This window comes from Atractosteus spatula, chromosome 18, assembly GCF_055471065.1.
Source record: "Atractosteus spatula isolate fAtrSpa1 chromosome 18, fAtrSpa1.hap1, whole genome shotgun sequence".
NCBI lineage: Eukaryota > Metazoa > Chordata > Actinopteri > Semionotiformes > Lepisosteidae > Atractosteus > Atractosteus spatula.
In genome coordinates this window covers 2,555,333-2,681,883 of record NC_142723.1, presented here as the reverse complement: position 1 = coordinate 2,681,883, position 126,551 = coordinate 2,555,333, and the positions used below count along the sequence as shown (strand labels likewise).

At 48.5% G+C, this 126,551-nt stretch overlaps 7 protein-coding genes across 11 annotated transcripts; 2 read left to right on the top strand and 5 right to left on the bottom strand.

Moving 5' to 3' along the window:
• Positions 1 to 21,471: 21,471 nt before the first annotated feature.
• rps15a (ribosomal protein S15a) lies at positions 21,472 to 25,985 on the bottom strand. Of its 3 annotated transcripts, none has more exons than XM_088936543.1 (5): positions 25,947 to 25,985; positions 24,675 to 24,812; positions 24,205 to 24,284; positions 22,861 to 22,946; positions 21,472 to 21,604 (listed from the first exon to the last, which is right to left on the bottom strand). In XM_088936543.1, the coding sequence occupies exons 2-5, from the start codon at positions 24,805 to 24,807 to the stop codon at positions 21,511 to 21,513; spliced, it is 393 nt and encodes a 130-aa protein (XP_088792669.1). In that variant the 5' UTR covers positions 24,808 to 24,812; positions 25,947 to 25,985; the 3' UTR covers positions 21,472 to 21,510. The 3 variants fall into 3 exon arrangements, with proteins under 3 accessions (XP_088792669.1, XP_088792671.1, XP_088792670.1); XM_088936545.1 differs by having other exon boundaries at positions 25,393 to 25,973; XM_088936544.1 differs by having other exon boundaries at positions 25,938 to 25,969.
• A 131-nt stretch (positions 25,986 to 26,116) lies between these two features.
• LOC148818384 (uncharacterized) lies at positions 26,117 to 30,745 on the top strand. Of its 3 annotated transcripts, XM_088936542.1 has the most exons (6): positions 26,132 to 26,160; positions 27,111 to 27,232; positions 27,540 to 27,784; positions 28,261 to 28,419; positions 29,420 to 29,624; positions 30,491 to 30,745. In XM_088936542.1, exons 3-6 carry the CDS (start codon positions 27,635 to 27,637, stop codon positions 30,601 to 30,603), a joined length of 627 nt encoding a protein of 208 aa, XP_088792668.1. In that variant the 5' UTR covers positions 26,132 to 26,160; positions 27,111 to 27,232; positions 27,540 to 27,634; the 3' UTR covers positions 30,604 to 30,745. The 3 variants fall into 3 exon arrangements, with proteins under 3 accessions (XP_088792666.1, XP_088792665.1, XP_088792668.1); XM_088936540.1 differs by lacking the exon at positions 27,111 to 27,232 and having other exon boundaries at positions 26,117 to 26,160; XM_088936539.1 differs by having other exon boundaries at positions 26,117 to 27,232.
• A 678-nt stretch (positions 30,746 to 31,423) lies between these two features.
• Positions 31,424 to 39,459, bottom strand: arl6ip1 (ARL6 interacting reticulophagy regulator 1). Its single transcript, XM_088936538.1, has 6 exons — positions 39,232 to 39,459; positions 36,614 to 36,747; positions 35,267 to 35,386; positions 33,974 to 34,091; positions 33,516 to 33,600; positions 31,424 to 32,440 (listed from the first exon to the last, which is right to left on the bottom strand). Exons 1-6 carry the CDS (start codon positions 39,265 to 39,267, stop codon positions 32,322 to 32,324), a joined length of 612 nt encoding a protein of 203 aa, XP_088792664.1. The 5' UTR covers positions 39,268 to 39,459; the 3' UTR covers positions 31,424 to 32,321.
• Positions 39,460 to 41,581: 2,122 nt separating this feature from the next.
• On the bottom strand, positions 41,582 to 79,335 carry smg1 (SMG1 nonsense mediated mRNA decay associated PI3K related kinase). Its single transcript, XM_088936537.1, has 62 exons — positions 79,045 to 79,335; positions 76,987 to 77,144; positions 74,243 to 74,395; positions 73,412 to 73,548; positions 72,510 to 72,568; positions 71,947 to 72,160; positions 71,384 to 71,509; positions 70,672 to 70,744; positions 70,476 to 70,573; positions 69,621 to 69,794; positions 69,210 to 69,434; positions 68,846 to 68,947; positions 67,985 to 68,254; positions 67,134 to 67,264; positions 66,676 to 66,837; positions 66,134 to 66,252; positions 65,629 to 65,716; positions 65,313 to 65,414; positions 64,273 to 64,413; positions 63,708 to 63,907; positions 62,947 to 63,143; positions 62,553 to 62,714; positions 61,857 to 62,011; positions 61,340 to 61,485; positions 60,947 to 61,148; positions 60,698 to 60,813; positions 60,140 to 60,287; positions 59,889 to 60,048; positions 59,590 to 59,710; positions 59,226 to 59,474; positions 58,718 to 58,978; positions 58,296 to 58,440; positions 57,961 to 58,099; positions 57,515 to 57,736; positions 57,075 to 57,255; positions 56,798 to 56,959; positions 55,765 to 55,985; positions 55,297 to 55,451; positions 54,425 to 54,647; positions 53,877 to 54,123; positions 53,521 to 53,750; positions 53,050 to 53,298; positions 52,717 to 52,855; positions 52,519 to 52,628; positions 52,183 to 52,401; positions 51,584 to 51,777; positions 51,039 to 51,211; positions 50,387 to 50,666; positions 49,665 to 49,937; positions 49,038 to 49,272; positions 48,405 to 48,631; positions 47,883 to 48,039; positions 47,045 to 47,234; positions 46,088 to 46,566; positions 45,765 to 45,902; positions 45,234 to 45,566; positions 44,686 to 44,913; positions 44,253 to 44,464; positions 43,993 to 44,096; positions 43,619 to 43,795; positions 43,227 to 43,333; positions 41,582 to 42,996 (listed from the first exon to the last, which is right to left on the bottom strand). Exons 1-62 carry the CDS (start codon positions 79,119 to 79,121, stop codon positions 42,919 to 42,921), a joined length of 10,953 nt encoding a protein of 3,650 aa, XP_088792663.1. The 5' UTR covers positions 79,122 to 79,335; the 3' UTR covers positions 41,582 to 42,918.
• Positions 79,336 to 86,026: 6,691 nt separating this feature from the next.
• On the top strand, positions 86,027 to 92,203 carry clec19a (C-type lectin domain containing 19A). Its single transcript, XM_088936630.1, has 5 exons — positions 86,027 to 86,280; positions 87,061 to 87,238; positions 88,112 to 88,205; positions 89,165 to 89,297; positions 89,907 to 92,203. Exons 1-5 carry the CDS (start codon positions 86,193 to 86,195, stop codon positions 89,981 to 89,983), a joined length of 570 nt encoding a protein of 189 aa, XP_088792756.1. The 5' UTR covers positions 86,027 to 86,192; the 3' UTR covers positions 89,984 to 92,203.
• Positions 92,204 to 94,436: 2,233 nt separating this feature from the next.
• On the bottom strand, positions 94,437 to 113,106 carry syt17 (synaptotagmin XVII). Its single transcript, XM_088936639.1, has 8 exons — positions 112,950 to 113,106; positions 111,017 to 111,034; positions 108,488 to 108,636; positions 105,232 to 105,380; positions 104,319 to 104,941; positions 103,178 to 103,298; positions 102,626 to 102,781; positions 94,437 to 96,945 (listed from the first exon to the last, which is right to left on the bottom strand). Exons 1-8 carry the CDS (start codon positions 112,962 to 112,964, stop codon positions 96,749 to 96,751), a joined length of 1,428 nt encoding a protein of 475 aa, XP_088792765.1. The 5' UTR covers positions 112,965 to 113,106; the 3' UTR covers positions 94,437 to 96,748.
• Positions 113,107 to 116,109: 3,003 nt separating this feature from the next.
• Positions 116,110 to 123,671, bottom strand: itpripl2 (ITPRIP like 2). Its single transcript, XM_088936208.1, has one exon. It carries the CDS (start codon positions 123,284 to 123,286, stop codon positions 121,814 to 121,816), a length of 1,473 nt encoding a protein of 490 aa, XP_088792334.1. The 5' UTR covers positions 123,287 to 123,671; the 3' UTR covers positions 116,110 to 121,813.
• Between the last annotated feature and the right edge of the window lie 2,880 nt (positions 123,672 to 126,551).

Genomic DNA, 126,551 nt, shown 5'->3' with positions numbered 1-126,551 from the left:
AAGTTCCTAAATTCCCCAATCGAGGAATAAAAGCAGAAAAGCTCAAAAACATTTAAGACTGGGGCTAAGGAGCACTGATCTTTCTCCCTCTCTTAAATATGCAGAATATTCTAGTCATGTGATTCTTGTACCAGAAGGAATATCTGCAGTCCAGATCATCTAAAGCGCTGTAGAAATAACCCAAAGTCTTCAAGACTGGTGGGCACCTCAAGGCCAAACAGGTCAGCACTGCAATTTCGATCAGCATCTAGCCACTCATCCATAACCTCAGACAATCAAACTGGGCGTCATTCATGCGGAGATAACAGCTTGACCCTCAGACATTTGTCTGTTTCAGTATCAATACTAATGGAGATCAGTCACGATCAATATTGATCTTCCGTCCTTGACAAATGTCATTCACTCTGAGCTGGGGGGGGGGGGGGACTTGGACGGAGAAGGGGAATTAGGACAACAGCACAAGCTTTGAAAAATGACAAGCAAGGGGTGGGGGGGGGGGGGGAGTGTAAATAAACAGGCACAGAAAACACACCCTCCTCTACAAACTCTGAGCTTCCATGTGACTTACCGAGTCTGTACATGTAAACTGTAAATTTCAATTCACGTTTATTGTAGAGCAGGGAAGTGATGCTGTATGATCCTCGCAGATACGATTACACACAAGAAGCAAACAGCCACGTAACCATAGGGTTAACTCAAATATGTTCCACGTAGAAACTGAATATGCATGCAGGTCTCAGGGGACCTTATTAACAAGATACTGTTTTGTTCTGTTCCGTTGTTCAGTCTCAGCCAGTAAAATGCCAACATCAGACACATCAGTGAAATGAGAAAATGAAACCGCACAGATTTAAAGAGCTTCACCTTCATCTCCAGGCTACAAGACTGAACGCGTGCAAGACGTGGCACCCTGCCTGACTGCAAATCCGAACGGCGAATTAAACGCAGCGGTAAGAAACAACATGTGCCACTTCCTGTGAATGCGGGGTGGCGGCCCAGAACAGCTCCGTTCGCTTCTCGTTACTCTGCAGAAGGGAGAGGCAGCCCTCAGCTCTTGATGAAGGGGCAGCACATCAATGAAATCTCAGACAGTGACAAGAAACCCACTGAAACAACAAATCAATAGTTTAAACATCTGTATCAACGCCGTGTACTAATGCCTCCCCATTTTCATGAGTGGCGAGATAGAGAATTTCTTAGACGAACTCGCTGCACTGCTGAGCAACACGGCCCAGGACTCACTGATCTGCTCAAGCCATCCCTTCTGGATATTGAGTGCGATCCCAAGCCCCCTTGGCAGTTTTCCCAAGTGTATCCCCTCAAAAATGTCCGATGTGCCCAGACTATCTCCTTAATCTCTACTCTGAACTGAGCCGCTTCTGGTTCTACCGATCTGTGATCTGAAGCCTCACTGAAAAGCATCCCTACAAATCATGCAAGGAAAGACCCTTCACGAGGCAGGCAAGGGTAGATTCGGCAGAGCTCCTGCACTGCGTGAAGGATAAGAGAGAGAGAAAGCTCCTGACACAACTCTAAAACAACAGCGCGTCTTCCTGACGAATGATACAATAAGGCTGGTCAGTGATGCGCACAGCCAAACCCCAGCTGAATACCTCCGCCTGCATGAGCATCGGAGAGAGAGAGAGAGACAGCGAGGGAGAGAGGCAGAGAACAAGAGCAAGCGAGACAGACCTCAGACTCTTGCCTTTGCGTGGAGATTGTGGACATGAGGGACCCTGGCTCAAGTCTTCGAAATCCTCACAGGCACTGTGGCGTACTCAACCCACAGGACTTCAGAACCAAGAGCAGAAACACGAATCAGAGGACCAACTACATGGAAGCGCATTGTAAAAAACTGAGAACAGGAGGTGCTTTCTTACACTAAGAGCTGTTGAGAGTCGAAAACGCCCCAGTCGGGTTGTTAAATCGGATACCCCACTTTCTTTAAAGAAATGGCTGGATAAGATCCTTGTGACTGTTAACCAGACTAGCTAGGCAGCTTCCTCTCATTTGTGATCTGTTTTAAATGAACAGATCAACAAGAGACAAGACAGGGCGAGGGTGAGAGAGAGACTGGAGAAAGAGAAATAGATTGAGCAAAGAAGGAACTGACTGTAGTTTGTATACTTTATGTTATTGTAACATTTAACTCAGTGAAAGCAGACTATACTTTTTGTCACAAAACATCCTCTTTCTCCATCTACAAATTTAACACCCCTTCCAGGTGTTCAATTACACACAATAATACTACAAAACCCACAATTACAGAACATCTAACTGACCAACGATACACACGTCAAATCTTTTTCAGCGCCTTTCTTCTTTCCGATGAACAGCTTCAGGGTCTCTCATATCCTCTTTCTGGCATCGCTACCAGATGAGCCCGGGACGTGCAACAGCACAGCTGCGCAGATGTATAGAAAGAGTCAACAGCTGTTGCCACACACACATGGCTACTCCTGCCTCCAGCCGTATCCGAGCAGAGCGCAGCCTGCGCGCTGGAAAACACGGATGTGCCCGAATCCTCTTTAGGAGAAGATCCCAGGTTTCAAATGGACCTGAAAACCACCCTGGGACCGGGCTCAGGTCCAGAACCACGTCATAACACACTCCTCCCACGCGGTCCACACCGACATCCGGGACCAGGAGGCACCGTGACCTCGGTCCGTGCCGCCGCCGGTACCCGAGCAGATGGAGACGAGCCACGGCGGATCGGATCGGATCGGATCGGATCGCCTCAAGGAATCCCCACAAGCTGAAAGCCAGGTCATGGGCTGCGGAGAGCCGAAGGGTGGCTGCTCCGTCAGAACCGCCCGAGACCGGACAACTCGCTGAGCATTTCCCTCCCACGCGAAACCCATTCTGAAGAAACCGTGGCCACACCCCACACTGCCACTTCGGTGAAATGTTTCTCTTTTTCTTACGGCCCCCAGCATTTTTCTTATATTAGTGTCTAAAAAAAGTACTCAATTGTCTTATTAGACACAAACTCCAAGGGTAAAATACAACTGGGTATCGGCTATTCCTCTGACATCGGACGCATCAATGATGCGAGTTGCCTAAGACGAACCATAAAAGATGTGAAGTTTACCCATCTGGTTTCCCGAGTAGTCCTCTGTCCTGAGTCCTGGGGCGCTTGCAGTGGCCTACACACACAGCGTGAGGCGTCGGGCTGGCAGAGGTCAGGCGACCCCAGCCTCTGCAGCCCCTCACTCCCAGGCTGGCATCGGGCGGGTGATGAGTACGCGCGAGAGCCCCCTCCCTCACCCCATGGGGACACGTCAGGGAGGACTGACGGCCAGGCGAGACGCAGCGGAGATGAGGTAGGCTTGGGAGCCGAGGCTGAGCCGACGGGCCCAGGGCCAGCTCAGCACTCCATCTCCGACTGGCATACAAATGACATTGGCAGCTTTTGTGGTGACTAATCTGTGTACGCTCGCTTTGGCACACAGAAGAGCTGGCTGGACCAGGCTGTCCACATGGAACCAGTGCAGCTCCCCCCCCCCCCCATTCACCCTTCGCAGCAAAACCCATTTTGTTCAGGATTTGCAAAGCGGAGTCACAGAGGGCAACAGCACTGACAGCACTTCACACCGCCTTGCTTTTCCACTAGCCTAAAGGGTGCCATTCCGGCCCCTTTCCACTTATTAAGCTACGCTAATAACAGCCTTGTAAAAGCTAAGCACGCCACTTTATGAGACACGAAACATAAAAGTGCATTTTAGAGTGAAAGGAAAATGTGAAACCCATGATTACAGAAAAATTGCACTGCACTGATGACTGCAGGAGAGCGAGAGGGATGTGGGGGAGGACAATATGTAACCTGGAATGGGATGCACTTCCACTGTTCGATCGCAGATAGCCCACGGCTTCATTTAAAGCCTCTTGCTTCTCTAAAAGATCCGCTTTCTTGCCCGTTCTGCAGGCGGATTTGCAGACAGTCAGCGGCGCTGTCTGCTGATCACCTTTCATGTGTCCTTACCCCATCATATCAACCCTGCCGAATCCTTCGCATGCTCTCCTAACGTTTCAGCTTGCTCAGCTTTCTTAATCTGCCTCACAAACAGCCGGCCACTTCGAACCCGTTTCCCCCTCCAAGACAAACACTTCTCCCATCGCTTCGCCCCGGCCGAGCACAGGGTTACCAAGGAGCCGCACCTACTACACTCCAGTCGGCTAAGCCACCCAGCCTGCATTTTTATATCACCAACAATGGCAGTCTTGAGTCGTCCTCTATAAGCCCAAAGCACTGAGCTTCCTAGAATCTTTTCCTACTCTCGGCACGCACCACCAATGAGATGGCGTCATCCCTACCATCAGCAAGAGCCCCAGGCGGAGAGGGACATCACCCGCCTCATGCAGCAGCTCCAATTAAATTCTCCAGCCCTCTTCCCCCTGCTTCACGAAAACACGCTAAGATGAATGAGGGACAAAACGCCGTCTCCAGCTCTAGCAATGGTAATGGCAATTTATTATGCTTTATCTATTTGGGTGTGATTAACCCTAGCCATAAAAACGGATAGTTATTACTAGCACCTGCAAATGTTCCAATTTCTCTTTGTCACACCAGTGTGCTCTGATTCACAATTCAGCAGGGATTACTGAATCAATCTTCTGTCCCGGCAGCTTAGAGTCCATAAAAGCAGTCCATCAGACAGCATCTCTATAAAAAGACGCAGCCAAGACAAATCTTTACAGGACTGTCTTCATCTACGAGAAGCTCGTGTGGAGAGTAATGACTTTCCGCAGCTATGTGGTCAGAGTGCTGGACTACAGCATGCAGCATGTTCAGTCGCTCAATGCATTCAGTAGCTCAGTTTTGGGGTGCCAGGCTTCAACGTATTCAGTAGCTCAATGTGCTGAAGTGCAGTGTGTTCAAGTAGCTCTGTGGTGGAGTGCTAACCCGCACAATGTTCAGTGCTGAAGTGTTGGGCTGTAGTGTGTGATATATCTAGAAGTATCTAATCAGCAAATCAGATCAGGGTCTCTTTCATGTCTAGACTCTTTTCAAGTGCAGTGTGGGAGACTAGCAAAAGGATTAATTTTTCTTTTTATAAAAGTATTTTTAAGTTGTTTTCTTTTGTGCTCACTTTTGGTGCTTCCTCCAGGTCTGAATCTGAAACAACATGAACTACAAAAAGGCCTTAGTTGTGACTGCTTGACAGCTTAGTACTTGCTGTGGTGACAGTCTGTCACTAAATCGTTACGAAACCCTTTGTGCTCTAATGTCTCAGCAGGAGCTTAAAACTTCGGCATCTGTGCAGCTGTGACGGTTCAAACACTTTTGGAAGTGAAATCATCCTGGTACACAGGCCACCGCAGAACACCGTTGCTCATTCTGATTGGCTGACATGTTTATCCAAAGTGACTAAGACCCTGGGCATGCTGGGTGTTTTACTGGGGCACTTCAGGTGAAGTACCATGCTCAAGGGCACAACAGCAGTGTCTCAAGAGGGATTTGAACCCGCAACCACTGCGCCACACTTCTGCCCTCATGGTGCAGAGGTCTCATGACATCAAGTCTACTGCAATGACCAGCATTCAGCATACTGCCCTGTCTTTACCAGGCCCCGAAGAAACCTGTGCCATAGCAGGATCTTGAAAAGACCACCTTGAACAGGACCCGCCACCTTCTTATTTTAAACTCATCAGTACACTGACCGGACCTCTGAAATCAACAATGAAACACCCCAAAATACTGCAAAGGATAAGTCAGCAGTTCGGGTAGATCCTAATGCACGCGAGTATGGAGTGTCTGGCGAGGTGAGCTTAGCTGAGGGAATGGCAGGCTGGACGGGCTGCCCAGATCTCCCTCACTACTGCGAGGAACGAACAATACGGCAGCCAGCTGTGCTCGGGTCTGTTCTACACAACCTCCTGGAGACCATGTGAATGGCTCCAGCTCAGGTACCTGCCTGCCACTACACCCAAGATGCTCACTGCCATTTTGAATTCTTTAAACTACATTACATATTGAAATCGCACAGAACCCACACCAGCCTGACAGACATCAGTTTCAGTGTCTGTCATCCTAACACAAAGCACTATTTATATGCGAGGAGAAACAATGCGTGGGATTGTTTCTGCCTCTCGTCTTTGCGCTTCGGTTTGAAACGCACAGCTAATTAGAGCCAGGCAGAGCTTCTTCCTGTTTCCAGCTGGGAATCCTGTGGCGTGGCCCCAACACCTACTGTACCAAAGGGGATTCGTCTAAATGGGCTTTCTTCAGTGAACGATTTGAAACAGGCCAAGAAGATGAAAAGGAAGATTGTGCTGTGTATTCCACCGGGACTAAGGTGCTGCAGATCCACACATATAATAATAATTCCTTACACTTATATAGTGCGTCTCTGGACACTCCACTCAAGGCGCTGTACAGGTAACCTGGATGATGTGACGGCATAGCCATAGTGCACCAGAACGCTCCCCACAACACCAGTTATTAGTGGGGAGGGGAACAGAGTGATGAAGCCAGTTCAGAGATGGGGATTATTAGGAGGCCATGATCAGTAAAGTCCAGTGGGAAATTTGGCCAGGATGCCGGGATAACACCACTACTCTTTCGAGAAACACCCTGGGATTTTTAATGGCCACAGAGTCGGGACCTCAGTAATACGTCTCATCCGAAAGACGGCGCCTTTTTACAGTATGATGTCCCCGTCACTATACTGGGGCATTAGGACCCACACAGACCGCAGGGTGAGCGCTCCCTACCTGCCTCACTAACACCTCTTCCAGCAGCAGCCTCAGCTTTCCCAGGAGGTCTCCCATCCAGGTACTGACCAGGCTCACACCTGCTGAGCTCCAGTAGGTTACCAGCTGTGAGCTGCAGGCTGATATGGCTGCTGGCTACTCAGTCTCACTCTTTGAAGGATCAGCGACAGGCTGACACCTCTGCCTTCTGGACACAGCGGGCAGACAGCAGCAGCCCAAGAGCAGGAGGAAGTCACTGAAGGGTCTGCCCACGAACCAGGAGGCTGGGACAGTCAGGGCTTGTGACCACCAATGAGGGAACCATGAGAGAGGTAAGCCAGTAAACCAGAAACCAACAGCGACAGAATAAAACTGATCCTCACCGGAGCATCCTAGGGCATGCTACACGATTTCCCAAGTCATCCAAATCTGACTCGGTTAAACCGTTAGTTTCTATTCAATTTATATAATAATACAAAAAAACAACAGCAGTTTAATTCGGGGCCCTACAGTCAGCTAATGAAAATCAAAGTGCCGTCTATATAAATTCTAATATTAAGGGAAAAAAATATTCTTAACACGTTTTAGTACGGTTTTTAAACAGATATCAAATAATTTAGACAACATGAAGTCAACCAGCTTTGCAGCCGTTTGCTAAAAGGCTGCGTAGCAAGTAATTTATTTATTCAAGGAGAAATATATATATATAAGTTTATGCAACGACTTTAAATTCGTAAAATATTTTAGGTGAAGTTCAAAACGTAGCAAACGGCTTATCTATTTGCACAACTGCTCTTCTTTAAGTTACGTTTCATGTCAGAAACGCACCTGCAGCAATCCAGGGGTATTTTCAAACTATAATAATCGAAAACCGTAGAGACAAACGAACAAAGGCGGGATTATTGACAGTATCATACTGGATGTGGCCCACGACGTCGGAAATAAAACTCCATATTTACAATCAGACAAACAACGGGTTTCACGAATTCTAGATGAAACAACAATAATAATTTGCATTACAGACGAGTAAGGCGTGCGAGGAATAGTTGCACTCCTTTATTTTCACGTGCTGAATTGACGCCATACTAATTCACGTTAAAAATGCATTGAAAAATCTTACTATATTACACGAAATCGTTCTCGCATGTATTGCAAAAGATGACTTACAGCGATTCTTCCTCGCAGTCGTCACTCACACCCCTGGGCACGGTCTGGCGCCTTCTTTTTAAACGCTGGAGCACGGCGGCGGTGTTCTGGTAGGCTCCCGTTTTGTTTTCTCGACCAATGCATTTTGCAGTGCCTTTCCTAGTGGCCTGAAAAAAAAACCACCCCTACGCGAGGCTTAGCCTTCCTATCGGCCTTCGTCTGGGCGCACCAGCCTTAACAATCCTGCCTCTGCAATGCCTCCTCCTTCCCTCCCGCACGCCGCCATTTTGTTACTTTCTGCAGCACGGCGCAGGTGTTTACTGCGCCAAGCAGCAACAAGGGAAGGCAGAGTTTTCGGTAGCCAGCGAATGCATAACACATCTAAAGCTGTTTGTATTGTAACGCAACGGGGGCTCAGGCGGGCGCCCTTGCCGCATCTGGTCGGCCCAAAGTATAGGTGGCTCGAACCCGGGACTTCCGCGTCTCTCTGCAGCGACCTAGCCCCGTGAGCTAAAGAGAGATCTCTCTCCAGCCCAGTAGCTGTAGTCCTGCTATCATAGGGAAGGGCGGTGACGTCACCTGCTCTGGTACGCCGGCTCTTACACAGTACCTGACGGCCGTAAGCGTTACACTCTCCCCCGCTTAAATCGCCGTCCCCGGCGAAGGGCTATCCCACCCCGCTTCTGACACCAATGTAACGCAACGGGGGCTCAGGCGGGCGCCCTTGCCGCATCTGGTCGGCCCCATCCCGACTGAGGCTCGAACCCGGGACTTCCGCGTCTCTCTGCAGCGACCCAGCACCGTGAGCTAAAGAGAGATCTCTCTCCAGCCCAGTAGCTGTAGTCCTGCTATCATAGGGAAGGGCGGTGACGTCACCTGCTCTGGTACGCCGGCTCTTACACAGTACCTGACGGCCGTAAGCGTTACACTCTCCCCCGCTTAAATCGCCGTCCCCGGCGAAGGGCTATCCCATCCCACTTCTGACACCAATGTAACGCAACGGGGGCTCAGGCGGGCGCCCTTGCCGCATCAGGTCGGCCCCACACCGTCCGGGGCTCGAACCCGGGACTTCCGCGTCTCTCTGCAGCGACCCAGCACCGTGAGCTAAAGAGAGATCTCTCTCCAGCCCAGTAGCTGTAGTCCTGCTATCATAGGGAAGGGCGGTGACGTCACCTGCTCTGGTACGCCGGCTCTTACACAGTACCTGACGGCCGTAAGCGTTACAGTATCAATGAAAGCAACAACTCAGATCCGAAAAAAGAGCTGAATTTGAAAATCACCTGTGTGGATTCCCTGATTAGTTGAATTATCCTGCTGCTAATCGCATCATGTCATAGTGGCTTGACTTCAAAGAGCCCTTCTCGGCCGGTGCCCCATTGTCTGCTTCAGCGAGCATCCGGGGACGGGGCTCGTACTCCTGCCTGGGTGAAAGGCGCTGGAGGCCATCAGCTGCCGACTGGCACGGGTCAGAGCACCCAGGAGAGCACTCGTCACGCAGATGGCCAATGGGCTCTGAAACCAGGCCGCTGGTGCCCAGTGAATCAGTTGACTGGGCAGGGAGGCCAGAACAGCTGGGAGTGGAGCTCCTATAGACACCGTGCAGTGACACAGAGCCGCAGAGCTGGAGCAGAGCGCTCCGTCCCACTGCTGTGTCTCTAGGGCGCTGAAACCACGGCAGCAAGACTCACTGCAGACGCCAAACAGCCCCTAAATATTAAGGCCCCTGTTGAACAGCATACCCCTTGTTTCGCAGCTAGTGTTTGTATGGCACCTGATGAGTCATGAAGAAACAAGTCCTCCTTGATCTACGCTCGCGGCGGACAGACTGGATACTGGCCGCGTGGTTCCGAGATGTCGGGGGGCTGTAGTGGAGGGCAGGGGCACGACCCACCACACCCAGCCGAGCCTGGACCCAGGCCCAGGGCTCGGCAGATGCCAGGTGTCAGACCATCGCAGCGTCTGCCCCCCCTGAGCCCGGCCGCACCCCAGCTCCCACTGAAGGCTGCCTGGGAGAGGTTCTGTTTTCCAGGCGCCTCTGACAGTACTGAATGACTCAGGCTGCTGCAGAACAGAACCGGTTTGTACCCGTGGCAGTAAATGAACCAAACTCAAAAGTGGCGCTGTACAAAGCAAAAGGGGAAAGTCGACTCACCTGCAAGCCCAGGTGTGTTTTTTCAATGGGTTAACTTCTCAATGAGTTTTCCTGTGAATCTGAAAGGAAGCAAGGCAGAGAGTCTTAATGGCCCTGCATGCTCATCTGCTAATCCAGGTCCTGTCGGAGGAAACCTAGAGCACTGCAGGCAGTGTGTGGCTCTCGGAGTGCAGTCATTTCCTGCAGCAGCAGCAGCTGCATCCCTGCAGGGCAGCAAAGCAGAGAAAGTGCTCATTGCAGAGTCCTGTTGGAGATCATAAAAAAGGAACATATTGTTCAACACATACACATTATGTGACATGTTCTGACAAAACCAGGCTCTTTAAGAGCTCACTGTTTACTTAACATTTACCTGAAAGAGTCTGGTGTTGCTAGAGCAGTGCATGCTGTTTGAAGCCTGGATCCAAACCGTAGCCGCAGGCCATGTCTATGGATTTCATCTAGTTCGATTTCTGTGTTTCTTACAGATGTGAAGAGGTCGGCAGCCTGTCTCACGCACAGCAACGAGGCACAGGAACAACTCAGAAGGAATATCTTAGCGAGCTGTGCTCCAGTGGGATCCCACATGTCAGGTGAATGCATTAGAAAATGTAAAATGTGAAAGAAAGCATAAATCACAATCCAAGTGCTATGAAATATACATTAATGTCTTCATACTTTGAAGGTCCTTTTTAATTCCAGCCCTCCCTGTAAACAGGAAGGGATCCAGGACACAATAAGGAGAAGACCATCATTGGGCTGTCCTGCCACAGTGTCAAACCCACATTGATATTGCCTTATCCGTCCAGCAGTTCTTGCAGTGCACATGAGATAGCATCTTCACACTGATGACTGTCTCCATATACCTTTAACACACTGCTCAGGCCAGCCCTGTCCAATCCCGGAGCCACAGGCTGCAGGAGTGCTGTCAGAGTGCACCTCTCCTGTGTCTCGAATTCACCCGAAGGTGTACTACAGCTGCACCACGATGTTCATCTCTGTGACTCCCAGTGTCCCCTGCACGTTTCCAAAGCGACTGGCTTCATTAACCTTCCAATGAAATATTTATGGGGTTTCAGAGGCAGAGAAGGCAGCAGCCGTTGGGACCGCTACAGGACAGGAGCACAGCACGTCCAGCTTCGTAGCCTGCAAGTACGCACAAGGTAAAAGAAGGGACATTAGGTTCTGCTTCATACAAGGTCATTATGCAGCTTTGAAACGATGATTAACATGCAGAAAAGTGAAATATCAGCACAAATGCACCGATTACACCATAGTCTTTTAACTAACTAACATTACACCATGACACCATGGTTTGAACAAAACTAATTAAATATTTGTGAAATTGTTCACTAACTTATTCTGCCATGATCTAACCATCTCATTGCATTTATAGAAAACCTTCTTTTGAAAACCCATTTCAACATGAGCGGCCCTCAGTCAAAACCATGCAAGTCCCTTTTCTCAGCTAATCGTCAGCGCTTCAGTCTGCGTGTGTGAAAGCAGCTGATCCACAGTCATTTGCTCAGCTGTGAAGTCAGGAACGTGTACATTTCTGGACAACAGCATGGTGCAGTGTGTGTTGGAGCTCCGGTGTGTGTTGGAGCTCTGGTGTGTGCTCTAGCGCGTGAGTCTCTCTCTCCCGCCCAGCAGCAGGGTGCAGCTGCAGACCCCTATAGTCAGTAGACATGGTTCAGAGGGGGTCAACCCAGTGAGTCCATATGAGTGTGGGCTCATATGCAGTGGCAGATGTGGGTCTGTCTCCTGTATCTCAAGAGGGAGATATTTTGGGATTCTTGGGAAAAGCAAATCATTTTTAAATGTATACTGTACATATATACCATACTCATACAAGATGCTTCTGGTTCTCCAGCACATGCAGAAAAGTTTCATGTCAATTCTCTTAGAAGGTGGTCTACACCCGCAAACTTCATTTCCCTTTTCTCTGCCCAATCAGACCATTCGCTTTCATTCACCTGTCACAACTGACGCAGGTTGACACCAGGAGACAGACTGAAATCCATCCACCCATTTCCAGGAACTGCTTAGTCCAATGCAGGGTTGCAGTGAGCCACAGGCCAAGCCAGCACACTATGGGCCCATGGCAGGATCAGTTCTGGTTGAATGCCAGTCCAGTGCTAGGCACACACACACACAGGGAACAATTTGATCAGTCACTGATCAATCATGCCAGCATGTCTTTGTGCTGTAGGAAGAAGCTGGAGCGCACAGACAAAACCCACAGGGACACACGTAGAACATGCAAACTGCACACAGAGTGTCCCAGGCCGGATTCGAACCTGGGACCCAAGAGCTGTAGGCAGCTGCGCCCACTGCCACGCTCCTGTGCCACCCATCTGAAATACAGTATGGAGTATGGTGTTTTGGTAAACTGATGCCAGACTTTATTATCTAAATATTATTGTTTTGCATATCTGAAATTCATATACCAGACAATGTATTTTCACTACGCTAGTAAGCAACTTGGAAATTTAAAGACATCAAATCAAGTTAAAGCTTTATATAAAGAACAATCTAACTTTCTGGGCTTGTAAATGATGGTAAAATTAGCCCTTCTTTTCCTCCTGAAGCCTGGATAGTTCCCAAAGCACGCTACGTTGATTCTGTAATGTAAGACCTGCTGTTGTACTAATACTCTGGTATTAACAATAAGCAGATAAGATCCAGGTTTTACCTGCTCCTGGCACCCCGTCCTTCAGATTTAAGATGAGGAAGTAATTGCGGAGCACTCAGGAGCGCTGCGCTCCCTGCCTTGGGATCGCTCTGCTCCTCTGCCTGGAGCAGGCTGCGGGGCTGAACTGGCAGCCAGGGCAGGCAGAGCTGCAGCAATCGGCACCCACAGCTCGTTAGGTAAATAAAGAGGTTTTGTTAAGTGGAGATTAAGGCTTTGATTGTTCTAAGCTTCTTGTTTTGGTTCCTTGAGCTGTCAGATCCCCCTGGAAGAATCCCTTTTCCTCTCAGTTATTCATTAGAGGGGAGATCTGCGATAGAGCTGGGTAAATTAGATTCACTGACATCCTGTTAATTGAGTCATCTCCCTTGCGCCCGGCCTGGCTGCCTTCTTTTTAATTAGCAGCTAATCAAATCAATACGCTGCCTGCTGACTGCGGGAGGGGTGGGGAGGCGCATCTGCACTGCACCCTGGAACTACCTGACCTCTGACCCCGGCCTCAGGGGATGAGTGAAACTTCCACGGCAGAACTTTCAAGGCCTGTGTGGTATAACGCCACTTCTTTACTTTTTAATCTCCAGACCTTTTCTCTTCTGAATGCAAGAGTAATAGTGGGGCCTTCTTTCCTGTCATTCCTCATGTCTTGCTGAACAGCGCTGCACCTAACGGATCTGGTTCGGCAGATCCCAGTGGAGAACTGGGATCCCTCCAGACTGACCTTTCCCAACTTCAAGTCCAAGGCATTTGCACGTTTCACACGTGCGCAGGACGAGCAGCGAAGTGGAGGAGGCTTTTATTCCCCCAGCATGCTATTTGTTTCTCAGCCTGTGACGGTCTTGTGTTGTCTCTGGGACGCTGCCCCACTTGACACACTGCGCTTCTGGGATAGTTTCCACTTTCCCATGAATCAGAGGCTTCCTTCTACTTCACCCCAGTGAGGAGGGCGCACGGGACCCCTCTCTCAAATAGGGTGCAGGCCCATGTCCCAGGTGGTGTATTAAACTCTTAATAGCCACGTTAATATGTCTGCAGCAGGCAGGTTTCCTGCTGGCAGTGCTGTCTCCTGTCATCTATCAAAAGGCATTCCCCTTCAGGCACCACAGCTGAAGAGCAGAAACAGCGACTCTGCTGCGGCTTCTACAGGGACCCCCAGAGTAAATGCCTCAATAAACAAGCATCCATATTTTAATCAAAGCAGAGAACGGAGTCAGAAACTGCAGAATTATTTTAATGTCGCCGAAGGTCTGAGCCAAAAGACGGGACCCACTTGGCTGTGCGTATCCTTCGGCGATGTCTAATTAAATCAGGGACTTGTTCTGATTTCACAACCAAGCAGGGACCACGGGACTGGAGAAGGCTGAGCCTGCAGAGAAACAATCAAGCAGGTCTTACCGGTCACCTGGGACACGTGCGTTTTGATATATTTAGTAAATGAACTTAGTGCTGTCAGTTTGAACTAGTTCACCATAGTCTGGTGAGTAAAGGCCATTCTCTGCTGTACCTGCAGATATCTCCAGAAAGCTTTGGGGATCACAGCTATAGTTTTCAGACAAGTCCAGAATATTTCCATTCTGAAAACAAGGAAGAAAAACACATTCTGGTTGCTAAGCCTTCTTCAGGGGGGAGCAGGGACAGTTTTCAAGATGCCACTCAATGCATCTAAGCATATTGATGACATTTGTGTGGCTGGTCTGGCACTGGCAAGGCAGAGTTGAACCAATCCCTGTAAATAGATCTTAATCATAAAAGGGTTTATATTTTTGCTATGATTATATACTGAATAAGTTTCTGATACCATGTAGCTAAAGGCTTTTAAGGAAAGGCTCTGCTGCCCCCTAGCACTGACAATATGTATTTCAGTACCATCAATGTTAGATAAAGTGATGCACTAAAGAAACCCAACAGTCAGGTGTAGTGTATTTAATGACATATTTTGAATATATATCAAATACAACCACAGGAAATGTGCACACAAAAGCATATCAAAGATCTATAGTAAGAGTTCAGTATTAAACGTGATGCAGTGTTAGTATGAAAACATAAAGGCCGTACCCATTACAATCTCCGTGGGCATTGTCAGAAGAATACTGGGAGCACTGAAGTACAACGTCCTGGACAACCACTGTGAGATGTTCTTCACCAGTCAGCCGGCGAAGGTTGTCCAGTCGTCTCCTGTTGATGGACTTAGAGAGCAGGTCCTACAGATGTTCTACTTGACTCATGTCAGGAGAAAAAGCTGTGCACAGCAAGACATTGATGTCGTTTTCGTGAAGCTGTGCCGCTGTAATCCCAGCACTGTGTGGTCTTGCATTGTCCTGCCGGAAAATCAGCATTTCTGGAGGCATTTCTGCAGACATGGAAAAACCCTTGGCTCACCGGCTACATCTACAAAGTTGAGAAGAAAATATTTGCCCTCAGTCAGCATCAAAGACCGGTTAATGGAGATTTGTCCATTAAGCCTCCATCACCTCCTTGGTTGACTTAAATAACGCAGCTACCAGCACGATCCCCTGTGAGAAGTCATCACACATTGCTTGTCAGGTCCGACACTCCACCACATGTCAGCTCTTCAGGTGTTCTCTGGAAGATGAATGCTATATGTGTCCGATGTCAACAATACCTTCGAACAGTCTGCAAGCATCCAAATCATTTTCATGTGGATAGTGAGCTGCAATCATTCCTGCTGAGGCACTGGTTCTTGCTTCCTGGAATGTCTCAAGACATAAACAGGGCTTGTTCTTGCACTCATTAAAATCATGTCTTTTTGACTGGCTATTTTTATTGATTCTTAATTGGCTCATTTTGTGAATCTGAACTCTGAGCGCCTGGCATTTCTAACACACCACATGACCTTGAGATCAGCATGATGTTTTTTCCAAGAACAACAAGACTCAATTGTGATAACTCTTTCTGATGTCATTGGGCATATGCATAGTGCAACATCACCGTGCAGTTGTGCCTTCATTGTGCATCTGTGAAAAACAAACACAGGTGACAGAAAAGCCATTGCTTTCACAGTATATCTCCAAGCACGGCAGCCTCAGGGTTGCACTGCTCCCCAGCTGCTCTGTTAAACAACAGATCGCAATGTGTTCCAGAGTCTTTATCACTTAACCTCCCATTGCCTAGTTTTCAAGGGATAAATAATCTGCAGTGCATTCTGGACTTCAGATTTTGCGGCATTGCTTTAAGTTATTTAATCACTAGGAATCTGCTCAGCCTGCCACCTTCCGCCCCCTCACTGCTACACTCTGGGCACGCTGCCCAAGCAAACAGTACCATCCGCTCCACTGTGCCCTCTCCCCATCACTGCTCAGGCTGACACCCCCTCCTTGGGGGCGGCGCTGGCAGGCAGCAGGCTGGGGGCATCACTTAATGGCTCAGTCTCCTGCTCCCAGGTGTTGACTGAGAGGAGACAGTTACCTGCCCTTTAAATACCATCATGCTAATTGACTCATCTTCTCTGCGCATGGCTTGGCGGAGCTTTTAAGCTTTTAATTACAGCTAATCCCATCAATATGGTGCCCTGATGGAGCGAGGCTTTTTTTTTGCACCGTTTATGGGCTGTTACCTCCTTCAAGCTGCAGGAACCTGGAGGGAGCAGCACTGCTCTCTCGGTCTATCATTTTAAAACAAACCTGCGATTGACAACCAAGCTCCCCCCCCCCAATTCTTAGCGAGGCAGGCTTCTGTCCTGGCTTTGGATATTCATATACATGTAATAGACCGTGTACGGTCATAACAAGACATCTACGCAAGGCCATAATGCATGGAAATGTTGAATACGCTCCTATACACTTTTTTACAGGACTGGAGACAAAAATATCACAGAGGGGGGAAAAAAAAAGGCTAGCATGTTTTAAACTTTTTTAGCAGCATTGTAAATTAGCGGAGAATAATCCTTTCCTCCACCTAAATTTGTGGTGTCAGCTGTCAGGGAGAAATCCCTTGGCTGAGTCGCAGCTCCCCCAAGCCAATCAGTCTCTCCTCCCCAGTGGCAAGCACCATACTGCAGGCCGTCCTGGGGGGAAGAGGTGAGGTTATAATTGGTTTGCTGCTCCCACTAGATCTTCCTTAATGGTGCCTTTACTTGCAGTAAACTTATTTAAAGAAGTATGACAGTCAGAGCCTCCTGGTATACAGTTTATGACCCTTACACTCTCGAAACGCCCATGCTTCCTAGATGGAGTGTGTCGGCGATCATTTCCCCATGCCCTGCAGATGTCAGAGTCAGCACTGGCGCCAGAGATGCCACCCAGCCTGACTGCCCCCAGTCCTGCGTGGCACGGAAGTGTGATCAAACTACTGCTGTGCCAGCAGCAGCGCAGCCAGGATCTGATTACTGTCTTTACTGGCAAAAATCAAGCTGACATGAGAGCTTTTTGTGCCTTTTAAAAAAAAATGTATTATAAAAAGTTATTATACGATGCCCCGAGGTAAAAAGCGACCGGCTGGATATAATACAAACTGCTGTTGTGTTGTACTGCAAGTAAACTGCGATTGAAAATGTTCCATTATTGGTCACAGCTTTCCCAATCCTGCAGTAATGAGCTACGCTCAACACCGGTTTAACATGCCCAAGGTAAAACCTTCCTGTGGCTTCTGTTCCATTGACAACGCTGACTGGATAATATTGGCAATTAATGTTGCAACATCTCCTATTACAAAATGTCAATGCATGTGTAACCATACTATATTATGTGCAGGACACCTTAAATGCTATTCTCTATTTTATTTTTACTCACTGTAAATCATAAACGAGTCCCTGCCAATAACATTTTCAGCTGTGCCATTTTAAAAGTCAGGATGTTTGCAAGAAAAGAAAGGGAAAACTTCAGGTCACAATGTTCTCTGTGTTTCAGAAGAGGAGGTCACAGTACCTGCAGAGAGAGGCTCCTGTTGCTGACAGAAAGTTCAGGACTGTGGCCGACTTCCTTTGGAGATACACCTGTCATCTGGCTCAAGCCTCCCAGGGAGATCCTTCTGCGTACTGAAGATTTTTTTATGTGTGAGCATGCAATAAATGAAATACCTAGCCAAAAAAAACGCCTTTGCACCCACAAATCTTGGAACCGACCTAGGGTGGCAAAAAAAATGAGCATTCTAGTTTTAACTCAACCGATGTGGAGCAGACAACCTATGAAATGAACTGTGATAAGAACAGGACTAAGCACCACTGAAAAGAAGATTGAGGTCTGGAATTGACTGTTAGTTGACTCATTAGGGATTTATGTAAAAAATAAAAAAAACGTTTAAAAAAAAGTATCAAAGTAATTGTCCTGCGATCGGCTCCTTTACTCAGTAACTGGCGATTGGTCAGGTCCTCAAAAATGAAGAGTATCCAAAGTGCTCACACGGGCCAGGACACATCCCAGGGTCCTGCTGTAATTGCGCCGGACCCTTGTAACTGTCTTTACACTGTTGACAAAATAACTGTGCATCAGAGATTTCTGCCCTTTTGTCTCAGCTGCAAAAGAAACAGCCCTGCCCGCTAGCTAGCCCTTGGCAGAGCTCACTGCCTTGTTTCCCTCCCAACGAAAGCGAGTGGGGGGCTCCAGCAGGACGGAGAGCCAAAAGAGGCACATGTGTGCTGGAGCAGCAGGAGACAAAGTCAGCACCCGAAGGAGTGCTGGAGAGCTCCCCCTGCTGTCACCAAGAGGACCATCTCTGCTGTCCTGACGTCTCCGCACGACCTTGTGAGCCACAGGAGAAGGGAAGAGGGAGAGGAGGGAGTTTTTACCAAGCCTTCTAGAGGTGGCAGGCTGTGTGATTCATCATGAACCGACGCAGTTTATTTGCGAACAGAAGGTCACACCAGCAGAGGAAAGGAGGCAGCTCCGTGCAGGGGGAACTCACTCTCTCCCAGGGGATGCCTGCTGCTAACCTGCTTGTGCAACCTTCCCTCCCATTGACCCGTCCTGACCGTCCTGGGCCAGGACGACAGGGAGACTCTGGAACAGACTTCATCTACACAGCTGGGAGAAGTGCAGCGCAATAAATACACACTGCCGCAAGATCACCCAAGGACAGAGAAAACCATGGTGAAGGATAGACCTACTGTACCGGCATGTTTCACGGTTTATAACCTGTGTATCAGAAATGAGACAACAGGTCCTCAGACTTGTCCTTTGCAGGATCTTGCAGTGCTAGAGGGCATGTGTTGGTCAATCACCTTCCTCCACACCACAGGAAAGGCAGATCTTCTCCCGCTTGACAAGATTTTGGCATTACTCTGCTGCTGGCAGCAATGCATTGTCTTCAGCACAGAACTGATGTTAAAGTTCTTTTGCTTCTACAGTATCTAAAGCACTGCATGGTCTGGCACATTACACTGAAATGCTCACTTGTCAGCCAAATGATACATTAATATCTGCTAATGCTGGCTTGCTTTCTGTGCCAAGGTTGAAGTTCTCAAGGGAGAGACTGCCGTTTGTGGAAGCGCTCCCTGACTGAGGATCACACTAATCGCCTTCAACACTCAGACTCAGTTGTAACTTTTAAATCTCATTTGAAAACATTTGTATAATATGTTTTTTTTTTTCTGTGCCGCTTTCTGTATTACGATGCTTTTTGTCAACCTTTCCAATATTAATTTATGTAAAGCTGAGGATTGCCTCAGCTAGGTGCATTTAAAAAAAAAATCACAATGGTACCTTTCCCATTGAATAAAAATCGACACAGCCCTCCAGTTTTGCTTTTCTGAGCTCTACAATGCTCTTCTGTTAACCTGATTTAGCCCCAGATCACCGGTCCTCCAGCAGCACACACCTGCAAACACGTCCTGCTGCTTCCACAATGCCTGTCTGTAGAGGAAGCACATTTCAGCTCTACAGCAGCTGGTGTCTGGGGGGGAGGCTGAGGTAGTACTGTCCGCTGCAAGGTCACTCGCTCATCGCTGACCGTCCCCTGCACCTGGCTGCTCTCGAAAAGAAACCACCAGGCGCCTGCCTGCTCTTACGACATAAAACACCTGTGTGCACGACAAGTACAGCTTTGTTCAGGAAGAGGGACTCTCGAAGCTTTGCTCCGAGAGTCTGCCAATAGCTCAGGGGAAAAACTCGGGTGGAGCAAGGGCACTGAGGGATCCAGAGTTAACAGGAAAGGTCTAGGATGGAGATAGGCACGACCCAATCCCAAGCAGCCTCGGCAAACATGACCATAAACATTTCCTGTGGCTAAATTTCTCCTTTGCTCACTTCCCAAAGACATGCCGATCCATCTCACACCCTCCCTCAGCAGTTGTGCTTGGGTAGAGGGATGTGGGGGTGGAAGGTAGGCCGGATTTATTTCTCTCATAAACATTAATACAGCCACCAGTTTGTAATATGGCTAGCCTCTCCACTGCCATCTTTTCACGGACCTTTCACCAAAAGTCGAAGATTTAATCCCAGGTATAGTGAGCAAAGGACCAGCCTCAATTGAATACAGCCTACAAGAGGGAGTATAAACAGGTCAGAGAGGTACAATGGAGCCAGAGTTAGAGCCTTTTAAAAATCACTAACAAGATCTTTATATTCAATATGCGACTTGAGAGGCAACCAATGTACAGATTTAAGTGTAGGAGTGATACACAGGGGCTACTGCGAGGTTGTAAATGCATGAATCATGCACTCGGCCTCAGAGGCAAATGGTCTGATGCCCGGCACTCTCCCTAGGGAAGATGCCCCACAATCCTGGAGGCCCACTGTGTCTACAGGTTGCCCAAATCTCTCTCGATTGGGAAGCTGAGAGCAGCTTCTCAACTCTGAATTGAATCAACAACAAGCCGACACAGGCCGTTAAAAGCCCAGCTGGACTGAAAACCAGACTAACCAGCCGTCCAGAACCACATCTTGGAACCCTGGCTCTTGAGACAGATTCGCTTCTGAAGATACAGGCTGGCAAATCAGCTAAAATTCTAAGTTTCCCTCTGCCCTTGAGAATGACCACACCCACCTGAATCAGGATCTCCACAGGGCTGACCCATTAAGGACCTGAATTACAGAAGTGTTGTTTCGTCATTTTGGTAGCATTCGTTATTTTCCAGCAGTGTGGTTTTTAATTACAAAGCAGCCCTGCAACAAGCCATCCCCTCCAGCGCCCAGCACACAATTACCATCAGTGCTGGCGCCCAATTCCAAAACCCTTTCGTATTTAGAATTTTTCCACACTCTCCTCCTTTGTTAATTTTAAATGCTGTGATATTCATGTTTTAATATCTTAAATTAACATTCATTTATTATGAGGAAGCTTCTATCTAGAATCTGGCAGCAGGCAACTTTACCCCCCCATTTAACTTTCCTCCCTCCGCGCTACGCTGGTAAAGGCGCCGTTTGTATTAGGCCCACAATGAGCAGACAGATTCCTTATAAAAAACTGTCCTGACAGAGTTGAAACTGGCGTGGGCGGATGTCAAACCTCTTACCATATGAATTATTGATCTAACTCGGAGATCAAAGAAAACAGTTTCCATACACAATGCAAGAGTGCCCATGACATTTACAACTCAAAAATAGCTACAAGGCAAGCCATAACGCTCTCTTACTAGACTGATTGCTAAAAGCATCCTTGTATTAAAAAGGGCATTGAGTTTCATCGTATACTCTAAAGTCTTAAGACATCCTTACTGAACTGCAGTTTCCAAGAATAAAATACATCAAGATGCAAATTTAAGGACTTCGAACTGTTTCATGGAAACTGCAGCTATTGACTAGCGGGTGACAATTTCTAAACAAGAGGCATCCTACTTTCCAAGACATCTTGAGAGGAACTGTCTAGCTCCCCCTAATGTAACCTCAGAGTTGACTGCCAGCAAACAGCACACACTAAGTCCATTTTAAAATTTTATTTGCAGGTGCCTTTACATGTTTTAGAAAAAGAATCCCAGGATTTTCCCTCCTGTGTGTTTTCGTCTGGCTTCTTCATGGTCCATGATGCCAGCAGAGGTGGTCAGCACAATGTATCTGCAGAGAGAGAGCAGATTATACACCGATGAGAGTAGAATGAAGGCTCTAGAGCTGCACACACAAGCCATACTACGCATTTGATCATTTAGAAGGGATGGAACTTAAAATCATGCTTCAACTTTTGACATGTGTCATTTTTACACCTTTGAAAAAAACCAGTGTCGTGGTGTGGGGCTGGTACTGGCTTGGAGGAAACCCTTACTGCTCATCACTTTTCAAATACCAGAGATTCACACAGAAGGACCCTGCCAAAAAAGTCAACAATTGCAAAGAATTCTCTGGCGTTTAATTCCTTTATTTTAAATTCACAAGGGATTTCGTTTAACTCACAGATAAAGGGAAAAGTGACTTCTGGCAAGCTGCAATACAGAATTTAAGCACTCTTGCATTTCATAAGTAAACAACTTCAAACATTCACTACTAGAACCTCCACAATATAATATTAAATGCAGAATGTGCATTGTGTACATTCTGATTAAAGAAATCAATTTTGTAAAAAGTTATAAATATTTTTGAAATCCTCCCAGGTATCGAAAGGTGTCAATAGGAGTTTTTCTACAATCACTGACTGCAGAAAAAAAATCAACTGAAAGAGACGCAGCTTAATAATTGTTTGCTTAAGGAAATGGACATTCAAGATACTGAAACTGTCCTCACTCCTCAAGAGTTACAGGTTGTGCATTTCTATAGTGCAAAAAAGGGAAAAGCACAGGTGACCAGTAGCAGACAACACCTCCCATCATGAAATCTGTTTTAAGACAACACAGTCTCAATCAGGTAAAGGTACAGAATGTTATAACCTGGGGTCTGAAATAAAATTCCAGTGATGGTCAACATGCTTTCACCAGACCAGCAGAGCCAATTTAAAATGAACCACAGCACTGGATAAAAAGACACAGAGTCATGACGTGAGATAAGACTAATGACTAAGATGCAGAGCTACAAACAACATCCCCACCATCAGCCCCAAAGTCAACACAAGCTTCTACTGACACCAGGAACCTGCAGTACAGGTATGCAACGTACTGTTTTCGGTACCGCTCCACACACCTTACTGGACCAGTCAGAGGTGACAGACACAAAAACACTTTACCTCCATTTCACTCATATTGATACGTAGGTAAATTCTAAAGACATACCACAGAAAAATGAGCTCCACTGCACTAAAAAGGTCAACATTTCATTCTGCATGCACTGAGAGGCGGATAGCCTGTATAATCATGGAATGTCACACGAGCAGAGCTGACACTTACCCAAACTGTCGAGAGGGCAGCAGGTTATTCTGCCACTTTTCCAAATCCTTCAGCTGAACATCAAACCGGGGGCTAATGACACCACACTATCAAAGACAAGGAGGGACCACAATCAGCACGGGATTACCTCCAAGGGAGGTGACCTTCATTAGGTATGCATCACACAGGCAAAGAATTAGTGCATTTTTACAACATCTAGGAATGAAGGAATAATACCGGATACCATGCAGTTAGAAAAACAAATGTTAACTCCACTGGGAGAATGATTATCTACAATATTGAAAGACTATTATCCCCCCCCACACCAACTCCTGCAGAAAGCACTGACTCTGTCTCTGCCTTTTTCATCCGCTGCTGCCAAAGGCTTCCCAGGGGAAACTAGCAAATCTTATTCAACCTCATTGTAGGAAAGGTCCCCAAAGTCCTAAATAATATCATGCCCTTGACTGCCAGGCTCACCTGCCTGAGATCCAGGAGTCAGATAATCTGACTTCTTAGCCACTTAATTGACTCAATTAAGTCATTAAGGTCAAACAAGAATGAAAATCAGACACATAGGCAGCACTCCAGGGCAAAAGGAGCTTATACCTGGTTCAAACAGCTCACTTAATCGGAAATCCTGTTTCCTAGGAAATCCTATTCATCCTCTTTGTAAGAAAGGTTCCCATCTGAACTTGTGAAAACAATCAGGGCCTTGACCACCTGGTTCTGGAGAGTCACAGCCAAGCATATTTTATGGATCACCCTCCATTTCCACACACCTGGGAAATCATTTTTGCTTTGTCTGTTGAAGTACATTTCAAGAGTTTAGAAGTCACTTGAAATGACAACACCAACACCCCGTTGTGCTCAAGGATCATAGCTGGCCACTCCTGACTCAAGGAAATCAACTGATGTACCAACTGGATCTAATCTCCCCACGTTCCAAGTCTGTGAGAACTGCTGATTTTAGGGTCATCAGAAGATCTTTTAGATGGCTGCTCCTCATGCTCAGGCTTGGCCAACCTTGACATGAATATTCCATCACCCTGCATTTCATACTTCGTCTGAACATTTAGTCTCTCACAATCAGAATCAACCACAAAATTGCATACAGTGTATTAAAATAAGCTCATCTTTGTTGGATTTGTATTGTTTGGCATATTCGTCCGTTTAAGTTTTACAAGCGGTTCAGAAGAAAGTTTGGCACCGGAGCCTGAAGTTAAAATGTGAATGTACAAGTGGTGGGCACAACCTGCACAGCTACAAATTCGTATTCCTATTAGTAAATAGTACACATGCATAAAGCAAAAGGACTCACCATATAGTTTTTTCCACTAAAACCAGTTTTGCAACCAGACTTACCTTGTTCAGCCTGCCTGTGAGATTAACAACAATCTTCCCAGCTCTGTGATCGTCGATAATCTCGAACTCACCAATGTAGCCTGGAGAGAGGGAAGACAGCACCGAAACCTTAGTGCACCGCCATCGATAAAGGAAAAAGGTGGGAGCAGAAACTTCATGAGCTACACCACACGCCAAACGCCATTCCTCCACTGGGAACGAGAATGTCTTCCACAAGGAGGGGGCTGTGGGGAAACCACAGCACTGACAACACAGGCGACTCCATTTACATCGAGGACAAGAGGCTACAAGACCCCACGCATCTTTGCGCGGAGCTGCAAGTCAACAATGGGGACTTGTGCTCGCTTCTGTCCCAGAGTGCCATGCAGGACTCCACTCATGACCAGATTACCATCCACCCCCAGCCAGTGTGAAGCGAGCACACCGCCCGCAACTCCGAGGACCCGCTGGACAGGGGAGCACCCACTCACCGTGCTTCATCATGACGGTCAGGAAGCGCACGATGACCTTGGAGCAGGGCCGGATCAGAACCTGGCGTTTCCCGCGTTTCTCCGCATTGTTGATGCTTTTCAGCGCGTCGGCAAGGACGTTCATGCGCACCATGATGCCTGTGGACAGTCACAGACCAGCTCGTTAGTGCCCGGGCACCATCGCCCCCCCCCCCGCCACAGCCTCCTCCGTGCCCTGAGCCCAGACCACCAACCTCCCAGCTCCTCCGCTGGAAACCAGACAGCTGGCAGCTCCAGGGATCAGCGAGGGTGCACTGAGATCACCCACACAAATCTACCCTCAGTCAGCGAACAGGCCCATTACACTTGTCAGGCTGCTAAAAAATGTCCCATGGAAGGTATCCCCAAGCCAATTAATCCATTAGCTCGTACCTAATCAATAACAGAGCTACCCGAGGTGCTATAAGATCGCTTTCCAAACATCCTATGTGCAATGACCATCACACTCTTCCTGTGCAACAGCCAAGCAAGGAGAAAACTTCCAAGAAACCTCCTCGCAGCCCCCTGCCAGGCTCGGATCTCGGCCTACCCCACAACAACCCGAGCATCTCCCGCTGCCACGGGCAAACAGCGTGGGCAGCTTTCACCAGGAACGGTCACCACGGAAGACTTAAGCCTCTGCACAGTTACAACATTGCAGCCCCCGCTTTGGTGGCGTTTTAGCACAATAAGAACGTACCGTGTTTAAATCAGCTACAGCCAAGACTAGACATGTCGCAGTCCATACTCGCCGGAGAGTGAGAAACCTGCCCAGCTCGCCTGAGGAAACGGGATGGGTGTCTGACGCCGCACTGACTGGATTTTAGTTACAGGAGAGTCTCTGTATCACCGCTACAAGACCCTCTCCTCCCGGCAATCCCGACCACTAGCTCCCTAACCGTCTGTCTTTTAACACCACAACCGCAATCGCTAACTTTTAACCCAGTAACCAAACCCGATGCCGTGGTTGTTTGGCAGTGCTAAAATATGTGCTCAGCGCCCCAGTGTGACAAGAAATCCCCATGCACATGAGCACTACACACCGGACCCTAGGTAAAAGAGTTGGGGACAGAGACACCTCCAGCTTCGGGGCACAATTATATTGAAAAGACACATCCTGCCGAGACCAGAATAGACTCCACGAAACCCCCCACGTCCTAACTTTAATTTGCGATGCACAGCAGTCTGGTAAAGTCTGGGATGGCTGCGATATGAAAAAGATTGAGAAGGGATAGCAAAACTCGCCAGCCTTACCAGTTCTGCAATATGGCGGAAAGAGGAAGGAGAAAGGGCTCGCGGTGCACTTTGGGGAAAAAAGCGATCTCGCGTGAGCGCGCGGCGGCGGCACGCGAGTTGTGTTGCAGGAAGAGGCGTGGTCTTGGGAGCAGCCGCAAGACGGGATTGGCCGCCGGGGCGATCTGTTTAGTAAGGGGGTGGGCTCTAGGAGAGCATGCACTTGCGGTTTGAGGTATGAAAAACTTATAATAGCAGTTAGGTATTGCTGCAGTGTCCGGCTGAAATGTAAAAAGTAAAGTCGTATCTTGTTATATGGAATGTATGAATCATTTTTTCGTATGAGCAGCATTGCATTATGTGTCACAGTGATGAAGTGGATATCATGCAATTTTTAAACGCCATATATATTTAACGTATACGTAAACCGCCATCAAATTCGTAGGTTTCCTATACAATGGGGTGTTTGCTTTTCATCGCCGAGTAGTTTTGTAAAATACTAGAATGTGTTTTTCTTCAAGAAGGCCTGACTAAAGAACAGGACATTGAAAAAGAAGACAATAATATCGGCATTATATTGTGTGGCAATTTGCTTTAGCAGTGTGGCTTCGTCTTCCTCTTCCGGTGAAATGTCACCGAGGCGTCTTGCGCGTTCGGCTGAACTTTGTGCGAGTTCTTGCGCCTGTTTCCATAGCAGTTAAGAAACATTCAATGTTTAGCTGCAGTCTCTTAGGTTAACACTCTGCATACTGTATGGCGCATGGGTAAGTCTCGACTTTGACATGAACATGCCAATTAATGGGAGATTTTAATTAACTTGAGAGAAGAAATACTGTTATGACTAACATTAGCTGCTTTGCTAGCCCATTATCTAATCAGCCGAATAAAACAGCTAATGTCTATTCCATGGGGTGGTAAGCCTGAATTATAGGTTTTGCAAGTGTGGGTCCTAATGCTCCAGTATAGTGACAGCGACACTATACTGTAAAAAGGCGCCGTCCTTCGGGTGAGACGTAAAACTGAGGTCCTGACTCTCTGCGGTCATTAAAAATCCCAGGATGTTTCTTGAAAATAGTAGGGGTGAGACCCCGGCCAAATTCCCCCCTGGCCTTTTCCAGTCATGGCCTCCTAATAATCCCCATCTCTGAACTGTCTTCATCATTCTGCTCTCCTCCCCACTGAGAGCTGGTGTGTGGTGAATGAACTGGCGCACTATGGCTGCCGTCGCATCATCCAGGTGGTGGAGGGGAGTCCCCATTACCTGTGAAGCGCTTTGAGAGGAGTGTCCAGAAAAGCGCTATATAAGTGTAAGTAATTAATTAATTGCAAGTCTTTGCTCAAGCTATTTTTTAATGAGCAAATTGATCTGAATCACTAACCTGGGTTAATTAAGCAATTTGGGATCAACGCAGTGCTTTTGGAACAGCCCAGGGAAAGAGAGTGCAGGAGCTGAGCCTGTGGAGGTGCTGGGTGTGTGTTTGCACTGAGGCAGCAGGGGAGGACGGGCTGAGCTCTGACAGGAAGCAGGGAGCGCTCGCTCGCATACTGCCAGCCCTCCTCAGCCAGCTCCAGCGCTCCGCTGCGGAGACTCAGGGTGTGCTTGCTGTGCCCTAGCTGCCGCGCCGTGTGATGACCGGAGGGCAGTGGCGACACCGGGGCTGGGGCAGGGGGCCTGGGCGGACAGCGTGCGGACTGCCCGGGGCCAGGAGATGACCCACATCCGAGACCACCCCTTCGCCCAGCGCCTGGCCAGCAAACCTCAGCCCGTCAGCTACCGTGGCGGCCGGCCCATGCACCGCAGCACCCTGCAGCTAGGGGGCAGGCTTTGGGACACCAGCTACGTCACCACGCACGCGCACGTGAGGGGCCCCACTACTCTTCACCTCAGGCGCGGCTTCACTGCCACAGACTTTGGCATTCGGATTCCCAGATCGCGAGGGTCACATTCAGCAGCGTGGGCTTTTGGGGCTAAAAGTGATTTTCTTGTGCTGGGGTTAGAAACCATTAATGGATCCATTCATCAGATGTCCACACGGGCCAGACGCAGGTTCTACAGGTGAAATAGGACCATTATATTTGCCCGACTACAGTCTCCTGTCTGCATCCGAGTGAAAAGTGCACATGATCCATTCATTCTGGGTGTCTGAAGAGTAGCATTTTAATAGTACATTATCTTGCAGTAGTATTCTATTAATACGTTTTAGAAACATACTTGCACATATTTTTACTTGAAGAACAGAAACGTAGCTAATTACCTCATGTCCGATGGTGAAAGTGTAGTGTAGCAGAGAATAAACTGACTGCACTAACTCTCTCAGTCTCCTGTTGGCTACAGTACTACTCTGGGAGAGACGGCGACGGCCACTTGTCTGCTCTGCCACGGGCTGCCCGGTACCCCTCGCAACACCACGGCACACTGGACCTAAGCCACTCAGCCCTGGAGCGCTGCCAGTCCCATAGTCGGGATGCCTTTGGACCCAAAGAAACCACACCGGTACGCACTGCCGCACCAGAACCCAACCACCTGGACTGGCTCGCATGGCCTGTTTATTTATTGACTCAGGCTGCACAGTCCTTGCTGTCTATCCTTGAGCTGCAGCGTGCTGATGTTGCCACAGTACGCAACACGGGTGCAACCTCCAGACAATCGGCAGCGTGCTTTCTGTTTAACGGACTCACTTTTAACACCTGCAAGGTTGAAATTCTCCATCGGGGAGCTCCATAAGCTGAGGGCCGAGTGTCATTGACTTGGATTGACGATCAGCGTCTGGGGAGAGGTCTTTCACCGAAGGCAGGGGTGTGTAATACTGACACTACCCAGACCAGGTAGTGTAGGGCTCTTTGAAACATCCACAGCTGAGAACCACTGAACAGGTGAAAGATGCTCCTGTTATTTAAGACAATAAAAAACAATTGCATTTAATAGCAGAACGTGAAGTGCAGATCAGGTGGAGGAGTGAGAAACCACTTTATCCATTGAAGGGATAGCTTTAGCCAGGCAAGATTTGAGCCAGAGAGTCATTGAGCCTGCGCACCAGTGTAACTCCCTCAGGTGAACTGGGAAATGAAGAGCTCTGTTGGTTTTGTTTAACTGAATGACACTGTGGGGCTTGAGGACTCTAGATGATCACCAATTCTGTCTTACTGTTACAAGATCTATCTTTTCCATCTTCTGACCAGCCCTGGGTATTGAGAAAGGTTTCCCTACCAAAATTATTTCCAAATGTAGTAATAAATGTTTTGTGAAGAATTCAAACACCAGGGGGCGCTATGCACCAGCCTTTGACTTGCAGTCCTGATCTGTTTTAAGTTGGAAAATGCTTTTGAAATGGATTCAACAGGGGGCACAAAACATTTTCTGAAAAAATCATCTTTTGTTTCAGTTTCATGTCCAGTTAACATTTTCTTCCCCAGAGAAGAGCATGAAAAAGGACTGCGCTGGGGGTTCGATGTCTCACTGCCCTTATGTCACTGCGCTGCTCTCCGTGTTACAGCACTACGTTCTGCATGAGAACGGAGTGAGAAATCGAAGCCACAGCCAAAACGGTTTGGGCATGAGTGAGGTGACCAACCCCCCAGCCACACGGAGGGACTACAGCACCACCTACAGGACAGCACACTGCAGGGCAGCTCCACAGCCCATCTCTGCCCGTTCCACAGGGCTGCCCACTCACTGGCACAATTACAACATCATCACAGGTGAGCTTCAGCTTCAGCATGCTCGCACAGCTCACGGCAGAGGTCAGTGCAGCCTTCGCGTTTCCATTCACACATCTGTGCATCATAACTGGATGATCTGCCAAGCAGGCCTCGCTCTTTTCCGAAACCTCTGCCCCTACTCCTCCAGTTACGCAAGGGTTCAGTTCGGCCAGTCTTTACCTAACCTGGATCTTAAGGAAGTCAGGAGCAACTTTCTCAACGGTTGCATGAACACATTTAGAGAACATGCATCCATGATATGGCAGAGATCCTCCTTTCCCTGGGGGGTGTTTCTGCAAGTGAGGAAGGAGGGGCAGGACAGCAGAACTGCAGGATGACCTGGGTTTAATGGTTAACAAGTATGTTTGCTGATCAGGACTGGGGTGGGGGAGATCAGAGATCAAGAGAGAGAGCAGCAGCAAGCAGTCCACGAGATAAGAGACAGAACTCATAATTAAAGACTGCACAGATCCAAGAAATATACATAAAATATCATTAGAAGAAGCTGAAAAAACCCTCCAGTATAATACCTTTGAAGAGGAGTTATACTTTCTTACCTTGGAAATGCCAGCTTTTTCCACAAGATCGCGGTGGGCTGGGTTCACTTTTTCAAAACCCTCATCATCTGGGTAGGAGCACCTCTGACCATCTCTCAGAACCTGGCCAGCACATGTTCACAGACCGCCCTGCTTCCCGGCTGTAGCTTTCAACCTCTCACACCAGCTGAACCAGGGTCACATTCCACATGGTCAAAGCACAGGTCTGGCCGCTTATTTTACATCACCGAATTCTATCGTTTGAAAACTCTTCCCTGCTGGTGGCACGAGTGCTGTGTGAGACCGTTCCCCCTGTGTGTCCTTGTTTAGGGGAAGAGCAGTTGCCAGCGGTCCCAGGACACTGCAGGAGAGGAGCAGGAGACCGTGTGCTGTGGGCGTCCCGGCGCTGGGAGAGTGACTGCTGCAGCCTGCGCCTCTACTGACCCCCCCCCCCAGCTCCATTACACCCTCCTACATAAAGCTTGCTTGGCGTTAGAGAAGTATTTTTGTTATAATATAGATCTAGCTCCATTTGTACGTGCTGAACATTGTTTGCAGGTCACTATTAAAACCAGTGTGGCACACTGCATAAGTAGCATTTGTTTGCTTTATTCCTCTAGCTGCAATCGCAGGACACAACATTTGGTTCACCAACTCATACCCCAGCTTCATTTGTTTTCAGTCTGCTTGTGCTGGGTAGGGCTGTGGCAACAGCACGTTGAGTCGGGAGGTTCAGATAGAATTGAAATCTGTAGTTGAGGCAACTCCCAGGCCGGCCCAAAGGATGTGCCTCTGGTGCATCCTGGGTAGGCCTAAAGGCCCCTGCTTAGTGGGCATGCCCAGTAGAGCTTCAACTGGACACACACTGGGCATGCCCTTACCAGGGGCTTCAACTACCTCAGATGGACCCTCCAGACGTCCAGGCACAGGAAGGCGTTCTTTCACAATAACCTCCCTCTCTCCATTCCCCACACGAACACTCAGTCTCGCCAAGGCTGGACTCTCTGAACAGATGCTAGGTGCATAAGCAGAAAGCCGATTTTACTCCCGAGATAGAATGGTATTTTACCAGCATAATCTCATGGATTAGCAAAACTCAACATGGAAGCCAGCACTTCAAGATCAAATTGTCATGAAAGCCATCCAGGAATACGAGCATGAAAGATCTTATTTTGCTTCATAATCAGACAGCCCAATACCCAGGCTCATTCATTTACTATAAATTTTGAAGTGCCTGTTCCACACAAACAGACAAGACACTTCTTTCAATTCTTCATCAGGCTTTATTACTTTAACAGAGAAGTTAAGGAAAGAACTGGTCAAAGGAAGGAGAGAAGTACAAAGGCCCAACTCGAAGGTTCAGCCCACCTAGAACATAAATATACAACTCACACCAAAGGAGCGAAAAGGACAGACTTTTTTACAGATCAGCCCAGCCCCAGCTGTCGGGCACACAGGAGCCAGAGGACAGAGGTCAAAGGGCAGCTAGTGGAGGAGGTGGCAAACGGAACCGAAACCGTTCCGCAAATACAGCAGTTTAACACCCTGCACACCGGCAGAGGGGAAGAGTCATTCTGTAACAGCGGCGTCCAGTTTCCTTCTCAAGTCAGTGCAACGTTAGAAACAAAACAAGGAGAACGCAGCAGGAATAAGACCGCTGCTGCTGCTGCTGCTCCAAGGAAGGCTGGCTTTTGCAACCCCAGATAAGCACGTACAAAAAAAACAAAAAACTAAAACCCAAAACAGCCCACGTGGGCACCGTGTTTTTTGCTCAAGAAAATTAGCTATACGTAAAATCTTATATCCAATCTTAGTCCCTTCTTCTGCATTAAAAGGAGTTCGTGCTTTACCACAGACTGCATCGCCGTCCCAGTCAGTCTCCAGCGGGCTGTGCCTGCGGAGCCACAGCTCGATGGAAGGGGAGAGGGGCAAAGGCATTTCAATACTGGCTGAGGAATACGGAGCAGTCATGACGTGGGACTCATTTACATAAGCTCGTTAAGTGCAACGCAAACGGCAGCAGGCGAAAACAGCTTGGTAGGAGCCGCGCGTTTCCTCGGCCCCTCTCCCCGGGGGAGTGGGGACGAGGAAAGCCCGGGGCCGTGGCGACTGGCCTGCGTCTGGGGCAGCGGCTCCCTCCTCGTCCCTCGTCCCCCCGCCTTCACTCGTTCTTCTTCTCCTTCTGCTTGAGCAGCTTGTTGATCTCCCGCCTGGCCATGCCGGCGTACTTGCTGATGACGCCGTGCTGGTTGAGCCCCGGCAGCAGCAGGAGGAAGCTCACTGCGAACACAGGGGCGGACAGGAAGAGGAAGTCGTGAGATCCGCCTGCTCAGGGAAAGACCTCGCAAGCCACAACTGCATCCAGACTCCTGTATTCTCTGCCTACACTAGATGCTGACCGCATGGTCTATTTCTGCATTCACAGTTCTTCCACCTCTACGTTACAATTGTCCTCCTCTGAGCAAACCACAGCACGTTACCAGCAAGTCAGAAGGCTAAAATCCCTACAATTATGATATACATGCTCATAACGTTTGACCCATCTAGCATGTTCCTTTTATAGTAGCTAACCGATCCAAGGGTCCCAACCAGTGGTTTCTCTAAAGAAGCCAAAATATTGGCCTCATCCTCATGGGAAGGGTGCTTGTTACATGCACCCACAACCCCTTTTGTAAAGAACTTCCTGTTCTTAATTTAAATGCACTTTTGAAGTTTGCATTTGTCTTCTTCTCCTTCTTTCACGACTGATTCTCAGGATGTCCACTGTGTTTTTCAGTGCCAAGTACATACAGATGACATGTTTAACTGCTTATTAACTTCAAGTATTACGGTTTACAAATTTGGAAATAACCATTCCAGTGTAAACTCAGCAGCTTTTTTTCCTCTTGCCAGAAATGATACACTTGCGGGTCAGGGTAGGACGCGCTGCGGATATTTTTGGCATGCACTGGCCTCCTTTCTTTATCCTCGGTGTTGAAACGACTCTGCAGCGCTGCCTCTTGTGAAAGCTAGTGTGAAATTCGTGGTTACTCACTGCAGTTAAAGGGACAGTTTCCTGTCAAACTCATACTATCTACTGCATTCAAGAAAAGTGGCCAGAAAAACACTTTTTGAATCCACATCACACTGGATTAGAAGGGATTCAAATCAGAAGAGATGAAAGGTTTTTACTCCACCTGCATCCAATCTAGAACTTCAGTGTTAAAAACAGTATTTGACTTGTATCTGAAAAGTATATTCCGTAACACAAACCAATTTTCAAATAGGCACTCAACACAACAGAGGGTTACAGTGACTTGGAGCCCTAACCGAGCCAACAGTAACATCAGTTCAGTTTCAGGAGGCGGCATCGTACCGATCAGGTAGGTCAGGAGCAGGTTGTGAACCTGCTGTCCAATCCAGGCCACCACCACCAGGGCGCTGATCACCGACATGAAGTACTGAGGGGGAGACAGAGGTGCGAGTCAGCTCATCTGTGCACACCATCTCTGAGCACCAGCCGACGGGCTGAATGAAGGGCAGAACTTCACAAGCTAGACTGTAACTCCGCTCATCTGCAATCGTCAGGAGCGCTACCCTTTCCTCTCAAGTTTGCCAGGTCAGTCCCATTACAATTCCGTTCCTGAACCTGCAAACGTGTAACTTTTTAAATGGCGGACTTCCAAGCGCTAGAACAGCCCATAGTGAGCACTGCTGTTGGTAGTGCAGGACTCGATTACTCTAATCTGAGCTGCTCCACTGATGCTAATGGGGGTTTGTGAAACTACTGCAACGCCCCTGCCCCCCCCCCCTCCCCTGCGATTCTCCAGGTACCATCTTGGGCTTCTCCTCCTTCAGGGCAAAGACGCGTTTCCACCAGCCCACCACCCTGCGCTGGGTCTTCACCAGGTTCCCACAGATCTCGTGGAAGCGCTGCTGCTGCTCGGTGGTCCTTCAGGAGCGGGGGGGGGGTGGGAGAGAGAGAGAACCTGTATGAGCTGGAGGATCACCTGTCAGATCACCTGACGGGCCCACAGGACAGCGCAGAGGTGAAGAAACAAGGGCGTGTGCTTCGGGGGGGGGTTGGGGAAACTTATTTGCATAACCATTTCCATAGCCTCCGGTGGAAGACATCCATTTCAAAAGACCACCTTTCCAAATATTTTGTGTCCTGTGTAGCTCTGCACCAAGTCTGTGGTCTAGGATAAAGAATCTACCCTAAATCGGACACTATGCACTGGACACCGTTTCTCTTGAGTCTTACAAGCACGGGCACCAGCTACCTCAGCACTTTCTTCAAGGAGACATCCAACAGGGAATCCTGGCATTCCGCCATCACGAATCCCGGAGCGGGAGCAGAGTTCACAGAGTTCTGTAGAGTCCTGTTTGCGATGGTCAGGACAGCGAGCGCAAGAACGTGGACAAAAATCCACCCTCTGCAGCGAGAGATTTTCTCTTGCCCCCCTGCCGAAAGCCGCTGTCATCACTCCAGCCCAGCGAGCCCATCTGCGGGCCGGGGGGGCCGATAGCTGCCGAGTCAGACACTGGATACTCCACACTGCAGCTGCCCACTGTCACTCAACCCCCTGGGGAGCTGAAGCAGAGAGTGGCCCGAGGAACGACTAGGCACCGCACTGCTATCAGATGTCCTCGTTCAAAGGCCACCTTGAAATATCACCCTGCACTTGTGCAATATGAAACAACTCTGCAGTCTGACAGAAGGCACACTAAATATGGTCCCCCACTACGTCAAGGCCAAGAAACAAAGGTCATGTTTTATTGAATTACACTCAACCAACACAAACCTAGCAACAGTGAGACAGGAAGAGAGCGAGAAGGAAAGGTTGGGAATAAATCCCCGGCTATGCATTCAGACATCTGGTGAAGGAGCTCCCCAAGGCAGGTCCTGCCAGGAATCCTGGATGAAGTGCCTGGGAATGCCTTAATGTATTACAAGCCCTTTCAGACAGCAGCTTAGTGGGTAACCACAGAAAACTGGGCAGTCAGGGACACCAGATACAGCTGTCCAATTGATTCTGATCACTGTATTGTTGTTTAACCCGAGGAAAGACAATTAACCATGAATGTGGCCATCAAATAAGACCCACTGCAAGGAGCACAGCTCACCACTTGTTGGCACCAAAGATCCTGGGAGCAAGGGTGGGGACAAGGTAGTCGGCCAGGCACAGGACCATCACCAGACAGGACACCCCGGTCAGCACAGATGGGTCCAGGTAATAGATCATCCTGCAAAGGGAAACAGGAGTCAGACAGACTGCGGCAGCACAGCACACACAGGCTTCGTACTGAGAGAACCGCCATCTGCACAGACGGAGGAAAGCATCATGGTTACACTTGTCAAAATGACAGAACAGGATGAGAAATGGAAAATCCAAATGACCCAATTGTCTCGGTTGGCAGATTGCAAGTTAAGATCCACCTACACTGTAGGTAGGGTGTGAATCTATCAGAGGGAGTGACTAGAGCACTTGACCACCACACCCATCAGGATCTGTGTCACCTCGTAACTACACTGGGATTACTGTTCCACACTGTTCCTGTGCGGCTGCAATGGTCTGCTTCAATGGCACACAGTTATTTTTGGGCCTTAGAGGCGAATCTGCATTTTAGTATGTGGGCAGGGCATTAGTTTTAAGCCAGAGAAACATATGGGGTCTGTACACAGCTTTTCCTAACACAGCACCCAGCAAAAAAAAAAAGCTCATCTTGATCGATGCAGAGATTAAGTCTAGAAATCAATAGAAAGAATCGATGATGGATACTGGGACAAAGATATTGCTTGTACTTTGCTGAGTAACACTCACATGATTTTACAGATGTTGCTAAGCTCTGCAAAAGCAACCCTTGTGGTTTCCCTCGTGATAAAACCATAGCAGATAAAGAAGCTTAATTGGACTGCACAGACGCAGAAGATGCCTTGGCTTAATCTCAAGAACCATCTTCACCATCTGCCCCCCCGCTATAGGGCAACGGGCACTGCACACGTACAGTGCAGATCCAGCTGAAGGGGGCGCTGTAGAGTATATCTGTGCAAAAGGAGCACTGCATGGAAGGGAAGGGAATGTACATCAGGCTCTGGGAAGGACAAGTGAAATACTCGAGCATCTATGTCAATGTCCTTCAACTGCTTGGGGCTGCTATTAAACCGAGATCTATTCTCGATCTGTATTAAGAACCCGGGGTCCTAAGAGTCTATGACGTTGTCTCCGTTCTCCAAGCATGCTCTGCCAAGATCTCAGGAAATCCGTGAGAACGAGAGAAAGCCACTCAGCCCGTCTTGTTTGCTTGATTGGTCGTGTTTTTGCTCTGTGCATCGCAACCAGCTGTTTCCCCAAAGGTTCTTGAGAAACCTGTGTCAGCCAAGCTGCTGGGTGGCTCTGCTGCAGACTCCCAGGACTACCCGGGGACTCCGGAGGGGGGGCTAGGCGAACACGGGTGCCGGCGGGTACTCACAGGAAGAGCAGGGTGGTCACACCCATCAGGGCAGCAGGGAACCACGGTTTCACCCAGCGCAGCACCTGGTCTCCGGCCAGGATCACCTCTCCCCAGGCCTGCAGCTGCTCCTCCAGCTGAGCCGTCTCCTGGGCCTGCGGGGGGACACGCGACAGAACCGGCTCAGCACCGCGGGGACCGCTCCACAGTGGGCAAGACGCCACGCCAGAACCAAGCCTGGTTCTGGACGGGAACCTTCAGCTTTGAACCTTCCAGTAAATGGGCGACATACTGGATCAATTGGATGGGCGAGGGGCTGCAGGACAGAACAGAAGCGTCTCTGCTGGGACTACCCTTGACCTAAATCACCCAGTTTCCCCACAAAGTCAGCCTCTCACATCCCTGAAATAGCAACACAGGAGGATGAGAAGGTATGCCAAGCTCACATGTTTAAACACATCTTTATATCCAGTCTGGGACAGTGCGGTGGCTCTGTGGTTAAGGATCTGCGCCTGTGGCTGGAAGGTTGCTGGTTCGTATCCCGCGGCCGGCAGAGGAATCCTACTCCGTCGGGCCCCTGAGCAAGGCCCTTAACCCCAGCTCCTCCAGGAGTGCTGTATAAATGGCTGACCCTGCGCTCTGACCCCCAGCTTCTCTCTCTGTCTGTGTGTCTCATGGAGAGCAAGCTGGGGTCTGCGAAAACATAAATTCCTAATACAAGAAATTGTATATGACCTGATCTGATCTTATTTCATGTGAAAGTTAATCGCCCTCTAGTTCCACAAACAGCAGTGTTATCTGTGCCCTGTTGCACAGTCCCTGGCCATACACTAGTGCCAAACTGAGCCACATCCCTGTACCTGTACAGATAAACTTCTGAGAAACACTACTGTTACACATACAACTGTCTACACTGCACTCTTCCTCGGGGCTAGTGTTCGACAAATATCAAGTCTTTTACAAAACGTACTGGGTTTCTTAAGAAGCAGTAAGTGCTGAACACCAGCACAGGCTCTTCTTGAAAGCTTTCAGTTTAGAAAAACCAAAGTAAATGACGGAAACCTCACGCGCCCAACGAACACTGCTGGCTCACGAGTGCTGCTGGAAGGCAGCGGCGTGCCGAGTGATTTTTGGACAGGGTGACTGCAGATTAAACCCAGTCATAAAGATGAATGGGTTTTCGAGCTTCTTTCGGGAGGAAGTGGGCGGACCTGAGCTCTGCCACCCTCCTAGTGACAGGAGGTCAGGACCGCACCTCAGACAGTCCAAGACAGGTGAGTCACAGCCTACAAAGAGTTTCTGGGCTGGAAAGAATGTGCAAAAGACAAGAAAGTGAGCTGTCAGTCACTCACATGTCAGCCACCCCTGTCACTTGGGTTGCCGGATTCCTGTGCTGGGAAACGCCCAGAATCAGAATGCGAGGTGTTGCAAACCGAAGCTGACCCGTCCTGCATTTAAAAAGACACCCCGGACTCAAAGCTCCCAACTCCTCAACGGGACAAAATTCCAGCGGCGGCGGCGGCGGCGGCGGCGACTCCAATCATCGGGCTGCCAGCGCAAGCTGTGCTCCTCTCGCCACCTTCACTGCGCACACGCCTCTCTGATACTAGCGAGCCCAGGGCAACAATCTCTCTCTCTCTCTCGGCGTGTGGTGGAGTGTCACCCAGCCAAGATAAGCGAACAGCACATTCTGCTTGTGCAACTCCACTCTCCCCGGCACGGCTCTGCATCTCAACTTCGGGGCGAGGGGCGAGGGGCGAGCGGTGTAGGGGGGGCACCGGTGTACGGCATCACGAGGCTTGAACTGAGGCACTGCAAAATGACGAAAGCTTGAGGAAACAGAACATATCCCCTTTTGTTTTGGGTTTTCCCCCCCTCTTATTCGTGAATAATTCAGAGCTCCAGGCCAAGGACTGGGTGGTTTCCGCCATAGCGAGAACCGTAGCTAAATGCACACACCTGACGTGCAAACCCACACGGCACATTTTCACTACGTGACGGCGGTGCACGATCACCAGCACCACCGCCATCGATTTCTCCGGTGTATACGAGACAAAGGCATCTTTTAACGTCAGGATCCGTTGGAGAGGGAAGTGAAATCTGAAAAGCGCAGCCCTCTGTGTCCTGCACGGTGACAGCTCAGGATCATTTCACACGATGTCAGAGGAAGACAAGAGGTCCTGTCATAGGACACACTACCCACCCCCAGCCTTCTGCGTTTTACAGCAACTGCGAGCCTTTTAAAGATGGCAGAAGCCCGAGGTGAGCCGAGAGATTAATAAAGAAGAGACGAAAAAAAACGCAAAACACAAGGTCATCCAGGCACAACAGCTCCCGAATCTCCACAAGACGCACGAAAACGCTCCGGTACTCGATCCTGCAACGACTGCAAGCTCTTTTAACCGATATTAAAATTGCTCACAAAAATGACCAGATCTGCATTTGGCTCTAAACGCCTGGGCTTGACAGGACACGGGTCGTCAAAATTACAGACAGGAAAACGATTAGCTGCAAAAAAAAAAATCAGAAAGGAGGAACGACCGATTTAACGGCTGGGAATTGAAAATAAGCAGCAGAACCCAAGATCGGTCGGATCAACCTCGTCGAAGCGCTTAAAATTTAAAAATAATTTAACGTACCAGCAGGTTGGAGCTTTTATTGTCACCTTCCGCCATAATGCGACGCCTGCAGGGGCTTAAATACAAGATGTAAGAGTTTAACCTGGCGTTTCGAAATTGAATTTAAAAGCGTTGCACAACCCGCCGGACCTCCGCGCCCACAGCTCGCAACACGAAGAAGACAGGAGCAGCTCCGGTCTGCAGAGTATAGCTAGCGAGCACGTCCCCGCCCCCGGCGCGACCCCCTCTGGGACTTGTAGTTCTCTTACGCAATCCACGCCGCGTCTCGTCGCTCGAGAACGATCCGTAAAAAAACTACATCTCCCACCGCCCCGTTTCCGCAGAGAGGAACGCGCTTGGCTTTGTCCGACAAAAAAAAAATCAAGATTGATCAATTGTATTGTCGACAGATGTTGACGGCCGTCGATGTCCAATCAGTTTCTAATCGGTCAATCAAATGACCCCACGCACTAAGCAAAGGATTCAAAATGATATACACGGGCACTTGTTCTCTGCTTGCATGGCGCCCATTGGCCAACTCGTTTCAAAACAACATATTCTGGCCAGTAAGAGTGGAACGAGGGCGGGCTCAGTGGTTTGAATATTAACATCCCTTCTCAAAACATTTTTTTTTGGCAGGGTGTGCCTGTTCTTGGACCCCAGGTTGCCAGATAAGAGTAATTAATCACAGGGCAGCCGCCGTCGCCATACAAACCAGGTTATCTTGTCCTGGAGAAAAGCTCCTTGTGCTTGGGAGCGGGTCTCGAAAATAAGACTGCACCAACCTTCCCACCCAACAGCTTCTGTTTCAATGCCCAGTGCGCAAAAAAAAAAAAATGCCCAGAGAGTAGCCGTAGTTCATAAAGCAGAACAAAAAAAAGTTTTTTTTTACATAACGATCAACCCTTTAACTTCCTTTATCAATTCCTTGAGTAACAGAATGAACGCCTACCCATGTCCTAGTTTTCACTCCCCCGCTGGTTTAAATGCAGCAAGATCGATCTCTGATGAATTTCTGTAAATCAATCCCAGGCGCTGGTTCAGCACTACAGCCGAGGCTGAAGTTGCATTAAAGATTCACGTCACCGGAACCTCACAGTTTCGAGACCTACGGTACCTGGCTCCTCTTCGGCGAGTTCAGTGCTCGAGGCGTGAGAACTCGTCTCATGCTTGCTCGTCTCGCCACTAATATGCTGGTGCATGTGCGGGGTTCCCCGATTTCTCCAACGCGCTGACAACCCCAAATGCCTGTCCCTCAGCTCGCAAGGAAACCTTGTACAGCAGGACTCCTTCAGGAGTGTACCAGGTCAGAGATTTCACAGGAGTCTCACACTTGACCACTTTTCTTAATTGACAAGTACAGTCTGTATTCATATTTCATGTACACTTACAATCCATTACAACAATTAACTATTTTGCAACACCGTGGCATGAAAAAAACAAAACAGGAGTTTTAGTATTTTTTAACAAAATAATTCCTTACAATTCTATGGCGCTTTTCTGGGCACTCCACTCAAAGCGCTGTACAGGTAATGGGGGCTCCCCTCCACCACCACCAGTGTGCAGCCCCACCTGGATGATGCAACAGCAGCCATAGTGCACCAGTACCCTCCCCACACACCAGCTGTCAGTGGGGAGGAGAGCAGAGTGATGAAGCCACTTCAGAGATGGGGATTATTAGGCCATGATTGGTCAAGGTCAGTGGGAAATTTGCCCAGGATAACACTCATGTTTTTTTTTGTCACTTTACAGGAGGCACTATGTACCCTCTTCTGGAAGAACAAGTTTTTTTTAATACATAAAGCCCAATAACACTTAAATCAATCATTAATAGTTTATAGTTACATTTTTTTACATCAGTAATTGCACTTGTTCATGGACAACTACTAAGATGTACAGGGCAGACAGCTGAAACGGATTAGCCGTTTTCGCACATTTTTGCAAAGACTAAAAATGCAGTGGATTTTAATTGACCGTAATTGATTTGATACGTATGTGCAAAAGTGAATATAATTAACCGTCAAGTTTACACAAACAGAATATTTCTTGTTCTCACTAGGTGTTCTTGCCAGATGGCAAATCTAACCCAGGTTTTGTTTGACTTGGCTGGTCTGACTGCAGCTAAATAGACGCACTGAAAACCTTAGTTCTCTGCCATTGGGATTTGATTCAAAAATAAAGCCGCAGCTGGTCAAGATGCATCTTAGAAGCTATCGTGACTTCCTACTTGCAATTTGTTACTCCATGCATACAAATCTGAATGTTCACTACAACTGCCCTGAAAGATTTAAAAAGCTTCGCTGATGAGTTTTATAAAACAAAATAAAGCCCCCCCCCACCCAACAGAAGAAAAAGCGAAAGTATAGACAAATTTTAAAACCTGCTGGTTTATTTGTGCATCAAACAAAACGGAATAAAATCTTTAAGAAACAACAATTTGCACCGTCACCAAAACAATCACTTTATTTATCGTCTCCCACAAAGAATGTAAAACTGGAAGAGATCTAGATTAGTAAAACTCAAGCTAAAGGGGATTAATATAGATAAACAGGAATGGCACATCTTTTCACTGGCAAGTCAAAAAAAAATCAGCCCCTTTTTTGCAATGGGCTTTTCAAAAGCAGGAACAGTGGGAGAAAAAAAGTGTCTACAATACACAACAGAGATGCAAATCAAGAAAAAATAAGTATAAATCAACAAACTGCTCTACATGTGGCTTTTGAATTTGAAAGTCTCTAAGAAACGAACGCATCTTTGCTCAGATACTTAAAAGACATGTCTTTCTCTTCTGCTTTTCATCCATAAATCAATCAGAAACGTCGTCACTAAACAGGTAACTGGATTTCTAGAACTGAAGCATTATACAGAATGCCTGAAACTTTAAAAAAAGAAAACATGCCAGCCAATTGCTCTTCATCGCATTGCAAACCTTCATCGAATAAAGACTGCAACAAACCCATCTCGCCTGTTTAGAGCAGTGTTCAAGAAGCCTCTTCGTGTCCAATAAAAAGTGCGATTCTGATGACACCATTTCTGAAAGAAGTCCTCTGTTTTCTGACTTCAGCTCTCGGGCTGACAACCGAGTTCACTCGAGCCTCCCTTTCTTTGGCCACCCTGTCCTCTCTACCTGCCAGTGAACCAGCTTTGTTGCGGGGGCAACAAGCAGCGTTGGACCACCACAAAAAAACAAGAAAAAAAGTCAAGAGGCTCCTAACAGGATGGTTTTTCCCCTTTCTCCCCTCTCCGTTGAAGTACTTTCCAGAACCATGCACTAGGTCTGATGGATGTCGGAGTATCCATCTCTCTGCCTTACAGGTGTGAGGAAAACTACCTGGGGTGTTTCTGCGGAATCCTGTTTCCTGTAAAGTCCCCACCGCAAAACCTTTTCTGCATGTTCTTGGAGTTCAGGAGAGGTGTTTTTATTTATATTTATTACGGGCAGGGGGGTGGCTCAGGCTGGGCGCCTGTCGCTTCCCCCCCTCCCCATTCCTGTCACCCCCCCACCTCCTAATGAGAAGGGTGCAGACCCATTCGTGGTGTTATCTGGATCGCCGGGTGCAGCTGTGCTACGGGGATCCGGAGTGGGCCCCAGGGAGGATTGCTAGCCCCCCCTCCCCCCCACGGTGCTCTGTGGCTCGCTTGCCCCAGACCCAGTGGATTCTGGTGGATTTCTGCCCTTCCTGGACCAGAGATCTGCTGGCTTCCAGTTCACACCCAGGCCGTCCAACCTTCATACAGCTGGGCCAGGTTATCCAGGTTCGTAGCTTCCTTGATCACACAGTCCACCTGGAAGGGCAATGAGGAAGAAAACCGGTGAGCTGGGCAGGCCTGGGTGTCTCCATTCACACGACAGCTTGGGGCTGAAGACGTCAGGACAGGTTACCAATGAGACGAGGCCACCCAGCCCATCTGGTGCTTGTCAACACATGTCAACGTTTCCTTGCCTCACATGGGATCTTGCCAGATCCAGGAGGGTGTTGCCACTGCCCTGATGTGTTTCGAAGGTTCAGCCTCACCTGCTCTGTTACACTCATCCTCCTGTTGGGGTCCACATCTCTCCCCTCCAGTTTGGCCTTCACTCGCTTCCACACACTGACAGCATACGAATTCCGCTCCTGGACAGCTGTGCAAACGCAAGGAAGAACAAAGCGTCAAAAGCCTTCTCGAAAATCGAAAAACACGCATGCGACCTGTTTATTAAACAAGAAATAAATGCTCTTCTGAAACAAACAGCGAGAACAAAGCTAAATTCTATCCCAGTCTATTTACAAAAATCCTTTTAACCTAGGAAACTCATTAATTGAAAGAACTGACTATGCATTAAAAGCTCGAGCAATTACTTCTAAATGCAAAGAGTGGCAAACTTTTCTAAGGTGTCTTGTGCCGAAATACGAAGTGAGCCACACACCTCTCCCTGTTTTTGGGTCCCTCACAGCCCTCTTGGGGCTGGGGGCCAGTCCTTTGCTGGTAAGCAGTAGGGTGCTGGGCGGAGTGTCCGCTGAAGTACCCAGGTTCCGTGGGAAGGGCTTGCGCGCATTCTGGGACATGTTGTCCGGCTGCGTCTTCGGCCCACTGCAACGCACTGCTAGAGACACAGGATTGAAAACACCGCTTTCACTCGCCGCTTCATCGGTTTCACAGCTGCAGAAGACGCTCTTAAAGCAAAAAGGTCTCAAAAGGGTCAACACCTAAACTAGAAATGAATCTGAGCCACATCAGTTGTAATTAAGAACCCATGTACTCCGGGCGCTAAGTCTACAAAGGCTTGAGAATTGACCCTACCTGCAGCAAAGCTTGTTTGCATGCTGGAGGAAGTGGGACTTGCACAGTCACTCGCTCTCTCGGTCACCAGAGGTGAGGCAAAGCCTACTAGCCCATTGTAGACACTGCAGATTGAGAAGAGAGACGAGTCAGGGAACGATGGTGGATTCAGACTGAAATTCAGAACTAACAGAAGATCAAATGGAATCAGAAACGTCAGCCAAAGCAGTGATCTGTCATCAGCCTTGTCCTTAGAAGCATGCCTGCGTGCCGATACAGACCTCTGGCTCTGTACTTTGAGCTCCTTCAGTGTGGCTGGGATTTCCTGCAGCAGCTCCACCTGCTCCTGACTGCGCGGTTGCCCTGTGGACTGGACCACGGTGAAAAGCACAATCTGGACGTTGTCCTGCCACGCCTTGTACTCCGATAGGAACTGACGCACACTGCCCTCGTATGGCACATCCTCGCCCTCCACCAGGGCATTCTCTTCATCCTGTGAGAAATTGTCAACACAAGAACAGTTTCAGAACACTCCCATGAACGCACAATACCGACAATATGCTGTTACAACCCTTCCAGTCTACCTTGTGATGTAAATATTCTACAGAAACTTTCTGATTAAGCAGAATGCACAAGACACATATTCAATCAAGACTGCTAAGTTCCATCGGGCAGAGCTTTGTAAATGTTCCCAGCCCTGGCAGAGGTACAGACCTTGGCCATGGCCCGCAGCAGGTGCTTGACATCAGCCAGCTGGCGGTTGTGGGTGGACAGGATGCCCTTGATGGTGTCCACCAGCCCCTGCAGGGTCTCGGTGACGCTGTCCAGCTGCTGCTCGCGCTCCGCCTGCACTGCCCTCTGAGTCGACATCTCCTGGGTCAGGAGCTTATGCGCGCACACCAGCCAGTCAGGGCTGCCAATGGGCGTGTCCAGCCCGGCACTCTGCAAGAGAACACCACTACCTCTTGAGCCCTGGACACTCATGGAAAAGGACAGACTCCACCTTCATTCAATGAGCCTGTGGTATGGAGAAATGCAACAATCCCATTGGCCTCTAATGCTTCCTATTTATTCACCATTTCCAGAAACTGCCTTACAGAGTAAAGGAGAGCAATCAGAACTCAATCCTCACAAGCGCCTAGGAGAGAAACCTCCCTCCAGTGAATGATACGAGGTGCTCTGGTACCAGATTCCTGCAGCTTCTAAGCAACCAACATGACTTTCGTCTGTAGTTCTTGCAGTGCAGCCTCCCTCAGACTCACCAGCCTGTGCAGCAGGCGCAGCTCCAGCGGCGAGACGGAGCTGTTGAACTGCGCCGCATACGAACAGGTGGCTTGGCAGCGCTTGACCAGGTCGAACAGCGCGGCGTCCATGCTGAGCGCCTCAGGAGTGCGCGTGCGCAGGCTCTCGAGGTTCAGGATGGTGCTGCAGAGGAAGGTGACCTGGCTGGTGCGCTGCCCTTCCTTCATCACCAGCGCACGCCGCTCCCCGATCGTCGCCTCAAAGTCCTGCAGCACCGGCGCCAGAGCAGGGTTAGCCCCCCCGGCCCATTTCAGACGCTGCTCAATACTGCCCTCTAGTGCAGCCAGCTTCTCCTGCAAGAAGAGCACATTTGTTTCCTGCTGCTAAAGCTTCTCGCATTACTATCATCCTGTCACAATCATCTTCAGCTCCTAAAAAATTTTTAAGTTAAAACTGTTTGCGGCCAAACTGCTTCAGGATTTAAATCTAACAAAGGCCAAATAAATGCCACTTCCATCCCTCCACGTTGCGGAGGCGGAGCCACATCTCACCTGCACGCTGGCAATGGACGCCTCGTCCTGGCTCAGCTTGTACAGCTTCTTCTTCATGTTGCTGAGGATGACGGAGCGCGGCGGGGGGCTGACGGACATCGGCTGGTTCCGTGTTCCCAGCACATCTTCGTGTTGCCACTGCGGAGGTGGGTGAAAACGGTCAGCACAAACCCCAAGGAGGCTGGATCAGAACTGAACTTTAAGGCACGAGGAGGAGAACTCTGGTCTTCTATCACACAAAAACACTAACTCTAGTGCATGCTGCAAATGTGTCAGTGTGTTGGAACTAGCAGCATCCTCAAGCGTGCTGGTAATGCTCCTACCTGGAACATGGCGATGTGGAGCTGCGTCCTCTGGAGGCTGACTTTGCAGGCTTCAATGCTGGTCTCCACGCGCCTGACCAGGTCCAGCTTCTTCCAGGCCGTGTCAAAGGAGCTGGCCAGCACCGTGGCTCGGTTGAGGAGGAGCTGCGACAGCCGGCCGGCCTGCACGCCCTGCTCCACTGCCTTCTTGCACATGTCGTCCAGGGACACCTTGCCCTCGGCGCCAAAGTCCTTGGCCTCCACCTGTGCGATAAGGTCCATTCCCAGAGCGCTCAGGGCGCTGCACAGGGCCAGTCCCAGCACCTGCGTGGGCAAGCCCATCAGCATCTGCCTCACAAAGTCTGCCGTGAAGGCCTTGATGGGCCGGGCCATCTGGTCCTCGTTCACAACCACAGTGCCGCGGTACATCGATTTCACCCCAGCCAGAGGCACAGGGCCGTTGGAGGGGCCCGGCTCTTCAGAGGGGGGAGGACAGGTTCCTGTGCAAGGAATGGCAAGAGTGAACCAACGGACAACCTTCCAATGCAAGTCTGAAAATCACACAGGTTCATCATTTGTGTATACAGAAACATACAGTAGAAACTTTTTATTGAGGGTAAAGAATGCATACCACGGATCAGGGTTTAGTCTGTTACCGCTATTAAAAGTATTCCCTGAAACAAGATACCAAAACCAGAATCTGACTTCGTCGGACAGATGCTTATTGCGTGTCTCGGCAAGTCCAGGCCTGTCCTGGAAACGGGCTGGGGTGTACAACCCTGTGCAGGAAGCCAGTAAATCGCAGGACATGTGTGCGAACACACTCTGACACCATCAACCGCACCAGCAAGTCTTTCGAAGGTGGGATTTCAGTGGGACGTCTGCCACTGCAGCGGCTGTGAAGCACTGTTGGGGACCGCCCTTGAGCTCTCCCACTTAAGAGGCTCTCAGCAAGGCGATCGACAGCGGCGCTCTCACCAGAGAGGGTCTGAGCGAAGGAGCCGCACAGCCTGAAGAAGTCGCGGATGGTCTGCAGCCTCCTGAGGAAGAAGATCTCCTCCAGGACCTGGCGGTGCTGGGCGCTGTCGAAGAAGTTCGCCTGCGCCGCCCGCGCCTCCCGGACCACGTCGATCTTCCGCCACGCCGCGGGCACCTCCATCTTGTTGAGCTGCGCCGAGAGGGGGGGACTGGTTAGGGCTGCAAGCTTAGGAGCTGCAGACGGGGCACAGCACGTGCGGCATTTACAATCCACCACAGTTCTCATCAAGGCGGGTCCTTCACAAAACAGGGAAGTCCTCTGCACTCTGAGTATTTGAGAAAGAGGAGCTCCTTTCTTGATGGAATTAGAAACCTCGCATTCACCAAAATTTTCCGTGCACGAATGGTAGAGTGAGTCACCTGAGAAAAATGTTGCCCTAAAGTTTCAAGGTGGGTCCTTTAAGACGGCTATTTCACACAATAAAATTCCTTTTAGCGACCTGCAACAGCCCTCAGCAGTCCAGCCTGTCAGGAAATACAACTAAATTACTCAGCTCCGTCAGGAGGACACATGGTGTGAACCAGTGCAGTACACTGATTTGTGAACTAGCTCAGAAATTTAGTCTGCATAGCGCAGAACTGCTTACAATTACTACACTATAAACTGAAGACAAGACGGACTATGATTTCTTTCACGTGTGCTCATCTGTCCGCTGTGGAGAAGATTCAGGTTGCTTACATGAACGCTGCAGTTCTCTACCTGAAAGAATCAGCCCTGGGTCTCCAGAAATGACATCAAGCCACATCACTTTACAGGAGGCTGCTGAGCTGACTTTACCTTTTCTACCAGAAGCCCAAAAGCAGTTTCCAGCTGTGCAAACATCCCATCGAAGGCCACCAGCAACATCTGTCCCGCGCTCATCTTGGGGGTTTCCTGCACAGACCCCTCAAGAGAGCGGGGCTGAATGAGCTCCGAGTATTGGGCTCGCAGCATCCTGCAACACAAAAAAACACTGTCTACTGCCAACTGACGACTCTCAGAGCGCTCAGGATACGCCTGTGTCAGTGAATGTCACTCTGTGGGGTCACCACAGGGGAACACCGTACCCAGGCACTGACAATTTCAATTTCATTTAGAAAACTGAGTTATCAGTCATTTTTGAAGCAACAAGATACCTACTATTCTTAATTCATTCAGTGCACAAATATGGTCCATTCCCCCTATATGCTTTTATACTCCAAAGTTTGTTAACCATTGGAAAAAGGTTTGAGAACGTATATAAGAGATTAACTTGAGTGTGGTGCCAACAAGCCATCAAGCTACAGAGAGGGCATTACGGTCACCGCTGAGCCCTGCTACCTGGTGACATCAAGGTAGTGGGAGTCGGCCTCCTCATCCAATCCCATGGCAGCATTGCGGAGGTGGGCCTGTAGAGCCTCGCCCAGCCCCTGCAGGGAGACCCCGTCGGCACACTGCTCGATCAGGGCGTCCAGCTCGAGCAGCATGGCCTCCAGCGTGCTCTCCCCCTTCAGCATGCAGCGCAGCGCTTCCGGGAAGATGATCTGCCGGAAGTTTGTGTTCAGCTCCTAACACACGGAGGGGGACACCGGAGATACATGAGTACACACACGCACCATAAAGAACACCACATGAGGAAGTCTACTGTCCAAAGACTCTTTTAAGGTCTTCAGGAACTGCTAGGGAATGATTTTCAATATTGCAGTTTAGAATAAAATCCCAAGGTTTAACTTGCAGTGAGAAAAAGTGCTACTTTTAAATGTTTAAAGAGACAATGGCTCCACGTTTTGAAAGAAAATCAGTCCAAAATATCCAAGCATAATGCTTATCAAACAACAGAGCAAAACAGAAGCTGCAAGACTATCAAAATGACCCTGTAAAGACCTCGTAAGTCATCAGCACAAAACACAACAGTACTCAGACAGTAATAGCATGCAGGTGATTTAATGTAAGCGGCTTATGTCCTGGCCTTACTTGCAGGCAGGTGTACACCCCGTTGGCCAGGTAAACGGCCTGCGCGGTCTCGGCGGGGCTCGGGATGTCCAGGTCATGAGGCAGCAGCTGGCACTGCTGCAGCAGCTGCACCAGGCAGGCCACGTTCCCGCTCATGCTGCACAGCTCCTCCAGGAACCAGGCGCCGTCCCGGGACATCAGCTCCACCAGCTGCTCCCCGGCGCTGGCCGCCGCGCCCTCCATCACCAGGTTACGCCTGCCGCGGCCACACGGGGGGGGAAACCTTTCATCAGCAGCTCAAGTCCCCCAACAGTCTGCAGCCATTCTCTTACATTACTGTCAAGGTCTAGAGAGGTACGCTTTGAAAGCCTTCTTCATTTCTTTCAAACAAGGCTTTTATTTATAACACTGGCACATGCAAATGACGTTAGTAGTGGCGGCAAATAAAAATGTTGTACTAAACTCCCTTCATCGTTAAGCATGGATCGTCTCCTCCTCCCCTTGCCTACTGACTTCAATGCGTTCAAGCCCTGCCTTCAGGGTTAAGGAGACTGAAGGCGACATTTCGCATCCGTGGAGCTGCAAGCGAATGGCCAGTGGCCTAGCGGCCTGAGGGGGGCCGCGGGGGGTCCCCGTGTCGGGACTGACCTGGTGAGAGCGCAGAGGGCGGAGACGATGATGCCGGCCAGGCTGAGCGAGCCCAGCTCGCCGTTCTCGCGCAGGAAGACGGCGATACAGCGCTCGATCTCCTGCAGCTGCTCCTCGCACGCCGGCACGCTGGCGCCCTCCGCCTTCAGCCGCTCCGCCTGCCGCAGCAGGCGCGCGTTGACCTCGGTGGCGTGGTGCTGCAGCGCCATGTCCGTGCTCGACAGGAACTGGCAGACGGCTGGAGGCGGCTGCGGCGCAAACTGCATCTCGTACCTGTCGGTTTCACAACACAGCAGCGACCGTTTTCAAACCCGGCTCTCCGATTCTTCCGTGAACAGCAGGGAACTCGATTCGCTTTCAAAGATAAACCGCTAACAATCGCCAGTCTTTTGCAAGCAAGTCATGTCCCTTCAGGGTGATTTACAAGATCCAAATTCTATCTTCTGTCAGTATTCTCCTAACACGTTCTGCAGGAAGGGTTAATGAAGTGGTATTCAAGTCCAATTCGAATAAAACCTATATTATCACTTAATTAGGAGTCTCATAGGATGGTGGGGAGAAAATTGAAAGTTTGAACCAAACAATAAAAATCTATTTCCTGGCAAGTTCATTCGCTGGTCTCAGACACCTGTGCAATAGCATCTTGTATATCTAAAAACCCCTGTCCTGCCTTTAAAGCTTTTATCGGATGTGACAGCATCTTCACCACCAGAGGCACTCACTTGTGGTAGATGGCCTGGCAGTGCTCCACACTCATGTCGCAGATGAGCTCCTCCATCCACTGCTTCCACATGTGGGCCCGGTGCCGGCGGAACACGGCGCGGGGGTACAGCAGGGCCACAGTGGCGTAGCTGTGCAGGTGCTCCAGGCAGCCCCTCAGGAGCGACCGCCTCTGCTGGAACAAGGCGCTAACCTCCCCCTCCAGCTGCTCGCACTGGCTGATCAGGTGCGCCTGACCCGCGTTTTGCAGGAAAGCGGTGGCTGGCACGTAGCTGGGTGGGCCTGGCCGGGCAGGAAACGGGCAGGGAGCGTCAAAGAGCGCAGAGCAGTTGTGTGCCCGGAGGTATTTTTTTAATTACTTATGTTTTAGTGTTCTTTTATGAATATACAAAAGCAATCAAAAATAAATGTAAAAAAAATTGCCACTCGTCTCAAAACAAAGTTTTGCAAATATTTCTCCCGAGGTATTTATGCAGTTCAATAACAAGAGTTATATTACATAAAGAAAAAATACCATGCAGCTTACAGAATTCACGTTAATATATGTATTCTAAAAAGATAAACGCAAAACAAGTGAAAAGGCTGAGAGAGACAGCCCCTACCAGGTGTCACCAGTTGAAGACCAAGTAATTAAATACAGCAAGGATCTCTTACCCAGATCAATGGGGCTGCTGATTTCCTGCAGGAGGCTGGCAAGTTGAGTGGCTTCTAGACTGGCAAAGGCAGCCTGGTACTGGGATATCCACTGCTCGAAGTCCGACAGCTTAACCTGGATGGCCTCCTGCACGGCCCGCTGCCGAGACTGCAGCTGGGTGTGCTCCGAGTACCTGAAGCAGGTAAACCAGGTTACAATGACAGTGCTCTCCCGTTGTACAGGGCAAAGATGGGGTCCATCACTCCATTATCATCTACACAATAGTCAGTAAAAACTCAATGGGCTGGTCTACAATCAGATTTCTACTTGCAGATTTCCCCCTTCTTGCTGCATGCACATTTGACTTTTTGCAGGCAAAGTGTCCCAGGTGGTACCAATACTAATTGGGGGGAAAAATAACAAAGCCATCTGAAGTCACTTTCACATCTGGCCTGTTAGTGCCTAACCTATACCTAACAGCATCTCAATCTCTGTAAAGATTTGTTCCAATAGGGAAATAAAGACAGGCCCTCCTCGCCCTCCCTGAATCTGTACTGTAGCGCACCTGTGCTCCAGTGTGTGGATGGGATGGTCGGTCCTGCTGTCTGCTCCCTCCAGGAAGTCGATCTCCTCCAGCAGTTTGCCCTGCAGCTTCTCAACCTCAGTGAGCTGCTCCTGCAGGCTCAGGTACTTCTCCACCCCGCTCTCCACCTGCGGCAGCACTGTCAGCATCTCCTCTCGGTTCTTAAACCAGTTCACCTGCAAAACACAGGCGTGTCACTGGCGGTTCTTCAGGACTACATAGCAGGACAGTGCTAAACCTATGTAGTGGAGCTGGAACAAACCAGAAGGCTAACAGCTTGAAGGGCTCATATTCAGGATTGTGCAAGTTCTTAGAACCAGTGCCTGCATTTCCTACTGTTCGAGGCGACCACTGCTTTCACTAAATTTGACCTTGGCTGGTCAAGCAGACATAGTGAGCCCATAGTAGGACGATTGCTGTCTATGCAGTGCTTTGCATGTTGCATACAACCAAAAAATGCATTGATTTTAAACAGCTCATATCCCTCAGGGCAATCCCAACACAAACTAATACCCCCCCCGGCCTTCCAAAAAGAGAACACGAATGGGGTTTTGCAAATGATGATAGCTGCGAGAACTGACCTTGATCTCTGCTACGCGAGAGGAGAAAAGGCTGCGGGTGATGTCCCTCTCCATCTCTCTCTTGGTCTGCTTGCTCTCTGCCTGCTGCCCTCCGCCTCCGTAGACAGCACCAGCGAAGCCCACCTCCCCACTGGCTGTCCAGTCTACCAGGGGGTCGTACACAAAGGCCTCCAGCAGGGTCAGCAAGGTCTCTCGCCCTCGACGCATCATGTGGATCACCTGTGCAACCAGACCAATGGCAATTTGCAAGCACATTTAAAACTGCGAAGGGGCAAACATTTTACCTTTCACTCTCTAACCTATATTCAAGAAAATAAACCATACAACAGGGCTCACCTGCTCACAGGACAGCCTAAATATGCCCTCAACCCCGGTGACCCCCAGTGCAGTCTCAATGTTGTGGGTCATGCGGAAGGGGACCTTCTCCGGCACCCTCAGGCTCTTCCCTGTGATACAACGCAACATAAGCCTTCCACCAGTGGACGCAGAAGGTAAGAAACGCGGGCCGTGTCGGGAACAGGAGTTCATTCTCACCTTTTTCAAAGCAGACGTTGTAGTCAATGTGCACCACTTCACCTGTGGTCATGTCGATCAACACATTGTCCAGGTGCCGATCTCCCAGCCCAATGATGTATCCCACCATGGACATAACAGCCGTGGACCTGGCATAGGACTGCAAGGCAGCATTGGAAACACAAGACGCACGTTAATCTCAAGAGCAACATTAAGGCATGTTGCTTTTCACACGGGTCTCCCATTTTAAGCAATCCTTTTGAAATTTGGTTGAGCTGCAGAATTAAAAAGTATTTTTTTTAATCTGTCACCCCCCCCCCCCACTGCCTGTCCTGGCGCGGCTGGCGGTCTCACCTGAGTGACTCTCCACCACTCGCTGGGCGTGGTGCAGGAACACCACAGCTCCTTGGCAAGCAGGTTAGGCGGAGTGGCCTCCATCAGCTCCCTCAGGACGTCCCTCGTGACACTCAGCGGCCAGTCCCGCCGGGACACGTCCAGGCTGAGCCCCACTGCCTTCAGCGCAGGGCCGATCTTGCTGTAGTAGAGCTCACTGGGCCTGGGCACCATGGGTGGGTTCTGGGGCTGCTGGAAGGAATCCTGGACCTGGACATAAACACAGACAAGATGGTCAACTTTCAAGCTCAGAGCTGGATTAGAGACACTAAGCTCCGATGATATTAATCAAACATTGATGCTCCTCCGTAACCTTCTTGCTTACAGCTATGAGGCTCACGTGTCACAAACAGGGAAGTGGCTTGTGAAACCATCATCGCTTCCGAAAAAAGGCTTTCACGGTCTGCCGTCGGGGTTCTTCAGGTGTCCTACCTTCTGAGCTTGCAGGACGGCCTCCCGTTGCTGCCAGCGCTTGTACAGCCCAAAGAGGGGCGTGGCCCCATCCACCCACTGGATGAGTCCGGAGCGTGTGCCCAGGGGAGTGACAGAGTAGTGACGGGCATGGAAATGGGGACTTTCCTGCTGGTTCACTTTTGTAAACATGGTGTTGACAATGGAGAGGAACTGCATGATCCTTTCATCCAGGTGCAAGTCCTCCAGCCCTTAAGGGAGAGAGAGGGGAATGTTGTCACTTGATGGAAACACTTTCATCTGGCAGTCCTGAACTTTATGTACAGCAAAGATCTGTCTATATTGTGTAATGCAGCAGTAAAATATTGCTGGTTTACCTTTAAACAGGTAGGGGTAGTTTCTGCCATCAGAGCCCAGGAAGTAGAGTTTCTTGGGCTTGGTCTTGGTGGGCAGGATAGTGATGGTGTTGCCCACACTCTGGATGGTGATAGCGTCTGTCGCAGAAACCTCCCCAGGCAGAGCGATCTCAGTGCTCATCATGGCTGCCAGGCGAGGGCTGATCTCATCCAAATGCAACAAGTAACTCGCACGTTTCTGCGCACGCTGCTGCAGACTCAGCATGATCTTTGGCAGACAAAAGGCCAGTTGCACGATGAGTCAGTCAATACTATTCTGTCTCAGACTGCAGACATTACATACTAATATAGTGCACATAAATGTGTATACTCCCATATGCTCCAAATATTAAAGATCAATACATGAAAATATTGAGATAATTAAAAAAAAAGTATACAACGATAAAGATTCACCACACCATTCGCTGTGCTATTCAGGACAAAACAGAGCTGGAAATTGTATAACAAGCGTGCTGGTATATTTGGTGATTGTGTCATTTCATTGCCTAGTTGTAGTTTAGGGTACAGACCTGCTTGAAAGGTATCCAGCTGCTGGCAGGGTTGGCCGGGTTCGAGGGGTTCCTCAGTCTCTCCAGAGCGTTGTCAATGGCACTTCCGAAGTTCTCCTGAAACCACGTCTCATGGGGGGTCTCAGCGGGAGCTGCTGTAATGCTGCGCACATGTTCTAATGCAAAGACCACTGGCCTCATCAGAGCAGAGTGCTTCTCTCTCATGATTGCAATCTTCTCCTCTCTGAAACACACCGACGGCTCAGAAATTAAAGTGCCTGGGGGTTTACAATACATGTTCAAAGCTGCTTTTACCACAGGTGAGGAAAACCTATTTCATATGGGATCCGTAATGTTAAAACATCACTAGCCACGTCATATTACATACAGTGTTTTTCAAACAACATTTAAAGTTTCAATAGACTTGCAGGATCTAATGACTAGGAAGAGCGTGACAGTTTAGGAGCAACAAGGATAATAATCTCCAAGCAGCTCTCTACCTCTGTAATCAGACCTAAGTCTAGAGAATGCAGACAACATGTGTTCATAGGAACACATAAAGAGACAATAAGTTTCTAATAGAATTGTGACCTAATTTATTTCAGACCTTAAAAGAAAACAGTATTTGAGTCTATTCTATTATTTCAGAGAGCACGAATGCCAGGAAGCAAAGATGGGAGAGTAATATAGTCCCAAGTTCAAGCTGTAGTTAAAACAGGCAGCTGAGTTTTGAAAACATTACAAACGATCAAGTACAGATCCAGATTATATATATACTGTAGCGTGTTGTGCACATTCTGATTGGTCCATCAGTGTATGAAGATCGGAGTATCTATTCTGAAGGGCAGCTTAGAGTGTCAAAACCCGAGGGAAAAAGCAGAGAAGCTGCTCACTTGCGCAGTGTGTTGTTGTTCTGCACCCTCTTGACCTCGTCCTCCAGCTGCTGGATCCTGCGCAGGACGTGCATGTGCTGCTGCTGCAGGACCCCCAGCCACAGCTCATCCCAGAGCAGGGTGATGCGCCGCAGCTCGCCCACCAGCATCTGGACCTGCAGGAGAGCCGGCCACCGTTGGCCAGGAACATCAGCGGGAGCCTTCTGGGACATTCACACAGCACCCCCCCCCCCCGAAGAACAAACACTCATCCTTTCTCATTATTTATCAAACAAAAAAAACCCCACAGTTTATGCAAATTAAACCAAAGTGTAGACCATAATACATGTTAGAATTGATCATGTGAAACACCTAACCCTTACACAGAACTCTCCAAAACTGCAGAGCACAAATATACGAGTTCAACACTTTCCGAAACGGGTCTCTTCCCCCAAACTCCCCCACCCCCTTCTGCAGAACTGACAGTACCTGCAGCACCATAGTTGGGTTAGCAGAGGAAAGTTTGTCCACAATCTTGCTGTAGCAGTCCTGCATCATAGCTTGGTCCTCGCTGGAACACAGCACCATCTCCTCTCCCTTGCTGCTCTCCTGGGAGGCTGGGGCACTGCCCGCCTCGCTCTCGCCACCGCACAGCACCTCACCCTGGATATTGCTCAGCAGGGTGGGCAGAGCCGATGGCAGCTTGCCTCCTGCGAACCAGCGAGTGCTACAGTTAACACGCACGCCCCGGCATAAAGACCTTCCGATCCACCCCTCTGTCTCGATGCCAAAACCGAAACAGTCTTCGCAGTTCGCAATTACTAAGAAAAGGATACTGATGTAAAGCAATTGAGATTCATATAAAATACACAATACATGCTCAAAAATAAGTCTCATATACTTAAAGCATAGATGTATAGGGTATTTATATCTACAGTGAAATAACACTAAAATCGAAAGAACGATGTGCAGCTTAAAGGGGAACTGCAGTCCTAATTTCTCTCAGACTGGTTATTAAGTCTCCATAACAGAATAAATAAGACGGTATCGCAAAATTTAACAGATTTCAAATTAAGCACAAAACGGTGAACTTTGTGAAGGTACTGGAGAGTCGCCAACATTGTTGCCAACCGCTGGTCTTGCCACGGGTGAGAGCGAGCGAGCGTTTGTGCGAATTGTGATGTGAAGCAGCCCTTCCCGCTCACTAATCACGGTAATGGCTAATGTAACGTGATGTACCAGCGAATAAGGGCAGGTTGTGCAGCCGACATTTCACCGCAGAAATGTCCCACCCTGATCGGCATGCAGAGTCCACAAGTAGTATCTGTACTGCCTCAAAATCGAGAGCAATATTTCTAGTGGATTAAAAGAGATGTATTCACAAGCCTGCTTGTTTACAAGGTAATGGGGCTGCTTCATGTCACCGGACGTTTTCTGCCTCATTCGTGATCGCAGAACATGGTAATGTGCAGACCTGGCCACGTCTGGACACGTCTGACCGCTCTGCAGCCTGGGCCCTCACCTGCAGCCTGGGCCTCCCCTCCCAGGGAGATGGAGCCCACGATGGCCGGGTACAGGACGAGATGGGGGGAGTCCTGCGCCACCCGGCACAGCAGGCTGCAGATGCTCTGCCGGATGTAAACCTCAGGGTGGTTCAGCCTCGAGAACAGTTGCGGGATGATGCCTGACAAGATATGGGAAGAGGAGGAGGGGAAAAAAAAAAGGCGTTTGTGAACAACGCCTTGTAAGAACCAAACTGTTAGAGCTGCACAGGGGCTGCAGCCGGGGGGGCGCCCCACCTCTCCAGGGCGCCGTGGGCGTCGACGCCAGGCCCAGCTCCAGGCTCTCCCTCAGCTCCCCCGCGTGCTTCACCAGCAGCCGCAGCAGCCGCAGGGTCGCCATGACGATCATGTCGTCGTTGCTCTGGTTGCCGGGGTCGTCGCTCAGCAGCAGTTTCGGGTCGTCCTCGCTGATGGGCACCTGCCAAAACACAGGTACCGCACTTACAGCCCACTGAACCCGGGCACAAAAAACGCGGACACCCTAATAATGGCATACTGGTCCGAGCCAATAAAGAAAATGCTTCCTTCCAAAGCAACTGTTTTGCACCGGAAGAAAAACTGCCAAGATACACAACCTATGACAGTGCATCATACTTTCAGACAGGCTGTAACGCAAACACACAGAGGAACCGCACCCCAGCTGTAAAAGCCAGACACCCAACACCCGCTGTACTGACCTGCCCGGCGTTGAGCTTCAGGAAGGTGAAATAGGCCCGGCACGACACCCTGTACAGGCTGAAAATGCGGTCCACCACCCGGCGCCACACTCTGATGAGCCCCTCGGTCACTCTCTCCTCTGCTTCGGACAGCCAGGGGCACGAGCTCAGCAGCTGCCTCCAGATCACATCCACCATGTCATCCTCCTCGCTCTCCTCGTTCTGCAGAGCCATGTCTTCGTCCTGAGAACGACACGCGTGCTCTTTCTTAATTTAAGCTTAAATATACTCCATTCATGAAGCGCGTGGAAACAATAAGTGATCCCCAACATTTTCAGCTGATTGCTACAGCATTATATATCCCACTGTGCATCATCATCTTGTTCTATTTCTAAGAACCCCCCCACCAAGGAAAACATATAAGACTCAGGAAAAACACACCGTTGGCGTTATTTTCCCCCACCAACCTGGATTCCCGCTGGTCGACACATAGCCTGGCCAAGAATGCTGTAGATGGTCTCTTTGTCATCCTCCGAAGTGCAAGCTGGAAGCAGCTCCTCTACTTCCTGCTTCTCCCCCGGCAGCAAAGGCACACCCTCTCCTTGGCTGAGGAAAGACCACAGACGAAATGCCATGAGTGATGCATCACTTCACAATAACTGTAAATGAGGAGTAAACGTGTATTCTTGCGATAAATCCACCACTCGCTCTAAAAGGAGCTCTCTTTATCTCAAGGGAGGCTAACGCTTGTCTGCTATGATATACCTCACTGATGAGGCTACGTGAACAGTGGGCTACCAACCTGGCATTGTCCACAACCTTTCTGCCCCATCTGTATGCCCAGCTGGCAAGGGCAGCCCAGGACTTCGCCACTTCCGGAGCTTGAACAGCTGACAACTGGTACAACTGCCCCAGCACGAAGTCGGCCTCCCCAACTCCCACACTCACTGCCAGGGAGAAGAGCAACGAGGAGAGATCAGGAAGGAATACAGGTGGGATCAACTGGAGTCCAGTCTGGGGAAAGAGGGAACACTGACCACACCCACAGCACGCCTCAACAGCTGGACCAATAAGAATATTTATGAGAAGTGAATAATGCAACTCTAGGGTAAAATTATATTAGCAATACATTATAAGCAAAACGTGGAAAAAATCTAATTTAGAATAACTAGTGACCACAGTAAGGGGGGGGTAAATTCAAGTGGGTCGGCAGTGTCCGACTACCTGTGGCCTCTGCAGTGATGCCCGGCACGCCCTGGTCCTCCAGCGGCAGCTCCAGCAGGGCGGTGATGTTTTTACCGAAAGGGGGTAAGCCGGGGGGCTTCTTCACCACCTGCTTCAGCTGCGCCGTCAGGTCCTTCCACTCCGCCACCAGCCACTTGCACAGGGTGAGGACGGAGCGGCACGCTGCCCGCTCGCACTTCCCCGAGCGGCAGTACGACAGCGCGCACGAGCTCATCATCTCCATGGCCGAGCCGGACTGGCCTGGGCAGGGGACAGGGAGAGACGCACAATAACAGCGAGTGCATAACCACTCCGATCAGCTGACATCAACTTCCGATTAACCATGCCTGTCACTGCCAAGAATCCCTTACAAGAAGGGGCTGCCTTGCTCTCCAGTTGATTTCTCTTGCAAGGTGACGTCAGCGATCGTCTTCACTCTAATCCAACACGAAATTAACTGAGGCAGCCATGGTACAGTGATGTAGTAAGTCCGTGTGGCAAAACTCACCAGCCGTGTAGAGCACCTTCGCCTTCTCGATCTCCAGCTCAGGACCCCACTTCTCTCCCACAGAGCCCTGCAGGGACAACCCCTTAAAGAGCTGCACCAGGTCCTGCCCGCTGGCACTGCCCCCGAAGGGCGCCTCGCTGCACTGCGCCAGCAGCCTGGTGGCCAGGGCGATGTTCCCTTGTTTCCGGGCAAACTTCACGGCAGTCAGACACAGCTCCATGAGGTGGGAGTCAACGGGAATGGAGGAGCCTGCAAAAACAAGAAAATCGAGCGCAGGGTTAAAGGACGGAAATGACCACATTTCAATAATTCAAATTTGAAGAGGAAGAAAAATTAAAAATGAAGGACACACACACGACCCCACCTTTCAGCTTCGCGGACAGCTGCCTCTGGAAAGCTGTGTACCTCAGGGCATGGAGCCAGGGCTGGACATCCTGCTGTTTACAGGAGTACAGGGCCTGGCTGTACAGAGGGATCAGACAGTCCTGCATGGTGTAAACAAAATCCAACAAGTGGGGATAAATCAGTTTCTTGATATCAAGGATAAAAGAAAATGGTAAATGCACGCGAGATCCCTCCTGACAATTCAGTTTCTTTGCAAAGAAAACGGCAGCGAACCTGGACAGAGGGGAAACAACAGCAGCAGGAGGGAGCGGGCTGTACCTCGGAAGCAAGCTGGGTGGTGAGGGTGCTCTCCAGAGAGGTGGCGCAGTGCAGCTGCAGGGTGCTCAGTGTGGGCAGGGCACCCGACAGTGTCAGAGTGGACAGCCTCAGGGGCCCCAGCGAGATCCGACCCATCTGCTTCAGGTACCTCACCAAGTTTCTGAAATCAAACCACCGCCGCGGTCAGCCCGAGAGACGCCTCCTCAAGCAGAAGCACTCCTCTTTCCTTTGAAATCAAAAGCGTCACTCACTCGGACACGGGCGCGGCTTTCTGGTCCTGCTCATTGTGATTGACGGTAGTGACCACACCCAGAGCGCTCCTCAGCAGCTGGACCTCAATGGCCTTCTGCAGCTCGGTAGGATCTGGACTGAGCATGCCCGGTAGGAGCCTCTTTAGGTCTGGAGAGCACAAGCAGAACATTGTGGAATATATAGACAATCCTGAATCAGCCATTTACAAGTTCAGATTGCAGAAGACAAGTGGTGTGTGCAACTAATAAACCGATATCATTGCAAAAAGTGCTCCATCTTGTATGGCAAGACCACACCTATAAGGGATCTCTATTTTATTACAAATCAATACAAGCCAGTCATTAATATGTTTGCTTAACCCACTTAGGTTACCTATGCAGAAAGGGTAGACAAAGTTGCTCAACTTACATCAGATTATTACTGGCTTAACAGGGACAATTTAACAGTTTCTCTCATGCTGCTGCTTTGCGGAGATTTAAAAAACCTGCAGGCACACAAGCCCCCCCAGAACCAGGCAACAGAGCATGGTGTAACAGTGCGGGCCTATCATGGCGTACCTAGCTTGTCACGGGAGGAGGAGGAGGAATTGAGCATTCCTATGTCCTCTCCAGGCAGGAGCTCCAGCTGCTCACAACACTCGGCAAAATCTCCAGACTCAAAGCTGCTCAGAGCCCTGGAACAGAGACAAGCAAAAATGAATAAACTGGAAGATAAGACGCACTCAAAGTTTCTTACTTTTTACCCCAGGTCAATTAAAACAGTACAGATGGGACCTTGAACTGACTGACGTTTCTGTTACAACAGACCTGATGTAGTTGAAGTCTGTCTTGAGGTGGATGGCGGAGCCGTTTGCGGTCTTCTTCAGCGCCAGGGTGCTGTTCTGCCACTCCTGAACAGACGTCCAGTCACAGAGCGCTACATAGCACTCACAGGCCTTGTTGGCCAGGAAGTTGAGCACCTCAGGCGAGCAGTCGCTGGGTTTGAGCAGCACGGTCTTCCGGCCGTCTCCTGGAAGACAAGGACAGGTGATCAGCGTCTCTCACTGCACACCGTTCTCCTGTCGGGGCTGCTCCTGCGGTAAGTTTCAAGTATCACGATCTTGTTTGTGCAGAAGACCACAGAGCGGAAAAAACCTTTAAAGCTCTGTAACTGACAAGTACAGTGAACCTCAGATTTAGGCAAAGAGGTTTGGCACTCACCATTGCCTGTGTGCTTTGGGCTGGCACTACTGCCACTGTTGGTGCTGGCTACTTTCAGCAGGGACTTGTCAAAGCCTTTGATAGAGCAGTCCACTCCAGTGATGGCGCACAGTTGTTCTTGATACTCCACAGCAGCCTTCTCGAACCTGAAGCAGGAGGAGAAAAGACCCGCTTTACCCCTGGTGCACCAAAAACAGACTAAAGAATAAAACAAGTAATAGGTTTATTCCATGCTGAAAAAAAAGAAGAAAGAGAACACAACGTTTCGGCCGTGGAGCCTTCTTCAGGTGTCATTAAAGAATAAAACGTTCAGACCAAGACAACTTTCAAGTTACATGAACACAATTCTGTAAAAAAACAATCACTGGAAAAGACTTCTTATATTTTATAAACAAAGCCACCAAATTCTGCAGAATTAAAAACTCAAGGACAGAGGGAGTGGCTCTGAATTCTCTTTGTATTTCAGGACTACGCGTTGAGTGCCGAGTGCTCTGTTTCTGGATTAAGATGCACTTACTTCCCCTCAGCCTGTAAGGCCACAGAGCCCACCCAGCTCAAGCTCTTGCCCGTGCTGGCAGAGCTCCAGGCTGCCAGTCCTTGGATGGCCTCTGGACAGCGCAGGTCACAGAGAGCCTCCACCAGCATCATGATGGGTACCTCCATTTCAGAGCCCTGAAAGACACCAAGCAGAACAGCCCCATGAGCCCAGCATGACAAAGAATCAATACTCAGGTCATCGCTAAACACTCACTAAGGACTGTGGATGTACCTTTGATTCCAATCTTTCGAGAAACCGCAACACGAGATCATTTTTAACTTGTATTCTCACTACCTGTAGAGATGGATGTTTCCCTTCATAAATTACGTAGTAGAAAGACAAGATAAAGATGAGAAGTGGCCACTCTTTAGTCTTGCTTGTTTGGTTGCTAGTGGCTTACAGATCTGATCTTCAGTAGTTTAACCTTAACCGGTCAACGTTATCTTAAAGTTTGTGAACTACAAAAAATGAGATTATAAATACAACAACATTCATTTCATAAAGGTCATTCTTGTACCCGATTTGAAAACTCACTTATAGTGCAGGGAATGAAACTGACCATGTTGCCAAGGTTTACACACTATAATTTATCATACAATTTCAGAATATATATGCAACATGTAAAAACCAGAGCTATGCAAAGAATGATAAGGCAGTAATAAGGTAGATGCCTACCGGAGCACCACTGTTCCTCATTTCTGTGAGCAGGTCAAACCCGTGTCTCACAGTGACCGCTGGCTGGCCCGACAGCAGCCCCACTCGCATCAGCGCCATTCGGATTCGAGTCAGCCAGTCCTGGCACGTCTGCCGGTTTGTGTAGAAAAAAGTCCGGATGCCCTGATCAAAAAAGCCACAAGAAAAACTGTAAGATGACCCAGAGAAAGAAGAAATCTCTGACCCGCCAAACTTAGCACGGTCTTGTGCTCTACTTGCCTTGTAGATATTAACGAAGAACAATTATTGAGCCAGTAAATCTAGCAATCATTGCAGCACTCATACCAAATTAAACAAGAACACATGCGAGAAGTCTTACATGAGAAACCACACCCCCTACCACAGGAGGACCAACCTTAGGTGGCGCTGTGAGTGCGTTGGCACAGCCCTCGTAGGCATTGTACATGAGCTTCTCCAAGTTCTCCAGGAACTGGAGCAGCAAGGCGAGGCGCAGCTGGTTGCTGTGGTGCCCCTCATCACTCTCGCCACCACTCCAGTGACTCATCTCCTGCTCCGGGTTCAGGCTGTGAGCCGCCAGGCTGCGGATCATCCCTAGGGGTAAACACAGCTCTGTGGGGCTGGACCAAGATAGGCAGCTACGTCACATCAGGTGCAGAAAACGTTTTGGGCATGCTTGTGGCAAAAGAGGGTTAAAACATCTTGACTTCTGCCTTCTTTCAAGGCACAAGTCTCAAACTCAATCCTTGCAGGAAGCATCTTCCTTTATTTGCGTTCTACCTGAGCTCAGTTACAGGAACTTTAACTTAAATTTTTAAAACCTAAAAACTTATTGAAACTGTAATATTTCTGAAAAGGCTTCAAGCTGTTTTATAGGCACGTGCACCTTTACTGAAGCAAATGTTTTGACTTATAAATGTGAGAAAAATCCTATTGGTATAACTACGAAAATAAATCGCATTAACTGTAAACGGAAGGCAAAGACCTATCAGGAATGGATTCTGAGCTCTGTTTAAAGTTTTTACACAATCTGTTTGGAAGCCTACATCAAGTGATAAGAGGGAGTCTATACTACATTTAAGGGCAGTGAAACTGGAGCAGAGAATCACTGATGCCACTGAGGCAGGAGGAGACTGGGTCGTCAGAAGCTGCCCTTACCCTCAATGGTCTGAAAGGTGTCCTGCGCTCGGCCCAGCGGGGTGCGCAGCTTGGACAGGACCGTGAACTGCGCCGCCTCCCAGACGGCCCACTGCCACAGCACGGCCTCCGTCTTCAGCAGGGCTCGGGGCACGGGAGCCGCGTCGTGCTTCTCCAGCCGCTGGCAGCTGTGGAACAGCCTCTCCAGCCAGGGCTCCTTCCTGTGGGCACACGCACACAGACCGGCTCAGGCGCAGGAAAACCGCAATTGTTACGATGCTGCCAACGGGAAGCGATTTCACTTGTACAGCAGGCTTCATGTAAAAGTTTCCCAAACCAAGAGAATGTAAACCGCAGTAAGGAAACATTTTATTCTACAGCACCACCAACACTGCAATTTAACACACGGAAAAAAATAAATATTCGCCCTTCTGCCAGGGTCTTGACTTGACTAATTGATCAAATAAAAAAAAAACTTATCCTCATCTACTCAGTAATTAATACTTTCACTGTGATCTCCCCAATGGTTTAACCTGCATTTAACCTGCACACAGCCTCCCGTCTTTGACACCAGACTCCTACTCACCCCCCACGGTGCACAGTCCCGTACAAGATGAAGCTGATGAGGTCGGAGAAGTCCTGTGGGTGGAAGGTGTTGCTGGGAGCCTTGCTCATGTGTCCACGGATGGCCAGAGAAATCTCCTGAATCTCAGTGTGTCCACGGTTACTGCAAATTGAAGGATCAGCGTGTTAAGCTCAGAGCAGAGATGATGATGATGATGCTGCTATGGTATATACCAGAAACACAGATACATACTTTTCCAAAAAGGAAAGATCAGTGTCACTCAGTGGGCAAGGAGAGCCACAAGAGCTTCTTGTTTCTGTGCCATCAGAACTCTTTCCTGAATGAATTACTGAATTTTATCTATATTACCAATTTTGAGCAGAGGTTTGGGCTCTTGACACCTGACCAGAGACTTAGGGGTTCAGATCCTGAGTGGAATGCTCTTCTTTTATCCTAGACCAAGGTACTTCAATCCAGCGGATTTCGCTATCAAGTAGCCTACAGTATTAATGGGCACTCTCCCGGTCGTCATTGCAAATGAGAATTTGTTCTCAATTAACTCACCTTGATAAACAAAAGATATTTTTAAAATGTAAAAAACCATAGAAGATATAGTTTGGAGAACAGTCAACAATTTGCTACTGTAAACTCCTAGGAGCACAAATTAAAGTTTCAGCATAGTGGAAAACAAGTCTTCTATATCTTTTATAAGCAAAGAACATTGGTATACCACTTTGTGTGACGTTTTAAATTTATTTACTGTACGTAGTGGATACAGCATCACACACCTGCAGAGAAATATCAGCACATATTTAGACATCCAAGCAGAACAAGTCCAAAACTAAATGCAGGTGTAAACGCACCTAATCTGAAACACCTGCAAAGGTCTAACTTCTCCAAAACCAGGGAAGAGGATCATCGTTTCAAGCACAAAGTATAAAAACTTTATGTTTAGGTAATGCTTCATATTTTTATAGGTTACGAGTTCAACACATTTCTTTAAGGTTTTAACTGGAAGGAAAAGCTAAGTGCACACAAAAAGAATCCAGAGTGAAACTCACCTAAGGGCGATGTCCAAGGGGATGGTCTTCAGCAGCTTCCCGAAAGCCTGCCTGACACGCACAGTAGAGTGTACCAGCTGAACTCGGCACACATCCACACACCTGTAAAATCAAGCAACAGCTCGTCACTCAGGGAGGGAACGAACCTAAAGAGGAAAGCTAAGATACAGACAGCACAGGTCTCATGAGAAACCACAGACAAAAACTAGTAGCAATAAACTCTGTTACATTCTCCTCATTTGAACAAAATGATGCATCAAGTGCATGCATGAAAGTATTCTGAAACGGGGCAAACTGAAAGTAGCGTCTGCCCTACCTTTGCAGGAGATCTGTGGGGAGGGATGAGGAGAGCACCTGCAGACCGATGCAGGTCTGGAGGCAGACAGAGGGATCTTCATTCAGGGCTAAGAAACAGATGGAAAAGTCCACACGTCATCACAATCAAGCAGGAAACACAAAGCACCAAAGCCAAAGTTACCAAACTGCTTCTAAAATTACGTTAAGAAAATTTCCTATTAATCAAAATGCTAAAAAAAAACACTAGACTCTTATAACCTTTAATATTTTATTAGGTAATATGGAAATTATGTATACCTATTTTTTTTTTATAATTCTGCCCCATGGAACCATGCAGAGTTATATGTACACAATCCTGTATATTCCCTCCAGAGAATCTAAATTTGAAGAAGAAGCACTTGTGTATTATGATATTACTTGATACTGTTCAATCATAATCAGAATCATACACATACAATACTACACAAAGTACGAGGCTAAAAAACAAGCACATGGAAAGGGAGGATGCCAGTTGCCCTCCTCACCGTTGGCTAGCAGGCCTTTGCAGAACTTGTGGAACGATGGAAGGGAAAAGAGGGGAGAGTAGGTGTCCGATTTCTTCATCACAAGAGCGATCTCAACAGCCCAGGTAAGCAGAATCTTCCTACAAGGCATTAAAGACACTGCCTTTAGTCCCTCCGGTATAGTCCCGTCACCAAATTTCATCCTCAAAGCCCAGGATTAAACTCAAAATCACATACTTTCGGTAAAAAGCACCTCATGTTCCTTGCATATGTCTCTAGGAGAACAGTGTGAACTAATTTTGTACCTTTGATGTCAAAAGGAAGCTTATCGATTGAATGTGACAACAACAAATGTCTGCATGTGAGCCCTTGGTCACTTAATCATTCATTACTTTAACCTTTCCGTTTTACAAATAATCTTGGAACGAATTTCCATGACTCATCAGTGGATTCATTTGATCCAATCAAGTGGCTGATTGTACTGAAATGCTCAACAACGAACAGTGCAATACAGCTCAAGTAATTAACTACAACTACTGTAACTCGGATAAGACATGCTGTACCGGGCTTCGGGGTAGAGGTGCTCCTTGTTCAGCAGCATCCCCAGCAAGTTGAGGAGGGTGCTAAAGTGTTTCTTGGTTGCCGTAGTGACAGTGCTGATAACAGCCCCATCAAACAGGGATGGGGAGGATGAGCTCAGGCTGCTGGAGATGAAGTGATCATGCCTGCAGGAGCAACAGGAGGAAACTGTGAATCCAACACCAAAATCACAGGCATGTCATTCAGTGAACCCATAGACACCAACCCTCACTATTATTTCTGTATCCACAAAGAACATGTGGTTTGAGGGGAATGCATTTACTCACTGGAAAGAAAAACATTTCAGGTGCTTTTATACAAAACCTGTATAACTTCAAATGAAGGGATGCCACACCTTTCAGTGGATTTGCATGAAAGCAGCTCCAATGCATATCCTCCTCCCTACCTCACACCAGTATGTGGGGCTCCCCCAGGGCCTTACCTGGTACAGTGAGAGTACAGGGTGTAGAGCACAGCGTACTGAATGGCAGGGTGATGCACCGCCAGCTCGGAGTGGACCACCACCAGGTTCTGACTGAGCAGGGCGAACACGGTTGGAGACAGGGCCCACATCTGCACAAGCACAATCAATGCATGATGAAGCAACCGCACAACAGCCAGCGAAACCACACACAGAACAAACCGGTGGGAGAAGAGAAATTGTAAACTGCATCAGGTTTTGAATGTTTTTTTTTTTGCCGTCCCAAAAAACAATGCATTTTCACCTCGGCAATGGAAACTTATTCCGCAAAATACTCTGACCCAATTATTGACTGGTCACCAGCATTTATTATCTAAAGCTGTAATGGAAAGAAAAGGTTGATGTCAATCAATTCTACTTTGGAAGGTTTGAGAATTGTACTGTAAACAAAGTTTCCTTGTGCAGATGCTTAAATCTTTTAACATTATTACCTTGTACAGTGATAAGAAATGTGAAGTGTCTACACTTTTTTTCCTTGCAAAAAAAAAGGAAAAAGGAGGTATACTATTCAGTGGCAAGAGGTCTCAGACTGGTCTGTCTGGTAATGGATCTGTGACTCTTAGAATTACTCAGGCAAACCCATCAAACTTGTATAATTTAAAATAAAGGGACACATAACCTTTTCCAAATAATGTCTTAGTCAAGTCCAGAACACCATCAAAGGGAGTACTTCTAAAGCCGTCACCCAAAGCATGGGATTATGTACTATAGTATACAATTTTCATGCCTTACTCCTTTAATCATTTACCACATTATAAATACTGAATGCCTTTCAAAATGAATAATGCCTGCTGTAAAAGCAACTCCCTCACCCCAATAAGAGAGTTCTTCGTGTTGCCAATGGTAGTGAGGGCACTGAGGTTGAAGATGACAATGAACTCTGCCCTCTCTGGCAGCAGCTGTATGTGGGCAAAGGCGTTGTGCTGTATGTGGGGGCAGGCAGGGGGCAGGCCCAACAGTCCGAGCAGGCTGTTCAGGGCACAGCCCATCTCCCCCAGCACCAGCTTGTAGGCCGCCTCCAGGATGGGTATGTTCTTTAGACTCAGGACAGCTTGGTACACAGCATGTGCGGCAGCGATCACCTGTCGGAAAACGGACAGAATTAGGAGAGATGGAGACCCATCGGGTCTACAGAGGTCCAGCATCAGCTTCTCATGCGAGTGCTAGGAGAACACAACCGAGTGGTTAACCATCTGACTACAGCAAAAGCAACATTTCAGAGGTGCTGAGCAACACAACAGGCTTTCATGGAGAGGTACAACAAGCCACGTAAATCCCATGCTGAGTAGTGTCTTGATCAGAAAGCAGAGGAACTGTTCTGTCTTCCAAAGTCTTTCACACCACCTTCGTGCCTCCTCCGTGCGCACACCACACTTCTGTCATCACCGGTGTTGAATCCATACCAATTCAACATGACAGTCTTCTGCTCAGTAGAACAGCAGCCAGTATTTCACCAGATTTTCACTCTGTTCTGTAAACGCCCTCTGAAGAACTCGCCGTTTGAAGTTAAGCTACATCTGTTCTCGGCAAGTGGACTTTCCTTTCCAGCGTGGGTCCTTATCACAACCAGCTCATTGTTTACCATTTACCTAGCACACCTGTAGCAAACTGTCTGCTATACTATGCACACCTAAAGCCAGCCATAGTCTCCTTGCTATGAGAGCAACACATACCTCTCGATCTCTGTGGAAGCGCAACTCCAGCAACTGTGAATCTGGCGCCAGCAGCTTCTCTACGAAGGACGCAGGCAGTTTGGTATTAATCTGATCGATGATCTGAAAGAGTACAGCAGAGGGACTGGTTACAACCTGATAGCACCAGAAGGTACTGTAACTGAGAAGAGAGGTTTATCTAAAAAACAATTTGCTTTGCAAAATTCAGTGGGGAAAAAAAACCCGATGCTAATTCCAAGGTAAAATTCTTTGGACCATGAAAATAATCCCCCCTGGGGGGGGCGGGGACAGCACCTCAGTCAGCTCTGCAGACAGAAGCCCACCTGTTTTCAGCAGCCCCAGTCTAGGTCCCTGGGCCCCTTACCAGCGTCAGGAGGTTGAGCACGGCGATGCAGTACTCCGGCCCGCAGGCCCGGCAGCTGTCCAGCTGGTCGAGGCCGTACGAGATGACCGCGTCCGCCAGCTGGCTCGTGCCCGGGTCCATGCTCACCAGCAGCACGCACACGCACTCGTTGGCCGCTGTCAGGACCGCCTCCGAGAAGAACACCTGCTTGGCCGTGGTGACGCAGGCCAGGACCCGGTTGAGCACCTGGAACAACACAGCGCAAAGCCGTTCGCACAAAGGACTTCGCTGCCATTTCCCCCCCGCCAGGCTCTGGTGAATTCGTTTTTACTAGTTTACCAACTGAACCTCGAGATGTTCGGCCTCCAACATCTCTTACAAACCCTCAGAACGCACGAAGGAAGAACTCCTACAAAGCGAGCGCGTCCTTACGTCGGTCACGTATGCCTCTGTAATGGGCGGGCCGCGGATGGGGCTGAACCTCTCTCCGATGCTGCGCACCACCGTGCTGAACACGCGCAGCAGGGCGGCCAGCTTGGGCAGCGACACCGAGGGCGGGGGCACGTCCTCATCCACCGTCTCGCCTGAAGCCACGTGGCTCAGGTCCTGCCAACGGGAAAAGCTGAAGAGTCACTCCTGCTTCGGCAGAGGCTTCCGTTTGTGTTCATGTGCAGTCAAGTCGTTCAAGACAGAGGAAACTAGGGAATGACTGCCCCAGATTCTTGTACAACAGTCAACTTCTGATAAAAACTCAGCACTGGTTAGCAGGGTATTCAAGGATTGGCTGAGACTTGCTGGGTAATGACTAGCCAAGCTGGTGTTCCTCTACCGGATGAGTACCGAATTCTACAGGAAATAGAATTTAAAAAGTGAACAAAATCTGGGATTGCCTGTAAATGGGAAAGCAAAGAAGATGGGGCAAAAAGTTCAGCTTCTAGCTGTCCAGAAACTTAAGACATCCCTTTTAACACTAAAACTAGGACGTCTATAGAATGCGTTGTTTACTTGCAAATTTAATCTCTCATTCAGCCTCGCTAAAAACAGAAATTTACACATCTCCTATTGCTAGTCAAAGCTACAACTAAACACCTTTTGAACACAGATAAATTTTATTAAAATATCTTCTCATAATACAAATGCAATCTGTTACAGCTTCACATATCTGAAAGGAGTCTGTAACTATAACCCTGATGGGTAAGATGAACATTGAAAGTGAACCCACCAAAGCAGAGATGGATATTCAAAACTCTGTTCTGACAGAGGGGATGATAATGCTGGTAATGTTACCTCTGCATAGGCCTCCATGTCTTCAAGAAACTGCCCCAGCAAGGTAGTGGAGAACCCAAGATCTGCCACCCAGAACTGCTCCAAGCTCTGTAGCCAGCCTTTAGATCCACACAACACAGAAACACACAAGTTCTAGGATGGCCATCACTCACACTTAGCTTTGAGATTAAAAGTTTTGTTCAGAGTCTCTCCTTACCGGACACCTGCTGAGTAAGTGACGGTTTCTGTGTGTGATCAATGTGCCACCCTACAAGGATATCCACAGTATCCTACAAGAGAATCAGTTCCAAGATCCATGACTTTTTATCACCTGAAAGCCATACAGTTGTTGACTACACAATATCAATGCTAGCTCTTTTATGAATCAAGAAGTAATCAACATGAGACAGAGATGGGTCAGGCAACGCAGTAACTACTCGCACTGTAGGGCAAAAGCTTAAATGCTTAAAGCATTTTCATTAAAAAGAAACTGAAAAATATACACAGTAGTATGAACTAAAGCATTCTGTAAAACAAGCTAACATCAAGAAACACTTAATTTCAACACATCGTCTTATAGATATAGATTGCTATATAACAGCAGGTCTATCTTCCTTTGAACTCAATTCACATGGAAAACCCAGGGAACACTTGAACGAATCCAAGCTAACACCTACACGGTCGAGTCTCACGGGATTACACAGACAGGACATCGCATCAGGGTGGTGCTGGGGTGGAAACGTGCAGGACAAGATGCAGAGGTCAGAAAAAAAAGTAATCGGGGGTAAAAATGAACGAATAATGTGCATGGATCCGACATCTACTAATGCTGGTACAGATTTCAACATCACTTCTTAATACACTGCTCTGCAGTCCACCGCAGAGATCAAGCTCGAGGTAAAAGGAAACTGATGATAAACAACGCTTACCCGGAAGTTGGTGCTGAAAATGTGTGGGTAGCAGCGAGCCACCAAGAGTATGCATTTTACACTCTGACACAGCAGTTCAGGGGTGTCCAGATTCTCCAGAATAGACTGTAAGCTGCTCATTACCAGCTGTAGAAAAGGAGCAGAGACTTATTGCAATCATCTATAAGGAGGTAAAAAAAATGTTTGCATGAAAAGCTAATTTACTCAGACATGCGACAAGTTTGCTTACAACCGAAACATTTACAGGATGTTGATGGCTTCACAGTGTACACCATGAACGCTCATCTCTTCTTTTAATGGCAGTCTTGTGTTATATACGAATAATCCACCACTTTTGTTAACCTGCACCCAGAATATAATTTTATACTATGGAAAAGGGTTAGAAGTGGGGATTACAGCAATCTGAGTTACAGCAACCAGACACTTTCACACCTTTCCCCTGAAAATACTCCCAACGCCCACGGACAACAGGCAACTATGCAATAAAGAAAACGTTTGTCCCGAGAAAGTAATTAGCAGAGTATATGGCAGAGAATGTTTCGACAGAGCTGTCCAGTTCATACCTGCATGACTGGGGAAAACGCCTTCTTCTCCCCAACCGTCTCCAGGGCCTTGTATGCAGACACCAGGTACAGCAGCTTGACTTCATCTTTGGTGGAGGAGTTGAATTTCTGAAAAATCCACTTGAATATCTTCTCTGCCTCATAGCTCAAGGAGGCGCACAGCAAGCCCAGACAGCAGGCCGCCTCCTGTCTCAGTTCCTGGAGTAGTTTACTGCTGTAGGAAGCACATGGTAAGGCACTTTTTAGCAGGCTCAATCAGGACAGGTGCAACACCTTGCAACGCAAACTGAAGGTGCTGGACACGATATCCTGTGAACTGGGTGTTGGCGGAAGCACTGAAACCCAGTGACTGTATATCATATTCTATTCAGCAAATTCTTAGACAAGCCTGAAATAAAATAAAAATGAGGTCACCTGTTCATCAGGTGAAAGAAGAGGTGCCAAATGAGATCCACTTTCCCCTTTTCCATCTGTTAAAATCTACTTGATTTAAGGTAGGAGCAACTTAGAGTTATGATGTTGCAGAACAGTATCACCACCTGACCTTTCTGCTTTTATCCTACCTTTCATTTAAAACATCATGTAGAGCAGACAGGATACTTTCCAGCTGCTTCACTAGGACCTAGGGGGACAGAAAAGAAACACTTAATACATCTTCTCCCATCATACACATAAAGGATTCCCCTGAGCTACTGCAGTGTACTTACAGGTCACCTTTTCTCAGTACATTCATGCCAATGTCCTTTTCAAAAACCTTTAAATATAATCAACTACTCAGATCATTATTCACAATCTGACCGTGTAACCTGAACAGGATACACAGTAGAGACCTGTCTCTAGACAGGTTTTCCTCATTTGAAATTACCTGCATTTTCACAGTATCCTGCAAGTGAATTAATTCCATTATCAATGAGAACAAAAAACAACTAAACAATATTGGAGCGTGTTCTTTTATAAATCAAGATGTCATCAAATGACAAACAAAAGGACTGGACTGAACAGAAACCGTTTGGCAAAGAAAAGCCCAGAAGTCAAAGACTCCACATTCAGGACACAGATTAATTCATCACACGGGGATTAACCAGAGGGTTCCCTAAAGTTGGTCAGAGGAGGTTCTGTAACCACCCAGATATGGACTACATTTTAACAAGAAAAGCCAATTAATTTTAAATCGAAATAAAAGCCTGTAGATATAAAACCAGATTGCCTTTTTTCACATTGTTCTTTTACAAAACAGCCAGCGAGGGCTCAGAATCGTTCAGATACGATATAAAAATAAAGGCATTGTCTTCCCTGCTGCTCTGAAAAAAGACTTCTGCTGAAATATTTCACCACAAAAACTGAGAACAGATTGCACTGTAAAACAAAGAGCAGTTCGGAAACACCCAGACAATTCAGGCAGAAAAAGGTTCTTCTACAAAGCTTCCAAATACAGATGTATCTCAAGAAAGTCCCTCAGACTCACCACTTTGTTTTCCGAGTGCTGAATAAATTCCTTCAGCTGCCTCATGGTGGCCAGTCTGCGGTCCCTATCGTCTTCTCGGGACACCCGCCGCAGGAGGTTGGCCAGCCGAGATTCATCAGAGTAGGGCAACAATCGATCTGCGGACAGCCGGGGGGAAGGCCATGTGGTGACCGGGACCAGCAGTGGTGCAGAACAAGAGCCCTCTCGAACGCACGAGGGAGACGAGTGAGACGAGCGACCAACCGGCTACTCAACCAGTGCCCTTCAGAAGGACCCTGCTGGGGAAACACTATTTCTTCCCAAATAAAAAAAAACTAGCCTTGCTGCAAATGCAAAGAGATTGATCTAAAATACAAATGATTAAAGGGAACTAAAAGTTCAAGGGAACGTTTCCGCAGGGCTTTCCTCCCGGCGGCTGTCAGGGTGTATAACGCTGCCCTAGGCTAGGACTGTTAGCCCTTCACTTGCTCGTCTATGGACAGCATGTTTACTCCATTGTACTTTTCGGACAATCAGTCTGTATAAACCTATGCGCAGTTTGCACATATTTTATTGTTTTTTTACAGTGACTATGATCATCACATTTTGCACACACCTATGTATTTATTTTTATTTATTTTGTCGTCTTTTGTTTTATAACTTTTCTGATGTCTGTTTTTGCTTGTCTTGGGCTGGACTGCTGTAACACATCAATTTCCCTTCGGGATCAATAAAGTCTTATCTATCTATCTAAAGATAAATAATCATAAACAAAAAAAGAGCTGCACACACTGAGATATTAGTCGTACCAGGAGCTGTATATCTTACTAAAACAGTGGCAGTTCCACATACCCTGTGATTTCCTCATGTCCTTTGTAGCTAAAGCACGGTTTCCATGCGGAAAACTGGTTAAATCCGTCGTCACATCGTTTCTTCTCAGCTCTTGCCCCAGCGACTTCCGACCAAAAGCATTTTCACCAAGACCTCCGTTAACTTCATATCCACCTGCCCAGAGTAAGAGACAACACTTATCAAGCTGGCACAGTGGGGGCAGAGCTGCAGCTCACAAGAACAGAACACAGTTTTCCATTAGGGAAATTCACAACTTGCAAATATCTGCATAAAAACAGAGATTAAAAAAAGAGAAATATATGAATCAAGAGATATCTCAGCTGAAGTTACACTCTGTGTAGGATATTTCCTGCTTTTTTTTAATTAAAACTTATTTTTAAATATGCCTGAGATGGTAAAGTTAGGGTGCATTTCTTCAATCCATCCAATGGTACATGAATATTTAATGTATATAAAATGCACAGATAGCTGAACTATACAGAAAAAAAGTTTACTTTGTGCATTAAAAAAAGAACCCAAGGTCCAGCTGAATTGAAACGCATAAATGTCTTTACTAGAATAGACTCGCACAGCAAAAACTAAGTGCTCAAAGCTGCAGTGCAGGTCTCGTCTTAAATATCTAAATGGACATTTACCCATTCGTACACAAAGGAATAAAACCTGTTAACGTGTATTGGTTACTAAGAAGTTACAGTGGTGAACTGAAAACAGGAACTTTGAAAAACAATCACAACTACAAATAAAGTAGAAACATTTTACTTGAAAGATCTCATACCAACAGTATCATCCATCAGTTGTAACCAGTACATCTACATTAGTGATAGCTCATTATAAAGATGTTCCTGCATTTGAAAAACACTGACCGTGGGTCCTTTCCGAAAGCAGAGTGTGCCTGTATCACGTTCGTAAGTTTTAGCACACTTCGCAAGAAAAACACCGTATGGGTGTTTTTTTTTTTCCCCCACTTGGCAGGGAAAAGATTAAAAGGCAATATGGTACCAGTCTTTCTGCAACGCAACTGCTAGATCCTCTGCTCCAGCCCGGGAGAAATAAAGACGAGACAGACAGCTCCTCTACAAAGCAAGCGTGCTTTTAATGCATTCTGCCGTCCTGGGGCTGAAACAGCACAGCTTTCCCCTGTCAGGCTGATGAGAGTGCTGACAGGGACATACCTAAGCAATGACAGAGGTCCCAGTCCCCACCGGAGAGCCTCCTTTCTGCAGTCTGCATTAACAAACCCTGTCGCTTGTTTAAATGTGTGCACATGGCAGCATGTTTCATACCACTGAATTTCTTACTCATTATTTGCCTTTCACCTTGAAACGCTAGATTCACACAGCGCCAAAGATTTACGACGGGGCAGCACACAGCGATGCAGCGAGCACTCAGGCATGCAAGTACATAACTTTCTACAATTCGATAATTTTTTTAAAATGTTTTCATATGTTCCAGATGTTTTCAGCATTATCCAGCGTTGAGTGGAACCCTTCTCGGTACCAGAGTTGAAAAATAAATTCAATTAATTGAAAGGACACCTTTCTGTAGAACTAACTAATGCAAAACAAAACATGGCAAAAAAAACATTTACAGTAATAGGACTGAATAGAGCTACTGCAACATAATGCTGTCTGACAGTGGTATTGAAGCTCACGCTGTACAGACAGGTTGGTGACCTGCACTCTTGACCATGGAACTCAAGCAACAAAGAATATGTCGCCCAACAGAAATAAAAGCATGCAGGAAATATCGAAGAAAATGAGCGGCCGAACACGCCTTCAACTAGAGGTTACATACCACTCATTCTTCATTTAGTATTTTATGGACATAAGGGCAATCTTTTTTTCTAGCTGTGGGTATTGAAAGAAAAGATCAGCCCCCTCCCACTGATGGCCTGCTAGTCTGGCTGTATTTCTGACAACGCTGGAGACGGCACAAGACCGCTATGTAATACCGAGAAACAAAATCAAATCTTTCTCGTCCAGCATTTGGAGGAAGTACAGGTGATCTTCATCCAGACGTGGCTGGCCTGGCCTGCCAGTTAAACCACACCCAGAAATCACAGGCTGCACCAAAGTCATTACTGATGCAAGTGCAGCCACCTTCTCTTCAGGCTCTTTCTTTCTGTTCCTAACGAGTCACAAAGACACAGGAACGGAAACCTTCTGTTTCCTCGTTCTGAGCCTCGTTACATGACACAGTACATGTGTAAACACACAGGTATGTTTTAAATTATTTGTTTGAACTAGGATTTGGCACCTCCATTACCCTACTCTTCCTTGACTGTGGAGAAGCATTTGGAGGCAGCACATGGTTTCCACGGTAAACTTCTTTCATTTTAAGAGTGCAAGTTGTAAAAACATAATCAGCTCTCCTCTTTTTTTTAAATGGCCGAACCTCGTGAACAGAACCAGGCCTAGTGGTGTGGAGCGGCAGTCAGCTCTCTCCTTCCAGTCCCAGGTGGGACACTCTTGGTTGAACCCTTGAGCAAGGAGCCTCACTGCACCCGCTCCAGCAACATACCCATCTGCATAAAAGAGTGCGAATAAACACCGTCTTCAATAAGAGAAAAGCTGGAGAAGCCCTTTTGCTTAGGTCTGTTGCTCAGCTATAACTTTTGAAGAGTCCAATTTAAGACACCACTTGAGCACTTCAGCCCAGCAAAGGCTGGAGAGACGCAGGACTAGAGTAACTGTGGAAGTGGGGAGTGAGCGGCGCGCTGTATATTTATAAGCGCTTGGTTTTACCCTCTTCTTCGAGTCCATCAGAGGCTGCGGAGGCTTCATCGCACCGCGGGGGGCTGCCGGGCGCGCCGAAAGGCTGCGAGTCGGGGGGCGCCGCAGGGCCGTGCTCTCTCGGGGCGCTGCGCTTCACACCGTCTGGGCTGGCTGATGCACTGTCGCCGCTGGAGACAGACAGACACACTGGTGAGCACGCGCCTCCGCTGCGGGAGACCTGCTTCCACACCGCACACCGCCGGGCTCGGGGACGGGTCACCGCAACTGGACCCCCATCCCTAACTTCATCACCCCCATCCCCCCCCCCCCGATCAACGCCCGCTGAGGCCCGGGACACTCTCCTCGTCGCTCCGCGGGACCACCCAAACTGGAATGACGTTATTCATCACAGCCCCTTCCGGAGGCAGGGGGAACACCGACGCAGCTCTTGGCGTAACGAGAGGCAGAGGCGGAAAGTACCACGACTTCCGACCCGGTGGCCACACACAAGGTGCAGAAGACCACAGACTGCGGGCGGGAGGGGGAGAGGAGACCGCAGGGGAGGAAAACGGACTTGGTCCTCCTCTCCTCCCCCCACCACTCAGCCGAAACCCATCCTGAACTCTCACAGCTACAGTCGATTATCTGCGTCAACAACACCCAGTGGGACAGATCTGTGTGTGCCTCCGTGTCACAAACCCAGTGTTACAGATCCTCACTCTCGTCCAAAACAACTTCCTGAATCCCATTCATTAACTTCTACAGCTCTGTTGCACTGGGCAGCCAGCCGGTACCTCCAAACATCTAGGCTGGGCCTCGGAAACGGATGAAGTGGAGCCAGGGGGTTTCAGGTGCGGTTAGCAAGCCCACTTCACAGCTCCGGTAAACTAAAGGCAACGGCGGGGGGGGTCATGTCTGATCGACCAGAGATCAGCGGCCGAGCGGATTAACGCAGGTGTGCACGATGCCAGCCCATCTTCAGCGCAGGAACCATTCCTGCACAGACCGCATAGCAACTGCGTTTATTAAAAGACAACCCGGCGAATTCTCCCTCCTTTCCGACAGAAACTCGGTGCCAATTAAAAAGCATCTTGAGTCATAACTGTCCGTGGCATTTAAAGCCGTAGTGCTGGGGGGAGTGCTGTGTTGTGAATTAAAAACGAGTATAGAGACAGGGAATAACGGTGGATACCAAGAGAAACACCTGTGATTATCAAGGAGGCGACTTGAGCAAACCCATAACCAAAGACCAGACCGATCTCCCGTGCCCGTGTAAGCATCGCCTCGGACACAACTTCAGACCACACTTAGTCCACACGTCCACCCCCCCCGATCCGCACCAGCATCAGAGCCTCTGGCTTTCGGGAAGTTAAGAGGGACGGGTCCGGGATATCTCCGAGCCCACGGGAGACGCCAGGGGACACGGTGCGGTGCCGACCCAGTCCCAGGCGAACTCGGGCAGCACCGGGTCGCGCCACAGGCGCCCGGACAGCGGTGACTCGCGTTACAGCACGCAACGCCCCTCCGACCCCGTCCCACGATGAAGACCCGCACATGATCTCCCCGCCGGGGTGGAAAAAAAAAGGATGAAATGAAGAGGCGTCGGGGGGGGGAAAAAACACACGCCTCGGCGCACAAGCCCGACCCAACCCGTCCCCGCAGCGGAACCGGAGCCCGTCTCCCACACGCGGGGCATCTGCCACGACGGACAGAAACCGCTGGACACCCACTTAGCTAAATAAAAAAAAAACACCTTTTTAAAACACGCTCCCTCGCGGTTCGCGAATATTTAAGATGCGTGTGTGTCGGGGGTGGGGATCTCTTAGTTTCCTTCGAAGCGTCCCTTTATAAACATTTTCTAAGAGGGCAATCGCATGGGGGTTGTTGTTTTTTTTTTTTCCTTCAAAAAAAGGAGTGATGCATTTTAAGTATCCGTGTGTAGTAACGGTCTAAGTGTTACTACCGGTCCACACCCCCCCCCAAAAAAAAAAATCGTTTGTAACTGCAAAAATAAACGTGAGACACGGTGAAGGCCGGGCGGATCCCCGCTCTCTCCCAGCGCCGCTGCCCCGGCGGCGCGATACCAACCTGGGCTGCCAGTCATTCCAGTTCCGCTGCAGTTTGTGGGCGCTGCTTAGCCGAGACCCGAGGGCTCTGCGGCTCATTCCCCTCGCGGCGGCTGCATGACCGGCTCGGGACCGGGGCGGCAGGAACGACCACGGCGACGATGGCGACGAAACGCGGCGTTCAAAATTTCAGGCTCGGCGTTCCGTTTATTTGAAGTCCATGAATGAACCATACAGGGGTCCCCCCTCCCCGAACACGACAGACGCTGGCTGTGAAGTAGTGTGGCTCCCAGTTTCGGCCTTTCTCTCCGCCTCCTTCTCCGCGGCTGCCTGAAAGCGCAGGCCTCACTCGCGGGAACAGCGCCCCCCACCGGCTCCCTCGCACCTCCCCGCCGCGGCATCGCCTACGACTACAACTCCCAGCAGCACTCGCGCCGAGGAACGGAAGTGCCGCCCGTCGCGCATGCTTATTTCCTGACTGACGGTGTGATTCGATATCGGCTTTTAAAATGATATAGCAAAAAATAACATTGAAATAAAGATCATTTTTACTCATAATTCAGCGCAGAGTGAGAATACGTGTTTCTGCAGCTCTGTTAAAGTCTACGGAGGACTAGAAATAACAGTTCACACCTGATGCATTAGAAATCCTAAAATCCAGCGGGTAGAAAAAAAAAAACAACCAAGTGTTTGAACAAACATGTTTAGACCGTAAAATAATGAACAGCTCTGTTGGTAAGGGAGGTGCCCTGTCAATCTTTTTGGATTACATGCCTTAATATAATACAGCGAGCGACAAATATACATCACCTACAATTGCAACCATTTCACAGAGTTATGATGAGAACAATGTCTGTCAAATGCCTGTTATTGCAGGTGCGGTGACATTTTATCGAATGGACACGACACAGGTAATGTGATTATGCTGATGAACATCTGTCATCAGCAGGGTTGATGAACGGGGGGGTCTACTCTACCCGATACTGTGGTTGGCCATTGTTAGCAGCAATATAAGCCCTCAGTCTGTGTTGCTGGCTCTGCGCTTGTTTGCAGAAGCGCTCTTGTCTAGAGCCTGGAGGAGCATGTGCCCGCTGACTGATATTAAATTAAGGGAAAACAGCCCTCCTTGCGTTTAACCCCTGGGGCGTTTGTTCCTCAGCTCTCCTCGATCACGTACTGGCGTGAAAACCTCCCTATGAAGAAAAAAAATCCTATGAATAAACAAATAAACCTTATGGAGGAACCCTCTGACCCACTGCATTTCGTCTTGCCCTCTCTCTCCCGGCGCCTTTAGAGATGCTGTTGCTTAGCAACCGGCGGGGGCGTGCGGCAGGTGCGTGAGCGTGTGCGGAGGAGCCGGGAGCGCGGAGGCGCGGGAGCGCGGCTTCAGTCCTCCAGCTTAGCAGCAGTACGAGACCAGACACTACGGGTCTCGGCGACATTGCGAGGTGGCCGCCCTCATTCCGTTTTCTACAGCCAATTTTATATTTGCCGCCCTATAAGCACACGCCTGCCACGTTTACAGCTTGTAAGAGTCACAGTCCACTTAAAGAGGAGATCCGCCTTACGTTTTTTGAAGGATCAGAAAAGCAATACACTTTCACATTCTTGATATCGTGTTGCTGGCTATAAGCTACCGCTCTAGGCATGGAAAACAATCAGTCAGACTAATAAGACCCCCTTTCTCGTATTGCTCTTGAATGTCTTCTTCCCTGGTGACTGTCCTGCGTGCCCTGTATTTCTCAAGACGTCCACCGGGGGGCAGCAGTGAGCTGAGCAGGGCGCTCCGTTGGTGCAGCCAGTCCGAGTGCTGTCTGCGGACCTCCTCTGATTCTCTGCCATTGAATTCCCTGGTCCGACTTGCAATTTTTAGTCATATCGGTCTCTCGGGGAGAAGGGCATTCTCTTTCAAGCCCCAGGCCTGTCATTTACGAACGCAGGTTGTATTTTTAATATATATTTCTTTAGGATACATATATGGAGTGTGATAGCATATGAACATTGGATTACGAAAAAATGTGAAGTTGAACATTTGGTTTCACTACCATTATTATTATTGTTATTATTATTAGATCAGTGTCCTGTCCAGTGCCAAGTGTCCAGTGTCAGTGCTGGGGATGAGTGTGTCCAGTATGAGCAGGAGGACAGAGCAGTGTCCTGCCCAGTGTCCAGTGTCAGTGCTGGGGATGAGTGTGTCCAGTATGAGCAGGAGGACAGAGCAGTGTCCTGCCCAGTGTCCAGTGTCAGTGCTGGGGATGAGTGTGTCCAGTATGAGCAGGAGGACAGAGCAGTGTCCTGCCCAGTGTCCAGTGTCAGTGCTGGGGATGAGTGTGTCCAGTATGAGCAGGAGGACAGAGCAGTGTCCTGCCCAGTGTCCAGTGTCAGTGCTGGGGATGAGTGTGTCCAGTATGAGCAGGAGGACAGAGCAGTGTCCTGCCCAGTGTCCAGTGTCAGTGCTGGGGATGAGTGTGTCCAGTATGAGCAGGAGGACAGAGCAGTGTCCTGCCCAGTGCCCAGTGTCAGTGCTGGGGATGAATGTGTCCAGTATGAGCAGGAGGACAGAGCAGTGTCCTGCCCAGTGTCCAGTGTCAGTGCTGGGGATGAGTGTGTCCAGTATGAGCAGGAGGACAGAGCAGTGTCCTGCCCAGTGTCCAGTGTCAGTGCTGGGGATGAGTGTGTCCAGTATGAGCAGGAGGACAGAGCAGTGTCCTGCCCAGTGCCCAGTGTCAGTGCTGGGGATGAATGTGTCCAGTATGAGCAGGAGGACAGAGCAGTGTCCTGCCCAGTGCCCAGTGTCAGTGCTGGGGATGAATGTGTCCAGTATGAGCAAGGGTGGAAGTCTGCTGGGTTCTGCTGCTCCTGCTCGTCCACACAACGCCCACCTCCACCCCCCTCCCTCACTGCTCAGCAGCAGCCTAGCGCCATGACATCACCCCATCGCTAGGCAACACTGGACCATAATAAACAGCACAGCAGGAAGGAGGCTGTGTGACAGGGGTGTCTGTGGAGAGGGTCTGCACCACGTCATGGCTGCAGGCTCACGCAGGACACCGCGCAGGCGACACACAGACAGGCCTCCTGTTGCCACTCCCCTGCCCTGCCTTTTGCCCATGATTGTAATAATACAGCCAATAAAAACACGGAAGAAAGTTTTGATTTCTGTGAAGGCTGAAGTAGTTGTGATGCATGGCCTTACAACCAGCCAGATGTGTGGTTTGCTGGTTTGAAGACATCGGAGGTACCTTAACCTGGACTGCATGAAACAGTGACGAGTAATGCTTACCATCTGAATTCTCCTTCAGACTGATCTGCCACTTTTTGCTTGAGCGGGCAGCGGATCTCAGGAGGTGGGACAGCAGAAGAAAGCCGAGCGCTGTTGTTGTAGTTATGAGAGGCTAGCCCAGGTCCCGAAAGGAACACAATTAACAGATAATCACTGAGATCTGTTTCGGAAAGTCTGGAATATCGAAAAGGACACACTAATTAGCTGTGTTCGACTAATAGCAAACAATTTACTTGGCTATTTGTGTGCTTCAGTTCCGCCTTTTCAATGAAATCCTCATTAAATGTTAATTTGTAGCTATCGCTTGGCGAAGCCCTCCTCTATAATAATCACACATGCAGCTGTTTAATTAGAAAACAGCAGCAAGCTGGTGATGCTCATCAACACAGATGTTCGTTAAATCCTCATGCAAAGTGACATTCTGGTGATCCTCTTGGTTTAGTGAAAAGTTCAGTTGTGCAGTCGGGGAGACCTTCTCTTTTCTGTGCCGGACCAGTATAGAAATGGTCCAGACTAGTGCAGACTAGTGCAAACCAGTACTGCTGTTTATGAGGAGAACAGTTGCATAGCTAAAAAATGGTGACAAATCTGCATCTCTCTATGTCTGTCCATCTGATGGCTGCTTTTCTGTCTATATACAGTACATGTGCAGATATATATGTACAGATTTTCATTGGGTAGATATGTAAATTCCCCAATTAGTTTTTCTAAGCCCTTGTGGACTAAAATTCTCAGCTGGCTGATTGCAGTGTTTTCATACTGTGGTCTCTGTGTTACTCCACAAAGAAAATGCATGTTGCTTAGACCTCTGGGCTGAGAGCCGAAGTACACAAAGACAAACCCCTGCAGAACACAAAGAGATTGTTCCTGCTGCTGGCCAGGGTTGAAAAAGAGGAGGCTGGACTGATGAGCAGAGATCAGGTCACACAGTCGCAGATGACATACGCTGATCGGGCTGTCTACAAGTGAGGGCGTCATTATTATATTTAGACTCCACAAGATATGAATTATCTCGTCTATTTGACAGATGTTTGCTAATCTATCTCAGTGTGGGAGAGAAAGCAGGCACTTATCCTACGCTGAGCAATTCAGTCTCGCAACCTGTCTTGGGCTCAGGGAGGAAGCTTTATTACAGAGCAGGCAGACGGAGGAGGGAGCCAGATGGACTTGGATTTCGTCGTCTTTCGGAACCCCTTGACACCAAAGTCAAGAGCTAATCTTCAGCAGAGGCTCTTGCTCAGAGTAGATCAACATGGCAAAGGCATTTAAAGACCTCACACAGCACATGGCCAAACGCTGTGTGCAGAGTTTGAACGGGACAGGTCTGTGAGTGTCATCAGGTACAGGTAGTTGAGCACCCAAGCTATCTTTTCATTTATTTATTTATTTTCCTGAAACAACAGCTGTAAATGCTCTGATTTCCCATCTTTTCCTCTGCACAGGAACAGGCACTTCTCCAGTCCTGAGCACAACTCATCTGAGTTCTTAAATCTTTTGCACATGTGAAGTTTGACCCTTATGCACTGGAAAAGGATAAGCAACTGCCAGAAAATGAGATCCTCAGATCAATAAGCTGCTGGCAGCCAGATTGTCCATTTAGATGGGCCAAAAGGCTTCCTCTCACTTGTAATCTTTGTGATCTTCTAGTATCCATGCTAGTCCCAAGCCCTTCGACATCCTTCTTCTCCTCTATATCTTTCTTGTAATGGTCACCACATTACAAGAAAGATATTGCTGCTCTGGAATCAGGTCCAGAGAAGAGCAATCAGGGGGAAAAATCCCAACTCCCCAACTCTCTCCCCTTTTCTCCTACCCCATCCAAAGAGGCTCCACCGCCAAAATGTTGGTTGTTTTCTTCTTTCTTTATAAGCTCCGGTGTGGAAATAACCTCTGCGTGATCCTTAGCCTCAGCCTGCACACTAAAAAAAAGCTGCCTGCCACAATAAATGTTTGATGTATTTTTTTATTAAAGATCTGTTCTATAGATGTAACAGTTAAAAGCACAGGAGAACAGCACCCTAGCGGACTTGAGAAGAAAAGGGGGTTGCCCGAGGGGTGTGAGACGTGAGAGGGAGTGAGGAGTAAACCTGAGACTGCTGGGACAGTCTCTCTCAGTGCTGCCAGCGTCACAAACCCCCCCTCCTGGAGCCAGCCCAGGAGAGAGGCGGACACGCTAGCAGCTGGGATGCTCTGAGAAGCTGGTAGGTGTGTGACTGTTGGAGTGTGTCCGCGTGCGACGGGGCACTCAGCAGGCCTGCATTCCTCAGGACCTGAGGCCATGGAAGGTCAGGGATCAGAGCAGCTTCAGGAAGCTGAGAGATTGAGGAAAACAGTGGGAGGTCGGTGTTGAGATAGAGGGAACCGCGAAGATGGCAGTCGGTTTGGGGACAGCTCAGGGGCTGCAGAAAGATAGTCCAGTTCCTTTGATTCAAGGGCTGGGAGGTAGTCTGGGTTACCGGTGAGAGCTGAGAGGTCACATTGTGATACAGCGGAGGTATACGTGTCAAACTGCCAGCGTTACAGTTAAGCAAAGGGGTGAAGAGGCAGGTCGGAGCTGAGATCAAAGTCTTATTACTACTCCTGAACACAGAGGGCGGTGTAGAGCCGGCCCTGGCTGTGTTCTCCTCTCCAATTACTTGCTGGCAGCTGCGCAGGGCTGGCTTGAATTAGTTATGATGACATCGCTGGCTCCAGCTTGCTCTGCTCGCTCCAGTGTGTCCCCAGGGGTCCCAGTGCTCTGTCAGAGAAAGACGAGTTTCCGGCATATTGAAGTCTGCCGACTGTGTCATTACCAGCTGGGGAGGGTGGGGAGCTCTTGGGGAACCTGGGGCTTTGAATTGAGTGGACTTTCCACTCTGTAAGTCCTGTAGCTGCAATACCAGAGCTGCCAGACCCCATTACTGACGTTATGGGGGCCTATTGTATACGGATACATTGAGCACGAAAAAGTAACTGACTAGCCCATGTTTCTGGGCACAACCACCCTGGAGCAATTGAAAGAGGCACAGCTGTGCGCCGGTGGGCCACTGCGTTTAAGAACGTGCTGTACATTACAGACTGTAGATCTGACCAGCACTCTGGATCACTCAGGCCATCCCTGAAGGGATTTGTCACAAACAGCTCTTTTATCATTTCTGTGGTCATTGCTCGCTCACTCTGGCACTTAAGGAGCTGTTTCTAATAAAATCCTGCAAGAGCAGCGGACAGGAAGGCACAGTCTTTAAGTGGCTCTGCTCTTCACACAGTGAGGATGCCCTTATATGGAAAACAGCGCGTCTTTCCTGGAGGCTCGGAACTCATTGATAGCTTTCAGAGAAAAATAAAACAAAAATATTTAAAGAGCCTTTAAATATTTAAAGGCGTTATTCTCTGTCTCACAAAGTTGAACAACAAAAAACAGCATGTGCAAGAAATCAAATCTGTGTTTTCCAAAAACAATACAACTGTGTTCGGTATTCATTAATTCCTTGACAGTAGTCATGGTGAGTCATAGTTGAACTGGTAAAAAGACGCCTGGCTCACCTCTCTTTCCTCTGCTGCTCTCTCTCTCTTCTGCTCTCCGAACGTTTCCCCCCTTCCCCCCTCTAATGTTCACTGCCTCGTCTCCAGTGCTTCTCTTTCCACAGAGGCTGGAGTGGGGGTGAGAAAAAGGGGCCGTCCCTCTCACTCCCCAGCAGGTCTCTCCCAGCTCCAGGGATCGAATCCCACACTTGGCCTGAGTGGGACGAACTCCGACCCTGCTCGCAGGCAGGACTGGGAAGGGAGTAGCTGAGACTGACACACATACACACACTCACACTCGCTGACTCGCTCACTCGACTGGGACGCTGTCTCTGCAGCCCAGCCCAGCCCAGCAGCGCTCAGTCAGCCACTGCCCGCGCAGCACGATGCTCTGCTGGGACCTGTGCACTGCCCTGCTCTTCACGGCACTGCAGGTGAGGGCGTTCCCTTCCACCGACATCAAGATCACGCAAGGTGAGTGGGCGCGCGACCCGACGGGCGCACAGGCAGGGGGACAGAGAGGAAGCATGCTGGAGAGGCGCTGGAGCTGACATCTAACTGTTGCCCAGCCAGCGGGAGGTTTACTTCAAATCCGAAGCCGGCTTGTTTCAGAATTAGACTTCTGAGTCGTTGTTATGACTCCGTCCTTGTTCTCCTGGACATTGTGCGCCAGTGGGCCTGAAAGGCAGGAGTTAAACACTACCTTTTTACACAGGCGTGACATCTCAGGCAATAGCCAGAGGCACATCTGTCTGCAAGCGATTCCGAAAGAAGCTGAGAGAATGCAAGCTGTCCGTTTGCCAGTGATTTAGTTTGCCAGTGATTTTACTAATGAAGAAGATGAGGTTAGCTTTATTTAAAAAAAAAAATCAATTCCCTGTCTGTTGCAAAGGATTTTTGACGTGCTAGCCTGCTTTATCTAAAAAAAACTCTAAGGGTAATGCAGGAAAAGAATCTGCAGAGGTCAATATGAAATGTAATTTCACAGAGGGATCTGGAAGCACAGCACTATAAAACCTCCTAACTAGGCAGAAGAATGTTACTTCTGTGGGAGCCTGCTCTTCCAGGGACAGAGAGGAACTGCGTGTTTTAGGGTCAGAATGAAAGGGACAGTACTGGAGAGAGGCTGCAATGGAGGGTTTCAGGATGGCTATTAAGATGCCAGTGCATGGGAGGTGATAATGCAGACTGGTATGTCCTGTGGCCAGACGCAGGCCGGCAGTAACTCCCCTCTGCCCTTGCCCCTCCCCCCAGCCCTGCCCTTGCAGCTGCCCGACCCCAGCCAGCCTATCGCCTGCCCACTCTTCTGGACAGAGTTCGGAGGTCACTGTTACCGCTTCTTCCCGCTCAACCGCTCGTGGGCAGAGGCTGACCTGTACTGCGCGGAGTTCTCCAACGGGCACAAGTCCGCCAAACTCACCTCCATACACAGGTAAGGCACTGCGGCCGAGCCCCCGCACGAGAGCCGGGCTTCACCACGGACTGGAGCTTCACTATGCGTTTGCGATGTTCAGTGCGGTGCTGTCCACTACCAGGATTGCTTTAAAATTGGGTTGGGGGTGTATCTGCAGTGGCTCCACAGCGACGCTCATCTGCCTGACTCCCTGGCTCCTTCGCTGTGTGTCCTGTTCTTGTCCACCCTTGTACACTAGAGTGGGCTGACAAAGGCCTCTCCAGCTCCAGGCTCCTCTTCTGGTTTTCATTCAGACCTTTACTCGCTTTACTGAGCACGTGAACAAGTCATTTGCTCAATGGTGTGAAAACTGTCTCCTCCATGGTCTGTACAGAAACTCCTGTGGAGGGTTAGAGTGGCTGTGTTTCCTGTGATCTAGCATTGTTTTGTCCACTGAAAAGACCCTTAGATGAGGTTAGAGAGACTCACAGAGCAGCAGAGGGAGCCAGACCCTGCTGGCTCTGTCCACCCTGTCCAGTAGGACACCCCTCGACTGCGCTCAGATGTGGACTGAAACGGGCAGGACAATCAGCTGATTTGGAGCAGTTCGGGGATGCAGCTGAATTCCCAGGTCTTTCCCAGTCCTTCAGGTTAAATAATTGCCTTCAGTCAGTGGGTAAAAAACACGCTAATCTGGACAATTTAACTAGACAGTGAGTTCAAAGAAATGAGCTCAGAAGACCTCCTATAACTCCAGAATCAGGCTTAATGACCCCTGTTTTAGGTGAAAATGTGAACTTCACTTGACAAGATGCAGGTTAAAAAAACCCACTTCCCCTAGAGAGCAGCACGGCAAAGGGTATTTTAACATAACAGATGGCCAGTGCCCCTCACTGTCTCCCTATCTCTCAGCTGGGAGGAGAACGTCTTTGTCTACGACCTGGTCAACAGTCGGATCCCTGGGATTCCAACGGATATCTGGATTGGTCTCCACGACCGCAGGCAGGTGAGCATTTAAACGTCCAATTTTCCATATTAGCCATAAAAACAGGAAGTGTACCCCTCAGAGTCCAGGAGTGCTACTCAGTTTCAGTATTTCAGCAACATCCCTCATTCATTAAATACTGTACACTGGTAAACGTCGTCTCTCCCTGTCCCTCATGCACAGCAATCTTCATTTTAAAAACACAAAACGCCAGACTGAAGGTAAATTGATTACCAAAGCAGCTACTGAAGCCTTTAGTCTACACACCTCAGTAGCAAGACCTTGGGCTGTTAAATTTAATCAATTCAAGGTTTAGGAGGAAAATAGACCCTGGTTCGCTGCTTATAACATATTTTGTGGTTCCTGTCCCGAGCGAGACAACCTGCTCTGAAAATGTCTTTAACAACCCTGGTCCTGAGGCAACAGCGAAAGCAGGGGAGTCATTCGCAGCCCATCACTGGCGTTCAAGCTCCAGAGGGCCGTACTGTGTGTTTAAACATTTTTCACAGCGCTCATTTTTGCATCTTTTTGTTTTTTCTTTAAAAAGAACATACAGTACTGTACATCGGATACATTCAGGGAGATTCAAGACATTCACTGGGGGTTAAATGCAGAGATGTCATTGACTTTGGTTGTCTCCTTCCATTGTGTAAAAAACAAAATAGCTAAAGCCTGAGCAAAACTAACCAAGAACGCAATTAGGATTCCTTGGGAGGAACATGGTTTCTCCTCATGGTTTCCTAATTATAGGCTGGAAGTTCAGAAAGGAATGTAAGGGGAGAAGATTCCTGTGACCAACCATTTGCTTATACCCACCTATCAAAGATCAATCATTGGCATTTTAAAAGCTAAACCTCATGTCATCGTGCACAGCTTGCTCCAACATGAGGTGTACAGAAGTCTGTAGCGGTACTGGCACAGGTCTGACCGCAAGTGCAGCTGGAGGTGGCGCCCCAGTGTCATGCCCCATGTTTCTGCAGGAGGGCACCCTGGAGTGGACCGACGGCACGCCCTACGAGTACAGCTACTGGGACGGGAACCAGCCCGATGACGGGATTCACAGAATTCCTCTGGACGAGGACTGCGTGGAGATCTGGTACCGGCAGAACAGCGGTGAGCCGCTCTGGGGACATAGAGGGAGGGGACAGGGTTCCACTCAACTTATTCGATCCCTCGCTCGCTCTGGCTGACACTGGAACCCCGAATGACTGATACAGCACCTGCAATTGAGCAGGGAAGAGAATGATCTTGAATAATAATCATCATCATCCTCATCATCCTTTCCATTATGGACATTCACATAGGCAGAGCAGCCTATCTACCTGGTAGTTAGCTGGTAGTTAGTAATAAAAGAGATACTGAGCTGTCAGAAGTTGACATGTGAGACTCAAACCTACACCCCCTGAACAGACTATAACCAACACACAGCACCTTAGTCCACTACAGCACTGGGACACACTATAGGCTTCATTTATTCCAAAGGATCCTGATGCACTTTCACATCTAGGAGGATAGGGATCCTTTATTCACAACTGGACTACAGCACGCACCTGGGTGCTAATACTGGGTGCTAACACTAATACGAATACAAACATTAGTTTGTATTTTGAACCCCAGTCTGAAATTTTTGTCCTGACTGAAAACAGAATTGAGGTGGTGGCGGCATCTTTCTTTTTCAATAAAATGCTCTTGCCGTTGTCGTTTGTGGCTTTTGTCTGGCAGCCCTGAGATCCTGGAATGACAACAGCTGCGATAAGGCTTTTCCCTTCGTCTGCAAACTCCCCACGCTGGACAACTAGTCCCGGGGACCCACCCACCTGCCAGCGCAGCGCCTCTCCACCTCCACCTGTGCCGGACCCCCGCCGTGACCCCTCCATCGCCGACTCTGCATCTGGGGGATGACTCTCCCAGCTCCGGCGTCCTTGTGCTCCGCTGTGCGTGACAGACTGTGCCGACCAGGACATTACTATCCAGAGCTCCCCTCCACCTGGACATTGTTAGCAGCCCCATGACCCATCTCTCGGACCTCGTCAAGAAGCTACATCATTGCCATTCCTACTACTGTCTTTATCATTGCTTCACATTAGTCTTAGTCCTGCTACTGTGTCTTCAGAGATTTACAATGCGTTGTAGGTTTGGTACAGGCATAAGCACGGCTCTCTCTTCCTCATTCGTGCACTCCCTGGTGCAGACCGGCCTCCGCGGCGCTGGAGAGTTAGGTCAAGAAGATGTGTTTTGTGCAGAAAAAAACAATAAAGGTTCACTCGCTGGGAAAAAAGAAACCGAGGCTGGCACTGGACTTCGGGACGCACCTGTGAGTTCCCTGCCCTGTGCTATAGGAACAGAGACGACAGGTCATCCGAGGAGCAGACAGCTCAGTGCTCCCTCACTGCTGTGGCTCAATTGCTTTACCAACACAGGGGAGCTGCATAGTAAAATATAGTTGAGCTCTCTCACCTAATTTCAGTTTATTTTATTGTGAATCTTCTCTATTAGCCAAGAGCCTTCCCTTTTTTATTTTACTATGCCAGTTACTACGAAATTATTTTTTAACGGCCTTCATCACTCCTTCTGTGTGCAACACAGCTGGCTGCCAGTCAGGTTTAAGCAGCTGGATTAGAAAATCTGCTGTCGCCACCATGGCCGCCTAACCCCCCTGGAACAGCATGGCATCTGAGTGTCTCTTTGCCCTGATCGATCAGCTCGGCACCTGGCAGGACAGAGTGTGTGGGGGCAGGGGAGAGAAGCAGGATCTGGGCTGCACGTGGCTAGATGTCCAAACTGAACTGAGCAGAGAGATTAACCTCAGTCAGAGCTCTGATCTGAAGGGTCAGTCTCTGGAACGCGGCACATACACAGGGGGGCTCCAGTGAAAACACAGTCTCTTCAGACCGATGTGCTACAGTTCTCCTGGGTCTGAGAGTCTGAGCTTATACTATTTATCAGTCAATGGTGAAAACATGGACAAAGTAATAAATACACAGCATTTTTAACACACTACGTCAGATTTTCTGAAACAGGAGCAAAAGTTCAAGATCTAATCTATTTAAATAATGAGCAAGTCCAAACATACAAACAGACACTGTGAGGGGCACATATGCTGATATTCATGGTGCAAGATTTGTGTGGGCTTACATGCTGCTGATTTGATCATTCTGATTGAGCAATTGGAGTTGGGATTTGTGCAAACTATAATATCTGGCCGTGATTCATCTCTCCAAAGCTGCTGGAGGCTTTCTTAATTGCTCCTTTAGGGAGGGAATTTCTAAGAAAGTGGCTACATGCCCGATGTGGCCCTTCGACAGGGAAGCCTTTTGATTTTTCCTGCCACTTTTAATGTAAATGCCAAGCACAAATGTCAATACAGATAAAGTAAATTGCAGACATGGTCACTGCAAGGACCCGTGGCAGAGAACTCCTGCAGAGGGGTTAATCTGTCCACCTGCAGCTCGCAACTGGAAGGAAATTACTTAATTAAGCAAAGAGTTGATGATGCCGTGTCAGAACTCGACTGAGCACTCACAGAAATTTCCATCCAAATGGAACCTGATGACCCACTAAAGGAGCTCGGAGATTAATTGAGACAGCAGACCAAAAGGTCAGGTTTGAATCCCATTTCTCTTTTTTAAAAAAAAAAACCCTGCAACTCAAAGCAATTAACGGTGTGACGGGAAGCTGTGCCCTAGCCACGCACAGAGCGGCAGACCCACCCTCAACCGAAAGGCAAGTGGCTCTAGACTGGATTCCGAAGGCACAGGCAGTATGAAATTTCCCCACATTGTGTTAAGACTGGCGGTGCCTGACCCAGAATCACAACACCTTAGAACTCCTTCCCTCCACTCCTGCTACAGGGACAGCAGAGGGAGACTGACGTGGGAAAGTACAGGAATGCGAGAAAAGGATTAAAGAACACAGCCCCTGAAAGTCCTGCGCCCCCACACCACCGAGCCTGGGGTAATAAATGAGAGTGATTACAGCTTACATTCGTGTTATCTAATAAAACATCTATTAAAAACACACAGCTTGGAAACCAAGTTTTTTTAAAAAAACTTCCGTGTTTATCTTCTGTCGACAAGGATACAGACACACAAACATACTTGCAGTACTCGTCTAACTCCATTTATGCGTACGTGGCACCAATATATATGTATTTTTTATTGTCAATAAATACACACTTTAGATAACAGACAATATGCTGTGGAGATGCACAGAAGCCTCTGACCTAGGAACAGACAAGACAAATGATCTAGTCCACTTGCCAGAACTGTAATGGCTGTGACAATCATTCTGAGTGCAATTATAACACAACACTACACAACGAGTCATGTCGCACCTGGGAATTGTTCAGAATGAACAAGTAGGAGAGATCCACAGGTCGGCACAAGCACCCCTAAGCACCACACCTGGAAGAAGACTGCTGCTTTCAGAGTACAAGCTTGTAAGAGAAATGTCTGGATTTTTGCCTTTGTTTCAATTTCCCAGTCATACAATTGGCATAGAGCTGAGAAGGTCTGGATGTTGTCATTTCTTCCACAGCTTAGTGGCACAAAAAGACTGGAGTTTAAGTGCTTGTTACTAGCTTCTCCATGGTGTGCTTGCCTTACATATTTTATCAAGACAGAGAATCAGCACAACACCTGAAAATGGACAAATCCCTAATCAAAGCACGTTTCTAAAGTCCTAACACAAGACACACCACCGCCTTATATGCATTCGATGTGTTCTACAATGTGTCGATGTTGCAAATGTTTGAATGCTCTTGCAGAAGAATAGTATTTCTTGTAGCCCTCCAGAGGCAGGGACCCCGATTTCTGCAAGATCTTCGCATTTTGCGTTTCCAGTTAACTGCGCGACTTGTCCAAGGGGTCAGCTCGTGCGCTGAAAGAGGGTCGGAGGCCCAGAAGCACAGCAGCAGCCTCTCCCTCCCAGGCAGAACTGCGTAACCGTGGCAACAATAAAGACAAACACAGCCTGCTGAAGTTGTGGACAACAGTGACAATTTCAGAAGGACACAGTTCGGACTTTCAGGTATTCGCACCCACAACCCCAGAGTAAGGGAGAAATAGTGTCTTATGACACAGACGCCCTCCACAGGCTCCCTGCTATGGGATCCATATGCAGTCCACTCACACTACTTACAGTAGATGACATTGATGAGGTCACAAGAGCACAGGCTTAATTGTCACCATTGATGCCATGTGGCGCAGGAGAATAAGACAAGAGAACTTCCCGACATGAAGCCAAGAAATCTCCTTTTCTCCAGATACCAATCACAGCGACGTCACCAGCCTCTGAAAAGTGCCCTGTCCACAACCCTAATTTTAAGTCTTCATAGGAGGAGAATAAAAATCCCAGTGCTAATTAAGATTACGACTGCCAAAGTGCAGTTCATGTGCATAAAACCAAGACACTAGATAGGACCATGTCCCCATAAACATTAAGTGCAAAGTCTTTTTAAATAACATGAACAGCATTTTCCTGAAAAAGAGAATTCGCACTCTTTGAAAAAAGGAAAAGTTATGGGAAAATTTAAACTAGAAATAGTATAAGCAAGGAAGGAGTTTCTGTCTACAGTGTCTTGGGTTTTAAAGAATGGGTAGTTCAGGAATGACAAGCATTTATTGCCTAGAGTAATGACATTCATTTCTTCAGGATGAACAGAGTGATTCAGAGTACACACAATGCAAAGCCAGTTTGACAGAAGACACAATTCAAATACAATACAATTTACATCTTCTCTGTTTCCTAACAAATGCAGCACATTCCCCACTGTCTGCAGGACACAGACGAGAAGGGATGTTTTAAAGGGATACTCCTAACCTTCTTCCACTGCCTCTGATTATTCCTGGATCCCACTCCATTCCTGAAGCTCCTCTTTCTTGTCTATGGCACAGACAGGAGCTTCCGAAGCAGAAAGGCATTGTGGGGGCTGTAGGTCAGTTCATGCTCAGTGATGGAGAGCCACTTTGAGACTTGACTCCAGACAAACACCCTCATCTGCCCGGAAAGTGACATACAAACTAACAGGAACAGCCCCTGACGTGCTCAGTTAAGGGAGAGCAAGGTAACCAGTCCTCAAGTCCTGAAGATATCCCCAAAGCACAAGCTGTTCACATTACATTGGAACTCCAGAAGGAGTGACCCACAGTCCCAAAAGGTCAGTCAGTCATTATAGTACATCTAGCATACTTTATATATACTCTATAGAATATATAGTTCATCAGCAAAGGTATCTCAAAGTCCTCAGAACTGTTTGTCTTATGTATATATTTTATTTTTTTACATATCAAACATTATTCACATCGATTTGTTCAATATATACTCCTTGTATTTAGAATAAAATCATTGTTGTATTTTTTTATATATATTCTGTATATACCATGATGAAATAAAAAAAATGCGAATAAATAACAGGCACAGTAACATGATTCGCACGATGCTCTTGTTACGATAATCACTTCAGCCTCTCAGGAGGTCTGAAGGGGTCCTAGTAGTATCAGGCTTCAGCCTCTGCTGCTGGGCTGATTCTGCCTTCTGCCATTGTGAAGAGGGACTTTACGGGAGGATAAAATCTAGACAGGATCAGCTGAAACTGAGAGGTCAAGTTCAGGGTTTCAGGCAGCTCCTCCAAACACGCAAGTCGAAGGGAAACGTGCCGCATCAGAAACCATCAGTTACCTCCAGCATGGATAGCAGTTGTGACTTCTGTAGTGTGATACTGGTGCTAATGGCGGTGATTCTGATTAGGGCAAAACTGCGCAACAAGTCCAGATATACAGTATCAAGTCCTGTGGGAAAGGAAACTGGGAAGAAATATCAGCACAAAATAAATTACACACACACACATACGCATAGTGCACAAGTGCATTGGCTGCACTGTATATATATAAATGCTACATAAAACTAGAAGAGTTTTGAGGCACAAACTAATTTCTTCACGGAACTCGGGGGTCTGCCTGGCGCGTGGTTCCCAGGGCTACTAAAGAGAACACACACAGACGGACGATACTGCAGCCACAAGGACAAACTCACAGAGATCACTGGCACGGTGATCTAGACACACAGACACACAGACGCACCCACATTCAGGACTGCCACAGAGAGACTTCCCAGTCCAGCCTGGCTCCCACTGGATTCCCTGGGACAGGCTGGATTCAATGGTCCCCGCAGGTGCACCTCCTTTCCTCCGTACCTTCCCTCTTTTTTGGGGGGGGAGGGGGTTTGTATCACCGACTGCTAGCTTCATCAGAAGGAGATGCACTTCTCATGCAGTGCAGTGGCGCACAAAGCTGTGGCTGACTCTCCAGACTGAAGAATCTGAACACCCGAGGAAGAGACCGCTCAGAAGAGGGGGGATTTCTTTTTTAGACAAGACTGGAAAGCACTGCTGAGTATGACCTGGTGTGCAGTTCGTGGTACTTTGTTGCCTGACATTCAGTGGGGCTCCCCTGTTCAAGACCAGCACCCAAGTGCTACCAGCCAGGTGTGTGTGGGGGGGGGAATTCAGATTTTGATGGTTCAAAAAAACAGAACCTGGAGATTCGCTAATAATGGCACTTGTTTAGGTGAAACCTACAGTCCAGAGATTGCTGGCTGAAGACTGGACTCTTTAGCCAACCATGCATTGCACAGAAATGGCAGAATGCCATTGCGATTGAGTGGCCTCATGCTGGACAGAATAGGGTCAGCTTGTTGTGTGAAAGCAAGACCAGCAGACTAGATGCTTTCTGAAGGATGCATCGCAGCAGGGCAGTAAAACTGACCGATGAGGGGCAAGCAAAAAATGATGTCATCAGGAAAAAAAATCCCCTCTGCCTATGGGTCACTTCTAGAGCTACAAAGAACCTCCAGAACTGCAGTGGAACAAAACAGAGGGTGTATTGCTCACTTTACCTTGGGACAAATATGGACAGCAGCTAAGAGACTCAGCTCTCTGAGCTCCTGGTCTCCCAACAACACTGTGCATGATGAGTGAGCAGGAGCACTGCCCCTCCTGGGACTCCAACACAGCTGCTCTCTGCTCTCTAGCATCTGCGGCTTTGGAGCCCCAGAGCGCTGCTCCCCAGACAGGAGGGAATTCCACTACGCTAAAAGGCCAGGCCTCCTGCTGCTGCAGAACTCAAAGCTGTCCAGGGTCTGGGTGCATGAGATTTTACAAGAGCTGGGACAGCAGGCGCTTCAGGTTTTAGAAAAGAAACATGAATTGTGGACCTCAGTCAGAAGAATCTGCACAGCGTTGTTAAGATGTCTCAAAGAGAAGGGAAGGAACCCGGCTTGAGTGAGAAAGTAAGTAAGGAGACACACGAGTGGAGGCCTTTCAAGCCCAGCTGATGATCTCCTCCAGCCTCCTCCCACATGAGTCGTAATAATCCAGTGGTTGGCCGCTGAGAAGAGCCGACGCTGCAGACCATGGGGATTGAGACCAACACTTGGGAGACAAGGCCCCCCCCCACTCCCCCTGCTCCCAGGCCACGCTCCATCTCTCACTTCCAGAAGGCCACCCCGGCAGCCCCCCCCCCCACCCCCCTGGCCCCTCATGCCTCCCTGGGGGGGGCCAGCAGCAGTCACGTGACCTCGAGGGAGGCGGGCGAGACGCGGTCACACTCGGCGCGGGAGCGCAGGCTGTGCCACTGCTCCACGGGTGTGCGCTGGGAGCTCAGGAGCCGGCGCCAGTGGCTGCTCTCGGGGGGCCCCGTGGAGAAGCGGCCGATCACGATGCGCCCCACGAAGTCGTTGCTGCTCTTCATGTTGTGCCCGTACACTGGAGAGGAAGAAGAGCGGGCGATCAGCGCACGGCACAGGCAGGCGACCCATTAATCTGACAAGTGCCAGGCAGGATGGCGGTGGGACTTGTGTGTTCAAAAACCCTTTCAGTCTTCTTCTAATGCAACACTGCGCTGACTGAAACTCTACTTATCAGATTCACTAATAACCAAACCTTTTAAAACCCTGAAAAGTTGCAATACCACTACCACCACTGCTACTGCTACTGCTGCTACTAATAACAATGTTTACGCCTGCAATAAAACCTGCAGGTCCAGGTAATTCTAAATATCATACACAAAATAAGCAGAAACAGAACATTCTAATTGCAGAGGAAGGTAAATATGTGAATTGGGGGTATCGGTGTTAAAACAGGTTTGCTACCTACCTTAATGTCTGAACAAAAAGTTAATAATGTTGTTTAAGACATAAGATGTACCTAAAAACTAAGGGCTGAAAATAAGTTAGAAACACAGCCCCAACTCATGAAAATGTCTTAATTAAAAGTGATGACGTCTGAAATCAAACATTCACAGTATATCTAACCAGAACCCCACAGTGATATTGGTGTGGCAACAGTTTAGCTTTGATTAACAGCTTATAATATTGCAAAGGAAACTATCCTGGTGACATCATCAGCTATAAGAAATACTCTACCCTTATCTCTTTGTCATGTGGTGATTTCAGGGATGTCTTCCTCTCTAAGTCTCTATACTTGTCTCTCTTTCAATTTCTTTTTCTAATGGAGAAAAGACAGAGTAGGAGATGTGTTTTTACTAATATCAGAATGGATAAGAATGGATAAATAAGATCAATAGCTTTGTGCATGCTAGCCAAACATCCCATTCTGTTACTGACAGTGGAATTCCCAGGAGCATTGAACTCTGGGATACATGACCCAACACAGAGGATGAGAATCACCTGAACTAAGCTTGCTGTACAACGCATCCTCTGAGACCATGTTTGCAAGAAGCAGAGAAAGACACTCACTTAAACAAAGAGACTCATGAAAGGAGTCCCTTCTCTTACATGGAATACAATTGTTACACAAGCCTAGGGTGCAAGCTCAATTTTAACTCTTCTGTAGACATTTGCTGTACTATGAAACTACACACTTGTGTGAGAGCAGCACTACGTGTTTAATAAACAGTCAGCCAAAGATGTGATTAAAGAGAAAAGTCATCAATCATTTTACTGTGTCAAGATTAGAACTCCACTGCTAATAAGAGTGCTCCGAATGATTTATTACAGTTCACTCTATGGATCCTTTTTCAAATTTATTTTCACTGAATGTACAGAACATTTATTGGAGATACACTACTGCATGCAGCATACACTTCCTTTAGTAGTGGCAAAATATAGAGCAACAAAATTCTTTTGGGGGTGTTTTTGTACAAAGTCTTTACCTGTACCAGCACATTTGGCATCTTCAGTAGGAGCCCAGTAACATAGGGTAGGAATGATTGATTTTGAAGGATTGTTCAGCAACAGCTCAAAGGAGCAGTATCTTTCTTGCTTGTGCAGTTGGGGTGGAAGGGCTCTTTTCTGATCTGCTGGAAGGAAATAGAGGAACAGCTGCCACCTGCCCTTCGCTGACGTAGCAAACTTCCATGCTCCTCTCAAGGCTGGCTTATCGATCATTAATGTGGCATGAGTCAGATATAGATGTAAAAATGGAAGCAACCCCCTAGACAGGTCATGTTAAGGAATGTAATTCACAGGGGAGTGAGGATTGCTCAGCATGTGTAAAGTGAAGGTGGTTTTATCATGTGCTTGACAAGGCAGATGGGCTTAAGGCATTAATTACGGGGCATCCAAATAAGAGTGAAAAAATAAAGGCAAAGAAAGGAATCATGAACACAACCAATATTGGTTGTTGCCGTACTTCATGAACCTCGATCAGACACGTGTTAGACAGGTGCCCTGTCATAGCGTTAAGGGTGTTGAGGCATGAAGAAAGCTCCCAAGCAGATCAATTCTACTCCCACTGCACCCTCCCCCCCATTCTTAAATGACATTCCTGAACATTTCTGTACCAAAAGATCTGCTTTCAGATAAGGTCCTTTTAATCCTCTGACAGTTGACTTCATTCTCGAGCGGTACATTACAAACTAATATGAAGACTGTGGCTCGGGATCTGCAACTGTGGCTGGAAGGTTGCCGGTTCAAACCCTGCGACCGTCAGAGGAATCCTACTCTGTTGGGCCCCTGAGCAAGGCCCTTAACCCCAGCTGCTCCAGGGGCGCCGTATAAATGGCTGACCTGTGCTCTGACCCCAGGCTTCTCTCCCTGTCTGTGTGTCTCACGGAGAGCAAGCTGGGGTATGCGAAAAGACAAATTCCTAATACAAGAAACTGTATATGGCCAATAAAGTGATCTTATAACCTTGCAGGTGAGAAGCCTCATCACCCTCTGCGAGAGGCAGAGGAGCACAGAGACTGGCAGAATGGATCTGATAGAGAGGGTGAGGGAGAAAAACTCAGAGGAGGGAGAAAGAGAGGAGCAGATAGAGAGGCATGAAGCAGGGAAGAGCTGCCAAACAGATTTGGATTGCAGGGCTCTGCTGTGTGGCAGAAGGCAGTGCACACAGCGCATGGAGTGTCAGCTGCACTTTAGCTCCCAGATGTTAAAGATCCCTGTCAAGGCTTGAAGAAGCCATCCAGAAGACAAGCTGCGTGCTGTCTCCTCCCTGAGAAGAGACTGCTTGAACCCACCGGCAATGAGAGACTGAGGCTGGCGGGGGGGGGGGACGATCATTATGTGACATGCAACTGCCTCTGTCTTTATACCCCCACAGGCACTCCCAAGTCATGGCTTTGTTGCGCAAAAATACAACCAGCATCACCAGTTCATCCTGTTCCACAGTGGGATCTGGGCTCTTCCAGTCCCGTGATGTTTTTTATCTACGCTGTTTCTTGTATCTTACACGTCAAGGTCTTTTTCTGGATGAGTTACAGATAGGTGTGCCTACAGCCTGTAGCGGTCCTGCCTTCATCGTAGGGTTCACAAGCCTTTTTAAAAAAGCGCCAGGGAAGACGATAAGGAGGATCAATGACCGCAGTAATCAGTGAAATTGTGTGTTTAAAAATCAGACGCTCCCAGAGCACAGGTTGAGCACTAACGATCACAGGCATCCGGGTCACACCTGTACTTGGTCCATCCTTAGCAGTCAAGTGCTCTACCTGGTAAGTCACAGCATCTCACATAATGAGCCCTGCAGGCAGGTGAGTGTGCACCTCCTTCTTCCTGTGTGGCAGCACAGGGGACAGAGCAAGTTGAATCACGTACATATAACTGCACTTATATAACTGAAACTAATTGACAAGTCCAAATTCAATAAATGACCAGAAGTACTACTGCACGGCTTGAGAAACAGAGTTAGGGCTGTCAGTTATCCCTTTTGAGTATACAACAGAGGCAGCATAAGTCAAAAAGAAGTCAGCCAAAGTGTTAAAGATGTGCAGAGCTGAGTTCATCCACAGTGCACTGAAACAGGGGTCCTGATCCACGATCCTCCGGACAGCTGAGCCCTTGAGATTGCTGGGGCTTTTGAAATGTTAAACTGCAGGTTTGTATTTTGGCATACTGTAGGACACGATAAGTACAGCAATGTATTGGTGGAACTGCACTATATTAGTGGCAATTTACTTCACCGGAAGCAATGTGGTCTGGTGTTTATTTCTTTAAAAATAAATGTACAAACAGAGTGCATAAAGCATCCCTCAATCAAGCGTAGCTTTCAACAAAAAATAAATAAATTTCAATAGCAAAATCCAGGATGCGTCCTGAAGCCCATGAAGATCTGATATGAAAAAACCTGGTGTTTATCCACATGCACAGTTACTCAAGGGGAAAGCTTTGTGCCATCTGTTTAGTCCTACTCTCAGGCCTCTGCTTACAATGGCACTGTGGTGAAACAGAAGCAGGCGCTGCACAGTGCTGTGAAGCCCACTGGAAAAGCTCAGTGCACGGAGTCTGTGTGGCATTAATATGCTTGCCCTCCTCATTTCTGAAGTGCTCTCGGCCGCCTTAATTATTATGAATGATGGCCACTGACGATACAGGCAGAGAAGGTAAGATAGAATCGTTTAAGCACAAACACAGTAAGGCAGAAACCAGAGGAGTGAAATGAGGGAAACACACAAAAGCTGACCTTTACCTGATCATGTGCTGAACTATGACAATGTCAGAGAGAAGAGGAAAGGGAACATAAAAGAAGTAACATCATTGTATTTCCACTAAGGGAATTATGTCCTCTCTGGTATCACTTTGTGCAGTCTTTGACATTTCTTTTTCCATGGCATTTACACATCATGGTAGAGCACAGGGGCACCCTGCCGACTGCAGTCATATCTAAGCAGGTCCGGCATTTAATAACTCAAAAATTTGTAATGTATCTAAGCCCACTGAAAGAAAGACAGTATGCGTTTTCATGACAACTGCCTTCTGAGGTCTACAGTAGATTTCTGTTTGTGAGATCTTGTCACACAGTGGTCTTTTACTTGACGCGCATGTCAATTCAGCCTTCTGTGAACGCCTGGGTCAATATCGTTATTATTGCACCAGCCTGTGGTGTTGCGCACATCGCCGTCAGCTCAGAAACAGGCGGCTGCTGATCATTTTAACGAGCGCAGTCGTATTTCCTGACCACTCGAACCAGTGCTGCGCTGTGCTAGGCTGGCTGTCAGTCCTGTCAGCAGCTGAAATGGTTCAACGTCCATAAACGAAATGTTGAATTAAGTCCCCACCTGCAAACACAGCTTGAGCTGTAGTCCAGTCCGGTGGTGAGTGGCGGCATTATTAATCAAGCTAATGAGAGCTCCTGCGGCTGGCCAGGTAGTGCAGGCAATTACTGTAATGGCACAGGACACCAGTAAGAGGTGCACCGCGTGCCCCATCTAAAACCGTGACCGAGCTGCAGTGAGCTCTTCCAGGCTGTCACGCAATGTCCAGCTTCTCCTAGAAATGCAAGATCACTCAACAAAAAGCAGGGGAGATTGTAGAACCGCTCAGCGACTGTACTAACTTGAATCAGATGTCCCAAGGAAGCTACTTTTTGCTCACTCTGATCGGCACTTTTTTATTCCAATTTGAACGGCACTGGTCTGTTTTCCATGCGTGGTTTTTGAGCTCTCACGTGGCACGTTGGCCAAATAAATGGATGGTAACCCCCTGTGGATGACCTATTGAAGTTCGAGTATTCTAGTGTAGCACTCTTACACCAATGGCAGACTCACTCCTAGCCTGCTCAGCTGATCTATCACACCAGCTGGCCACAGGTCTTCATGTTATCGTGCGATGCAGCTTTGACATATTCAGAATGTACTGTATGTGAACAATTATTTACCCATAATTGCTTCATTATTAATTAATTTTTCCTCTTGGCTTAAGATCACTCCAGTAACTAAATATTAGTTCAAGCACTAACTTTTAGTGGAATGGCGTGATTGACCTAAGGTGAGACCTCGTGTCAATCTCTCTGGTTCTTCAGTGTCAAAGTCCTTCAGGCTTTAACGGGCTCTGCAGATCTCTGCCTGCTGCAGACTGGAAACCTGGCCTGGGTTGGCTCAGCTGAATGAGTGTCTAGCTTAATGTACCTGAGGTCCTAGGAGGAATAGCAACCTGAAGGCCCAGGTCAGGGTGGCTCACAGATCCTTCAGTTAGACAGGTAGCCGTACCTGTGAAGACCAGGCTGACGTCCTGCAGCTCCTCCTGAGTGACGCGGAAGCTGAAGGATTCGTTGTAGAAGGGGTCGATTGTGCCCCTCATGCAAGACGTCTTCTTGGTCTTCACCAGCTTCAGTCCCATCACAAGCTGGACCTTTACAAAGGGGTCTGTGGTGGAGTGTGTAGTAGTCAAAGAGGAATACAGAAGAGTTTTAGTTCAGTGTACTCAGTGAGCTGAGTGTCTCAGTGCAGTACTGTGCTCAGTGTGCTGTGAGTCTCAGTGTAGTGCTGTGCTCAGTGTGCTGAGAGTCTCAGTGTAGTGCTGTGCTCAGTGTGCTGTGAGTCTCAGTGTAGTGCTGTGCTCAGCGTGGTGAGAGTCTCAGTGTAGTGCTGTAATCAGTGTGCTGTGAGTCTCAGTGTAGTGCTGTGCTCAGTGTGCTGAGAGTCTCAGTGTAGTGTTGTGCTCAGTGTGTGGGGGTCTCAGTGTAGTGCTGTGCTCAGCGTGCTGAGAGTCTTAGTGCTATGCTGTGCTGTATTTGTAATGCTCAGTACTGTATTAGTTACCTGAGCCCTGGCTCATGTCTGTTTGCAGCAGCTGTTTGGCCCGGATGATTTCCACATTGAGTCTTCCTGCACTGGGCAGGTGGTTCAGAGACAGCAGAAGCTCACCCAGCTCTACCTCATTCTGGAGAACAGTGGAGAAAGCCAGTTATTCTTCTCATCATGGAGCCAGCATAGCTGGAGAAGTCATTTCCAAATAATAATGACAAGGAGAAATTGCTACAGCCAAGAAAGGCTGCTCGCTCAGAGCACACAATTGGCCCCTTGTCTCCATGGATTCTACCACGGGCCCAGATTCTCTCCGCAAGAGACACAGAACAAAACTCAGAAGATCCGAAAACAGGACAAGGACAGGATTTTCAAAAACATGTTTTCTCAGTTTCTGAGAACTGCTTTTGTCATACCTGTAAATTTGGGGATATATACAAAAAAACAAAAAAAAGAGTGATGTTAGTTACGGGTTTCATGTGTCACTGCAGTGGTCTATGGAATTGGTCTACTGAAAACTTCACATGTCAACACATTATTTATTACCTGCATTTTTGTGCTTTATTATACAAAATAATGACGTCCTCATAAGGGAAAACATCGCTAACAACATCGGAATGATTTGTTCAGATGACCACAGCAGGGCGTTAATGTTTTCACGACACATGAAGACAGAAGCATGACTCCTTTTAGTTATTTTTACAGCCCACAAATTACAACAGGGATGTGTAGCCCTCTGCATGAATAATTTCCTCCCAAGCCCTGGGCGAAACCAGCTCAGAGGTTCCTCTGTGCGTAGCATCCTACTCTTTCCACCGTGCTACTTTCACAGAACAAAATTACTCACTGCATGTACTGTTTCCACTCTGAGTGATGTCATGTGCAATGAGGGCCCAATGCCTTGGCAATACTTGTCCCTGGTAGCAGTCCAGCCGTGTGGAGCAACAGCCACAGAGCACACAGATCCCTACAGAGCCAGCATCCACCTCCCAGCAAACCACCTGACCCTAAGCTGCTCGATCTCCCTTCTACTCAGCCGGAAAGTTCCCTTAAGCCTAATGCTGGTCTGCAGACCCACAGGACTGGCCGTATGCAACCTGGCACGACAGGGTCTGCACCTAACCGTGTCAGGCCAGGCCAGAATCCACGTCCATACCTGCGCGCTTGGCACCAGAGCCTTCCACCAGTGCCCGCCCTTGACCAGGTCGACCTCGCTGAGGGGCACGGCCACCTTGCCGATGACGCAGTGGCGGGAGAACTTGTCGAAGTCGACGACGGAGAGCAGCAGGGTGCGGCGCTGGGCCTCGAGGAAGGGCAGGTCGAAGGTGAAGCGCTCCTCGAAGACGGGGTTCTGCGTCTTGCGCTTGACGCCCGTCTGCCGCGAGTTCTTCTGGTCGGGCAGCAGGCTCATCTTGACGTAGGGGTTGGAGTGGGCCATGTCCTGCCGCGCGCCGTCGCAGGCCAGGGGCGGGGGCAGGTCGCGGGCCTCGATCACCCGCACGCTCAGGTGGTTGTGCAGCAGGTCGTACTGCGTGCTGAAGTGCAGCATGCCCAGCTGGTAGCGGGACAGGATCTCGTCGTCGGTCAGCGAGTCCATGTCGTCGCTGCTGGAGTCCACCGAGTACAGCCGCGGCTCAAACTTGCGGAAGTAATCTTCGGCCGCCACGTAGGGCTTCCTCAGCACGGAGGGCTGGACTGCCTCTTTTTTGGAGCCGATGGCCCAGAACTCAATGGGCTTGATGTCCACCAGTGGGGAGCTGGGTCTGCGGACCTCCAGACCTGCGTGCAACACAGACAGACCATCACTCTCCAGGGACGTGGGCATCAGCGTTGTGCATAGGGGTTTGGACATTTAAAATGAATGGACCAAAAAAAGATCAGGGGCAATAAAGCTGGAAGGAGCAATTTATTCCAGTGCATGTCTTCAAGACAACCTGCCCCGTAAGTAAATTATCAGGTGTGCAAAGATTTAAAGAGCTGGATGTACAGTAGCAGGACCCTGTGCTGGTTGTAGCCCAGCCTGCTGGTTTCACCCTCAGCGGAGGGGGGAGGCGGGGCGGGACACTCACTGGACAGCCGGTGGGCCAGGCTGTAGGTGGAGCGCGAGGTGTCCGAGCTGGAGCGGCGCCGGTCTGGCGAGCTGTCCTGGGGCGTGGCTGGGGGGTCGCTGGCCGTCACGTCAGAGTCCCCCTCCTTGTCTCCGCTGGAGTCGCTGACCCTACAGGAAGCCAAGATGGGTCAGATACAGGTCCTCCCCTGCCCGATTCAGCGCCTCGCGCGTCTCTCTCCCGGCGTGTGAGACGAGCAGGCTCTCCGCACCGCCACCGGCCTCTGCGCTGCTGCTGTCGATAGCGGAATCAATACATCAGAGGCCTTATCCAATCACGACGCTCTAATCACATCAAACACGCAGCGGCATTTACAGCAAGAGAAAGCTTTAAACGAAATTGGATTTTTATATTTCCATCTGGGGAAATATTCAGAGTAAGAGCAGCATTAAGAGACCGGCTTTAGGCTGAGATTTTCCAAGTTCACAACAGTCAGAACATTTTCACAGAGGGGCTGTGGATGCTTAACTGACTATCCCACCAGAAATCTTATTAGTTGTACACATCTGGGGTAGGTTTTGCTGGAGCTCTGATATATTTGTTTCACTTTTAGATATAAAAGACCAGAATCTATGGACAGTCACTTTAAATACACATCGGTCCAATGGATTTTTTCCATTGGCTTCAGTCAAAGTGGATTTTTGAACAGGATTTCTTGAAGGAGGCCTACTTTGCTTTGCACCCCTGGGGACTGTCGAGGACCTCTTGAGTCCATGGCTACAGCTCTCGGGGAGAGGAGATTGTCGCCATGGCAACCGGGCAATCTAAAACACATGGCTTTCGGAGGCTCGAGGAGCTGCGCGGCTTCGCGTGCTCCTGGGTCTGAAGAGCGGCGAGAGCTGGGAAGCAGTGCCAAGGTGCTGGAGTGCAGGCGAACTCGACCCTGCCAATACTGCAAAACACATCTGGGACCCAATGAAAAGGAAGATTTACATCACTGGAGAGCAGGATGCAATTCAATAAATTGATGCAGGGCTCATATAGGACCGAACTCATTTGCAGCAGGACGCTTTAGCTTTTAGATGGGAGTGACTAACGGGCAAGGAAGTCAGTGGATTAATTTTGAGTACCTCTATGCATGCAGGCTGGCAGAATTCTTGGGAAGATGGGCAAGCATGGTGCAGCGGAGGGGTGAAGCTGTTACACAGAAAGACACATTTTTTAAACCCAGACCCCTGTCTCCAGCAACAGCACATGGAGTGGAATCCCCTCCATGTTTGAATGATGGATTCAGAAATGGGTTCAGTCTCCTGAAAGATACGACAGGAACAGCAGGAGGGAGGATTCTGGGAGGCCAGTGTGGCCAAGAGGGGCCAAGTACTTACAAAGTTCCTAAAACAGCAACCCAGTTAGTTCTATCTAAGTTGTCTGAAAATGGTACAACACCACAGAACTCCTTCTAAATGCATTCATTGCAGCAGGTGGATCTTTGGCCTTCCTCAGTATTAAACTAACCTCTACTCTCCTGCTCTACGCCTAGATGAAAAACTCTGACTGTGTGGGAACTCTCTGGAGACAGGGACAAATGCCGTCTTCTGGAATGGGGAATGAGGATGACTGCGCCTCGAGAAAATCGTAATAAAAAATAGACACACAAATAAAATGTCTTCAAATCAAACTTGCCCACATTGTTTTCATGCATAGTCCTGTTGGTGGACCGGTATGTCTTGCCGAGCAGACTGGCTTTTGGGATGTTTCACAATAAAAAGAACTACACAAATGAAGGAAATCATGATCATTTTACTATTATTTTACTGCACAGGCTGGCCATGTGAAGAGAGTATCAAAACATGAGCACTGATAACTATCTAAATCACAGCTACAGGACATTGCATATTAACATGAAGGTAAAGAATCTGAAAGAAAGATTTAATCTGCAGTATGTATATGTTTTCTATCTCTTGGAAAACAACAGGTCATTCTGACTAAGTATTAGAGATAACGTAAAAGTAATTTACAGATGAAATTATGTGTCTGTTCTCTACATGGTATTAAAAGGACTTGTCATCGTCTGGAACTCTTGTCCGACTGCCTTGGAATGCCTACTGCTTCTGCTGGAGTTCTATTTTAATAATCCCCCCCCCCCCCCCAGACCTGGCAATCCACATTTCTAAATCATACAGAGCAGTGTGCTGGCAGCCTGTCACATCTTACTGAAGGCTGAAGTCATAATTGGAACACAGTAAAGCCACAAGGTGACAGTATTTAAAATTCATTTCGCAGGAATTTACTACAGGACAGATAATGAGCCACAGACACTCCACCACCCCCACCACACATACACTTCCTTGTCATTTTGAGCTCAAGGCAGCAGCAGCAGCAGCTCTGCCATTTAAAAAGACTCTCATTAGGAGTCTCAGCTTTTGCTTACACTCTGATCACCATGTCTCTTCTTAAAGCAGGGCCTCACGATCCCCTTTTCTCCTGTCACTCAGATGGCACTGCTGATGACCAGCAGGAGGATGGGCTAACCTGGGTTAGAGCAGAACCCAGGTTCCGTTCTAACAGCTATTCATTCACTACCACTGCATATCAGCTGGGTCCGTTTCAGGTATTTCAAGCAGCCAGCTATTATATGGGTCGACACTGGGTCCTGGGAGTCAATTTCAGGTTCATTCCCTTTACTGGGAGCAGGTCTGCTCGACCTGCACCATTTGGAATGGTTAATATACAAAAAGGAGTTGCATTGCTGTTCCATGACATTAGTGCAAGTTGTACAACAGCCCTTGCAGCTTTAAAAACCTGAAAATGATCACCCTGCCACACAATGGGGGGCTTTCTGTACACGTCTCCTTTTAGCATCATCAATGAGTGCAGTGCTCCACACATTATCAAGGCTATAAAAATGGTAACACACACAAAATAAAGAACTGCACTACTTGTGAAAAGGCCTACTTGCTACAAACAGTGTTAATTTATAAACTAGCAAACCTCTGCCTTTACAAGCCTTGGTTTCCTTTAGCATGGATTTCAAAGCATGAGGCAATGGAGGTTGCTGATTTTAAGGGAAAGGAAGACAGCATGGCCGGCGAGGAGAATGAAGGAGATCGGTCTCTGGGTTGATCAGTGGATGGTTGGAGTGCTGGGTTTCTCTGCCCTACGGGAGCTGGCCTGGGCGCACGCAGTGCACAGCTCTGTGGTGGAGTGGAGGAGAGGGGAAGAGGAGCAGGGCTCCAGGGGGATTATTGTATACAGTATTGGGGGACAGTATACTCACAGCCACGATGGGGTCTGTGCGGGGAAGGGTCCCAGAATCTCCACCTCCTCATCGCTGGGCTGGCAGCAGCTACACTCCCAGCATGACTGCAAGCAGGCCCAGCATGTCCAGCGGCACAGGAAGAAATTGGACAGCCTTGACAGGAGGCCCTGGGCACGTGAGACGAAGAGGAGAAACAGCTAACACAGGAAACTCGGAACCTACTCCTGTCCTTCCATAAAGCCTCCTTATAATCCCAATTTCTGAACTGGCTTCATCACTCTGCTCTCCTCCCCACTGAGAGCTGGTGTGTGGGGAGTGTACTGGTGCACTCTGGCTGCTGTCACATCATCTTGCTGGGGCTGCACACTGGTGGTGCTGGAGGGGATCCCCATTACCTGTAAAGCACTTCGAGTGGACTGTCCAGAAAACGTGTAAGGAATTCTTCTTATTAATTATAATAATTCCAAAACAATTTGCTTGTGAGAACACTTTTCATGACTGAAACTTGTTTCCACAACACATTTTCCTACATTCTACATTCAGAATTCCCTAAAAACTCATTCTAAATCTATTTCACCCTGGGACAGGATGTGAAGAATGCCGTAGCAAGAAAGTATTACAGAGGTTAGTTACAACAGAGGACTTTTCTGAACTATTCATTGGGCACCTTTGAAAATATCTACCACAACTGCGCAGTATCTGAGTTATTTAATAATGGGTGATGAAAGAAAATCCATATCGTACACAATTTCAGAGCCCAGATGAGATGCACAGTGGTTTCATTGAAAGGGAATACAAAAGAAAGCAGTGATTGCAAAGCGATTCTAAAAATCTCAAGTGGGTAAAAGCGAATATTGCTACTCAAAGCTTTAAAAAATACAAGCAAACCTATTTCATTATCTACGGAAGGCTCTAAAAAACATTTTACAACCTAGGTGCTACTTTTGAACTTTTGAAAAGCTACACCCTGATATGCACCTGTGGGTGATATCTGGTGTTCAGATACACAGCTGGTGATGTTTCTCACAAAGCAGGAGCATTGCTGAAGGATGTGAGGGCAGGCGATTATTGAGACCTACTGTATTGTACAATAGGGCTTGCATACTTAAGGCTTTGATTAACACTTGCAGTGTTTTATGTCCTGAGCCCATGGCAATATAATGACAACAGTCTCAAGGCTCCAGCATCAAGTAAAAGCTACATCTGGAACAGAAACATGCATGTTGAGAGACTCTTGAATATTTATGCAGATGCCTTTCTGCTTGGCTGCCTCATCCTTCACTTTTCGTCCGCCGATGATATCTTCTAAAGAGAATGAATCATCCTCTTTTCCGTAGACAGCCTGCTCCAAACAGACACTCACACCATCCTCCTGTCTCTTAAGGCTCTGTTGGAGCCAGGAACAAAGAGGTTGTTTTTCTCCTAGAATTGTCTGCTTTTATTCTTTTGTTTTACTTAGATGTGCAAAACATGTGCAAAACGATACACATTAACAGACGAGGCCAGGCCATTTGCAATTTCAAGGAGGCCGAGTAACAACCAATCGCAGTTTCACGTAAGCACGCATTTCAGATTTCTCTCATGAGAGCCTTTAAAATTAGTTTTTAAATTGGCATTTTAATATTTAATGACCCATCGATGTTTGCACAAGTTAGAGTTGGAAAAGAAATTAATTTTCATGTACTGTTTGCTGTGAGGAAATAAAATCTTTTTCTGCGGACTCCATTTTTCTGTCTGGCATTTTTTCCCTCCACCTTCACCTCGACCTATCTTCATCGGGCTATGGAAAAACAACCTAACAGCTAGCTGGAGCCGAGACGAGAATCTCTTCTTCCCCCATCACACTAAAACTAATGCCCCACTCCTTTTTGTCTGGATAATGAACGGTAAAGTGGTAATTAAGCACAGAACGAGAATTTGTTCCAGCAAACGCATTTGTGCAAACCAAGCAATTAAAAAATATGAATACATAACATTTAGCTTTAATATTATTTGGTGACACATTGTACCCACAGAAAAACACTTGTCAATACAAACAGAAAAACAATATTTATACTTTCGTCTTGTACGGTACTGAAAACCTATGTGGACGTGTCTTAATTGGTTTACAGTGGATTCCACCTCCAGAGCTCTCCAGACTTCGCAGGACACACAAAAGGAGGCACAACACAAAAACTAGCGAAGGCTTAAATTTTGATTGCACTAGTTAAGCAAAGAAACTGAGGCACCTTCATAAAAGCACTCGTCCCCGAGAGGTAACTTGCTCCTTTGTTAACTCGGCAACTGCCGGAGTTATTAAGTAATGTTGGAATAAACACACGCCCGGATCAGAGCCCTGAGGCCAGAGCTGGTTGGCGCTTGTTCGGCCTGTAGGAATTGGGTGCCCAGAGCAGATCTCAGCTGACACTAATGCATGCAGCACGTACAGTGAATATCTATGTATTCATGCACTGAGGCTGCACATACACATTAGGCATGTATTACAAGACCTTCTCACTGAATTGGTCCCATGAAGAATCTGTCCTGTGTCTGCTGATCTCCACTCACCTCGTTGATGGGCTCCAGCTGTCCTTTTTCACAGTGGCGGCGGAGCAGAGCCAAGGAGACACAACAGGAAAGACAGTTTAGCGAGAGGCAGGGAGCAGGGGTGGAGGGGCCGGTGCCGGACTGGATCAGAACCACAGGCTCAAACCAGTCTGGAGCCACCGGCAGCGAGGAACATGGGCGGAAACGTGCACGGGGGTCCGTCTCTCGCCCACGCCCCGCACCTCCCAGCACCCCTCCACACGACACGCAGAGCCTTGCCCACTGCTGTCGTGCCCATGCTGACCGGTCCTGCTGGCTGTGCCCACATGTGACACCGTACACCTCACCTTTCGGGCAGGAATACCAGTGAGAGCCGATACTGCAGCAGGATCCGTTTCCTTGCCAAGCAGTTTCTCTTTCAATTTCCTCCTGCTTTTCAAGCCTTGTCTTCTAGATCAGCGCCGATTGTCACATCAACCCTTCAGTCCAAATCATTATGATGTAAAGCATGATACTCAATTTACCATGAAACTCCTTTTGAAAGCACATTTAAATACAAACTGAAAGTCTTAAGGTGCTCTAAAATGTGATTTTCTTGGGCTTCTGTATAAAAAATAATACCTTTTATATTTAGGACAGGTGCCGCAGCAGTTCTACCTGCCGAGTGTATGTAAAGTTAAGTGGCTACAGTTCTCATATTAGCTCGCACTATAATGTATTTATTTAGGCTGTAACATTTTCACTATCCCTAGCAGATGAAGAGCTACATGTGGCAGTGTTTTATTTTCCTGTGTCCCTGTGTCTCCTGTCTCTCTCTCATCTCCCTCCCCATTCCCCCCCCCCCCCCCCACAAGTCTGGGCTCACAGCACACGGCCTCCACATCGCATCGCCCCGGCCCGATGTTGTCTTTACAATTAGCTGTAGCAGTAACCACGGTAACCACAGTAACACCAGCTGGAACGTTGACACCCCCCCCCCCCCTACTGCTCTATCAGGGCTGATAAAACAAGGGGTCAGAGTGACAGAAACAGGCTCCGTCAGAGATCGGCCAGGGCCGCCTGGTCGGGCAGCACAGCCGCTCACTGAGCCAGGCACGACACAACAGCCATAAAACAGCATCAGACAGGGCAGACAGCTCCTGTCCCCCTTTCTAACCAGCCAAGCAGACGGAGGAGATGGATTCACAGAAATGAAGAAGGGGTGAACATTTAAAAAGCACGCTGCCTTAAATTCACCACACAGACTGGGGCGCGCACACTCACGCACACACACACAAAACAACCTTGTACACAACGGAAAAATGGAGAGGCCCTGCAGTGCTTCTGTCAGCGGGAAACGGATGTTTTCCTGCACTTGGAAAACAACTCAAGCCCACAATGCTGCAACCTGTTGGATATTCCCCGAGTCACGGCGCCGCGCCGCAGATCTTCTTGGTGTTGCCTCTGCTGTACTGTATGATATTGATTACAGCTGTGCTGAGATGGGGGAGATAATGACCAGGATGGAGACGCTGACATGCATGCAGAAACGAACCTCGATCATAACAGAGCAATTAAAAATCACCCATCGCAAAGAGGCAGCAGCAAAACAAACAACAGCAAGCAGGCAGATCAATTCCTCAGCAAACACGACGGAGCTCCCTCTGCTTTTCACTCAGGAGCATCAGCACACTAACGACAACAGGCAGGACTGTAGCAGTGTCGCCCCTCCTGTGGGCTTGTTTTGCTACCAAACCGCATTTGGAATCAGACCTGCGAAAGGGGAAGCGGACTGGGAAGGGAGGAGAGTTTTTTTTCAAACCCTGCTGAAAAACAGCGCCTTTTGGGGGGCGAGAGCAGTACGGAAACAGACACGGCAGGTGAGGAAAGGCTGGGTTAAAGGGAAATAGCCCCAGCGCCAGCCAGATGGAGCCAGGTGACACTGAGGCGCCGGCGTGTGGTGGTCCAGACCTACCTGGATGTACGACATCGTCGCTTCAGTCGCTCCCCGTCACCCCAGAGCCTGTCCAGGACACCATGCTGCTCCTCTGCTCCCTACCTTGTCCTCAGAAAGAGAGGGAAAATAAAGCACCAACAACAGCAAGCGCCCGTCGCGACTCGTGAGAGTGATTTATCTCTCCTCAGCCCGGGAGCACCTCTCCATCCTTACACAATCCATTCCAAGAGTGACAAGCCCCCCCCCCCCCAACACACACACACCTCCTCTACCCCCCCCCCCCCCCCTTTCCCTTTCTCTCTCTCTCCCTCCCCCTCCTCTCTCCTCCATCCCCATCCCCACCCACAAGCCTCTCTCTCTCTCTCCCCGGCTCCGGCTCCTGCCTGCTCCAGCCTTGCCCAGTCCTCGCAACTGAAGCACTTTCTCCAGCACTGCGCTCACAAGCAAATCCTTCCCCCCCGCCTGACCCTTGTTCTGCCATATTTGCTTTATGATTCATTCAAGTTGCTGGAACACAAGCAATGTTGAAAACACGCAGGCCTTATTACATGGTTTTATTTAACACCAGGCATTTTGACCCAGTCTCAGCTGTGACCTTTCAGCTGCTTTTTTCCTTGACCAGGAGTTGGGGTTCCTTCATTCGTTGCCTGCCTGAGTGACAGAGCACCCTAATATCCTGTGTGCCACCGTGAGTCTGGACTGGGGTTCGCTCTGCTGGCTTCCCGAGCTGACTGTAGGTGCGGGGGGGTGGGGTGCCGGTGGTGCAGAAATGGGGTGCACGCTTGCTCGTTTGCTAAGGGGCTGTAAGTTGGACTGCTCGGTCCTCGCCGCGGGGGCCAAAAGTTCGTTGTCATGGAAACTATTTCCCCCGAGCCGTCCCGGTGCTGATCGCTACCGAGAGGGGCTGACCGACCTAAACCCCGGCATGCAGAAGTTTTTTAAAAAAAGTCGTAACGGCGATGCTAACATTTAATTACCAGCACTTCATGTCACTTTACACTTTTGCATACCCCACAACGCTAAGGTTTTGTTATACCAACGAATTAGTGCATTGATTGATCAATCAGTCGTATCGATTAATACTCACCCGTCAGGACAGATCGCGTACATTTTTTTCCAAATCCGCCTGCTTACCAGCTACGCCTATACCACCAGACTAAACAACCAACCACCATTCACATCATTTGCAGCGCTCCAGAAATCAACAGCATGAACAGAATGCCGATTATAAAATAAACTTGGAATGTGCGTTGTGCATAGCATTTGTACATATATAAGTCTCATACCGTACCCTAATTGCAAGTAAATACAAGAATATATTTTTTTACTGGAAAGCATACAAGACGTTAAAGTACCCTTAAACGACAATTCTCTAATCCGCTGAAAAAACAACAGGCTGCTTTCAGAAATAAATGGAGCCTTCAGACGGAGCAGTCCTACAGCGACTCCTGGTGTAAATACGAGGCATGGTTAATAAAAATCGAATCGGGCTGTGGATGAGGATGAATTTTAAACCATGCATCCTTTTAAATGGCACAAAACCCCACACTGACTTAGCAGGGATTAAAAAAAAACCCAACATTTAATGACCGGAGTGTAATTTGTCTTACTTTTGAACAAAGTTGCAGTAAATGCTCTTCGGTTTCTAAGAACCCATGGAGCGTGTTTGGCTTCTGGAGCTCACTGAACCGGGGTTCACTTCCTGCAGTTTTTTTTATGAAAACCAGCTTCACCAACATGGTTGGGCACCTTGTTCCAGACCCCCACAACCCTTGGTGTAAAACAGTGCCCCTCGTTCTCAATTTTAAATGCGCTTGGCCATAATGAAGCTCATTTAACAGATGTTCTACTAGTCCCCAAGAAACAAACAATAAGAAAACAACAGCGTTTCAATGCAATTTTGTTACTTCTTATCAGTTGAACAAACTTTGCATGCAGAAATCACATGTACAGGTGACTCCTTTTTCACCCCATTGCCCCTCTTCCTCAAGCGGTTCCTGTGTAGAGAGACACAACAAGGGAGACACGACATGACAACGAACATGCCGAGCTCTCCAACAGCGTCACAGACAACTGTCCATCACCTTCCTGCCCCTTCAGAGCTGCCTGACTGGACACTCAGTCCACTTTCCCCTCAGTGCAGTGATGTCAGTCCAGTCAAGTGAAGACTTCCCAGTGCAGTGATGTCAGTCCAGTCAAGTGAAGACTTTCCAGTAATGTCCAGTAATGGACAGACCTTCCAGTAATGCAGTAATGTCAGTCCAGGCTAGTGAAGACTTTCCAGTGCAGTAATGTCAGTCCAGTCAAGGAAGACCCATGCATGACTGGGCACTCTTGGTCCTGCTGGGCCAGTGCATTTGCAGGTTTTCATTCCAGCTCATCTCTTAACAGCCTAAATCAGCTCAATACTGGCTCATTACTGGACCATTCTACCAACTGCTCCCAGCTCTTAAGATGCTGCTGCTTTAGAGAGACCTGGAAAACGTGCAGACAAACCAGTCCTCCAGGACCAGGACTGTCCACCCCTTGTGTAGCGCACAATGACTGTCCAGATCTGTGTGGTAATTACAGTCCAATCCAGTAATCCAGTCCAGTGTATTTAAGACTGTCCAATCTAGTAATGACCATATGCTCCATTAATGACAGTCCGGTCAAGTCAGTCTAGTGCATAATGATAGTGCAGTTCAATGTGGTAATTGCAAGCCAATCCAGTAATGACAGTACAGTTCAGTAATGATAGTCTAGTCAACACAGTCTAGTGTGTACTGACAGTCCACTTCAGTGTGGTAATTTCAGTCCAATCCAGTAATACAGTGCATTGCATTCAAGATCTAGTGACATCTACAGTCCATTAATGACAATCCAGTCAAGAGAGTCTAGTGCATAATGACAGTCCAGTCTAGTTCAGTTCAGTAATAGCAGTCCAATCACGAGTTCCTACAGAAGGGCACTGCCACAGCTTCCTGGGTGTAGCCCAGCTGAGTTAACCTCAGAGAACTCATGGGCTTGCCACCACAGCTAGTGCCCGTCTGTGCTCATACATGGAAGGAGATGTAGAAATCCCCAGAGCACATTGCACAGTGCTTGTCATTGTGTAATGCTTTTAACACGTACTCAAAAAGCAAACTTTGCAATACTGCCCCCAAGCAAAATTCTGTAAATTAAGACAAAGGGGATGTGGCTTTTGGAATGCATTTATTATGGGCTTTTTTAAATGTGCAATGCTCCTATACATACATATATATGCATTATTAAACAGAAAGTGCACAGACATTTTTTTTCAACAGCTGGCAAAACAAAATGTAAAACCCAGTCTAGACTGGAATGCACAAAACAGACACAATAACACTGTCCTGAAAACAGCTTCTGTCAAATCCTTCACAAAACTGGACTTAGCTGCAGTCGAGACAGCTGGGCTTTGACATTATGAGGACTTACAGGCACAGAGGACTGGATCCTGCTGGGCCTCTTGAACCCAGCACCTGCTTGAGGAAGACAACATGCAGCCAGTTAAATAAAACATTTGCTCAATGAAGCCATCAGTAACACAAGGTGGGACAGAGAGCACTGCACCTCTACAGAAGTGGATTCCAGCCTGCTGTGACTGAGGCATAACTGCTTCTGCTGCTTTTGGTATATGTTTGTGTTGCCACCCTGCACTTACAATCATAAAAAATAATAAATTAAAAAAATAAATAAACATAACATGTAGCAGAACCCTTGTAAGTCCCATCTCTATCACGTAGACAAATAAAAAAAGAAATAAAACATTTTTTAATATAAAAATAAGAGTGAACCCAGACATGAGAATCCTTCAGTCAGAATGTTTCCTTGTTTATTTTTCAAGTCTTTGATCGCCATGTGGCCAGTGACGCTCTCGTGATGTGGCACATAATGGGCAGACCACTGCAGCCAGGCACATTAACACTGCTCGTGTTACACAAGCTGCTTAGTCCTTAGCTAGACTAGAATTCTGCAGCATTCGCCATAATTTGGTAATCATCTTTACATTTGCATTGCAATCTCTCGAATGTACCATGTGCCTCCATAGAAGAGCGCTAAGAAATGCTTCTTTGTACAGTATATAAACACCTATAGATTTCTCTCGGCTCTGATATTTGTGTAACGCAACTTTCAGAAAGAATGTATTAGTATTGGCGAGTCTCATTTGAAGTCTGGCTTAGCTACAGATCATGAATGTGTTTGCATTTTTCTCTTTAGGTTTCTTACATGCTGGTGGAGGGAAATGCCAGACCCAAGGGGGAACTAAGTATTGTTGCTATTGCTGGAAAGGAATTAGAATATAAGGACACAAAAAGAAGGTTACAGATGACAAGAGGCAATTTGGCTGATCTAATCAGTCCAAGGATCCTGAAAGAAGCCAAGGTAATAGCTTCAACCACACGGCTGGGTAGTTCGTTCTGAAGACAGGCTGGCTGCACTTGATTTTAAATACGCAATGAGCTGCTCTGTGCACTGCTTACACATACTATAGTTTCTACTGGTGTGGAAACGTTTTAAGGAAAAGGACATTTCTAGAGAGGAATGAGTCATAATCTTTTTACAGAAATGAGCTAGGTCAAGCAACAATGCGTTATAGAACGATTGTCTATTTTCTGTCTCAAATTCTGAATTAAGATTCAAAATCCATGCTGCTCCATCAGTGTGTGTTGTGCAGGACCCCCACACTGCAACATTTGCTACTGGGGAATTTCCAGGACTGTCTTGAAAACAGAGTTCCTGTTTGTGGGCCTCAGTCCTAAACATTTTAACCCTTTGTCTGCTCAAGCAGTAGCTTTAGACATGTTCACCAAAAGAGGCCAGTGTCTTGTATGGGAGAATAAGGACGCCATATTTTCTCAGTGTTCAGTGAAGATTTAGCTAAAGGAACCTGCAGTTAATATGTTTTTTGTCCTAAATTCTGGAACAACTGAATGGAATTAACTGAAATTCCAGCCCAGTCAGTTTTGCTCCTAGGAGCATTTTGCTGTTTATTAGCCTTCTGTGGATAATCCCTGGAGGCATGGGTTCAAATCCCATTCAGGTCAGAGGTCAGATGCCAGAGGTCAGAAGAGTTTGGTTACTGTGGTCATCCCATTTGCCCCATGTGGCCAACTTTCCTCCAGGTGGCTCTTCTTACCAAAGCTTAACTGAAACACATGGGACTTCAGCTGCTATTTCTTCACTGTAAAGGAACTTCAGATTAAATGCACATGAACCACACCAGACTGAGCCTTACAGCTGATACTCAAGGAAAGTGCAAATGCACAGCTTATAGTACTGAACAGAAAATGTGTTTGTCCCTCTCTTAGAAAGCTTTATCACAGCATTAGAATGCCTGTTTCAGTTGAAGTCTGAAGTTGCACCCAGATACAGGCCTATGAATTACTTGCACAACGTGACTCACTGGAAATGGTTGATCTGCTATTAACTCCTTGAAGGCAGAAGGGAAAACAGCACAATCATGAAGCTGAGGGACCATCAAGGAGAACTTCAGACACAACAGAAGAAGCTCGCTCATCTTGTGGAATTGCTCTCTCTCTGGCCAGCCATCAGCCAGACTCCCACAATGGGCCACTTGATGCTGACAGTGGGAGGAGAGACTGATATTGGTCTTGAGAGCCTTTTTGCTGTCAGCGCATAACCGGGTGATTCGGTGATTCATACCAGCAAACTAGAATACAGAATGACTATTCATTATTTTAAAACTATGGTTGCTGAAGGCACAGAGCATGACTTTCTGTTTCAGATACTCGTTTAAATATACCTCTTATAATGCTAACTGCTACTATCATAGACATGATTATCTGTTAACTTTTCTCCATTGCTCGTCAGAAGAGAGCCAGTGGCAAACTTCAGGTTAATTTGAAAGTGTCATTTTTTAAAACGTCAGCACTCCAAGTTCCTCAGCCTGCTTCCTTTTCGCTAATCTGCAAGACCAACTACAGAGTGCACTAAAAAAACAGCACTACTGAAGGCATCTGGACAAAACAATTCCGAGTTTCTCAAGCACAGGCGTGGATCATGTCTTTTGGATTTAAAAGCTTTGAAATCTGTCATCAGGGCATAACGGCTTATTCAAGTACATTCTGACCAGCTCAGAAGCAAGGCTAGACCTGAGTTATCACGTACTGTATATTAACCCATTCACTTGCACAGCAGCCTCTGTTATGATAACTGATGCAAAATGAATGCCATTCCAGTCCGCAGTGGTTGAATTAGCTCTTTAACCAGAAGCAATTAAACAAAAGTTCTGCCATTTTTTTTTTGTGGCTGCTCTGCACAGGAGCTGCTTGACTGATGCAAAGATTTTATCCAGATCCCCTGCAGTATAAGCTAAAGCACGACCTCAGAGAGAAAGTATCGTCCCCGTCGTGACGACCGCAAAGGTGTGTGCCTGCAGGTTGCTGCGCAGTGACCAGACCTTCGGCTCGCTCTGATCACACGCAGCAGCTGGCTGCACGAGCTTTCTCCCGTTCTCTCTACAGGATCGTTAGGACAACATGTCACTGAGTCAGTAAAAAGTGTAAAATGATTTCTTCCCGGCAAATCAATAATATTGTGCGATGTTCACTAATTGCTGCGGAGATTTAACACATAATAGCATTTAGAAAGGCATCAATTTGTCTTGAGTGTGCAAGTATCCAAGGCCATGCAGTCATCCTGTATGATGCACTAGGAAAAACGATTCAAATGCTTGGCGATAGTTCTTACTTCCGAACATGCACATACATCTTGCATAACCATGAGACAGTATGTCAATGCCGCACTGCTATAGTCACGCAGTCGGATGAAAACAGGTATGAAATGCTCGTTGCTACACAAGGACGGCTCAGCTATGCCACTTGTGTTCTGTGGTACTGGGAGGGTACGAGACAGATTCATGCCCCTGACTCAGTCACACTGCAGTGATCGATGTGATTTTAAAGACGGGGATGATGAGCACACTTCTCCCCACTGAAGTGTCAGATTGCAGTGACAGCCAGAAGAGCAGGCAACTGCAATGTCTCAAGGCACCTTGCTGACTCATCCAGACATCTGTCTCAAGCCCACTCCCAGATAAACCCAGATAAAATGCCCACGTGGTCAGGCCTGTTCACAGAGATCTGGCCAATGAAGCTCCTGTACTGGCGTTTGTTTGTTTTTTTGGTGAGCAAATCCATTTTTAGAAAACTAAATTCCACTGGTATCAACTACTTCCCAGACAACTGCTAAGAAGAATTCCTACACAAAATTTCCACTTCCCACCTCCAGGGCTCGAATTCTGACTCAGACGCATCGGTGCTCTATGGCCTGACTCTGTAACTGCCGTCCCTGTTCAGGCAGAGCCCAGTCACCCCGGCTCTGACATGAGTCACGCTGACATTAGCAAGCTGCGGAAACATTTACTTCTGGGCCTTCGTCCTCGGATACAGTAACATCTCTCACTGTGTGAGGGGTGTGAAGCAGAGGCCTTTTTGCTTCCTGCGGTTTTACAGGTGAGAGACATCAGTGTTCAGAGGTCCTCCAGATGATCACAGTCTGTGAATGGTATTTGCATGGACTCCATGTGATAGCAGTCTATCCTTCCACCACTATTCTATTTTCATGCCACCTGACTCAGATACAGCATTCAGAGCCATGCAGCATGTTTCTGCATTTCTGCCCTTAAGAGGTTTTTTAGTGCAAAGAATTTCTTGAGTCACCAGGGCAGCTCTCCTTGCAAACTGACCGCAGTGTGAGTGTTCTTGCTCATGTCTCAAGATTGCACTTCCTATTACAGTGAACTGCATGTAGATCCTGACAAGGAACTTTTGAAATACTCAGTCTTTTGTGTACCATTTTCACTGGATCACGTCCTGTGTCTCTGTTGTAACACAGTGAAAAATAAGCTACCTGCAGTACAATTACCAGCATGTATTGCTGCTGTTGAATTCTATCTGTAATGTACAAGTTTCCTTTTCAATTCCCCTGTGCTACAGCATGCACACCCAGTCTTACACACGGATCAGGTTATTTTCAAAGCCCTTTGGTTTTGATCATAATTTGCTCAGACTATTTTGAGGTTAAGAAAACAGTTTAAGTAACAAATCAGCACCAAAAACGATCAGTCTCGTACCAGATTTCCCAAGTCGCTTCTATTTTCCTACAAAAGCCCATTTTTGATTCCAGTCGCCCTGGAAATCAAGACACTGGACAGGATGAATATTCTCCAGTGAGAAAACTGTTGGCAGAGATGGAAGTTGGTGAAATCTGAAATAACAGCAGAGGTTACAGAGGTGTTCCTGGCTCTCAGGCATTTCAAACAGAGTGCAGCTCCTCCATAATATTAGACTGGCACAGACCCGGTGGGCACCAGCAGGCTCTGACCCGCAGAGTCCGGGTCAAAAGAGTCAGGTTGCAGCCACGAGCTGGTGATCCCAGGGGTGATTTCTGTGGTGCAGGTGTGGGGTTGGTCAATGAAACTCCCATTGCAGAGCAACTGTAGACATTTCAGATACATAGCCCTTGTCTAAAATTTACTGATGAATCCGTATCAGCAAAAAATTATGAATATTGCTGCTTAGGTCAATTTGCTCAAGTAGAAGAAACAAGCATATAAAATCCCGCACCAGGCACCGGCATAACTGCAACACCCTACATCGCATAAAACCTGAACCGGCTGCCATTTCCTATGCAATGGGAATCTTAGTCTCATCCCTGCAGTACATTCAGCCCCCCGAAACAGAAAAGTGAAGCTTTCTTGATCTTCTGCCCCTGCCATATCCCACATCAGCAGTATTTCTCTAGGCTAGATAACCTCTGCAGAAACACATCCCGCTTCAAGAGCAGCTGGAGAATCAAAGTGAGCCTGTTGCACGGCCTCGGGTTCGAGACATCCCTTCTTAAGCCAGTCGGGGGGGCTACTCCGCCTCCAGGTGCTTACAGTGCATACCTCTGCCAGGGACGTCCCGCTGAGGCCGGCCCAGGCGGATAAGCCGGTGAAGGTGGGTCCAGGAGTAGGCCAGCCGAGCCGCCACCAGCTCCAGGACAGCTGGGTCGAACCCGGCCAGGAGGTTGGAGGCCGGGGCGTCCTTGAAGGGCTTGGGCAGGGCAAGGGAGTCGGGCAGCAGCCCCGGGTCACCCCCCAGAAAGAGGTGCCCCAGGTGGCCCCTGTGCAGGCTCTCCCGCAGGCCGCGCAGCAGCTCCTCCATCCTGTCCAGCAGGCGGCGCTCCTCCCAGGCCTCGGGGGGGCTGGCGAGCAGCAGATGCAGCCAGGCGGTCTTCAGGGCGTAGGAGGAGAGCACAGCCCGCCACTGCGCTGCGCCCTGGCTGTCGAGCGCCTGGCCGCTCAGGTCCCGCACCGCCTTGAGGATCTGGAGGCACTTCAGGTGGCAGGAGCCGGCCGGCACCCTGGCCTTCAGCCAGCCCAGCAGCCGCTGCTCCTGCCTGGGGAAGTACGGCGTCCACAGGGCCTCCTGCCGGGAGCCCTGCGCCGCGGCCACCAGGTAGGCGCCCTCGCCCAGCGGCAGGGCGGGGATGAGGCGCACGCCCATGGAGATGTGGCAGCAGACGTAGTCGGAGCGCGGGGTGAGGCGCAGCAGCACGCGGTCCTCGCTCAGCGACAGGCCGAGGGAGCAGCGCTGCTCGAAGGGGTAGCGGACAGCGCCCAGGCAGCGCTGCACCGTGGGGTAGAACCAGCGCAGGACGGGCGCCGGGCCCAGCTGACTGGCGTCTCCTCCCGCGGCCGGGCTCAGGAGGCTCTCGGCGAAGACGCGGTGCCGCCGCAGCCATTCCGACTTCCTGGGGGTCTCCAGGCTGCAGAGAGGGGGGCCCCCCTCCTTCCCCGGGCAGCTGCGAGGCTCCAGCTTCAGCCCCCGGGGGAGCCGCAGGGGCACCAGGATGTCGAAGCAGTCGGGGCGCCCCACCTTGTGCTCCTCGTAGGCGCTGCCGATCTGGATGAAGTCGCCGCGGAACGCCAGCGTGGACTCCGGCGGGAGCTCGGCGCGGCCCGCCCTCACCAGCTCGCTCACCAGCTTGGCCACATGGGCCTTGCTGTGGCCCAGGACGTGGGGGGACAGGCGCACCTGCCGCTCGTAATAGCTCTCCAGCAGCTCCCTCCTGGAAGGGCCGGCCCTGGGGGTCACGTCGGGGGGCTCTCTGCACCCCCTTCTTCTCTGGCCCTGGTAGGACGAGCAGTACCTGATGAAGAAGTAGCACAGGGAGAAGGCCAGGACGAATTTGAGCAGCGAGAGGACCCCAAGAGCTCTGTCGGGGCAGCCCTCGGGCCCCGGGTCCGGGCCTCTGCGCAGGGCCTGGTGTATGAGCAGCAGGGCTATGAGGACACAGGAGACCAGCAGCCAGAAGACCCTGAGGTTCAGAGTGTAGACCGTCATGCTGGCCAGAGCAGACAGCAGACGGGCAGACAGTGACAGGCAACGTGGGACTATCCCATGGTGACACAGCTCCACGCAGCCCAGACGCCCTGCTCGTTGCTCCCTGCCGAACAGATAGAAGAGAACAGCTCCCCCAGCCTTCCGTCGCCTCTCAGAAAGAGCTGTACTGGAAGCCCTGAAGTTCCTGTTTTGTAGTCGTGGCTCTGAAAGTGATTCTGATGAGCCTCTTGATCCAGAGAGTTTTTCAAAAGTCCCCCCACCTCCGCCTCCAACTTTGTCAGGAAAGCGCAGAGTCCCGGGTGTTTAGTTTCTGTCTCTGAGCTCAGAGGAAATACCAAACTCTTAACGAAGAATTTCAGTTTAAAAAAAACAGAGCGAGAGAGAGAGAGGGAAGCTGTGAACCTCCAGTGCAGGCACACTCCCACCCGCCCTCTTCTCTTAAAGAGACAGCGTCCCGCGTTCATGTCCTGGAAGAGGGATTCACAGCCCAGTCGCTCATTCCTCTCACACTGTCACCATCAGGGCTAAACAAAAGTTAGTGTGGATTTTAGGGGGAAAAAAAAACAGAGGAATTCTTGAAATAGGACGCGATTAAAGAACGTTAATGAGAAAAACATTTGAACCAAAAATAAAGTTTTTTAGGGAGTTGAAAAATTGTAGCTGTTGTATCATTTTTGTGTATGGCTCAAATATGAATTTCAACTTGCTAAAAATACAGAGGACAGTGAATTGCGATTCACTCCCGTTCCATTAAGTCACATATGCAATTTACCTGCCATTTGTGCACCTGTCTCTCTCTCTCTCAGCTCGTGTTCCTCTTTCTGCAGAGGCATGTAGTCTGAGGTCACATTGGTCAGTCAGACAGACATCGGTCAGGCACAGGAGAAGAGCAGGAGCAGGGAATTGAGGAAAGGGAGGGACTGCTTCTCAGTGCAGGCTCTGTGAAGTGTCACTGTAGTAAAGGCAAGGCTCACAAGGACTCAAAAAAGAGCCTGTTTAGAAGTCAGCCGCTCCCCTCTGACCGAGGTATTGCAGAGTATTTGCGAGAGCTTGCAGACGGTCTGTTGACTGTTTCTGTTGACCCCTGACCTACCCTCATTGACATTTACAAGATTCCCTCCCCCAGCCACTAGACAGGGCAGCTCTGGCAGCTCAGTAGCACACTGTAAGAACAGTTACACACCAGGGGAGGTCATTTGGCTCGTCTAGCTTGTTTGACAGCTAATTCCTAAGTGATCTCAGGATCTCAACCAGGCAGTTCTAGAAGGAAGACAGAGCATTCGGGTACAAAAACGTGACTAGGTAACTTGTTCCACACTTCCACAACCTTTTACATAAAGATTTACCTGCTCTCCTCAGTTCTTAGCAGAAGACCAGATCACAGCGTTGTGTAATGCCAACCCAGAACACAGAAAAATGCCAACCAGCATTCTCAGGTTCAAAGCCCAGCAGCATTGCCACACAGCTACTGGAAACTGACAACTTTCTCTCCTGCAGAATGAGTGGACAGGCCTGCAGGAGCTACCAACCTGCTGCTCTGCATTGCAGTGAGTTGGAAATAACCAAAGAGCTGGATACAGCGAAACCTTGCTGTGGAGAGGACAGGAGGCTGAGCAGGAGTTCAGGTTGAGCACTCCTAGCACAAACACCGATCACAGAACTGACGCCTTGTAGAAGTTGCCTTGCCGAACTCTTGCCGCCTAAAAGCCTCTGGCAGCCTCACTGAAAAAGGGCTTCAGCCAGAAATCTGTCTTCGCTGACATCACTTCTTTGCAATCCTGCTGCCAGACATCCACTCACACCCCCGATGTCACACTGGAGCTCACAGCGGCAGCAGCTCCTGGCTGGAATCTCAGGCTGTCCCTGGACCGCCACCGACACCATGGACTGGCAAGACAGAGGGAAACACTCCAGCAGCTCCGCATGTCTCCCTCAGATGATGTCACCTGTGCACACGGTGCTCTGGGAGGAAGTGTATTTATACCTAGCGAGCAGGAAGAAAGGAAGAGCTGGTCCTGGTCTCGCACAGGAAGTAGCAGGGCCCCTATTGTGACTGTGTTCAGGCTTGTGGTGCGGCCCTGTGATTTTCCTGGCCCACATTGTTTTACTCGCTGCACTCCTCCACTCCAGAGAGCTCTGCCTTTGTTTAAAGCTTATTGAAGCTGTCAGGACATTTTAAGCTTGTTGTAATCATCACACTGACATATCGCTTCTATTTTCTCCTTCTTTAAAATAACAATTCATCAGAGTTTCTAAATTGGCAGAACCTTGTTTACAATGAGGTCTTCTTCCATGTGACCTTTTTTTTACTCTAGAAAATGTCTCTGTGACTTCTGCACCATGGAGGACTACAGGGGTTTTTTGCAGTCAAAACCAAAAAGGCGCCGTAGTTTTGCTCGTTATGGAAAGGAGCCTCTTTAGATGCAGCTGCATCTGGAATTGTGGGAGTTTGGTCAAGAGGGTGACGTGATACATCAGACTTCTCCGCCAGGTAAGGGACAGACAGGAAAGGAGACAGGAGGGAGAGAGAGAGAACAGAGTGAGAAACGTAGGAGCAAGGGACAGAGAGAAGAGAGGGAAAGGGAAGGTCACAGAAGGAGACAGGGAGAGAAAATGGCAGACATACAGTACAGGCAAAGGAGGGAGGGCATTGCAAGAGGGAGGAAGCCTGCCAACAGAAAGCAAGTTCAAATTTTTTTCCTAACAGTCCCACAATCAACGGTCCAGACAGAAAGGATGATGTAACCAGTAGTTTAGCGAGGGGAGGGGACAGGAAGTGTGTGTGTGTGTGTGTTTGTGTACGTTTCTGAACTCCTTGTACTTCTGTACCCTGATTGCAGCGTGAGAAGCATGATGTCGACTCTTTGCTTAAGCTGTCGAAGTGAGTTTGTTTCTCAAATGATAATTTTCTAGAACCGTTAAGTCTGTGGCACCACACGATATAACGGGGATCCGTGGTCGCCTGGATAAGAAGAAAAGCTGCCTCATCTCTGGGTGTGTTTGTGTGAGGAGCTTATGGGCTTATGACTTGCACTAGTTTTGACTTGGTCTTCTTTGCTTATACTTTATCTCACTGTGCCACACCTCTAGCTGATTTACCATGTGTTTACGAAGATTTCACTGTGATTTAGCGCTCTGCACTGTCAGCTCGCCATGGTACGCCACGGTAAGCACTTCTATGGTCTAAAATATAATGCAGGTATCACTTAGTGCCAAGCACATCAGCAAAACATTACCCTGAACTGTGCAGTAACCTCTCAGAGCT

Coding starts and splice junctions, on each gene's coding strand:
- rps15a (XM_088936543.1), bottom strand. CDS start 24,807: ATGGTGCGCATGAACGTCCTTGCCGACGCGCTGAAAAGCATCAACAAT. Junction 22,947..24,204: donor TCACAGGCAGGCTGAACAAG/GTAAGTCTGGTT, acceptor TGTCTTTGATAG/TGTGGTGTCATTAGCCCCCG. Junction 21,605..22,860: donor CTGCCCTCTCGACAGTTTGG/GTAAGTGTCAGC, acceptor CTCTCTCTGCAG/ATACATTGTGCTGACCACCT.
- LOC148818384 (XM_088936540.1), top strand. CDS start 27,635: ATGACCCACATCCGAGACCACCCCTTCGCCCAGCGCCTGGCCAGCAAA. Junction 28,420..29,419: donor GACCCAAAGAAACCACACCG/GTACGCACTGCC, acceptor TCCGTGTTACAG/CACTACGTTCTGCATGAGAA. Junction 29,625..30,490: donor CAATTACAACATCATCACAG/GTGAGCTTCAGC, acceptor GTCCTTGTTTAG/GGGAAGAGCAGTTGCCAGCG.
- arl6ip1 (XM_088936538.1), bottom strand. CDS start 39,267: ATGGCGGAAGGTGACAATAAAAGCTCCAACCTGCTG. Junction 36,748..39,231: donor ATAAAAGCTCCAACCTGCTG/GTACGTTAAATT, acceptor GTCCCCCCGCAG/GCCCAGGAGACGGCTCAGCT. Junction 34,092..35,266: donor ATCTTTGGTGCCAACAAGTG/GTGAGCTGTGCT, acceptor CCGCTCCTGAAG/GACCACCGAGCAGCAGCAGC.
- smg1 (XM_088936537.1), bottom strand. CDS start 79,121: ATGAGCCGCAGAGCCCTCGGGTCTCGGCTAAGCAGCGCCCACAAACTG. Junction 58,979..59,225: donor GAAGGTGCTCTACACGGCTG/GTGAGTTTTGCC, acceptor TCCCCTGCCCAG/GCCAGTCCGGCTCGGCCATG. Junction 49,273..49,664: donor GCCCTCTGCGCTCTCACCAG/GTCAGTCCCGAC, acceptor TGGCCGCGGCAG/GCGTAACCTGGTGATGGAGG.
- clec19a (XM_088936630.1), top strand. CDS start 86,193: ATGCTCTGCTGGGACCTGTGCACTGCCCTGCTCTTCACGGCACTGCAG. Junction 87,239..88,111: donor AAACTCACCTCCATACACAG/GTAAGGCACTGC, acceptor CCTATCTCTCAG/CTGGGAGGAGAACGTCTTTG. Junction 89,298..89,906: donor CTGGTACCGGCAGAACAGCG/GTGAGCCGCTCT, acceptor TTTGTCTGGCAG/CCCTGAGATCCTGGAATGAC.
- syt17 (XM_088936639.1), bottom strand. Junction 105,381..108,487: donor GCACAGACCCCATCGTGGCT/GTGAGTATACTG, acceptor GGCTTCCTGTAG/GGTCAGCGACTCCAGCGGAG. Junction 102,782..103,177: donor AGACATGAGCCAGGGCTCAG/GTAACTAATACA, acceptor ACTCCACCACAG/ACCCCTTTGTAAAGGTCCAG.
- itpripl2 (XM_088936208.1), bottom strand. CDS start 123,286: ATGACGGTCTACACTCTGAACCTCAGGGTCTTCTGGCTGCTGGTCTCC.